Source organism: Drosophila grimshawi, unplaced genomic scaffold, assembly GCF_018153295.1.
Source record: "Drosophila grimshawi isolate 15287-2541.00 unplaced genomic scaffold, ASM1815329v1 contig_1006, whole genome shotgun sequence".
Lineage (NCBI taxonomy): Eukaryota > Metazoa > Arthropoda > Insecta > Diptera > Drosophilidae > Drosophila > Drosophila grimshawi.
This window is the reverse complement of record NW_025062489.1, coordinates 407,943-552,121: the sequence shown is the minus strand read 5'-3', so window position 1 is coordinate 552,121 and position 144,179 is coordinate 407,943. Positions and strand designations below refer to the sequence as shown.

At 39.4% G+C, this 144,179-nt stretch overlaps 11 protein-coding genes across 13 annotated transcripts; 3 read left to right on the top strand and 8 right to left on the bottom strand.

The window, feature by feature from the left end:
• Positions 1-29,592: 29,592 nt before the first annotated feature.
• Positions 29,593-33,830, bottom strand: LOC6564708 (leucine-zipper-like transcriptional regulator 1 homolog). The gene is made up of 6 exons (XM_001990904.2): positions 32,917-33,830; positions 32,070-32,378; positions 30,890-31,999; positions 30,646-30,821; positions 30,225-30,403; positions 29,593-30,162 (listed from the first exon to the last, which is right to left on the bottom strand). Exons 1-6 carry the CDS (start codon positions 33,693-33,695, stop codon positions 29,758-29,760), a joined length of 2,958 nt encoding a protein of 985 aa, XP_001990940.1. The 5' UTR covers positions 33,696-33,830; the 3' UTR covers positions 29,593-29,757.
• Positions 33,831-34,341: 511 nt separating this feature from the next.
• Positions 34,342-36,968, top strand: LOC6565023 (mediator of RNA polymerase II transcription subunit 22). The gene is made up of 3 exons (XM_001990902.3): positions 34,342-34,586; positions 35,387-35,488; positions 36,645-36,968. The coding sequence occupies exons 1-3, from the start codon at positions 34,475-34,477 to the stop codon at positions 36,860-36,862; spliced, it is 432 nt and encodes a 143-aa protein (XP_001990938.1). The 5' UTR covers positions 34,342-34,474; the 3' UTR covers positions 36,863-36,968.
• Positions 36,955-38,171, bottom strand: LOC6565022 (nucleosome assembly protein 1-like 4). Its single transcript, XM_001990901.3, has one exon. The coding sequence runs from the start codon at positions 38,125-38,127 to the stop codon at positions 36,955-36,957; it is 1,173 nt and encodes a 390-aa protein (XP_001990937.1). The 5' UTR covers positions 38,128-38,171.
• A 1,377-nt stretch (positions 38,172-39,548) lies between these two features.
• On the bottom strand, positions 39,549-41,935 carry LOC6565522. Its single transcript, XM_032738050.2, is given in 1 exon segment — positions 39,549-41,935. A coding segment is annotated over 1 exon segment (1,338 nt). The 3' UTR covers positions 39,549-40,597.
• A 1,220-nt stretch (positions 41,936-43,155) lies between these two features.
• Positions 43,156-45,172, bottom strand: LOC6565521 (integrator complex subunit 12). Its single transcript, XM_001990899.2, has 3 exons — positions 44,878-45,172; positions 44,467-44,815; positions 43,156-44,396 (listed from the first exon to the last, which is right to left on the bottom strand). Exons 1-3 carry the CDS (start codon positions 45,118-45,120, stop codon positions 43,411-43,413), a joined length of 1,578 nt encoding a protein of 525 aa, XP_001990935.2. The 5' UTR covers positions 45,121-45,172; the 3' UTR covers positions 43,156-43,410.
• Positions 45,173-47,381: 2,209 nt separating this feature from the next.
• On the bottom strand, positions 47,382-49,683 carry LOC6565339 (protein RFT1 homolog). Its single transcript, XM_001990898.2, has 4 exons — positions 49,498-49,683; positions 49,180-49,394; positions 47,819-49,094; positions 47,382-47,758 (listed from the first exon to the last, which is right to left on the bottom strand). Exons 1-4 carry the CDS (start codon positions 49,555-49,557, stop codon positions 47,621-47,623), a joined length of 1,689 nt encoding a protein of 562 aa, XP_001990934.1. The 5' UTR covers positions 49,558-49,683; the 3' UTR covers positions 47,382-47,620.
• An 842-nt stretch (positions 49,684-50,525) lies between these two features.
• Positions 50,526-67,588, top strand: LOC6564668. Its single transcript, XM_043215768.1, has 9 exons — positions 50,526-51,107; positions 59,798-59,890; positions 59,945-60,046; positions 61,532-62,015; positions 62,080-62,290; positions 62,464-63,302; positions 63,373-63,574; positions 64,063-65,143; positions 67,033-67,588. Exons 1-9 carry the CDS (start codon positions 51,075-51,077, stop codon positions 67,210-67,212), a joined length of 3,225 nt encoding a protein of 1,074 aa, XP_043071703.1. The 5' UTR covers positions 50,526-51,074; the 3' UTR covers positions 67,213-67,588.
• Positions 65,489-66,910, bottom strand: LOC6565338. Of its 2 annotated transcripts, XM_043216433.1 has the most exons (3): positions 66,726-66,910; positions 66,356-66,601; positions 65,489-66,225 (listed from the first exon to the last, which is right to left on the bottom strand). In XM_043216433.1, the coding sequence occupies exons 2-3, from the start codon at positions 66,453-66,455 to the stop codon at positions 65,672-65,674; spliced, it is 654 nt and encodes a 217-aa protein (XP_043072368.1). In that variant the 5' UTR covers positions 66,456-66,601; positions 66,726-66,910; the 3' UTR covers positions 65,489-65,671. The 2 variants fall into 2 exon arrangements, with proteins under 2 accessions (XP_043072368.1, XP_001990933.1); XM_001990897.2 differs by having other exon boundaries at positions 66,356-66,733.
• Positions 67,575-68,379, bottom strand: LOC6565337 (pyridoxine/pyridoxamine 5'-phosphate oxidase). Its single transcript, XM_001990895.3, has 2 exons — positions 67,793-68,379; positions 67,575-67,731 (listed from the first exon to the last, which is right to left on the bottom strand). The coding sequence occupies exons 1-2, from the start codon at positions 68,311-68,313 to the stop codon at positions 67,605-67,607; spliced, it is 648 nt and encodes a 215-aa protein (XP_001990931.1). The 5' UTR covers positions 68,314-68,379; the 3' UTR covers positions 67,575-67,604.
• A 109-nt stretch (positions 68,380-68,488) lies between these two features.
• On the top strand, positions 68,489-71,209 carry LOC6565336. Of its 2 annotated transcripts, none has more exons than XM_001990894.2 (5): positions 68,489-68,922; positions 69,714-70,060; positions 70,131-70,475; positions 70,539-70,690; positions 70,760-71,209. In XM_001990894.2, the coding sequence occupies exons 1-5, from the start codon at positions 68,719-68,721 to the stop codon at positions 70,852-70,854; spliced, it is 1,143 nt and encodes a 380-aa protein (XP_001990930.1). In that variant the 5' UTR covers positions 68,489-68,718; the 3' UTR covers positions 70,855-71,209. The 2 variants fall into 2 exon arrangements, with proteins under 2 accessions (XP_001990930.1, XP_032593825.1); XM_032737934.2 differs by having other exon boundaries at positions 70,539-70,694.
• Positions 71,210-72,347: 1,138 nt separating this feature from the next.
• On the bottom strand, positions 72,348-128,693 carry LOC6564770 (acetylcholine receptor subunit alpha-like). The gene is made up of 11 exons (XM_001990893.2): positions 128,350-128,693; positions 109,449-109,743; positions 109,189-109,369; positions 103,039-103,154; positions 90,970-91,138; positions 86,660-86,796; positions 85,208-85,354; positions 85,004-85,096; positions 82,777-83,812; positions 77,387-77,583; positions 72,348-72,395 (listed from the first exon to the last, which is right to left on the bottom strand). Exons 1-11 carry the CDS (start codon positions 128,402-128,404, stop codon positions 72,383-72,385), a joined length of 2,439 nt encoding a protein of 812 aa, XP_001990929.2. The 5' UTR covers positions 128,405-128,693; the 3' UTR covers positions 72,348-72,382.
• Between the last annotated feature and the right edge of the window lie 15,486 nt (positions 128,694-144,179).

Here is a 144,179-nt window from a genome sequence, read left to right as displayed (position 1 = left end):
TACCGCCTTGCCACGCCCTCAGCGCAAGCCGCCCACTCAACGGCCTGCAACGGAAGCTTCTCAGGGTCTCAAGTTTGTGATTGCATCAAGAAAATACCCCCTGGTACCTTACAATCAATTTAATTGTTTTATATCTAATGCAATCAATTTTCAAGCATTGTCAAACACTTCAAGCTCCTCACTGTGAGACTTTGAGCCTTTAAAAGTCTCGTCCATAATAAAGTAATCAAGCTAACTGCATACGTTTAACTGTACTTTTGTGTTACACACAATTCTCTAATAAAGACATTGAACAAATGGGATTTTATTAGAAGCAAGTTTTGTCGCCAAATATGGGCAAATCTTCGTATTGAAATCGGTTTTAGTTCTGTACTGTTTAAATATACCTAATATATTAAATTTTACAAATTTAATTGTTTCTTAATTCAATTTAAATTACAAAAATAAAACTAATATTAGGTAAGGAAAATGTATTTATTGATTTTTAAAATTAAATTTTATTCTTTAATATATATATTTTGTTTACATATAAAAAAGCGATAATGAAACAAAAAACTTAACTAGTCAGACTCTGAAATCACTTTTGTTGTTAATAAATAAGTCCAGCTGTCAATCATACGAGCTTAAGCGAATTCTAATATTTTTTTGGAAACACCTTACTCAACTCCCAGTCAAAGTTAGCAATAACTTTATCTATTTATTCAAATGAACCTAAACTTCTGATCAAATTTCTTATTAACTTCACTCGCATAATCGCAAATTGAAACAATCTGTTAGCTAGCATTAACTTTAACTGGGAAAATGATAAACAAAAATAGATGCTTTAAACTTGCATCGGACTCTGACTATGAGAAGGCAAATTGAGTGGCATCGAGTGATACATTTCGAGTGAAGCCAAATAACATTCTCACTCACAGACGCGCAGAGGAAGCACCTGCATAGAATTCGCTCGCATCGCTTTCATGACTTAACACTAAAGTATCTGATGCATCAGCATCCATCAGAGCATTCTAGGATCATCAACGAGGACACTTCAGTTACAACAACAACAAGAACAACACAATCAAGTGGAAGCCATTGCAATTACAATAATGCATGAAAAACAACAACAACATAGTCATCAAAAGTTGAAGTGGCCAAGTGTCGGTGACATGGCCAACATTCACATGCCATGGCAACAATAAATGAAGCGAACATTTTCCTCGTTGAATGACCAGACTCGCCAGCCAGCAACCCTGCGGACGGTGGAGGGTGCTGTCGTCCACAGTTGCCACAATGCAGTGCAGGTGGCTCCAGCAATGAAGTGGTTCATGGACCATGCCGTTTTGGCAGTGATTACACGTGCCCATAAGCAACAACATAAATGCCAGCAAACGGGCCAAGTTGTAAATGCCAATGAACGCTAAGAAGAGTGATGTCTCTGTCGAGAGAATGATAGTATGCACGACTGGCAAACGTCCATTCGCAACTTTTTGCATGTTCAACAAACGTAACTAACATTCATAACATATTAAATGTTTTTCATGTTCACACAATTTTTACGAAAGAAAAAAAAAACTATTTGAAAGATGGTGGATTATCAGATCGAACAATACGTAAATATTTCGTAAAACTAGCTTAATGTTGGTTTTCTGCTAGTTTCTATGGATTCAGTTGTAACTGACTTCCAATGTTGATATTAAATCAATCTATCCTATATAGCCGCATTTTGTGATTTTAGTTTTAATTTAGCAATATGCCAAATTATTAAGACAGGCTCGTAAGCGACATCCTGCTACATTCTGCCAAATGCAGGCAGCTCTACTCTAGACATACACACATTCACACACTTACAGGCTTTGTTGTAACTGTACACAGAGACAACGACACCGACAACGGCAAGGAGTAGGGCATCCAAGGATGTCGAGGACGACAAAGTCAATAAATTTTGTGGCACTGGATTGGCCAACGAGCTGCACTGAGCTCCACTTATTTAGCCGGAATATCCACTCGCTGAGTTACTACATACACCACCTGCCCCGCTCACCTCCCTCCCGCCACACACACATTTCGTTGCACGGTGCAACTGCCAGTTTGCCCCAACCCACCGAATATCTCGCCATGTCCCTCATTGTCCCAGGTGTCTATTTTATTTGCTTTTAACTTTGCTATGGCCACAACGTCTTACAAGCTTTTAAGGATAATGTGCCTTATGCTGTGCCCTGGCTGGCATGGATAAGTTGCTCAAGATGTGGTCAGTCAGCTAAGGCTATCCCAGACCTTACTCTATATACAGTTGTTGTGATTTTGTGACCCATACAGCTCCTCCAACCACAAGTAACCAAAATAGCATCTTTTAGCTCTTAGTTTCCAAAATCATTATCAGTTTGTGTATCCTCCACTTAAGATAAATAAGAAATATTTTATTTTTCCGCCACAAGCATTTAATCAAATTAAATACAATCGTAGATATGAAGTCCTTATTTTAGTTGTTCTTATTTATTTTTTTTTTTTTGACTTACACTATATACATAAATCGCAGGTGTGAACTGTACTTTCATGGCGAAGGTCAAACTCAATAGTTAATGTTAAATTGGTGACGAGTTTAAGTGGAACGTATTTATTATTGTTGAACATGTCCACAATATGCATGACAGAAATTCAACATTGTCTCATGCTAAACCTGACCATATTTGGACATAGGCAAAAGCCTCATTAATTTGTTGATGAGAAACTGGCATATTCTATGCACTCAAATCAAACGGGCCAATTCCAGAATTTACTGTTTACCCGTTTATTTGCGTCCACCTATCTATCTTTTAGATATGCGCATCGAAAATAGTTAAAGCTGAATTAATAAAACGATAATTAACTGCAAAGCTGGAGCATTATTATTTGATGGTTATCTGGACATGTATAGGTATATGCATTATTTTTTATTATAAAAAGACAATTATTTCTTTGGAAAAAAAATCGAACACCTCAAGCAATGGTGATACAGATATTATATAGTACAGATATTCAGAACTTTGAGCAGCAAAGGGTAAGCAGCACCTTGGTACTAAAGACCGCATAAACAAAGACTGGCGCTAAAAGTTATAAGAACAACAACACCAATAGAATATGTCACTTAAATTAGCATACAGCTCAAGTGGCTGGTGTAGCAGCAAGCTGTTGATTTTGTGCAATTAAACTATAATCCATAAGAATGAGACGTGGAGACTGATAAACAAAATATAGGCAAAGCTTTGAAGGGCTACCATTTTATCGAATTATTCAACTAGCTCCCTGAGCTTATCCAAGAACTTAAACGAAACTACTCCTTCAAAGTTCGGCCTATCATCCCCGCCGACTCAAAACCCCCGCCCTTAACAATTTTAAATGGCTATATCTTCCACAGTTTTTGAGTTAGAGCCGTCAAATTCGTTGATAATATTAGTCGCCTTTAAGAACCGATAACAAATTTGTATGGCCACGACCACACCTGCGCCCATAATTGCCAATGCCGATATTTTGGAAAGTGAAAATCGATAAGTACGCAACTTACAAGTAAGCTCATCCTAAGGTCCACATATAAGTTTTTAGACCACACCCACCACCCCCAGGAATTTCGCCTCTAGAAATCTGAAATGCACATATCTTGCACAATTTGGAAGCTAGAGTCACCGCATCTTAAAAGTATGTTACTAATAACTTCCCTAAGAGATCGATAAGAAATTGGATGGTCACACGCACTTCGCCTTGGGAAAAAGGTGACTAGGAGACTCTTCCAACAATTTTTTCAGCCACACCCACCCCATCCCCCAAAATTCACAGCAGCCTATATATACCGCAATTTGAAAGGCAAACTTGGACAGTATTTCTTGGCTGCACCCACACTGTACTTTGCTACCAGTTATCAGCTGATATTACTTATTGTATTAAAGTATTTTGCAGTCGGTTATGCCCGACTGCAACGTTTCCTCTTGTTTTCTATTAGAAAAATGCAATTAGAAAAGTTCATATTTACGAATAAAACTTATCTAATTCTACGCATGAATATATTTTTTTATAAGTTTCAGTTTAATTTGATTATTGAAAATTGAACAAATTATCAAGCAATAAACAAAATAGGTGTATGTTTTTCATGGTTAATATATAAAATCTAGTCTGTTTAGTTAAGTTTTTTCTGATCAAATTAGGTAAAGCTTATATACAATTCAAATTTTGAAATTTCAAACAAATCGACGTTTTTTTGATATTTGAGGCTTATAAATTCGGAACCGATGGCAAAATTAAAAAAAAAAAAACATTTTCGCATTTTGTTAGCTCTTATAGTAGTTTTTAAAATCATCGTCATATATATTATAATATGGAAGTATGTCTGAAAGTCAATGTTTGCTGCTTCTCTGAAAAATTAATCATTAAAAAAAAACCTATTATAATAATATATATAACGAATATGTATTATGCATGGCTAGGTTAGTCTGACTATGCTGTTGCTAAAGATTATAATTTGCATATCTTTATGATAAGCTTTTTACAGCATTTTATGGACGAAATCAGTTGTTAATCAAAATCAGCATTTAGCTGAATCATAAAGGCGCTTAATAAGCTGCTATCTAGCAAGCTTCAGTTGGCTTAAGAGCATGCCAGTCTGCAACTCTGTACGCTTCAGTTGATAAATAAAAATGTGGGGGATGATATGAAGGGGGGAAGCTGTGTGTGTGTGTGTGTGCGTGTGCGTGTGTGAAGGGAGGTTCACGCTAATTTCTCAAGCACGACGTTCGCATAATGTAAGTCTCGTGTTGGAGCCCAAACATAACTCACGGCAAACACATGCAATAAAACATTTACCGTTTCTTCTTTTCTTTTGGGCCCTCTTCAATGCTGCTAATGACACGCCCACGCGACGCACATCCACACACACGCACATATACTCATGTGTACCAGGGCAGCCATAAATTCAATTCAATTCGACCAGCAGCTGCTGCTGTTGAGCTGAGTTTCGAGTGATTTTCTTAATGCAGTGTTCTAAAACATATGGAATGAGAAAGGGTTTCCATTTCTTACATATATATACATATATATATATATATATATATATATATACTACTTCAAATTTCTTAAGTGCTCGAAGGAGGGGGCTGGACGGGGAGTAATGCATGGATTGCCCTTTCAACTGCCTGGTCTAATAAATTTTCACAACGCAAAGGCGTCGCCATTTTCAAGGCGGGCCGTAACAGATTTTTGAATAATATTTTACTTGCAGGTGAAATGTATCATGTGTGCGTGTGTGTGTGAGTGTGCGATGCTAGGTGGTTGTTGCCACCCAGCCTGCCCGCCCTTCTCTGGCGTAATTGCCTGAAAAATTACCGTGTCTATATGACACGCACACACGCACGCTTTAGCATTAAATCAAATTTCCCATGGCGTGTAATTAGTTGGCAGAGAGTCGAAAGAGCAGGGACCTTGATGACTGGCAAAAGCGTAGGTCTTGGCTAAGTCATTTGCACCAGATTTAAGGATAATCTTTTTTAAAAGTGCGCCGAAACATTCTACGACATATCGTCGCCAGAATCTTTACAATTTCACAAAATTTAAAATTCGAATTTCCATTTATATATATAAATAGTATATATCTTCTGTGTATCTATAAGGGCAGCGTCAACACTGAACTGAATGTAATCACTAAGCAGACAATGTATTCTCAATTTCTTAAAATTATAAAGTCTTAGTAGTATCCCTTCTGAATAACGAGGTGAGTTAGCATCAATAGAATGGGAAGTTTCTGAAATTTTGCTGTTTTTTTTTAAAGCGATTGGTCACTGGAATATATTTTAATTTTCTTCGCTTCTTGTTGACAGATTAACTATCGATAAAGTTTTATTCTACGTTTCAATTTTAATTTTTTGTACATAAACTAAAGGTAAATCTATTTGTAGTTCTTCTTATTCACAATCAGTGAGATGCTGAATTTGCCAAAACAGAAAATAGAAACAGAAATTCATTTAATGTGGCATCAGCCTCTTCGTTGCAGACGCGCCTCCAGGCACACTTTTATATTATCAGATGAAATGAAAAACAATAAAATGCCCTTGCTGCAACGATGGACGAGCTTGTCTGTAATACTCATACGACAGTTGTCAACCGTTTGTCAGGTTTGTCAGGTGGCACTTAACACACTTTTGTTGCCATGCCCAATGCACGGCGCTGTCATTTCAAATCTCAGCGTTTATTTTATGGTTGATTGAAACTCTGATTAAGTTTCGCTCGCAACGCATCCCGAAGCTCGCACCGATTCCTCTCGTGTGCCCATATGCACCATGCAACACTCAGCGGCACATATCTCACGTTCCATTGCCCAATTCGAGCTCGTGTTTATATCCACAACGCACAGTATGATCAAATCCACTATTTCCGGTTGATGATTTTTATTTATTAAAAGTAATTTTATGTTACAATATAACTATATAATATTTAATATTGTATATATTGTATATATTTATATTGCCGACTGAAATTTAAGAGTCAGCAGATTGGCTACGATCTACAAGGCAATGTAATCTTCGGTGCGCCAAAGATAGCCGCTCTACTTGTTATATTATTTATATTATATTATTAGGTGAGCTTGTATTCTTTTTCCTCAATATATACGATTCATGTCCTGTGTGGTTCCACAGTGCGAAAGTTACTCTAATCGCACAACAATACATCGTTTGCCATCCACACTTCCATCTCGAATGGTTGATTTCCTCAATGTTGATGTTATTGTTGTTGTTGCTGTTGCTGTTGCTGTTGTCAACGCCCAGGCACAGGTGTTACATTCGCCGGGGCTTTCATTTGTAATGAGTACCGAGGCAGTACGTATTATACAAGTAGCGCGCGTTGACAACATGGCAGTATGCTTGTGTGTGTGTTGCAACATTCGCACATGCACACACACAGGTCACACACGGACAACAGGAAATGGGAACACCGTTACCCCACCTAATCTATTGAAAGTTCTCGACATGCCCTCCCAGAATTGTGATATTTTTATTGAAGATACCTAGCCTCGACTTTATAAAACAACAAGAGAAAATGTTGCAGTCGGGCATAACCGACTGCAAAATACTTTAATACAATAAGTAATATCAGCTGATAACTGGTAGCAAAGTACAGTGTGGGTGCAGCCAAGAAATACTGTCCAAGTTTGCCTTTCAAATTGCGGTATATATAAGCTGCTGTGAATTTTGGGGGATGGGGTGGGTGTGGTTGAAAAAATGTTTGAAAGAGTTTCCTATGAAAAGTGTTTCTAATAATCTAATTGTAATTTGACCGTCGGACACAAATTTATGAAAGGCCTTGAAAATGAATTTCGGATTCCGAATCCTTCTTTTATTTATTACAAAATTTCTTACTTTTTGAAATTTAAATTTCAAACACAACGAAACCGTTTGCTTAGTTATTTATAGATTATTTTTATATAGAGTATTAAGACGTCGACAAGCAAAATGAGCTCAACATATTTTCGCGTTTAAATAAGCTGCTCACAGCAGACATCAAAGCAACGCACCAACCCCCGCCCCCCTTCCCCCCTCCCCAACACGACTTAAGGCGTATTCAAAATTAAATTATTTGTGGCCACTGACAGGGGGCGTGTCCAGAATGCAGCAGTAAAACCATTGTCTTGGAGCGGCCAACGTTGGATGTTTTTCATTTTCATTTTTATGTTGACTGACTTTAATGAAATTAGATTGATTTTTATGCTGACGTGTGGCAATTGGCTCTTTCAACTGCGCAGCAATCTTCACTGCCTGTCGGACTTCAAATTTTTACGGCTACTTATACATCAAGTTGAGCGACTGACTATATAATTTAATTTTTATATGTAGTAAAAATAAATTTTTGATAGATGCGTTCGCGCTCGGGCAGCTGGTACGCTTTCATTTTACGACTCAGCGGCACTGGTAAGGCACCCAGACTAAACAACTGACTGGAGCTGAAGCCGGATCCGGAGCCGGAGCCGGAGCCGCAGCCGTAGCCGGTATCCAGAATGGAGTCTTGCCAAAGTATGTTTTTTGATTTTCGTTCTTTTTGAGTATGCTTGAATATTTAAGATATGTTTGCGTTTGGGGCGCTGAAAGGTATGCGACGCGGCTTTATGGCCACCAGCTGGCTTGAGAGAGCGCTCCCAAAAATCACCCATAGTTAACACTTGACAAAATTATTAAACTTTATTAACCTCTTACACTGACGCCATTGCCAGCGGCCATAAATTGCCACAGCATTGCCAAAGACAAAGAACATTTGCCGTACACACACACACACACACACACACGCACACACACACACACACACACACATATACATATATATATATGCAGAGAGGCAGTCGGTTGCACTGCAGCCAATTGGTACGCGCCAGCCACTTGTAAATTATGGCCACAGTCGCCAACAACAATGACGATGGCTTTGACTTTTGGGGGTACGAGCTGCAGCGGGTCAGGTCCCCAGCACAGAGGGCTCAATGGGGGGTGGTACAGTGCACTTGAAGCGACATTTTTGGGCCACAATCGCTTGTGGCTTTAGAATATATTCGCCATGCGCCCATTTTGCTGTAAATGTATTTGAGTTTGGGATTGCGAATGCGAATCGCTCTCAAAACACGGATTCAGCAACTTCGCTCCATGGAAAATGCAAACAATATTTCGACGGATGTAAAGAGCTTTCGATAAGCTACAATAAAAGCCAGAGTTGCCACTGTCTGTAGTACCTAAGCAGGTCTCAAAACCGAACCATAGAAATACTTACTAGAATTATGAAAAATAAAGACTTATAATGAAATCGATCGATAACATACAGCTGCCAGAGTTTGTTTTCCAATTAAACCAATTATCGATATGAGAATGTCATAAAAATGTCGATAGGTTTTCAGAGTTGCAGTTAAACTACACCAGAGTAGTACTGTGTACGCATTGGGTACTGTACTTACATAAATTTGCACATTACACGAAAAGTTAACACGAATTACGGTTGTAAGTGAGCAAAAATTACAATTCTGCTGCACGTGGTCGAGTACAAAGGGTCTCAAACAGAGACAGCACTGCACTGCGAATGAGAGAAGGGGATAGAGAAGGACAAAGAAAAATAAAATAAAGGAGAAATTTTAAGGAAACGCCCGCTGTGTATTGAATGGCCATAAATTTGGTTGAATTTAAGCGTTAAGCTGGAGACAAATATGTGAAAGTTGCTGGAAAATTATTTTGGTTGGCTCCCCAAAGTCGATAGACGACGAACATACTTGTGTGCAGTTATCGATAACAGAGGGATTTGCTCATATGAGTGGCTTATATGTTTATTACGCGTATAAGAAATAATTGCCTTCGATTCATAAGAAGTTTATTGGAAATCAAATTGATTGGCTATTTCTATTCGATTGACGAGAGCATTCGGCTAGAATGCATAAGTGGAATTATCGATAACAAGAAATAGAATCTAGCCAGTTTCATTAAAACTTAAGCTTTTTAGAAATACTAACACATCGAATTGAGAGTTGCGTATTCAATGATTGTAATAATGCTTTTTCGTGGCTAAAATGAGCATGGAAAATTTTATATCGGACCCCTGTACATATTTCCTTGTGAATACAGTAGTAAATGCATTTGGCATTTAGTGGTCACTTTGTGGCAGCCAAATGCATTTAGCTTGATTGCAAATCGCTCTCGGTGCCGCTTTGCTGGCTATTAGTGGCTTGCATTTGTGGCCAAAATGCACTTGGTGCTCGAGTATTCACAATCAAATGGATGGCTGCAATTGGTAACAAGAGAAATATTTTAAAGTTTTAAATAATATTTAAATACATTTGGTGGAATAATTGCCACATTCACCTAACTCTTTTAATGCAACTCATGAATTATGTACGAGTATGTTCTATTGCAGAGGTTATATTAATTTACTGTTGATGTTCTTAGCACATTGAAGGAGACATCTGCGACTCTACATATGATATAAGCTCTTAATCTGCATCCATAGCAAAGACAATATCGCCATGTCTAAATGTCTGTCTCTCTGTCTCTTGGTTTCGAATGATGATTGATTGATCATTTTGGTAAATTTAATCTTAAATGTCAAATTTAAAAGCTTCAGCTTTTTCCAAGCTCTAGTCTGCAAACACAAATCAAGAATTTATTTCAATAAAATAAAAATGTATTTGCATATTTTGTTGTATTATTTTTAGTTTTTCATGCGGGAATAGCATAAGCATTAATGAAGTATGCTGGAAACTACCTTAGACAGAGATTGGGTATACTCTAACTCTATACTCAAAGTGCTGCTAAAATTCTTATTTATGTACTGTGGCTGAGCTGAGTCATACTATTTATAAGCATTTTATATGTGTCTCTACTGAGCTCACAAAACCATATTATTGTTTCTGGCACATAACACAAAAAAAAACCACAAGTGAGAAGTGAGCTCGACTATGATATTCCCTGAAACCAGCTGTTGTAAAATATAAATTTAAAAAGTTTTGCACCCAAATGTGAGCAGGTATGCAAGTGCCATCTCATTCTCGCACATGCGCTCGAACATTTAAGCAGACAGAAAATGCTTGCAGCTGCTAATAGAAATGAGATCATTACGAGAACATCTTTTCAACCATCACTTGCGCGTGTACATACAGAACAGACGGACGGACGGACGGACGGACGGACGGACAGACGGACATGGCTATATCGACTCGGCTGTTAATTCTGATCAGAAATATATCTACTTTTGAGGGGGTCGCGGATGCTTCCTGCTTCTGCCTTTTACAGACATTTGCATAAAACCATTACATCCTTTTACCCATTTTCATGGTATAAAACTGGCAAAAACATTGCATACTTCACGACTGACTGCTTTATGAAATATTTACTTGCTTTTGATTGTCTCGATGGTCGCTGTTGGTTTTTTGTCGTTGTTTCGTCTGTTTATGTGCACACATTTTATTACATGTGTGCTTTTGTTTATGCAACGCAAAGACAGCAACAACAAAAGTTAATGCAAAACGAAATTTCATTTTTTATTTATCACTTGTTTTTATTATACCCTGTAGCCATTAAAAATGCGTACAAAAGGGTGTCCTGCTGGCTCAGGAAAGTTCATCAGGCAGTCGCCAATCTCAAACTGCAAATAAAAATATTCGTATATCACACGCAGATAAAGGTTAAGTAAGCATCGAATTAAAACTCAAAAAAAAAAATTATGTTTTCTTTTTAATCCTAAATTAACGCGTTTTGAATTACGACTATGTCAGTTAACAGTTACAGGGTATCTCCAAGTAGAGCTCTCTCGCTTAGAACATACATACTTTTCCCTGTGGCACAGGCTAAAACAAAACCAAACAAAAATTTTGACCAAAATCAAAGGGAAACACAATAAAAAAATAAAACATTTGAATTACAATGAAAGACAGAGGAAAACGCACAATAAAAATGCCATACACATGAAGCACGCACACACACACACACACAGACATACACGCGCTCGCAGCTGGCAAAAACCACAGACATGGTGCCACGCCCACAAGGCCATGAGCATTCATATATCATAAATATGCTAAATCAGTATATTTGTGAGTTTATTTACAAGGACATTTATAAAAATTTACGGCCCTGCCGTAAATTTCCGCCGCCGGGCAGATCTAGAGATTTATACCTCGCCGATTATATGAAAAGGAATACTTACACGCACATGTACACACACACAGACACCCACACACACACACACACAGAGACACTCCTGCGCATTCATATTCGTTTATCGTTCACCAGCGAGTTCTCACATAATTCAAAAGTCGTTGCATAAAACAAGGCCCGCCAGAGACGGCCGCAAACAACTTGAGACGGGTCAAGCCACGGGGTGTAAAGGAAGGGTTGAGGGTTGTCGCTGCAGCTAATGCTTAGGCTGAAGCTGAAGATGTGACCCAATTCGGATAGGGTTAAGCAGGCATAAGTTATCTCAAGTAGCTTGTCAGGGAAAAGCCGCCGTGCTGTGGTTATTAAAGTTATAAAATATGTTAAACTATTAAAATAATAATATATAAAATAATAATATAATATATTATATTTATTAGATACATGTACAACCAAAACCACCTCTAATTCGTACATCGAGCATTTGTCTAATAGTATAATTTTCACTATCTGAAGGAAACCTGTTCTTAATTTATATGATGCGAAATGTAATTAAATGTAAAGTCATCTCACATATTTGTTGTTTTCACTGAGTCATTTGATATATATTTGTATTTTTGCAGATGTCGGCATATAGACCGGAGGTCTGCTGACATCTAACTTTCAAACTGAGTTTATTCGAAATCAGAGTATGATGATTAGCAGCAACAATCTGCAATATTGATGAAATTTGTTCGATTCTTAAGTTCATCTAGCTCTAATGGAGCGCTGCTTAGTTTTTCAGTTAACATTGAAGCGACCTTTTCATAAAGTCAATGCCTGGCACTTGCCACTTACCCGTGAGCCATTCATCATTGATTACTGTCATGTTCCGCCAGCGTAGTCATCTTCGTTTTCAGCTTGAATCAAATTTGTGCTGCGATGCGAGAGCTGCCAGCGAGTGTTGTTGCAGCTGCGGCGTTGCACAGCGTGTTATAAAGTTGTGGCGTGTGGCACACACACAAATATCGTTGAGGTTAATCCTTTTCTACATCATCAAACAATTTCATCAAATAAATCTAAAGTGATTTGTTTTTGTCACACAGTTTGCAACTGCTGCTCGTCATTCGTGGCGCTGACTTGTGCGACCGACAAGTGTTGCCAACATGTCTGCAACATTTCCAAGCTACAACTCCGATTTTAGCCGCACGCTTCGTCTGTTTTTAAACGCTGTAGCATTTTATTTATTTTTCCTGACTACTTTTCCTTTCATATTGTTTTTTTTTTTGTTGTGCTTTTGCGCTGACTGCTGCTCGCTGATTGACTGCCTTTGCAGCAGCCAAAAGACGTCCAAAAGTTACCCAATGTGCCACACGTACCCACATCCTGCACAACAGCAACCTAGAGCCCAGCATCCTGGCAGCTGCATGTTTACTTTGCTACATTTCTCATTTAATGCCTTGGCAATGACGTTGACTCGCCGGCTCTGGCGGTGATTGAAAAGTTTGTTTTAGCATCCACTGTGCGAGTGGGAACCGAATAAAGTCCTTAACATCCGCATTTCAACCACACAGCTGCTGCTGCTGCCTTTGTCTTTTAAAGACCCGCTCTAAATTGACCTTAAGTAAAATTGAAGAATAAGCTAGAATAATCCAGCCAATGGAACTTAATTAGAAGATAGTATATTGCCCTGCATTTAAACATAATGAGCATGATTATGGTAATTTGCACAATATGAAAATGTCTCTTGGGATACAAAATCTGTATAAGATAAGAAAATCCGAACTTAATAAAAGTCGTAAAGTCGATCAATATTATATTATATTATATTATTAGTTATTAGATATTAGGCAATAGGCTGTATCTTTACAATTAGGTTTTTTAGCTATCGAAAAATTATTTTGATCGATATTCGCGAAACGGGAAATGTTGTGTACTTGATCCTTGATCCGCATATGATATGTGAGAATTTATATTCCAAAATTGGTGTCTCTAATTCTTATAGTCTCAAACGGATTTTGAGATAATCGAAATGGACGTTGATGCTGATATCGATCATAAATACTTTACGAGAGATTAGGATACTTACATACTTACATTACTAACAAAATAAAGATCTTATATCAAAAACATAATATGTATGTACATTTTCCGTTGATTTAATTGCGCGATTTTATTATTTGTTTGTCACAGGTGTGTATATTTATTAATATCCGCTCGAATTCTGTTTCTGCCATATAACACAAGCAGTCAAGTCTAAATTATATATCTCTGAAACTGGTCTGTTCAGTTTACTTTATTCACAACAATCGATCGATATCAATATCGCATTGCACGTTATGTCACAGAAGCTATATTACAGTCATAGTATTATGGCCTGCTACAGTACTATCCTTTTATAAAAATATTCTCACTATTTTAAAATTGGTTTGTTATAGCCAATTCAATCAGTCAATTCGCGCTTAACACAAAGTACAAAATATTTTTTAACATGTTCAAAATGAATTTATTTATAATTCTCATACTTGCACATGACATTTTCAATTTGCTGGCCATCAAGCGGCATCCATGGATTGCAACGTTGATGATCCCAGCATCTCTGCTCTAGATTGTGTGCCCCTTAAACGAAAATAGAAAACATCTTTGTTCATTCCGTGCTCCTTGTCCATTTTTCAGCGCAAAAACAGTGCAGCGAGACGTCAAATATGTATAAGGGGAGCTATGGGTACTGTGATGGATGCGACTGCTTATTAATAATGGATACTTGTGTTAGCTGCATTAAAGCCAACATTCGAATTGATCATGCAGTGCCCTAAAGTGCGCTGCAGCTTTGTGGCTTGCAACAAAAGTCGCCAAACGGCCACAGGGCTCCAGCGAATAAACCAATATACACACAATAAATAAACATATAAACTGTTGCTGGGCTTTGTGTGCATTGTGCATTGTGCATTGTTCATGTTTTTGTTTTGCTGTTGCTTGTTGATGTTCCTGTTGCTGCTGCCGTTTGTTGCATATTCATGAACGCTAAAAAGTAAGCAGCATTTGTGTGGTGCGCGCATTGCATTCATATTTTGCAGCTTACACACACACTCACTCACAGGCGAATAAGAACATATAAATAAATAAACAAATGCCGCATGCAACCAACAAAACATGAATGGAATTTTCTGTGGAGTTAACAGTAATGTTTTTTTTCTTCACTAACAGAACATTCAATGCACTCCCCTTGCCTGCTTCCCTTAGGTGGCCGCTGGCGTTTTGCTAAAAACTTTCGCAGCCACAACATGTGGCAAACTTGGGGACGGCTCTGCAACAAACCCAAATCCGTTGCAAACTTTACAGTTTTCGTGCATTCAAATTTTGGTGGCCATATGGCAATCTTAATAATATTATATTGTATATTATTGTTGTTGTTGATATTGTTGTTGACGCCTGTGCCACGAAAACTGCATTTCAATGTTGCAGTCGCAGTTGCCGCTAGAGTCGATGTAGTCACGCTTATTGCAGCTTAAGTTCTAGACGTGCGTGCCCCAAAAACCAGACAGCACAAATTCCCATTAGTTCTTCGCCATTTGACTGCCGTTGCTACCTAACAAGTAAGGAGGAGGGGGTGGTAATCTCTTCAAACCATTAACCCAAGAACAAACAAAACACTTGCAGCATTGCCCAACCATCGACAGCATTGTAGTGTAAATTTGAGGCGAACATATGGCCGAGTTCGACTTTGACTATTCATATTTCCACAACTATCGCAGTCTGTGTGTCTGTGTGTCTGTGTGTACGCTGGTAAGTCTGCCTGTGTACGTGTTTGCATAACAAAAATAACATTTAACAATAACATTTCGTACGCAACGTTCTCGACGCCAAAGCTGAAAGGATAAACATTTTGCGCTCAACGCCAGTTAGGCTAGCACTGACTGGCCATATTAACTTTATCATGCCTTATGCTACTGCAGAGGCTATTTATTTTGTTGAATACCCAATTATACCAAAAGGCCCTAAAATATTATTAGGTATTGCTTAATAAATGTCAATCGTTGTTATTGATAAAATATAATACAAGCGAGGACAAAAATATTTTCTCAGTGGCAAAACAAAAGTAGCCAAAAAATACAGTTTTTTGAGACCCCGTTTCAGAAACATCTACTTCAGAATTAATATGACTGTTTTCAACACATTCTCAATATTCTTATCAGCCTTTTTCAACATATGTATATTGAATATTTTTAGTAGTGATTACCACTACAGCACTCTTGCTTCTATTTGATAGCAATATTGTTAGAGCTTTAGCTCTAGGTCTAGCTATAGCATAAGAGGTGGTATTAATCGTAAATCATGATTTCCTAAAAACGACAATTGCAACGAAATTCATCAGATAAATCAGAGAAGTGATTCAGTTGTCGATGCGACATACATGAATAGCTACAAATAAATATGATTAATGTTATTTTTATTTGTTAAGCTTAACAAAGGGCTTCAGCTATATAAGACGAAACTAGTTTTACATACACATATATAATTGTTAAGATGTCGTTTTGTTTGTTTTTAAACCGTATTTAAGTGTCGGTGTGGCCAACAATTGATTTGACGTTCATGTTATTTGCTCTATGGTGGGCTTTTATTATAATATTTTCATTCCATGTCTTCTGCATTCCATTTGGAGCACCCATAACATTTTGCCACTCTCTCTAACCCTCGCTCTCTCTGCTGTCAGCAAGCCCTCCTCTAGCCATAAGCTCTTTTTACTCTGCCATTTTCTTTGGAGCTCTGCGCTACTTCAAATGCATTTTCTATTTCATATTTCAATGCCTGCGGCTGTGGCAGCCTGTGAATAAAGTTTAGCGCAACATTTTGATGCGTTTTGATATCTGTCTGCGCAACTTGTGTATAACTATGTAAATACTTGTATGTGTGTGTGTGTGTGTGTGTGTGTACGCTCTTGGGGTGTTAGCGTGTGTGGCGTAAGCGTAATATGATTTTTATTGGCTTAGAATAGTGCAAAGCGTCTCTGCCAAGCTGATTGTATATTTGCCAATTTACAAGTAAGACTAGTGTACAAATTACCAAGACAAACATAAAGAGAATAAGAGGGGAGAAGGATTGAGAGTGAGAGAGAGTGAGAGAGAGAGAGAGAGAGAGAGAGAGAGAGAGAGAGAGAGAGGTATAGGGAGTGAGAGATCTGAATGAAGCCATTTGTTGCAAAGGGATTTGTGTTCGAATGCGATGAACACATAGTGCAGCAGAATAAAACAGGGTACGGCGCTTATCTATATTCACTTAACACCTATCAAAACAACAATCAAGGCAACTTTGACGCTTTTATTTATAAATAAATAAATAAATATATATATATATATATATATATATATATATATATATATATACGTCTGTTGATTGGTTGGTTGGTGATTGTGCCGACGATTCCCAAATGGTAAAATTATTCATTTTAAATTAAGAATAATTTGTCAGAGTTTTAATTTGATCTGAGTTGATGGCGCCAGTCTAATTTTAGTTTCCTAAATGTGATTCAAGAAACAGCTGTGAGTATTTGTGTGAACAATGAATTCGAAAGTTAGTTTCGTATTGTATAATGAATGGGCTGGACTTATGTGTATGTGTAAAGTTGACTTGTGAGGATTTTTCGGGCGATAGTAGAGTGGTTTCACGATGTGAATGTACTCGTAATCTACCAAGTATAACCAAATAATCTGCATATTAGCGGTCATATCACTACTTTAAATACTGCGAAGTGTATGGCTTATAGAACACTGTCTGGCATGTTTTTAATGTCACTAAGTGTACTGTTCACTCTCGCTTGGAGGCGTCTTAACATCATTTAACATCCAGGAAAGTAATCCTCCGTGTCGAAAGTGTTAAGAAATAATATGGCACTGCTAAGCTGTTCAGGTTTTCACGAGAGTCTCCAAAGTTATCGCCTAGTGCATTATTTAAGCATTTTGGCAGAAGCTTTTCGAAAAGTTGCGCGAATGTAAGTGGTAATCTGATATGTATTAGTGATTCAGTTGAATTACTTGTATTACCTGTAAGTTATAGTATGAAAAGCATTATCATCAGTTTTCTCATCACAGCACTCATTAATTTGATAAATATTTTGGCAGTTATTCAGTTAATAATTTGTTGAATGTATTACAAGGCTAAGTCTTTACTTAAATAGTGGAACACATGATTAAATTATTTACTTCAGTGTATATATACTTATATAACATGAAGCTGATCTTTCTGTAGTAAATTGAGCAGTCGTTCCTCTAATGTAAGCTTGACTTATGTAAATGTTTCATTAAAATTACCAAAATATTTTATGTGCAATTCAAACTCAAACGCAAACGAAAAGTGCTCAATGCAGAAGCTGAGGACGACGAACGCAACTCAAAGGTCGGCAGCTGCGAGCAGGCGTCAGAGACAGAGGAGGATGTTGACTTGGGACCCAAAGGTGAGAGCATTTCGCCTTCCACGCTTATTGTCCAGGGTCCAAAAACTGCTGCTGGTGCTGTGCTGCTGCTGCTTGCCAATAATGTCAACAACGTTGTTTGTTGGCCCATAAATTAAAAACTCTCTTCTCTCTTCCTCTCCTCATTACTCCAATTGACCAGCAGGTCCAGCGTTTTGTAGGATCAGCTGGTGCCGTTGTTGAAGCCAGAATAACATCAATTGAAAAAAGTTTGGTACATACCTACGATGTAATACCCTTTCTACTAATCTACCATAATTTTCGGATATACTTCATTGAGGCTATGTCTCTTATGTTATGCTTAAATTTTATGTTACTCCACGAACACATTGAGATAAGTTAGTTAATCAGTTACAGGCTTCCGTTCAATTAAAAACAAAGAAAGAATGTTTTGGCGGTATAAAAATATTATTTATTTGTATGTTGTATAGTCCGAAGGCTTTGTTATTTATTCAATTTGAAATGGAATGCGTAAAAAGGATTTTGAAACGTGTAAATAAAATCAGCTCATTTATAAATCAATGCAGCCAAAAGTAGTGAATACTATTTTCTATTTAAGCCTTTAAACCATTTATTTAATATAACTTATTTGCCAATTACAATAAATTTAAAATTTTGACGGTTTCGAGCACATTTCATGGCTCAAGTTTCGACTTTATGAGTGTGTGTGTGTGTGTGTGTGTTTTATTGTTGTTGTTGCGTTTGTGCCCCTGCAATGAAAATGTTTGTTAATTTGATTATTTTTCATATTTCTGCGACTTACAAAAGAAACTAAGTAAGTATCTAATATAAATATTGTATACAATACTTATTGAATATTTGGAAAATATCCTCTTGATGGTATGCTATAAATTCAAAGAAAAAGAATACATTTGACGCTGCTCAGGCAACATTCATAAGTTTGTCGTCGTCGTCGATTTCGGGGCTGGCATAAAATGTTTATGACGCGTCTAATTAGAAAGCAAAACTTTGCTGAAGTCGGTGGCCAAGCCATAAAAAATGCGAACGCAACGAAATGTTAGCGCGACATATTGAATTAAATATTCAATCATAAGAACAAAAGGCAAAAGTTGCTACGCAGCAGATCAACCCACCCACCCAAACCAACCCCCAATCACCGCCCACTTATGTAGCTGCTTCACTTGCTTCAAGTGGCATTTTATGACGATTTCGAGCAGCGACGTACAGTGGGACCTGTGACCACCAAGTTAAGTTCAGCTTATGCTTTTAAGACAGGTAAATTCATTGTCTTTAATATCATCTAAAATATCAGACAGTGAAAATGATACTATCAAAAAATGTTTGGGTTGTAATATAGTTAAGATAGTCATATTTTGAGATCAGTAGTACAATAATAAAGTATATAATGTATAATGCACATAAAATTGCGAAATGTTTGAGGTAAATGCCTCACGGTGCGACATCGTGGCATCGTCAGCTGAACTTAATAGAAAATTTTGAGTACGTCATAAACATTTACCGTTCGACGTGAGCCTGGGCCTCGGCTCGGACGATCAAAAGCTCTAAATTCATGCCAATCGCTTGGCTCTGCGTCCGCCTGCACATGAGTTCAGCGAAAATAAACAAACACAAACGCTTACACTTGTATTTACATAAATAAATATATACATAAACGTTTGTGCTTGCTTATAAAACATTAAAAAAATATATATATAAAAGAAATATATTATTATATATTTTATTGTATAGTCTTCTGAAATTAGAACGTTTTTACATACGAAATTCCTAACATTTAATAATTCGATACATTTAGGTTAATACATGTTTGCATAAGTAATCTGTCGTTTTAATTGTAAAGTTTGAAAATTTAGAGAACTTTTTGGCGCACAAAATAAAAACCAAACCAATTTCTTAAATATATTTTATTTAATTTAAAAATTATCAACATGAAACAACAATTTTCTAAATATTTTCCATCAGTTTAAATCTTTCAAATTTTCTGCCAAAAACGAGTTGAATGCTTTTGCTGACTGACTTGAACAAGCCAATTACTTTGAAGCCGCCTTGCCGCTAATACGATGCGTGCAAGCCATAATTTAGAATTGGCCGTATGCCCTGCTATGTATGTATTGTATTTATGTGCATTAGGAGCAGTCCCTGCAACACATTCGCAGGTTAGTGAACCGGAAATCTGTAGGGCAAGGACGACGGCGAAGACGACTCTCAACTCCTGACATCCAGTGCATATGCATGGCATGTAATTATTATTTTATGGCATACAATTAGGCGCAGGACGGAAATGCTAGCAGCCGCGTAGCACGGCGCTGTTTGAGCCATGTACGTGAGTCGAGCTCACTGCCAGTTCCTATTGCCCAACTCTACCTATTCCTGCCTACTTCCTCCGCCCTCCAGTAACCTGGCTCTAAGCGTTATTGCAAGCTCTGCTCCGCCTGTTGCGGTTGTTGTTAGTTATATCAGAGGCAATTAGCCAAGATAATTTGTAATCTTATTAGGCACACACAGAGCAAAAGTCTATCAAATGTTACTGGCAGCTATTTGCAAGCATGACTCACATTACAAGCCAGTGTGTGCGTGTGTTGGCGATAATTACATGCATCAAAATTATGGACTAATATTGGGTTTGTGTGTGTGTGTGTGCGAATGTCTGCCTGCATGTGCATGTGTCGTATGCATTTGCAATTGAATTTCAGCAAAAGAAACGAGTGGATAACCCTCTTAACCCTGTGGCACTGCCTGCGGCAACAGACTGTTTTATTTGATAGCTTAACATTATTAATTTGCAATCAATTGACAAATAGGACACACATCACATTTCGAATGTGCTTCACTAAATATTTATGTTGCCTGCCATTGACATGCAATAACACGCAAACCCACACACGCACACACACACATATTTGCCTAACCGATTTATCAGCTTTGGATATATTTTATATTTGCACAACACTCAATTTAATTTCGACCTTATTGTAAATCGAGGCCTGACAAGTGCTTCATTAATTCTCTTCTAATAGAAACTGACATCCAAACTCGACACTCACACACAGATAAAAGCTGCATCTTCAAAGATGCAACTTTGCAACAATGATTTCTGAGGCAGTTATGTGGTCAAGGGCGGCACGGAAGTATCTTTGAAGAAGGCATGCGTGCCACTGCATTCATTCACAATTCATTCAAACCACTTCAATTAAATTCCAATTTAATTCAACTTATTCTGAATTATTTTAAATATTCCCCAAAAGGAAAGTACAAATTTAAATATATCTTTGTTTGAAATTTTCAAACTCCACACCACTCCGAAGGATATTTAAATTATAAAAAGAGGTCACAATGCAATAAACTAGTACAGAAAAAATCCTTAAGCAATTGTAATGCAGCTCAAACCCTACAATTTTGATAAATATCACCATCACGCCATTTCAATTGCAATTGCAAATTCGGCAATTATAACATAAGTCGAAAGATGAATACAAAATAAATGCGTAAGTATGAAAAAGGTTGCAGTGTTTGCTTGCCAAGCGCACAGAAATTTACGTACTTGACAATACAAACTCATCTCTCGAGTTAAAAGATACAAAATACATCTATGCATGTATGTATGCATGTCATATATGCTAAGATGTATGCTTCTCAACGAGCCGGAAGCCCACTCGAGAGCCCTACTTATTAGCAGAAGTATCTCACATGCGAAGTCTTATGCACAGGCACACATACTCGTACATACACGTTCATACCCCATGTATGCATGTATTTATGTGTGTACATCTATTTAAAATGGCGCACCGAAAAGAGATGTCGTCTTTTTACCGTTGCCTGGCAACGCCTTGCCGAATCCACTGAGCCCCTGAGCAGGCAATCATTTGGTCCATAAAGCACACGATGCGCCCAAATGTCATGTGCCAAACGGATTTCATGTTACAACACATGAAGTAGCTGGCTGGATGGGCGGAGGGGAGGGGCGGCTAGCGCTCATATAAAAGTTAAATGGCAGAAAAGGAAGCGTTGACGTCGCGACAGGAAATCAGTTGAGGCATAGTACACAAAACTGAACACACACACACACACACACGCACACTCAATTCCCACCCCCTTTCCCCTCACTATCATTTCTCTGTCGACATACTTCTGTATGTGTGTGTAATATTAAAAATACTATGCATTGAACTTTAACCTTCTGAAGCACAAGCACAAATACACACAACCACCTAATAGAAAATACTTGAAGAAAGTGTCATAAAGTATATGAAAATTATTGCTACAACATTGATAAGAGCGGCTCGCAAATCCCAAGGCCAAAATGCTCTTCAGCGAATGTCACTTAGACAGCAAATTAAATTTTAAATGATTTGTGCTGACTGTACAGTGTACACCAAATAGCAGCATTTTTGGCATTGGGTAACCTTTCAACTTTACCATGCAGCAGCAACGTAAAACGTAATTACTTTATTTGCATTTTTCTCTGTCTGCCCAATTAAACTACAATTGCCAGGTGTTGTTTTAATACTTCGAGTGAGCTAATACAGCTAACAGGGGTATACTCTTTGATTGCAACAGTGGCGAATACATATATGAAATATTAAATCAATATATGTTAAGCTGAAATTATATGATAAGCAACTTATCATTTCTTAACATAATATAATTCTCATTAAGCATCCAACACTTGCTTAAATATATTATTATTGTTTTTTGTCTTCATTAAATTGAAATGCATTTAAAATGAGTTAAAATTAACCTGATATACAGAAAAACATAAACCAAACAATGTTTTAACATAAATAAAAGTCTGATAAACAAAAAAAATCTGTTAAAATGAATCACTGATCTTCATATAAGAAAAAACATATGCAAACAAAAAAAATAAACTAGAAATAAATACGAGTATGTCATACTAAAAATAGTTCTTAGCAAATAATTGAGATTTATACAATTGTTGAGATATGCATCCTCATATTTGCTATTAGTTTAAAATATGTAAGTGTTTTTATACTATATTTTAGCAATCAGAATGGTATTGAAAACCAAAAACCAATTAACACTTATAAAACTCCTTTTAAGTCGTCAAAACTATTAAAAGAAATTTCGTTTGAATTATAATGGAATAATAAAAAAAAACCCTCAAAATTAAAATGGGTATTTCATAGTTTGTCACATTCAAGTTCTATACCGCAGGGTTGGGTGCTTGGGGCGTAGTTTTTTAATTAAACTTCTCCATGGAAATGCAATGGCGAATGGATGCATTGGGTTGGGCCCCTGTTCAAAAGCCAGCGAATTGGGCACTAAATTGATGCCTTTAATCAAGCAGCCACTTTAATGACACTTTATGAGACCCATCGATGGGCCATAGGATGTAGGATAGCGAGATGCTGGAAGGATGGAAGGATGAAACGGGGCAAATCCTTATCCCAATAAATTAATCGAAGCTGCTCAGCGGCCGAGGAAAAAAAAACAACAAACGAAAAGAGGGACGAAAAAATACTTTGAAAAATGCCACAAGTCAATTTAAGTAAGGTTCCCTCAGCCTCCGCAGCCGGCAGCCATAACAAGTTAACCCTTTGTCAGCTATGGGGGTTGGGGAGTGGACTTTTTTTTCATTGTTGTTGGAGTTGTAGTTCTTTTGGTGTGCTTCAATTGCCATGAAATTTATGTGTTGGCGCTCAGCGTGAACTTGAAGCATATAAATCCACATGAAACGGATATTAAAAAGCATCAGGCAACCCCAAACTAACCCAAAGCCACCCCAGCTGTTGTTGGGCCTATTACCAATGCCTGCATATAGACATATTATATAGCTGATTGACTTCGATCGATTTGGCTTTGTTGGCTTAAATTATTAACTTATAAATTGACAGGCGGCAAAAGAATTTATTATTCTTACGCTGACTCTACCTCTGTCAACCTCATTCTCTCTTTTGGAAAGTCTAAGCAGAAGTGTCCAAAACAATAGCAAATACTGACAGGCAAAATTGACGTTGGCCGCAAATTAGAGATATGGTTTCAAGTTCGGTTTTAACTAAACATAAGTATTGTAAATGTGGGGCAAGGGATTAGAAGCGGGCTTGACAGAACTCTAGAATTATTACTTTAAGTTAATTGGATTTGCACAGTCATAGTTCAAAAGCTCTTGAAGTAATTGTATTGGACTGTTTGTCGACTTAGCGCCTGAGTTGTGATCAACTCTAAAAGTTTGATTGTTCACAATGTTTTCCTCTAAAACGACAAATTTAAAAGTCAACGGTGGTAAATTGATGTATAACTGTAAAAAAAATTGTAGGTTTTTGTGAAACCACTTGTCCTAGGTACTATCTGTAATTTAAAATTCACAAATATGATGATAGCATATTAAGTAAAATGCAAAGGGCGACACTCATAAATATTCATGCACAAACTCTAACGAAATTTTCTAATTTCAACTCAATTCATGTTGGCATCAAGCTTCTCAGAAGCATCAGATACATCGTATCGTATCGTTGTTGCACTTACCCTGGGGCCCCTCGATTCATATGATAGTTTTCAAATAATTTAACATGTTTCCATGCCAATAAATTGAATTGTCAATGTAGGCATTGAAAAGCGTGCACATGTGTATCTGTATATGTATGTATCTGAAACTTTGGCAGACACAAGGCCAACACATCCATGTACTCGTGATTGCGTCTGAGATGATAGCGTGTTGAGATGTTTACGAACGGTATGAAATCAACTCATTTTTCTAATGTAATTTTTTCGTTACTGCATCGATAGTAATATACATTTTGGAGCTTAAACAATGATATCCAAATATTGTTACTTTACTTTTTTGCAATTTTTTTTAATACCAACACAGCCTGTAAAATTTCACAAATATTTAAATAGTGCAATGAGTTTTAAAGTATTAAATATGTTTTTCGAGATATATTTGTCTTTCGCAAAACCAGCGTTTTTCTTTTATTAACTTTTTTATATAATTTAGAAAATGTATTAAATTCTCACAAGGTATTTTCATATAGGTACACAGGACTAATATATTAACTTTTTGTTATTTATTTTTAAACATTATTATTTTAATATTTTACATATAAGAACATTTTAGATAGATTAGTATTATACGAGATTGAAGTGGACATCAACTAATCAACTATCATATCAGTCGAGTGAGCAAATTCAATTACTATTTTCGAAACTTCAGTCCGAAGTTTTCCTAAAAATAAATACAGTTTAGAAAAAATATCTGAAAAAATGCATTTCTAATTTTAAATAACTCGTATTCGTAAATATAAAAGTTATTTATAAAAACCAAAAAAAAATGTTATAATTTTCTGGGTGATTTGAAGTAAGGCACAACACGCGGTCATCTCTACTGCGTTCTTCCATATTCAAACAGTTGCCAAAAACGCTGCCTTCTGCCTGCTTTCTGGCAGCACATTGCCCGAGGGTTCCGACTCGCTGGTCCTGGCATATTTGATTTTCTAATTTGCATTTGATAAGCAAGAAGCAAACTGAGCTGAGTCGAGTCGAGCAGAGGCGGAGCTCAACGCGATTTGCCTTTGTCCTTGGCAGCCTTTTGTTTTGTTTTAATTCCATTGAGCTGGGCATGCTGCTATCTCATATTATCCATTTAGAAGTTGCCATCATTCCCTATCTGAATGCTCCGTCGCCCATTTGTTTGCCGACAATTTTATTAGGTATTTGTATTTCTATTCTCATATACTCGTCTTCAGTTTTGTTGCCTCCGTAACTTTTCCCCGGGCCACTGCCAAATTACGTATGAACATTAGCACAATCTTTTGTTTGTGTATGTATGTATGTGCGTGTGTGTTTGTGTGTTTCCTTTGGCAAAGTTATGCAGGTTTGAACCGACTGAAATTAAAAATTCCCAAGAGCACTGTTTGACAATTGCACAGTATGTGTATTCCCTTGAGTCACAACTTTGGGGCAGCCCCAACATAAGTCCGAATTTCCCTGTAGGTACCCAATACTGAAAAAAAACATCATTTGTTCATTTATTATGCATACCAATTGTATATTTTGCTTCTTTTATTGTATATCAACTAATCTTAATATATATATATATATATATTTATATATGTATATATATGCGTAAATTTTAATTCTTTATATTGAGTATTTATTAATGACCGTTTCATTTATTGATTTAAATATTTTCATGAAATATGGAAAGCTACTTTGATTTTTTGTGATGCAATCGGAGAACAAATTAAAGAATGTCGAATGTTATATTTGAAAAGTTTTAGTATCTAAATGGGCATGTCTTTGATAGTGCACCAGCGCATAATTAGTTCACATGCATGGAATAATAAAAACTTCAAAACACGATTTCGAAATTTCTTAAATGCTGCTAAGCAAAGGCTCTGTATCTGCTTTTGATTCCTGAGTCCAACACAATGAACAATTAATTTTTGAATAACGTCTACGCTTATTGTCCTCTCGTCATACAATGTATAGAGCATATAGATAACATTCAATTGTGTGTGGGTTTCTGAATTTATTGAGAAGATTTATTATTCTTAAGCTGTTTAGGCTATTAAATTGCATTTGATTCTGCCTTTTATAATCTAAAATAAGTTGATCATTGATTAAGATCGGCCAAGCAGATAGACGGACATGGCTACATTGATACGGTTGTTGATGTTGATCAAGAATATATATGCCTTGTGGAGTTGGAGATGTTAACCTTCTTACATACATATACCCTTTTTACACATCTTTAATACATGAGAAAACCGAGAGTTTATTGAGCTTTAAAGGAAAAAAGTCATCTATGATGTATAAATTGCGAGACGATTTCATAGGAACAAATAAGAATGCAGGTAATTTGAATATGTTGTTTACATACATCGTATGTGAGAGAAAAGTAATTGGCGAGAGGTTTATTTTGATTATACATAGATACATACATAGAACTGGCACTTGTTTGGTTCCTTCAGTGGCAAGTCGGGGTTGCACCTAAAACAATACGATTTGTGTATTATTTTCCCGACGACATCTGCTCTCCTATCTCTAGTAGGTCACGCTTTCTTTTTTATTATCTAAAGTGTATCTTGAGAAGACACTAAAAGAACCACTCGTGTGCCCGTCATAAGAGAACTTTTGCTAGCTGCATTATCCGATGCAATTCGTAATTTTGACAAAAATTTTAAGTATAAAATTGTGCATTAACCCATGGGAATAATAAATACAGTTTCAACTGACTATTATTGTTATTATTATTTGTATTCATATTTTAATTTGAATACGCGAAGAGTAGATTATCTAACACTGTTCTACAACTCGCACTTAGAACAACTCAAAAGATGAACCACAATATTAGATAATCTTGTCTAGCAACGATTATGAACAGCTAACAAAAATCAGTATCGCCCATAGTAAACACCTGCTAGTAGATATTTATCTCAACTAAAATTATTTCCAAATAAAATTAAAATAAATATTGAACAATAAGTTAGCATAAAGAAGATACCTACAAATAATACTGCGTATTTTACAATTTATTAAACTAAAGCATAATTATAATTAATAGTACTAGAAACACTCTGTTCAAACAGAAAAACAACTATCACAATGCCGTCCTAAAAACTGAATAAACTATCATAAACTTCTCTGGCAAAACAATCAATGTTTAAAAATTAAAGTCGAATAACATTTCTCAAATGTCATTCACATTTGTTCAATTTGTTTATAAATATAGGTTTGTAAAACATGAACTGTTTGTTGTTTGTTATTCGTCCAAAGAGATGAAAGATCTATTGTATGTGGATTTTGTAAGCGTGGCGAAATGTGTGATTTAAAGCTTATATTGTTTTTGATTTTTTTTTAGCTGAATATTGCAGCATTTGCCAGTTTGAGAGTCAGCACAAACTTCATGTTTGTATGCAATGTATGTGTGTTTATGTATATTACCTTTGAGCTCAGACATTAAGTCAAAAGTTGCTAAGTAAAAGTATGCAAGTAAATTATAAATTTTATAATCCGAATTCTCATGCATAAGAACATTAAAATTTGTGTAGATATCTGTATATATTTATAATAAAGCATAGAATTAGTGTATAAATATATATATCTATAAATACATATGTATATATGTATATTCATGGTTTGCATATATGCATACATATACCTACAATACGTATATGTTTAATAACGATACTGTTCATAATGTGCACGTAATAATAAACAATAATTATAGATTTAAACCCATTCAGCACATATATAATACGACAAATGACTATTTCCTTAAGCAACCTACTAAACATTTTAGTACATATATTTAATATACATATAGTATATGTATATACAAATGAATCTCTAGAGTTCAATGAATACTTATTAATCATACCAAGCTAAAAAAAAATGGTGAATTATTTTACTTAAACTCTTAAAATAGAACTGAAATCGGGCCACTAAATAAACTTTTAGGTTGCGTAGAAGTATCATACAATTCGCAATGTAATTCTGCCACTATTAGGACAATTTGTAAATGGACCAAAACTATTCAAATAAAATTTATTTTCAATTAGTATATATATATAGTTTCTGTAGGCTATTTCTTAAATTTGATATAATTATCAAAACAGAGAAAGAAAGATAAACTGTTTTTTATAAACATTATGATTCGACCAAATTGATGAAGATGTTCAACAGCGAGTTGATGACTTGGACAATTGATGATTTGACAATGTTGCCATATCATAAACTACTATAGCTAAGCAATTATGTTAATCTTATGCCTATTTAAATTTGCCAGAACTCTAAAGATATATACTGTATATACTGATGTCTGCAACAATCACCATGGTACAGGCCCCGAGAACTAGGCAAACTCTTGCTAAATCTAAATATATGTGCAATTCTTTCCCTTAAGCCATCATCCCTAGCAACACTATGATCCTAGCTGTTTATTCCTGTATGTATCATAAAATCAACCAATATAATCCACTTCAGAATAGCTCTGATTCAACAATTACGTAGATTTGCTTATTGAAATGGATACTATCGTGTATTTATATGATTCCAGTTGGTCTAACAACTTGCCCCTTTTGCATAAGCATTCCAATAAAATAAAAATATAAATCAGTGGACAGCACTGAGTTACGGGCTTACAGGGCGAACTGCTTCCAAAGGTCCTTCAATCCCTTAGTTTCAGGAGCACTAAACAAATAGCTTGCACGTCATTTTTACCATTACAATTACCAGCTATGAGACTAACAACTACTACTAACAGACTACCACAAAATACCATAAAATTACGTGCTCCCTCTCGTTCTCTCACTCTAGCACTCTCGCTCTCTCACTCTAGCACTCTCGCTCTTTCATTCTCTCATTTAAACTGGCTTCTGTTTTTGCACTTATGCTCTGTCTCGTATCATATTTGCTGTTGCTATTTTCATTTGAGTATAAGTCTGTGTGCATGTAAGGGTTTTATGCATCATCACTTTTAATTATTGTAAATCATTATTCATAGACATATATATTTATTCATATTTATATATATATATATATATACATATATATATATATATGAATAATATATTATATAATAGAATGTATAAAGAGATAAGGTTAGGTTTAGGTTTAGGTACAGGTATACGGAGCATGAGAAGAGAGGGCGAATTCGTGGCGCTACCAACCGCTACTGCTGCTTTACGGGCTACGTCCGATTTGCAACCAAGCGAGCATTAACTGCAAAGACGGCTGTAGCACAACTAGTTTTCAGATATCAGTATTGATATTGATTCGGGTCAGAAACTCGCCTTGCGAATCGGCCACAGCGCGTATTATCTCCAGCAACAGTTCGCGCGACAAACCGGCTATTTTGGGCAGCCTGGCAACTTTAGCAAAATCTTTCACAATCAATTTCAATGCATAATCCTTGATGTCATAGATTTTTGTTATGTCGGACGCCTCCAGCGTCTGCAGCACATTCTCCGACGTAATGTTATGTTCCAATGAGTATTTGCAGAATGCGTGCAACCGATTGTTGGACAAACCATAGAAACAGGGTGCCTGGAACAGGTATAATGCATCCTGTGGCGGCATCTTTGTCTCCCCATAATATATATAGCGGAGCAGCGAATGAAAGGCCTCTAGTGAGGGTGAGATTTCGCCAATTTGTATCTGAGTGATTGGGTTGTATTAATGAATTATAACAATAGCCGATAGCAAATAACGGTACTTACATTAACAGTATTATCCGGTGGCATGAACGAGCGGAACATGCCCTGGAAATAGGTACAACGTGACGATAACACAGATTTGTGAGCTGGTATCACATGATCCTCTAGTATTAGACTTATATCGCAAAAGTCCTTGCCCGTTGTCTCCAAGAACATGGACAAATCGTGCTCCAGCGTAGTGCCTACAACCCCAACATATTTTTGTAGATGTGAATATAAATATTTGTTTGACATTGTGTTTCTTTTATTTTTCTTTTAATGTTCGCTAACTGTTTTCAAGCCATCTTTGCATGTTAGGGAACATTGCCACATATCTCTATTTGAGATTTTGTTATGAACTCAACAAATACGCTTCATTTGTTGAGTTTGTTCTAATTTGATTTCGATTTGCATAGATTTTGAATATATTTAAATTTATACTCACCAATATTCGATTCATAAGTAGTGTCTATCACCAGCTTGCTCGGATGCAAACGCTTACGTATTATCTCGACCAGCAGTGGCTTGTCCAGATCACTGAACTCACTGGACATGACCACTTCGGTAAAGTTCTCTTCCTTGATGATGAACTGCATGCAATGATCCTTGATGATTTTAATGCTGACGTAAATTGACACAAAATTAAATAAAAAATTGAAGTTGGAAAATGGAAATGGATCAGAACTCACTTGTTTTTGTCAGCATTGTAAAGAGCCTCCAGCACATTTATTTTGTTGATCTTATAATCCAGGTACTGGATGCAGCCGTGCGCCAGGCGCGGCATAGTGAACAGACCAGCCAATTGATAGATGTCCGTGATGAGAATGATGATATTCTTGCTGTATGAGTCCTTCAGGTCAATGCGATCCGTATAGATATAGTTAAGTATTATCTCAAATGCCTCGGGTGAGGCATGCGCCAGTCGCACCTCCAGCATCGGCACGCGATCCCCGCCGACGCCCGTATTCAAAGCCAGCGTATCCACTTGCCCAACACCATAGAGCTTCTCCATCTGTTGTTGACGCGCCTCGCGCGCTGACAATATCTTGTTACGCAAATATTTAGAGCGTGCCGCTACGAAGGCAATGTGCGAAAGAATGCGTATCTCTTCGGCGCCCACCACAAACTGAATATCACAGAATTGCTTCTCGTGATAGAATTTGCCAAAGTCGTCACGTAGTGTGCACTTTGGATAGCTGGAGAACTGAAACCGATACGTATCTCCGCGCCGTACGCTATTGTCGACGGTGCCGCCAAATATGTACATCGCATCGCCAATGACGGCGGATGCATGGAATACGCGACCCGACGGCATATCCGAGTTCTGCTCCGCCTGAATGACGGACCACACCTGTGAGTCAAGATCATAACAGTGTAAATCATTTGGCAGCGTCGAGTCAGCTGAACCTCCAAAAATATACAGGAAGCGATCGTGATGGACCATGGTGTGGCCATAGCGACGCGACGGTGGTGCCGATGTAGCGCCACGCAGCACCGGCTCATTGGAAATGCGACGCCATGTGCGCGTCTTAAAGTGAAACTCAAACAGCGAATTTGTTATCTGGAGACCACTCTGGCCGGAGAACACATACATGGCATCGCGTGCAACGGCAACGGGGAAATTACAACAGGTGGGCGGACGATCGCCCTGCTGTTCTACCTCCTCCCATTGATGATTCTCGCCCGTTAAATTCAGCGTCCACATATCGTTAAGCCGAGCATTGCCATCATATCCGGCGTAAATCCACATCTTGTTGTCGTAAACCGCTGCGCCATGCGCCGAACGCGGCACTGGTTGCCTGCATAAGGAGTGAGCATTGTTGTTGTTGCTGTTGGTGCTTAGTTAATGGCTTCCTTTGCTATGCTTACCTGCCCGAGAATTTCCACTCCACCCACATGGCGCTAAGAAACTTGTACTCAAACAAATCATTCTTGTTGGTCAGATTGGAGTTGGAGTGAATGTCGCCCGTATAGCCGCCAAATATAAACATCGAGCTGCCCGCAACAACAGCGGAATGATGATAGCGCGGCGCCGGTGGCGTTCCAGTTGCACATGCCCGTCCCCATGACTTGTCCTTGACACCAAAGCGTATCAGGTCGTTGAGCATGTTCTTGCCATTATCGCCGCCAAACACGAACATGGCATCCTTGTAGGCAACCACCGTATGCTTACTGCGTCTGTACGATTGCAATTAAAAATGGAAGAAAGCATAAAAGATTGATTTGTGCTGGGAAAAACATATCAAGCCAATAAATAATTAAATACAAATCCCCCAAGTACAAAAAAAAGTTCCATTGCCTGCGTCTTATATTTATTGATGTTCGTAGATCTTTCCAAATACATATTTATGAAACAAATATGCTATACACTGTCGGATGTTATGTGTGTCTCACGGAAGAACTCGAAAGCTACATGATCACCAGATGGATATATTCATTCAACATTGAAGGACTAATTTGGCCAAAAATAAAATGTCATCCGGAAGATTTGTATGTATATCGACTCGGCCACTGATGCTAATAGTATTATTTTTCAAGTCAGATAAATGTACTAGGCAAAATCTATCCTAAAGCACTGGCTATGCTGTGAATGTATGTATATTGCTAATTGGTAGTTAAGGACAACCATTTTGAGATTTTTTTCAATTAGATAATACAGATGGGTTAACTTGATCAATGATCACTAACACTTGACTAGAAGTGGATTTGCACATACTTGGCGCCAACAAACTCAGCACATTCGAGCATGCGCGTCCACTGATGTGTTGCCGTATAGGAATTGAAGTCGACGTTGAGGGCATTGCAGCTGTAGCTGTAGCTGCCCGGTGAGTTGTCCTTGCAATTGAAGTTGCTGCTGTTACAGCTGCCGTTACCATTGCTATTGGCATCATAGGCAGTAATTCCGCTGGATGCCATCACAGCCGAGGCAGTGCTGCAGCTGCTGTTGCTGCCGCCGCGTGTGCTGCGCGTTGAGCTCGATGTGGACATGCTCAGATTGTTGCGTATATGCTGCACGTCAACGCAGCCAGCTGTCGATGCACTTTTGCGTCCCTTTGCCCTCTTGCCCGACTTCGAATCTCGCTGAAGGAATGCGTCTGTCTGCTGCTGCTGCGGCTGCAACTGCTGCTGCTGCGGCTGCGACTGCTGCTGCTGCGGCTGCGACTGCTGCTGCTGCGGCTGCGACTGCTGCTGCTGTTGCTGTGAGCTGCTGGCTACGCATGCAGGGCAATAAACGGTTGCTGGTGTACTGCTCCCACTGCCACTCGCACTTGCACTTGCACTTCCGCTTCCACTCAGTCTGCCACTGCCACTGCCACACACAGCACTTAGGCCACTGTATATCGAGCTGGAGCCCAAGCCGCAACTGGCTCGGCTAAATGCTGCAGCACCGTTGGTGCTTCGACCGCTGCCACTGCCACTCCCGCCGCACACGCCTCCAGTTGGTATATCTTCCGCAGAACCATTCGTGTCCCCACCGAGTATGGACTTTAGCATTAAAGCATTACAGGTGTAGAATCTCCTTCGTTGGCTTATCTTGATCAAATATAAGTTGCAGGGCTGTGTGCCTTGCTTAACTATTTCGCTGTTTGCTGTTTTCGAGTCTCTTTTCACTACCTCTGCAGGTCAAGAACTAGCGGTGGCATCTAGCAAAACATTTGCAGTTGAATCGATATTTTTGCTGGCAACAATAACAATATATCGGCAAGCCAAGTTTCAGAAGCCTTGCCACATCTGTAGTTTTGTGTTATTTTGAAAATTAAATATCAATAAATTGTTTGCATAATGTAAATATTTAATTAATCTAATAAAAATATATAATTAATACAAACGAAGGGTATTAAGCTGAAAGTATTTGTTTATGTAGAAAGTACAAAAGGTGAACGAATTTTCCACATGTAAATATGTAAATTTATATTTATTTATAAGATTTTAGCAGTGCTTATACATATGTATATCAAATATTTTGTTTTGGTTAATTTTTAAGAATTGCAGATACGCAGCAAAACAAGTCGATGTATGGAAAGGCAATTCGATTTAGTTGAAATTAGTTGAATAGTTGAAATTTACTTCATCACAGCAACTAATTTGTAATCGAACTATCGATGAATTGCTTTGTGATTGCGATAAATATAAGCAACCATGCTTGGTAGATGAAACGCGGCAAAAGGTTACAAACAAAACATTAATAAGAAAACAAAAGAAAATTAAGCAAAATTAGAAACTAAAACTTTTAGTAAAATTATAGTCCTGAAGTAGCTTTGCCCTAACAAGAAATGGCAAGCAGCTCACGAATCACAATATTGCCGCAGTCGAAGGAGGCGCTGCTGAAATCCTACAATGCGCGCCTCAAAGACGATGTGCGCAGCATGCTGGAGAACTTTGAAGGTAACAAAACAAAAAAAGAAATTTATAAATAAAGTGGGCTTAGAAAAATGCGTTAAGGCTACGCTCGGCACTGGCACGCTGACGACGCTTTCGTATCAAGCGATAGAGCAGTTCCATGCCCTCATGGAGGCCTTTGTGGAAGGTGGCGCTGATGCCGTGAACCTTCCAGCGCTGGTGGAGCTCATGCAAACGCAGTCGTATGGCCAGATCGACCAATGTGACGGCATGCGGCAGATCCTGCTTGTTGGCGAGTACTAGTAAAACGCTGTCCTTTAGCTCCTTCACACACATCACCGAGTGCAGCTCGATCATGGCCTCGTGGAAGCGTTCCTCATCGGATGCATCAACTACAAATATTACGGCAGCGGCATTATTGTAATAATAGCGCCACAAGGAGCGCAGACGATTCTGGCCACCAACGTCCCAGACGGTCATACGCAAGCGTTTATACTCCATCATTTCAACATTGAATCCAACTGTTGGTATGTTGGTTAAAGCAGTGTTCAACTTAAGCTGGTAGAGTGCTGTAGTCTTGCCGGCTCCATCCAATCCAATCATCAGCACGCGGACTTTCTCCCTGGCAGCGAACCGATCGAACAAGTATGAAAATGATGTGCCCATCTTGATGCACGCAATTATTGTACACATATAAATGAGAAATGACCAATATCCACAGGCTTTCAGACTCAAACTGTGGCAGACCACAATGCATTTCAGCCATATTCAAGCAAAGCCTCTCTTTAATCCTAAAGCCATTTGTTTATGAAACTTAATCGATTTACTTATGCATTTGTTTATAGAGATACTGAAGCTAGCGCGGCGCGAGAGTCATAGTCAAATTTCGAAGATAACACAGTGCGAGCAGGATGCCCTTGAAATGCAAGTGCGATCGGCAAATATGGGTAAGCATGCATGAAACATTCATCTATGTATCTATATATAAATACAAGTACGCATTAGGAATGACTTAAAAATATCACAGACAGAAGGTATTCTATACACATATTCTTTAGCTGAGATTTGTCCGTTTAATTGCCTGTCTTCTTTCTATGGAATATAGTCTCTCAATTTTAATGAAACTTACTGGATTGGATAAAAACACTTAATGTAATAAACTGCATCGAACCATCGTTTAAATCTGAGTGTCTTGTATGAATAAATATTTGGTTCTTCAAGGTGTTGTGGATAAATCATCAGTTACAATGGTTACTCTACGCCCAATTGTCATTGGCTAAAAACCCGAAAATGATGTGTGACAAAAAATATTTATTTTAAATGTCTGGAAGGGTATATAATCATCATCGCTACTAATAAAAGTCTTTATACTCTGTAAGCCATAGTATGACACGAGCCTTGTCAATTATTTTTTTATATCGCGAACTCATTAAAAATGGGTAAAAAGGGATAATAAAATTGTGCAAAAGTATATAACAAGTAGAAGGACGCATTTCCGACACTATGAAGTATTTATATTATTGATCAACATCAACAGATGATCTAGCCATGTCCGTATGCATAAAGCTAGTGACCTCAAATTTTGAATGCAAATTCTCTCAGATGAAGTTTATTTTACTTGATCGATAACTTTCCCCGTTTTGCGAATATCGATTCAAAACCATTTCCAATGACAATAAGCCGACCCAATTGCATCTCGCCGCATTTTTAAAATACACATAAACAAATAATCTGTTCGGGCTTGCGAATGAAGAGATGCGCGGCCTGTGAATATTATATTTAACAGCTGTGTTCAGGTATCGCGTAGTCGAGCTCTCTCGACAACAGTTCTCTTACATGTTTATTTTCTTTACTGAGCTATTGCTTATTTAAAATTGTTGTATGTAAACTTTTTATGAAGCGTATTACGTGGCCGTAATACATTTTATTGTATATCGTTGTGAGAGAAATTTTAGTCAAAATAAATAATTACCACTCAGCACAATACGAAAACGGATTATTAAATTTAATTTTTCAGTAATTTGAATTTGTGTATTGATTACAATAAATGTTATTAATGTTTATTTAATGCAACAATAATAACATATTGTTAATGTCTTTCAGTGCGAGCTGGTGAATCGTTGATGAAGCTGGTGGCAGATCTCAAGCAATACCTTATACTCAATGACTTTCACTCTGTGAATGAGGCAATCACAAATAACTCACAGCTATTTCGGGCCACACAAATTGAGTGTGATAAAAAGTTGATGAAGCTGCGCGATGAGATGGCCATGGATCTGTACGATCTGGAGGAGGAATACTACACGAGCATATTTAAATAGCTGTATATGATATAGAATAGTTAGCTAGATACATGTATATGTGTGCTTATATGTAGAAAAAATGCATTCGTTTCATGAGAATAATATAACATCTATTTAGGAAAAACACTGCTGGTGCTAGGGATTGGATCCACTGGATCCTTTTGATTGTTTTGATCACCATGCGATACAGAGGACAACGATGCCGATGTATTCTCCGCTGTGTACAGATCATCATTAACGTTATCCACAATGTCGCCAGTGTAGAAGAGTATGGCCTTGGGTACGATTTGAGTGCGCAGTAAATAGCCCACCTCAAAGTCGGCACCAAGCACCATTTTTGTCTTCTCATCTGCCAGTGAGAGGTCCATTGCCTGCGGCGGTGAGAAGAATCGAAAGAATGACTCACGTGGCATTACCTTTGGCATGTTGCGCACTCCCTTCCGCAGACGCTTCTGCTTAATTGTCTGCAAAGTAAGATTGGAGCCATCGCGCCAGTGTATGTGACAGCCCTCGCAGCGCACAATCTCCGGACCCTCGAACATAAACGGATATTCCTTGTCCGCCTCGTGGCGTAAAATGTATTTCTTGGTCAGCAGGAGCGACGATGTGTGCAGATACTTGTTGGGCCGAAACTGAAAGTGTACGGTATAGCTGTCCGACTCATATCTGATGCGCACATCCATTAAACACTCCAGCAACGGTTCGTCATGCTCTTGCACCAGATCCGAGATGAGCGCCACATTACGAAATACCGTTAACCAGAAACGTGGCACACCTTCCGCATTGGCGGGCAAATGCTGTAGCTGTTCGGTCAATTGCTTAAACTCCTCAGTCGACTTAATCTCCTCGAGCAGCTCATCGGCCTCCTCATGCCAGTAGCGCTCCATTGCCGGCGGCTCCACATCACCAGCAACAATGTCCCGACGAGCATCGAACAGCGTACAGCTCTGCCCATAGAAACGTTTCTCCAACTCATAGACTTCACGAAAGAACTGCTCCGATATCTTAATCTGCTGCAATTGATTGTGCTTTAATGCCAGCACCCGATTATACACCGTCTTCGGCAAACTATCCACCATATGCTGCAGAAAGGCCCGGCGACTATTTGACGGCATCTCCGACGGGTTCAATTGCGTGCTGTCGGAGATTTTCCCGGGACTTCGACTACGACTCCTACTACGATTACGACTGTGAGCTTGTAAATTTGGCGTCTTTATCTCCTCCTTAACAGTGACAATGGTTGCATTTGAGCCCACATCCGAACTGGAGCCAATGTTCAACATCTTAAAACCTGTTAATTTTGACGCTGAATTTGAAACTTGAAAACTTTAACAATTTTTTATATCTTCCTTTTTTCTTTTCGTTTTTTATTTATTATGAAAGCAAAATGAAACTTGTTTTATGTACAACTGTAAAATAACACCTAAACTTTCAAATTTGAAGATAGACAACGTCAATAGCAACGAAGACCGAAAAATGTTCCTAGGTACGCCGAAGATTGCATATCCTTGTAGACCGTAGGCAAATTGCCGTCATCTAAATTTTATTATAAATTATTGAAATAAATATAGAGGTTCGACGCTGATAATTTTATTATTAATTTAAGAGCATAATAAAATGCATATTGATTAAGTTCAGTTCGGATATTATGTTCAACTAAAAAGGTTTTCATACAAGAACTCATCTTTTGAGCGATTGTTCCTATACGCAATATAAAGCATACTGGGTACATTTTGTTGGGCTATCTTGTAAAAAAAAAGTTTTTTAAACTAGAAATCATCTTTCGACCGATGATATATTAGTCAAATTCGGACAGCTCCGACAATGCCAAGTTTATTCAAATTTTAGTGTCAGTTTGCATAGAAGATTAAGAATTCATTCGGCAACGTCTCCTTCAATGCGCTGCAAACTACATGACAATATTATAATTATAATAGCTTCCAAAAGAGTATACAAATATTTTATTTATTACGTTTATTTTATTACGTTTATACTTTGTTCGTTTTATTGTCATATTTATTGATAAAAATCGAAATTTCGGATTCGTCTATATAGAATTACACTCTGCGAAATTCGATTAAAGTCACTTGAATTTTTTTAATATAATATGTAGAAATGACATGAAAATAATAAATTAATAATGTGCCCATCCTCCAGATTTGTTGATAACTAAAAAAAATTCGGTTTGACATTGATTCAGCATTTTTTTAGAACTCAGATAGTGGGATTTTGGACCATTCCTTAACTAAACTGCTCAACTGTCTCAAACTGTCGATTACCCACATAAACTCGACGGAACAGGTGTCCCCATATGTTCTATATGGGATTCAAGTCGGTTGATTTTGCTGGCCACTCTGAAAGCTAAAAATCTAAAATCCTTATCCCGAAGCCACCCCCGACAGGCTCGCTATCTGCTTATTTATCGTTGATATGAACATTAGTCGTTATGAACATTTGTCACAAGTCAGTGACGCTACATCCATCTACATATGTATGTGTGTAACATAGTAAATATTTCACTTCTGGTTGGCTTTCCCAGGCAAAATACTCTTTGCCAGCTTTGGTACTTGCGGTTCGCGTTATCGCATTCCCAGCCAGCTGCACAAGATTGCTACTAATCCTAGGACTTAGATTCATAGCCATGCGATAAGACATTCGTTGTCTTTAGCTGTATAAATCAAGTAAAATAAAATACGTAACGACCTTGGTTTTTTTTTTATTTATTGATAGCAAATCCAATATGATTTTCTAATCTTATCCCGTATTGCCTGGCATGCCCCCCAGACACCCCGTGGCCACTCAAGTGGAGGGCGACATATTTTATTTATAAATATTTAGATAACTTTTTGAATGGTCCACAAATAAAACTATATCAATTCTACAATTTATATGCAAGATAACAATAATTAAATAGAAAATGCTTGCTTTCCTGCTGTATGATTTGGTAAATACAAATATATCGTAAATTCCTTCGTTTTTTCTTAACTCATCTTAATGAAATTGTTACAGTTGGTCACAATTATCACCACTTATAGGTTTTGACTCAAATGTTTAACCAGACGTCAAACTGTATTTGAATGGACAATAATTAAGTCAAAATTGTATGCCACTCTGTTTCGTCACTTATAAACTACACTTTTCGCATAGTTGATTTAGGAAATTGGCATTTATTCTACAAACATATATTATCTACTTTATTTATTTATTTACGTTTATTTATTTATTTTTTTAATTTATTTTTTGCGTTATTGAAAAAAGACGTATCTCTCTAGAAAACACTTGAATCGGCATGAAAATGTCGCGACAATATTCCAATAACCGCATGAATATGTCGGGAGACCATTGAAAATTATAAGTTCTTTTAGGAAAATTTTTAGTTACGCTGAATGTACTGTGCGATGTTTTATCGTATGGGAACCAAAAGACTTAAAATGAAGCTTAATGGAATCGGTTTTTGATATTGCTGAAGAATTTATAAACTATAGTCGGAAATGCTCCTTACTGCCACTGAAGTAACAATATTTTTCTCGATAATGGGATCTGGGCCAAGAGAATAAATCGAATGTTCTATTTATTGCTCTGTGGGCTCGTGTTGTAAATAGCTTCTATATTTTTTTTATATATAATTCGCTATCTGCTTTTATTTAATTTACTATTATAAAATAAACAAAAAAATATTTATCACATGGGTAATCAAATGATAAAGTTAGTATGTACTATATACATACATGTATGTACATAGTAAAGTATGACTTAGAATATAAAATCTTCATCGCTGATATTCTCCATGTTGCTTAGACTACGCTCGTAGCGCTTAATGCGCTGATACCACTGCGGATCCTGGTCGGCAATTACCTGGGGCCGACCATTATTGTGCCTATAGAGATATTCGGCATGTCCCTGGCCACTGATGCCATTAACGGTACAGGCCACAAACTGATTGTAGACCTTCGACTCCCAATCGCCGCCCACATACCGCACGGCACTGTGCTCAACGCGTATTTGCACCAGATACGTTTGCTGCGCGGTGTCCACTATGAAGTTCTGATGCTGTGGCGGTGTACCCTTCTCCCCGTACGAGTACAACTCGAAATTGCTGGCCGTAATCGGCTGATAGACGCCGTCGGGTGTGCAAACGTAGCCCACCTTGAGCGAGGATAGAAAGAACGAGGGCTGGCTAAGATTGCCGACAGCCATGCTGCTGCCATCGTCCAGCAGCAATGCAAAATACACATAGCGATTAATGGTGCTCAGCAGCGCTCGGTGCCAAACTGTGATCCCGAAAGCCGCGCAATTTCACGGCAGATGTCGTCCGTCCAGTACAATGCTGCCATCCAGCTGGCCATGTTGCTCGTAATGCGTACGCTTCTCGACAATGTGGCCAACGCACTTGATCATGCTATAGAATCCTTCGTTCCATGCCTCGCGAGCTATCGAGTCGGCAATGAGCGTGGAGCTCAGATCCCGATTGTAATTGAAATGATCCTGGGTGCTGATGAATCTCAGATCCAGCTGCACAGCCAGCAGTTCGGGCTCTGCTGCCGTGGACTCCTTACGTAGCTGCCCATCAAATTTGAGTTGCCAGTGGCGCATGGAGGCCAATGGATAGAGATGAAAGCCGGCACCACGAAATTCGGTGCTCTCATCGCTGCCATCGTTGGTGAAGTGCACCATGTCCGGCAGTTTGGGCAGACTGTACAAGCCGCTAGCGGGAAGATATAGATATAGAGCTGCTTTCAGCACACCCCTCCTACGACGCTCCAGCGTGACCATCAGCTTCTGGCCAGCAGCATTCGCGGCCATTAAGCTAATCACATCATAACTTTTCGGATCATTGGTCAACGGCTGGGGCCGATCCAACGTGGCCAGATGAGTTGCTGAGCTGAGCAAATCCTCGTTACGCTTGTAGATGCGGTAGCGCAGCTGGCGCAGCACACCCAGTGCAATCACATATTTCAGCTTGTAGAAGATACCCTTGCACGGATATTTGCCAAAGATCAGCGCCGACTTGCGGCTGAGCAGCAGCAGCGCCAGGCTAAGCAGAGCAAGCACACAGCTCAGACCAATAGAGATTGTCGTTAGAATGAACATGTTCCTAGCACTTGATGGCCATTAACGTGACTGAGCGATTTCCAGCACTGCGTTGGCAAAAAATTCTAAGCGATTTCAAAAGCAGCTGCGATAAACAGCTCATGTTCCCCCAATCCACCAACCAACCAACCCCCCCCCCCCAACATTCTCTCTCTCACTCTCACACGTACACACACATACCTATCGCATCGCACACACACACAAGCCACTGGATCGGGGGCACTCGAGGACAACGTTAACTTATCTACATGGAGTCTTATCAGTCCCCTTACTAATATACATCAAGTATTGTCCATCGATTGCTCCCTGCATTAATGTTTGCAGTGTCATAAATCAGTTTGGAATGTTTTTCATTTCTGATTATTTCTTCTTGTATATGTCATAAAACCAAATAAGTCTATCAATATGAACTGGAACGTTTCCAGACAATAAGCATTTGCAATATTCCCCAAATAGGCTCAAGTATTATATGCCACATCCGCCCTTGGCAATTTCCGTTACTAATTACAATTTGGTAATTAATTGCAATGAGCACCGAAGATATTGAAAAATAACAATAATACTGGCTGCATATTGAGTGCATCAAAATTATACGATCATCCCCTAGCTGAATTTTCGATATTGCAAAACCTTACGAAGCAAATTATCCCAAATGCCAAATTTAGGAACACAAATCTGAAATATGTAGCTTTGACCATTCAACTTTTTAATTTTATTCTTTTTTTTCATAAAAAACATTAGACATCTGGTAACTGCTCTTAATTAGTTTGTTATATTATTTTAGATGAAAGTCCTAACCATAAAGTTGTCATAAATAAATGAACAAAGTTACAATTCTCTATGCAATAAAATTAATTCTGGCACCTGGCATATCTTAAGCGAGTATTTTCAAGTTGTTCGTGCATATAAATATCCTCTCATTAATTTCGGTTTAACTTATAAAAGTTTTTAACTAATTGTAATTTTGTCATGATCCTTGTAACGCATTGCAGGAGAGATATATACTCCCGATTTGCATCACTAGCCGAATAGATAGAGTCATGTTCCCCTCTCCTTCTATTTGTGTATGTGAGCATAACGCCATCAGTTTTAAAGAAACAGACCACTGTATCATTTAGCATCTACGTGCTAAAGAAATAATCGCTCCAAAGATTTTATGTCTCATACGAAAAACCCTTTTTTTCAAGATATCCAGACCGATCTCAAAAATATGCGTCACAAGTGGCCCAAAAATCATCATCATTATATCATTTATTAGTTCCATAGCTCAAGATACCCAATCCAATCACGTTGCGTTGTGTTTTTTAATTTTTCTAATTCAAACATTTGATTTTCAATAGAAAAACATGCATATATAATGATAACATCAAATTGTAGGTCTTGATTGGCTCTTACTAACGATTGAAGGGATCATTTTGTAGATCTTCAATGGTTCCAATGAGCCTTAACGAGCAATGACAAAAAAAATATATAACCTAATCACACCAGCCGAGGGTGACATCGTTGCTAGAATTCTGCAAGCCGATGACTATGTCGTACACGTGCAGGGCTTTGCCAAGCTTCAGACCGAAGAGATCAATGATGTCGGCACGTGACAGTACCATTAATGCAGCGCCATCAATTTCCTGTTGCATGAAGATATCTGCGTGCTGTGGACAATGCTTCTCAACAAAGTCATAAACTTCTTTGACGCTCCACGTGAAGACGCCCTTCTCTTTGGCGCTCATGGCCGTACCTGTTGCAATCACCTGCCTATTCCCACCATTCTCTTTGTCCTCAGTTGAGCTTAGCGAAGCAGGAGCAGGAGCAGAAGCAGGAGTAGCAGCAGAAGCCTCTGGTGCATGTAGAGCAGGAACTGGCCCAATGTTTAACTCTGGTGATAGGGCGCAATCATCGCTGGCTTTGTTTTTTTCGTTCTTAATCGCATTCATTGGCCGCTTCTCACTCGTTGGCAACCTATTCTTCTTGATTGTCGCTGCGCTCTCTGAGACGTTGGATACAATTTTGGTTGACTTGGTGGCAGGAATGTAATCCCCGTCTTCCTCGTCGTTGTCGTCGTCGTCGCCACTCTCAGTCAGCACTCGCTTGTCATTTGGCAACGGTTTGTTGACAATGCCAGTTGCAGCTAGATCGGAAATGACCCGCTTCTTGCGACCAGCTTTGGATTTACGAGGCGCCAGCTGTGTCTCAAGTTTGGCAGCAGTGTCCTCCGATTCTCTCGGATTATAGGTGTGATCACAGCTATTACATTTCCATTGCATATCATCCATCTTGGCCGGCATTACTCGCGGCCAATGGCAATCCAAGTGATATACATTTACGCAGGCACAGCACATAACCAGCTGCTCCTCAGTTGCACTCTTCGTATTGCAAACGCGACAGCGTCGACATGCATCACACTTGTATCTCTTGCGTGCATTCGTCAGAATTCCAAACTTCATTGGCAAACATTCAAAGTGCCCTGTAAATCATAATCAGCACTAAATTAAAAATGAATCGGATGTATATTAGTTAAAAGCCAGCCAGCTTACATTTCAGAGCGCACGTCTTGCAGGCAAGAAAGTTGCTTCGATAGCCAGAGCCACGCCTTGGCTCGCACTTGCCGCACGTCATGCATGTGTCAATGTAGCGCCGCTGATCCAAGCTTGGCACTGGCACATCATCATCAATCGGTTCCTCTTGAATGATTGCATTTGACTTTTCTGGTTGTGCATCCTGCGGTGGCTGCGGCGATTGCTGCTTCTGCTGCTGGCTGCCGCTACCATTTTGTGATGGTGACGCAGGCTGTGGCTGCGTTTGTGACGCCGTTGGTGCCGTTAAAGAGCTGCGAGGTCCGCGCGATATGTAATTGTCGGACGGATCGTAAACTTGTTTCGGTTTCTGTCAGAAACCAAACGTCAAAGCAGTGTGTCCACACTCAGTACAGCATTAGCAACACTTACCTTGACACGACCCGTGGTGCGCACAATGCCCGCCGTTGTGGTGCCGCCGTTGTTGACATTGTTTGCATCGTTGCTGTTCCTGTTCGTGTTGCTGGTGCTGCTGATGCTCAGTGCAGTGGTATTCTTCGTTTTGATATTGTTGTTGTTGCTGTTCGCAACATCAGCATGGTTCGCAGCAGCATCATCCTTATCGTCATCCTTCAGGCGCTTCATATCGGGCTGCTTAAATGGTTTTACTGACATTAAACTAAACCAAAATATCTACTGCAATGCGCGCTCGTCGATTGCTTAGCGTACAATCCGATAAGCTATCGATACCAGCATACTCGCCTGCTATTTGTAGTTAGGCGTTAGAGCTGGAGAAAAGTCGAGTTCATAAATACGTATATTTTGTTGCATTTGCAGACATATCGATACTCAATTATCGTATGCCACAACCAAAAGTGAGATTTAAAGGGCCACATTGCTGAAAAGCGGGAACAAGTTGGCAGGGTCACCAACATGGGAGGACATTCTCCGCAAGGTGGCGCGTTGAAGGCTAGGGACAAGAACACATGTGGAAAAGAAAAAAAACGCAGTGAGGCAGGTCGTGGTCCATAGCGCTTAAATTTGTGTGCCGTACGGATCGAATGTTGAAGTACATTTAGGAGTGCCTTGACCCTCCATATTCGATAGACCTTGTGAAGCCAAATTCGGCGTAAGTGTGTCTGTTTGAATAAATGTTGTGCTGTGCTAATTTTGTGGTTTATGTTTAGGTGGCCGACGGCAGGTTACGCCGCAATTGTGCAATTTATGTCATATGCTCCGAAGTTGATGCAACAACGACCTGGCCGTCGCGCAAAGATTGCTGGATACGCCCTCGAAGCTACTGCGAGGAAACACTGGGCGAATACACAATCCCCTGATATTGGCAGCGCGCAAGCGCACCGACGGTATTTCTTCAGCCGGTGAGTGCGTTCCGATATGGAATAAGTGCCATCGGAATAAGCCTTCAGTAACCAGCCGCGTAGCTCGAGCGCAGTACACTCAATCGACCCAGAATCCAAATTAAACTACAAATTGTAAAAAGAAAAAAAAACGGCAAAAAGAAACACATGTCAAAAAAAGTGCGAGTCGACTGCGCGCATGTGAGCAGTGCTCCAGCACGCCCACCCCTCCTCCAGTATATTTATGTAAATGTTGAATGCTAGGTTAAGCTAATTTGTTGAATGTTATGTTAAGCTACTCGTTATTTATGTTAATGTATTTATTTATTCAATCCGGCGTCCGGATTTTTGCCAAATTGCGGAATCCATTTTTTTTTTTGCACGAGCCCCGCCATACACCGAATACTTATATTGGAGCTCTAATAGGGTAGGATAGGGATTGAGGGCCACCTAAAGTAATGGTCATATTTGTTCAATTTTTTTTATTTTGGTTTTATCGGATTTGGTAAGATTCCCGATTTAAATTCAAAATTGAATAGCCGTTGCAGAATACAACGCTACCTAGCGGCGTATTTAGTAACTACTATATTATACCACGTAATGTTTGTTAATAAATTGTAAGGAAATAACGATGATCTGTGAGTAAGTTAAATACAGAGGAGAATCACCGGGAGCATGGAATAAATTAGTCGTCAACTACAACTTAAGGGCGATGGGCAAATCGAATCCGTGCAGGCCCATTGCAGGAAGGGCGGGTACGTCGTGGCCATAAACACCAGGCCCGTCAGCTGTTTCGTTTGTTTTGTGTGTGCATGTAGGTCTTTATGTAGTGCTGTGTAGGTCGAGTTTTTTTTTGAGTCTGTACCGTCCACGGGCAGGGTTGGAGTTACCCACCTCTAGGAATACTGAGCTAGCCGAGGTTGCCCAAACACCAAAGCCTTAATATATGTTTGTTTACTTTGTGGAAGCAGTTGGCAGCACCAAATTCCTTCGCTATAGGTGGCAGCACCTGAGCTTTTAATTCAAATTCTGGTTAAAACACTAACAAATATTGGGAATATAAAAGCAATACTATGAAGTTATTAAGTTAACGAAATGATAAAACTTGGCGGATATATTGTTACAAAATACGACGGAGCCAACCGGAACAGACCACTGTATCATGTAGCTGCTAAAGAAATAATCGCTTCAAAGATTTGATTTATCATACAAAAAACCCTTTTCTTTTACCAAGATATCCAGACCGAACTCACAAAATATGCGTCACAAGTGGGCCAAAAATCATCATCACTATATCATTTATTAGTTCCATAGCTCAAGATACCCAATCTAATCACGTTGCGTTGTGTTTTTTGATTTATTTTATTATTATTGATTGGCAATGATTCCATTTTATTGTATATATAATTATTGTATATTATAAGTAACGCCGACTACATCAATGACAAATGGATATCAAACAACAAAGCCTTAATAATATATGTATATAGCCCATTTAGTTATATTGCATACTCTCTCATTTAGTTATATTGCATACTCTCTCATTTAGTTATATTGCATACTCTCTCAGCCATACGATTATTTTGGATTACTTTGTTATTCGTTGTCTTTTTATGCGTATTTAACAAATTTATAGCGAAAAGCATTAAAAATAAAGCAAGTCAATAATTACAAATGTACAATAACTTAACTAACAATTAATTTATTTTCAACTAGATATATATAGACTGTATGTTCAACTTGATGTGCGATTTAGGGGCACACAGAGCGTAGATACTGCCCTCCAGAGTTGGAAAACAAACACAAAGTTTTCAGCTTCAATCGATTTTGAAGCGACGTCCATACTTCCAGACCAAATACATCAGATCTCGATGAGCCAGAGCCCAGGCAAACAAACATAGAATGCCAGTGGCCAGACCAACGCCAATATGCGTCCCAAACACCGCATTTCGATACTAAAGAAACGAACAGAAATTCCATTAATCAATGATAGGAACTAATACGAATCCACTTACCCAGTAGCAGATCAGGCCGGCAATTAGTATGGTGCCACCAAATAGCTTGCCGGGCCAAAGTCCTTGGAGTGGATTCAGCCCGAGCGGCTGATACTGGCGGTGGATGTACCAAGTGCTATACAAAATGCGACCCATCATATTAATGCAGTTGGCAAAGATGAAGCCGACGGGTCCAAAAGTGCCCGTCAGAATGTACGACAAGACAAGGAAACTTATTGAGAATATGGCCATCAGGTAGTTGTACTTGTCAATGTCGCGGCTGGTGTTCGTCGCAAACATGTAGCCTTCGCTGATACCATTCACGGATAGCAGATAGATGGCCAGGCAGTGCCACTGCAGCAAAAGCTGCGGCAGACCGCCGGCAACGAAATCCTCGCCGCCATACAACAGCAGCAGAGTGTGTGAATAGCTCTGGCCAAAGGTGAACGCCAGCAGGCCAATGGAGCTGACGCCCAGCAGCAGATTGTTAAGCACGCTACTGGCCTGACGCACCCGCTCCGGCAGTTGCTTGGTCAGGCGTGTATCGCGTGCAATGGTCTGCGTGAAGTAGAAATAGGCGCTGTCCTCGATCGGCCGGAATATGAATCGTGCCGCCATGCTTCCCAAATTGTTGACTACGTCATAGGTGGCTTGCTCGCCAAAGCTGAGCACCGGCGACACAGACATCACATATTTCTCTCCCTCCGTGAGTATCTGCTTCAGCACTCCTTGCTTAACGAAGCTCAATGTCAGCGTTTGCAGCTCTTTGTTGAAATACGCGCCATCGCTGGAGCAGCTCAAAACACCCGGCAGCAATTCCGATAGCTTTGTAATCGGAAAATCATCCATGTGCGCGAACATAGAGCGCTCCCAAGAGCTCGCTTCCGGTATTGCCTTAGTCTTGCTCACTGGCTGCTGCTGGCGCAGTTTGTAGCGATTAAAGCGCTTAATGTAGTAGAGAAAGAACCCGTATTGACCCAAAACAATGGTTACAGCGCTGGCCAGTTGAGCGAAGGCAAAGGCGTTAATAGCCACACTGCGATCGCCAATGACTATCCACAGAAAGATGGCCGACCTCACAAGAATGTGTAGCGTGTTAAGCATAATTTTGAGCTTGACAAAGCAAAAGACTTGCGCTACGAATACCGCCGACTCGGCCACTAGCTCCAGGACACAGGACAGCGCCACCGCATAGCAGGCAAACTCATATTGTGCGCTATATGGTGCATCCACAGCTGATAGCCAGTGAAGCCAGATGTACAAACACGGAGCGCACAGAGCGGCGCAAATGGGCACCCTGAATGAAAGAGAGTGAGAAGAAATAGATAGAAGATAGATGCAAAGGATATACAATCGGCCCGTGTGTCTGTCGGCTGACTTACGTAAGCCACATCTGATTGATCAACTGCGCCCAAGAGCACTTGTCGCGCTGCTGCGAATTGGCGCTCAGCGCTGCCCGGTTGATTGCCTCGCGCGACAAGAAGAGCAGCGTGCTCTCGAGCAGCAGCAGGCGAACATTCATAATGCCAAGCACTTCGCGACCTACATTGCGGACAATGTACGCATTGATGCCGAATGTTAGGATGCGGCACAATATCTGCAAGATAACGAATAAATGACAAATGTGCAAGTGACAAATCGAAAACGTCTACAATTCTGACTCATACAGTTTGTGTGCTCGCCAGGGCTTCTGGCCTTACCTGAAAGATGATACTGAAACCAGCGCCCAACAGGCTGCTCTCTAGCACATTGCGCGCCATCGCAAGGTTTTTTTTTACTTTGTGGACATCAACTGCTAAATCATAGCGTAGATGAACATAGCAAATCAAATCAAGTGCCAACAAAATGACAACAACAAAAATCCATCCAGGTGCTCGGAAGTCGATAGCATAATATCCCAAAATATAATCGATAAATAAGCAGCTGATTTGATAATCAGATGTAGCAATTGGCAGCACCAAATTCCTTCGCTATAGGTGGCAGCACCCGCGCTTTAAATTCAAATTCAGGTTAAAGCATTAACAAATATTAGGAATATAAAAGCAATACTTGTTTTACCCACTATGAAGTTAGTAATATATTTTGTTAAGTTAACGATATGTTGGAATACATAAACTAACCAAAAAACTTATTTAAAAACATACACTATAGCGGTAATTTAGCAAATTGAAATTCAGTTAGTTAAATAACAAATATTATAAAATAAATATAAACATAATAATATATATAAATAATATTGTAATAATGATTAAAGAATAATTTAATATATAATCTGTTCCTTAGCGTCCTTGTCAGCCATCCCGCACAGAAGCCGCCAACACGTGTGACCCGTTTTGAATAATTCGTTTTCACCGCAATGTACCGGTTTAAAAGCATGTCCTTTGCGCTAATCGGCCGCCACTCAATGAAGTTGTCTTGTATTATTTTTCGTCTTAGTTTTGAGTTTTTTTTTTTTTTTTTTTGGCACAACGTTAAACTGGTTGCAACAACTTTCGTTGGGATTGCGTCGCCGAAGAAGTTGCTCACTCTGAAGCCGCTCAAGAGTGTCAGTCAGCTTTTCAACTTGGCCAGAGTCGGTCGCTTGTCGCGCTGTAATCTCTCCACGCCTGAGACGTGATTCGCGGTTAAACGTTGTTTGCTATTGCACTTTGTTTTTGTTTGGTTATTTTTTTTTTTTGTTTTTTTATTATTATTACTATTATTACTTTGTTTTGGAAAGGTGAGCGTGTGTACCGTGCGCTCTCGTTTTTGGGAAAAATACGAGTGAGTGTTCTGCAAGACGGAGCGTGAAGTGCAGCACGCTGTTGTTGTTGTTGCTGCTGATTTTGTTTTGCTGTTGTTGTTTATCATGTGTTTTTGGCATTCATCTGGCAAAAGCATGCGGAAAATCTGATCTGATCTGACGGCTACAAGAAAAGCAATTGCGCTATGCGATAAAAACAAAACACAAAAAAACCACATACATAAAGATATCGCTAGTATCAGTATCAGAGTATCGGTTACAATTCTTGGCTCGTGTGACTCTTTTCAAACTACATAACTGACTGCTGAGTGACCAAACCGTTTGCAAACTGGTTGCACACGCTGTCCTAAAGCACCGCCGCTACTTGTTGCTTTTTCTTTGTTTACCTGCATCAGCGCAGAAAACACGGTCATGTTCATTGCATGCAGTTACTGCTGATGCTGAAGCTGCCTCTCAGTAAAAACAGACGCCGCCAAAAAGACGATCAGCAACCGCTATCAGAAGCACTGCAGAAGAAGAAAACGCTGCTTCAGGATGTCGGACATTTACTACTGCAGTAATAGCCAGGTGAGATGTTCATTAAAAATTAACTGGAGCGCCATTTGAGTATAGTTGTATAAACAGTTTGCATATCAAAAGCTGGTAAAGACCACAAATTCAAATTGAAATGGTTAATTCATCTAATCCAAAATAATTATTTTCGATTTTACGCAGTAATTAGCGATCTTATCTTGAGATCTTAATTGTTTCACAAAACAATGTATATGTGTGATAAAATGCGATTTTCAGAAAATTAAAATACTAATAAATAAGAATCAGTTCTTAGAATTAAAGTGTTGCACATTTAGAGAGATTACTGTAGTTGGAAAGGTAAGGCTGACAGGTGTTGTTCAAATTAATCTTGTTTATTTACTTCGAACGTTATGCTTTTCGTTAGTCAGTGATAATTTGAAATGAGCGAAGTAAAAGACGCTGGAAACTCGGCCATTGTTTTTACAAATTAAATGGTTTGTCGTTTAACAAAATGGGAAAATTTGTTGCGACTCTGATAATTAATGAGACAAAAGTAAAAAAGTAAAAGTGCTACAAAAACAAACAAAAAAACTACTGGTTGTTCGATTATGCAATCGGCCTAGTCCCATTGGGTCTATCGATAACGCGTCGATTATGCTAGCAAAGTAACGGGACTACAAGTCACAATAGTTATGTACAAGTCACAATAATTATGTACGTGCGTATTCAATGAATACAAGCCGCACAAAAATACATACAAGCTGGCCACTGTGAAAATTATGGAAATGTGGCACGCCCCGCAGAAAGCTGATGGGCAGCAATCGGTAGTCGGCAGCATCCACATCCACCAGCCAGTGAAAGTTCGTCCCGTTATAAGCTAATTTGCCTTAGTAACTTACTTTTCTTGGTAACGTTGTCGGTGTGGTTGTTTTGTTGATATTGTGTTTTTTGTTGCGACTGCTGTTTTTGTTATTGTTGTTGCTTTAGGCGCATGCCGCTCAACATTTTGCCGCCTATTTTATGGCTGTGCCGCGCGCTGCTGTTTTATATCAAAAGAAATCAAAAGTTTTGCTGAATGCGTTGCCGAAGTCTTTGTTCGTTTCTTGTTGCTGTTGTTGTTATTTTAATTTGCAACTGTTTTAATAAAAAATGTTTATTTTTCGTTGTTTTGTTTTGTTTTGCTTTGAGTGCCAGCTTAATGTCATGTCTGAATTTGTTTGTGAAATTTAGTTTGGGAGACTTTTGGCTTTTGTTTTTTTTGCTGCCGGCTGTGAGAATTTTTCCAATGCAAAATATGTCGACGTCTACAGCAATAGCAACAACAACAATGCAGTCAAGGTTTTCACCACTGACCAAATTTTATTGTTGTTTCTTTTTTTTTTTTTTTGTTTCCTGGCAGTTATTGTATTTTGTGTGTGCTGTTGCAGGGCTTGCAATATTGTTGTTGTCGCCTATTGAGCAATTTACAATTTGTGATTACCTCCATATATTGCGTATGTATGTGTGTATGTGCACTTGTGTGTGCTTGTAAATATGCATGCTGTATGAGCCTGTGTGTGTGGCAAACAAACATTCCAACAAGTCTAGTCTAGACTGCAAAGTCGACTCGCACGGCCAAAAGTGATTGCGGCGACAACATTAACAACAAAAACAACAAACTCGTTTGGCTTAAAAAAATAAAACGCAACAACTTTCAGTTGTCGGTTGGTCTGCGGCAACTTAAAGCTGCGCTTATCTTGTTTTTTTTTTGCCATAACTGTTGCTGTTTTGGATTTAGTGTGGTTTTTTCTTTGCACAATCACCAAAAGTGGAGCCAGTGGCTAAGCTGACGCCATCGCGTCAATATAGCACCCACTTCAGATTTCGACTTTTCTTTTGTTTATATTTATAAACATTTATACATTTGAAATGCATAATATGCAATTTCAGATATTTTTTTTTTTAAATTTAACCGTCGTCAAGAATTGTAAAAAGATTTGACAATATAAATTTCTTAAAATTATTTTAAAAAAATATATAAAATGTGAAAAACAAGGTTTAAATTTAAATTTAAGAAACTTATGACTATCAATGTTTAATAAGTACAAATTATATTTCTTTCATATATACATTGAATTCCTTTTGCTTTTGTGGAATAAAGCTTTACATATGTGTATATTTTTGGCAATCAATCAATCAGTCGATCACATTGCACAAAGTGTCACAGTCCATTCAAATCAAGTGATTTCAAAAGAGTGAGAGTAAATGCAAGCATTTAAATGCTTTGATATGTATTTATGTATGTATGTGTGTGCGTGTGTGTGTGTGTGAGTTCCATGCTCAAAAGCTTAAATCAACATTTCACACTAGAAAATTATAGCACGATTTGTGGTAGCCGCCATGGCAACTGCGGCGTTTTTTATACTCACATTTTGTAGCCATGTGCTGCAACAGGTTCAACTGCAAATAAGACAACAACAATAGCAGCTACAATAATAAAATGTTGTTGCCATTTGCCAAATGCCACTCTGCAGGCAAAAAATAGCAACTACAAAAGTCGCAACAGCATCTGAGACTAGAAGCAAAAATGGATAATAGTCAGTGTTGTATAGTTATACATGTTTTCTAAGCCATACTCTGGTTTGTTTGATTTTTCTTCTTATTTTCATTTCATTTTTTATTGTGCCTTTCAGTTAAAGCTTACTTACTCATATATATGTGTGTATATAAATCTATGTGTGTTTTGGGTGCAGAAGTTGCGCGTCAGCTTGAGTGACCTTTCATTATGTGCTACCAGCATCAAGATCTGGCCACCCGCTAAACGATCACTAATGGCAACGCCGTACACATACACAAGCACACACGCACACACACAAACACACAGTTGCGTGAACTTTCTCTGCTTATTGGAAGAGAAAGAGAATAGCACAGTAGCCGCGGCTTGAGAGTCTTGAGTCGACGTTTTGTGGGCTTGCATTTTTCTTATACTAAGAATGTCATTGAAATAAATTAGAAGCAAAAGGCAACACGCTTCCAACCAACCAAACAACAACAACAATAATGACTATAGCCTACAATAATACAAAAGCAACAACAATCATATGCAATTCTAAACTCTTAACGTGTCGTCGACAGCGCTTTGGCTATGGCCTCGAGCGCTGCTGCTGCGGCTGCTGCCAAAGAAAGTAGCACAATTCATTGGCAGTGCCTGGTTTGTTTGTTCACCGTCGTCATCATCATCTATCATTATCATCATCATCATCATCATCATCATCGTCATCATCATCATCATTGCTGCTGTCGTCTTGCGGCTGTTAGCTTCAAGCATTTTATGAGCATTTAGAAGCAGCGACGCCGCAGAGCTGCCGACTGACAACTGCGATTTATTGTATTTAAATATGTATGTGTGTGTGTGTATGCACGTGTGGGTGTATTGATAATGTCTTTAATTGAATTTCCTTTCGATTGTGAATATTTCGTATAGTAATCGTGTCTGCCGAGTGCGCCCTTTACTTTCCAATTCAACGTGCTTTGTTACTATTGTGGGCCGCCCTATTGCCAAATCGTTTTGTTTTCTTAGCTTTTTTTACTTTTGGCCGCTGCTACGCCCAGACTTTTACACGCAGCAGCCATGCGTCGTGCAATTTGCCCAGCCTTGAACTGCGGCTGAGCCGACGCGTTGCGTTGGCGTCGCTGACCAATTTATTGCCTTATTCATTGTTGTGATAACATTTTACCTGGTTTGCTTAAATAATTGTTTTTGTTGTTTTGTTTTTTGGCTTTTCCTGCTGCCTACATAAGTATACATATGTATGTACACATGTATTTAGTTGCAAAAACTAATGTAATGTTATTGAACAATGCAGCAATGCGGCTAGCAACGCAATTAAACTGCATGTTGCGGGCTTACTGACAAACTTGATTGCGTTCATATTTGGGGACAACCCTAAAATATATATTTAGGTATGTATGCATCTGTAACAGATGTGCTTGATGATGAATATGTGCTTGCATATGTAAATTCATATAATCAAATGTATCAATTATCGAACCCAACTTCGAGTGTCTCAATCAACCAATTACAAAACATCGATATCGATGCAATTTCAATTGAAACTTGATCTGTGTACGCATTGAGCTGTGCACATTGTGATCGCATTGATTTCATATTGATGTATTCACATCGCGCATCCATGTATGTGTGTATATACTTTCAATGACTGAAGCACAGCAGAACATTTCGCAATTATTCGCAGGTATAATGGAATTTTGGAAAAATGTATATATTTCTGATTTCGATCAAAAATCAACTCGATTTAGCCATGTCCGTCCGTCCGTTAGTCTATATAGGGCCTAATGACTTCAAATGTAAGTGAGAACAAATTTACTTAGGTTGATCGATAACTTTCTGAGTTTGGCGAATATCGAATCGATTGAAGTTAGCAATAAAAGCAACAATTTTAAATATATACATATATGTATGTATATAGAAAAACGAAAGGAAGGCGTAGCAAGCATTTATACGTACATATGTACATATTTACATACATGTATGTATGTATATATAAAACGCGTCCAATTATGGAAAAGACTGGTGCTGAGCACATCTCTTTGTCGAGCTAGGAGCTGGACTAGCCCATTTGGTATTTCAGTAATAAAGTGTGGATTATTTAAAAGATGGTGTCAATTTAATTTTAAGGTAGCAACACACAACATATACATATATACATACATATATATATTTTTTTTCTTTTGTAAAACATGTGACTTAAATATATGTTCATTTTAATACTTAAAGCATAACATAAGAATTCAATGACCCCCATACATACATGTATGTAAAACTCTCATATGTATATATGCATCTAGATCGGTAGATTATGCGATCAAGGTTTTGTTTTCGATTGTAGCCTTGTTCCCATACCAATTACTACATAGTCTCATGTACCCACCCACAAATCCATTTCATTCCCAGAGCTCAAGACACACATTCTGAATAAACAATTTGCTTGACCAGGCCACAAAAACAGAACAATCGGCCAGACAGAGGAGCGAGAGCGAGAAGAAGAGATAAGAAAGGCGTCGCGACGTCGCCATTTCAATTATTTGTATTCGTATACGTATTTCACTCAGCATTGGATATGTTCACCTTTTGCAGAACTTTCTACTTCATTTGAATGCAAAACAAAATCCATGAGGCCTTTAGAGCCAAGTCAAATCGCGCAGACGAGGCCAAATCGTTATGCTGGAATTGCCCAATTGTTCATTTGTTGATGTGTCTAGATGAGCAGCTTGTTGCGTTGCATTTCAATTTGCAATATGCATATTAACATATATGTATGTACATATGTAAATACAGTCAGAAAAATGAGTATGTTGTTCATCGTAGATATATAGATGATTTTTATTACGATAAAAACATTTCTATGAGCTAAGTAAAAACATCTACACATCATTTATAGAATTAGTGGGGGACAATTGTTGGGGGACCAAAATAATACAAGGCATACATTTGTTGGGGATAAATTAATCACGAATAATTTTAATAAGTTTTACAAATTGAGAACATTTCTTGTCTATAAAGAAATTTAAATATTAATGTAGAAATTTCGAATAAATGTTTTATACCCTTTCCATAGGTTGATCAGCGTACCCAATGTAAATATTGTATACAAATTTTAATTGAACAATTTTTTTATGTCGGCTATTTGTTGTATATATGGGTGTGGGCGGCACTTGGCCATGCCCAGTTGTCTCGTCACGTATGAGTCAGCGGACTAGTTTGAGCTCTTAACACACCCATAAAACGCAAAAGAAGGCAATCAAAAATTCCAACTGGCGCTTGGAAAAATCAGTATCGACTTTGTTGATGCCACCGTCACGTCGTTGTCACCTGGAAAAGGCGCCAATCAAGCGTTGTCGTCGTCACGCACGTCTTGAAGGCGTGGCAGCCAAAAAGATCAGCACCAACAAAATTTTGCACTGTTGCTGTGTTGCACCGTTGCACTGTTGCATTGTTGCGCCGTTCGGTGTTCGTCGCTTTCGCCATGGGGTCGGCAACGTTGGCTGCATTTTGTGGCCGTTATTAATTCGTCACGACTGAGTGGTAGCTGCTGTTGTCGTTGCTGCTGCTGCAGCTGTTTGCTTTAAGGGAAATTAGTGAAAAGCTGTCATTGTCTCGCAGCTGTCGCTGAGCGTCCGCACGTGGCCTCCTAACTCCAAACGTTTTCCGATTTATACCCTTTCCAAAATGTATACCCCCAGCTTGGACAGACTCTTTGAACAGACTCTTGGCTATGGTTCAACACCCGAAATTTGAGTTGCTACCGAAAGCTCATTTGTTAAACGAAAACAAAAGAAAGATGGTTATTTTCTTATTTTTTTTTGTTTTTGTTGTTTGTTTTCAAGAGATTTTGTTTTTTTCAGATAGCTTAGTTAGTCATCAATATAAATTAGTTTGTCCATCGCGTTATTCATATCGTCTTACGCTTCATTTGTGCCAATTAATTTTACTTATTTTGGTTTTTAGCTTATGACTGAAGCCACATTTTCCATGTTTGTGCAACTCGTATCCGCTTATTGTATTATTGTATTATTAATTGGATATCATATAATATGGCATTATGCATAGCCACATTCATTCACATGTACCTGGCCAAATACTCCATTGACTTCCGCATTTGACCAAAGGTCGCCAGGTCTTGAAAGTCCCGTTTCTTCTGCTCTTAATGCTGTTGTTATCGACATGCTGAGATGTACGTCTTGTCAATATTTAATATAATTGATAATTCATTAGTATATACGATATGCCCAATTTATGTTATGCTTATATATTTTTCACATCTTTTCGTTAGTTTAAAGGCTGGAAATTCAAATGCCGCCTTCTCTCAATGTGTTCCGCAAGAAAAAAAAAAACAAACTAAAGGTTTGAAGTATATATATGTCTATGCTTAAAGATTTCAGATTGAAAATGGATGGCAACGTGGCGAGAAAGTTCATAGCAGGCATTGATTGAAGACGAAGTCTTCCAGTTGTCGTTGAGCAATCCGGCTGAATCGCCAGTGGCAGTGAGTTCTAACAGTCCTGTCGGGAATAATGTGTAGGGACAGTCGTTCAGCCGTTAATAAAGATATTGTTATTAAGCAACATCAACATCAACATCATCTATGAGTCGGCTTTATTTAATACATTGAGCAGGGAAATTTGTAAGCAATTTGTGTAAAGTAATTTTTGTTAGGGTATCCAAACGTCATTTTGAAAATGTAAGAAATTAGTTCCAAATGCAATTGCAACTTTCGTTTGTGGCATGGAGGTCAGGTAAATGGCAGACTGGCAGCGGGAGCAGCAGGTGGCGGTTAAAGGGGCCGCTGTGAAAGTACAGCGTGCGACAGAGTTCAAAAGACTTAGGCCACGAATTCGTTTGCCATTGACAAGTGACATTTCCAATCGTTTGTTTGCCGCTGCAATATTTGTCGCTATTGTTGCAGTTGTTGATGTTGGTGCTGCTGCTTCAGCAGCGAAAGCGAATTTTTTTGTGCCAGTTGCAGTCAAAATTTTCAAAGCCAAGGCGAACAAAAATGCGGCAACGTCGCCAGCGAAATGAAAGTGTTTGGTTTTTGTTTTTGTTGTTGCTGTTTTTTTTTGTTTTTTTTTTTGGTGTCCCCAAAAACAGGTTAAGCCAAACAGTGCAACGGCGAACAGTGGGCAGCATTAAACACTTCCCACGATTTATAAAAATACATGCAATTGTTGCAAATTTATTTAATTTTAAATTATGTATTTACTTAATTTTCAAATATATTTGACTTATGAATGTATTTTTTCTGTTAATATTATAATATGCATGCAACGATATGAAGCCAACATTCCACTGTACGCCGGCAACATGTTGCGCCCCAAACATGTTTATAAGCTGTCTTCATGCTGGCGTGTGTTTGATCTCTGTGTGTGTGTGTGTGGATTTTAATGAATTTTCCTAATTAGTCATGTGAAAGAAAAGCGAAAACGGCACATGGCATAAGTTGTTGCTGTCTATGCAGCTTTTGTTATTGTTGCCGATGATTTTGGTGTCGCCGAAGCATAGTTGATACAAAATGTTGATAGCAACACAAAAAGACAAAGTAAAAGCTGCTGAATCAAAAACAAGAGTTCAGCAGCACCACCGCCAAAATATGTAAATGTGTGTATGTGCATGTGTATGTGTGCATGTGTATGTGTGCATGTGTATGTCTATGGCTTTGCTTATGCATATCTGTATGTAAATGAAAAGATGAGCAAGGGAAACGCTGTCGCAACTTTCTTTTGACGCCGACGTCACTGCCGACGTCGACGTGTCGTTTGGGGCGCTGATTGCTTGACATTGGCTTATTTGTTTTGTTTTTTTTTTGGGTTTTTTTTTTTTTTTTGGTTTTGTTTGTTGCTGTTGTAACTTTTTTGGCATACCAACTGCCAACTGCCAACTGCCTACTGCCAAAAAGCCAAAGCAAGAATAACAAAAGTGATGAGAAATACAAACATAAAACTGTTAATGGAGCAGTTTGCTTGAGCTTGAGTCATGGCCTTCAGACCCGTTGCCCCGTTGCCCCGTTTGGTGATTTTAATTTTTTGTGACCACGCCACAATTAGCACCTGTTGGGCGCGCATGTTGCTCCTATTACCATATCTGTAAAATCTGAAATAGTTTGCTTTTCTTTGTTTATTTATTTTGTATTTTTTTTTTTGTTTGTGTGCTTATTATGAATTTGAACCACTTTTCCAATTTGCAGATGAAAAAATCTCGCGAAGCTGACAAAAATGCTCCAATGGCCACAACTGTAACAAATCCAACAGCAACAGCAGCAGCAATAACAACAACAACAACAACAACAACAACAGCAACAGCAGCAGCTGCAGCAGCAGCAGTTGACAAAAAGAATAACAATAACAATTGCAGTAATCGCAAAAGCAGCATCAGCAGCAACAAAGACAAAAACAAAGAGATGCAAACGAATGGAGGAGGCAAAAGCAATTGGAAGGTAAGTAATTATTGTACGAATAGCTAATAAAATACATGCACACATTGTTGCAAGCTAATTGTCAGTGATTGTACAATGATGTGCAATAATTACAGGAGCAGTGCAAGTAAAGCTGCAGACGAAAGAAGGAAATGTGTCTATATTTATATATATAAATATATGTGTGTGTGTGTGTGAGTGCGAAATAATATGAAATATTTGCTCGTGCGCGCTCTTCTGCACCGTTATGCGTCCAAGTGACTTTTCGCTGACTCCCAGCGACCGAGTTGAGTGAGTGAAAATGTGGCTCTGCAAATTGCAACATATTCGCAAATATGCAAATCAGTCGCACTAATCAGTTAACCCAAAACTGACACTTGCATGTTATACACACATACACGCACACACACACGCACACACACACATACGACATGGTCAATAAACGCAAATGTTGATTATGAAATGAGGAAACCATTTACGCGCTCTCTTTTTACCCGCATTGTTTAATTACGTTTTGTGCTTCTTGCTGCTCATTTATTTTTATTACTGCTATACATATGTACATTATGCATGTATGTATGTATGTATGTATGTATGTCTGTCTGTCTGTCTGCTTGTACGTTCGTTGACGCTTAGCAGCGTCGGGCGGTAGCAGCATCATCACACGGAGAAAAGTAGGCCGCGTCGCGACCTGTTTACCGCCAGACCCGCCGCGCCCCCATCCCCCCCTCCCCCCACACACACACACACATTTTCTTGGTAGTTGCTTTAATTAATTTTCTAAAGTGTGTTTATGTGCGCTTACAATGTGTATATACTCGTATATGTATATATATACATACATACATACATTCTCTTGTGTGTTTTGGGTTTTGCAATTGGATGAATGTATGTACATGAAGTCCGTTATTTAAGATTGTGAGCCAATTGCGGCGCAATCGGCTTCAATCAACGCACCATGCTCTTTGATCCTGCCACAACACAACTGTGTTCCATCGCATTTGCAAATGAGAGAGAAATTTCAGCAGCCAACTGAACCTTGAATCTTTCTATAAATCATTTTTAAGTGCTGCCAAATGGTTCCATTTGGTTTAGCTATTTAAGTGCCGTGTGGTTTTTTTGTATCGCTTATCGCAAGCAGCCAATTTGGTTCCGTAATTAATTTATTAATCATATAAAATGAAGTTTAAAGCGTCGCTTCCTTGGTTGCACGTTGCGGCCATCATGCTGCATGCGAACGTTCCGTTTGCATTTGCATGTACAGCATCGCCCAAATCCAATTGCAAATGGGGGAAAAAAATATGCTTTTCAAGTGCATTACCAAGGCACTTGGCGTGATGGAACGGTTGGTGGTTACAGTGGTTGATTTTACGGCATGATTTGGCGCAAAATCAAAGCGTCAACATTTTTAAGGCGCTTTTGTGGTCATTGACCACTGGCCCGTGGCCGAAAAAAAAAACTCCATTTCGGCTTTGTCATTAATTAGTTAAGTTGTTTCTTGTACAGGGCCTCGTCCAAAGCAATCCCAATAGTAATGGTAATGGCAATGGCAATGGGATCTTGTCAGCGACAGCAGTATCCCAGCCACCCAAGATATTCCACAATACACGCTGTACGCGACACCACAAGCCCCATCATACGCACAGCAATGGAGGCGGTGGTGGGGATGTGGGAATAGCAGCGATAGCAGCTGCCACAACTGTTGCAGATCAGCGCGATCGAGATCAGCAGCAGCAGCAGCAGCAGCAGCAGCAGCACCATCGCCACCACCATCATCAGGCACAACAACAGCACCACCTGCACATGCATAGCCACAGTCATAATCATGCCCATCATGGACTGCGTCGCAAATCCGAATCTGTACTCTCCACCGACTCGGACATACGCTTCACACGGCGCAAGCTGGGCGATAGCCAGAAATGCGGATGCGCTGTGATAGCCGGCTTCCTAATCGCTCTCCTCGTCGCCGGTGCCTTTGTTTATATAGGCTGTAAGTACACAATTAACACAATTCAGATGCCCGATTTGACCTGGAAGTGTGTAAAACATTTTAGATACGTACTTTCGACCGGAGCCGTTGCCGGATCGCGTGTTCCGAGGCAAGTTCATGGTGCTCAAAGACAAGTGGACCATGGAGTTGGCCAATCAAAACTCGATGCGCTTCCAGCACAAGGCGCGTGACTATCGGGAGCGCATCAATCTAACTCTGCGACGCTCGGACTTACGGGAGGCCTACGAGGGTAGCGAGATTCTGGCATTAGATGGGTAAGAAGACAATTTGGGAACTTGGGATTAGCCAATTAAGTGGACTAAAATGTATACTCAACTAATTAGCGTGTATTGTATAATTGAGGAGCGATTACTGAACGAGGAACTGGTTTACAGTGAGTGTATCCGATGTGCTATAACCTTCTCTCCCACTCTCATATCTCCAACAGCAGCGAGGACAACAACAATATTGTCGTGCATTTCAACATGATATTCGATCCGTATGCGGGCCTGGTGAGCAGTGGCGAATTGTTGGCGCTCTTCCACGAGGAGCTGAGTGATGCACAGAGTAGGCAATTCGCCAACATGACCGTGGATGTGTCGAGTGTGACGATTAAGGAAACCACTGGTCTCATCGAGGAGCCCATCATGTCCAGCTCGCCACTCGGTGGCCACGATGAGACGACGGAACCAGCGAGCACAACGCCACGTCCGCTGCCACGACGCTGCGAGCCACTGCAGCTAAGCTATTGTCGCAATGTGGGCTATAATGTGACCACGTATCCGAATCTGCTCGGGCATGCCACCTACGAACAGGTGGCCGAGGATGTGATCGTCTTTCGTGAGCTCGTCGACGGCGAATGCTTTCGCGAGGCGTATGACTTTGTGTGCCGCTTGTTGCAGCCGCCGTGCAAGACGCACGGCATCGGCCGCGAGCCGACACCTGGCGCCATTTGTCGTGAGTACTGTGAGGCATTCATGGCCGGCTGTGGGGGTCGGCTACCTGCCCGCTTCCGGCAGCACTTCGACTGTGAGCGCTTCCCGGAGTCGACGGGCACCCAGTCGTGCCAGGAGAAGCCCCACTGCGTCGGCGACATGCAGTCCAATGTGCAGAGTCCGCGTCTCTGTGACGGCTATGCCGACTGTCCCGATCTATCCGATGAGCGCAGCTGCGCCTTTTGCGCCCCCAACGCCATATACTGTGGACGCGGTCGGGCCTGTGTGCCGCGCAAGGCGCGCTGCGATGGCAAGGCCGATTGTCCCGATGGTGCCGATGAGAAGGATTGCCGTAAGTATAATCGTCGTTAACCGCTTGGTTCCGCTGCTATTCGCAATATTCACAATAATACCATTTACAGTGTCAATTGCTCCCTTGGCGGCCGATCTGTTGCAGCCGGAGCCATGGGTACCGTATTTGCCGCGCTTCCATGCCGTTGGCTATGCCGTCTTCTCCGAGAAAGGCGTCGTTGGCAAACTGTGCGCCGAGGGTCTTGAGGGTGATGCCAAGCTAGTGGTACGGCAGACCGTCTCTGAATCCCTTTGCAAATCGCTGGGCTATGAGTAAGTGCATCAATTCTGAACTCGTGTCGATTACAAAATGAAAAAAATCTAACTGTAAACCTAGCGATTATATTCAAATGCAAAATTTGCCTAATCTATTCAGTATTCTCCTAAAATGACGTAATTTCCAATTATTTAAAGATCATACAATTTTGAATTCGAAATTCGAAAATATTTATTGATTTGAATATATATTTTTTAATGATTTAATTTAACGCTCTTGCCTTAAATGGCTTTCGATATTTGATTTTAATATTTTTTATTTTAAATGTTATTTTACATTATTTTATCAATTAATTTTAACTGTCAATCGATAGCTTTTTGGATCTTGCTACATGTTTACGTTGTTGCAAGTTGGCAACACTGTAAAATAGTCCTTTTCAAATTATTAACTGCTTGCTAAATATCGACAACAAGTTAAGAGTTGTAAGGAATGAATGATAGTTGAATAACATGGATATTTTGTAATTACTCTTTCTGTGCCGCAGATCCGTAGAAATCTTTGATGTGCAAAATGATACGGAAAAATTGTCGGATTATGTGCGGGTTTTAGATCCCCATGCGCCCGAAATCAGTTTCATACGCACCCACTGCCCCAAGAGGCAGGTGCTCTACGTAGGCTGTGGCGGGCTGCGCTGCGGTGTTCAGTCGGCGCTGCCCAACGCCAAGCAGCATTTGTCGCTACCGAAGATGTCGTCACCGGGGGATTGGCCCTGGCTGGTGGCACTGTTCCGCGAGGATATACATGTGTGCGATGGCACGCTAATATCGCCGGACTGGGTGCTGACCACGGAGAGCTGCTTCCAGGGCCAGCCGCGGGCTACCTGGATGGCCTTTGTGGGCGCAGTGCGTCTATCGGCGAAGGCGCCATGGACACAGCGCCGCCGCATCATTGGAATGATCAAAAGTCCAGTTGAGGGTTCTACAGCAGCTCTGGTGCGCCTGGAGACGCCAGTTAGCTTCTCGGATCATGTGCGTCCCATTTGTCTGCCAGACGCACTGCAGCGCCAGCAGCCGCCTATGCAACGACGCGCCTATGTTCCAGTCGCCGAGCGATGGGAAGCGCCGCCCAGCATGCATATGCAGCGCCAGCGTCTGGCACAGGAGACGCAACAGTTCTTCCTCATACCGTCACAGCAGGTGCAGCTGGAGGGTTCCGGTGCCGGTGCCGAGGATCATGAGGAGACCGCCGGCTATGACTATCTGCGGGCCGAGGCAGCCGCAGCTCAAATGCCGCATGCCGAGGCACTGCAGCAGGCACCAATCACCAATGGGCAGGATCAGCAGCTCCAGCTAAATGCCTATCCGTTGCCCGAGAGTGCCCCGCAGCTCAACCACTATGAAGCATCCTCGTCCGCCTCCCCCTTGCTGGCGGCGAAAACAACAAAAGCACCAAGTACGCCGGAACAAATCTGGACGAACTGCAACACGCTCGGCTGGTCCCGTCAGCGTGATCATCTGCAACGCGTCCAGCTCAAAATTGGCGATATGGCACCCTGCGAAAACATCTCCATAACGACGGTCAACTCTATGTGCATGGAGGCCACCTACCAGAAATACGATTGCACAGTGAGTAATGTTTCTTCTTCTTTCTTCTCACAATTAGACAATAACAAAAACAACGGGATCAGACAGATATCGATCGAATGAAAGCAAGAGAAATTTCTTGGTAAATGTAATCCAGCTTATTCCAAAATAATTGTTATCTTTTGGTTCTAAATTCCCTTTATTGGAAAGCTGTGTTCCTCTATGGGGAACTAGCCTTGGGTTTATTTTCTATACATACCCTGTAGTTAGAATGTGTAATAACGGGTAACAAAATTACTGTAAAATTGCACCTTTCTTGCTCAAAAATTGTTAATGATCAACCAAGTTCTTATAATATATACAAATTAATTTTACTATATTTCTAATATGAAGTTCTTATAGGAGCTTTAGAATTGTAACAATGTACAAACATTCGTCGATTTTGTATTGTTGCTTATTTGCTAGGAACTGTGGTTCAATCTTAAAAAACAGAAAAAAAAATAAAAAAAATTGTCTATATACACTTTCGTGGTGGTCAGTTCAAGTAGCCAACTCAAGTGCTTCGTGCTGTTAGATGCGTATGGAGCGCGGTGCTGTTGCCAGCAGGGCCGAATGCGTGGCAGTGGATGGAAGTGTACGCCGAGACTTATTATACAACTGGATACGCATCCGTTTGGGCTGAGACTGTGTGTATGACTGCTCCTGATTATGTTGCTGTTGTTTTTGTACTTGTTGTCGCATAGAGCAATGCTGACGACGCACTGAAGCAGCAGCAGCAGCAGCAGCAGCACCAGCAGCAGCTGAAGGATTACCCGGCAATGTGCCGATAAAACAATTCTGGCGATACACGGGCACAGCCATATATTCCGCTTCGGATTCAGATTTGAATTTGAATTGATGAGTCTTGTCGTGGATATCGTCATCTGTCGACCGTCGTCGCTTGATTGGCTCAACGAGGGCGCGACGCAGTTGCTGCCAGTCAAGGCGCAGATAGAACAATAGCTCTGGGCATGGAAACAAGAGCAGAAAATACTCCAATAGCTGCTGCTCAAACACATAGCCCTGACCATTAGTTAGCTTCAGACCAGCGCGTTGTATATCGGCGATGTGGAAGCGGGCGCAGGCTGTAAGCAAATGTTTTCCTTCAACAATGACAATCGACATTTCAATTTTGGCTCACATACACATACATATATACATATGTATTTATGTACGTATGTATGTACGTATGTATGTATGAATGTATATACATACCTTGGGTGATAATCTGGTCGTAGCTGCTGCCCGCCTCACAGATTACGAAACCCACTTCGCCCTGAAAACTGATCTTTAGGCAGCTCTTTATGTCCAACATGATGAAAAGTGATCGCTTCGCTTAAGTGACTCCTTGTAGCTTTGCACTTCTTTCAATATAATGCTTTGTTCCGTTACCGATCGATGGTCGTCGTGCGTTCGCTTCCAATTCTGACGCTCAAATGAATGCAAGTTGCCGCGCGCTGTCTTTTTATGCGTACAGGAGAGAGGACAGAGAAGGAGAGAGAGAGGGTTGTCAGAGCCAGTTGGTCTGGGCGGCACCGCAGCTGCTATTATCTTTGTAGGTAACGGGGATGTTTCTAGACTTTACTTATCTGTGTCCGTGTGTGTCCGTGTGTGTGCGTGTGTGTGCGCGCTTGTTCTATGCTCAGAGTTGTTGGACGGTATGGCATTACTCATCTATGGAACGCTGGCGAACGCTGCATGTCGCTGCATGTCGTGTTACGTTACGTGACGTCACGATCGCTTAAAACAGGGTGTTGCGTGCATTGGATCACACACAGAAGTAAACAAAAAAAAAACAAAATAATAATTGAAACAAAAATATAAAATTTATTAAATTATAATTGTATTTCGAGTGTCAAATAAATTGTTGCACAATTCTGGTTCACTTGCAGCAAGAGGAATACTCTGGGGCGCCCGTGCAATGCCTGATTCCGGGCACCAACCAATGGGCCCTAATTGGAGTCTCGTCCTGGCGCATCGCCTGCGGGCCGACGGGCGTCGAACGGCCGCGAATGTACGACAGGATTGCCTCGAATGCCGACTGGATACGGGAAACGGTGAATGCGGCTTAGCAGAAGCAGGAAAAAGCACACGGACGCACAAAAGAAAAGAACACGAAAAAAACAAAAACTAACGTGTATTATGTAAAAAGCAAGAAGAACAACCCCTAATCGTAACTAACTGCATGGTTTAATCTAATATCATAATGTATTATCATCTGTTTTTTCCCCCGTACTGTTTTGTGTAATATTTATTAATTAATTTAATTGTATGCTAAACGAAAAAACCACACACATGTGCATATATGTATGTGTGCTTGTATATGTATTTAGTACGTAGTAGTTGCTGTAACTGTAATTCTGTTTGTATTTGTTGAGAACGATTGTTTTGTTTATGCAAATTATCTCTAGTTGAATAAAAATGAGTAAAATACAGGCGAGTCAAGTATATGTTGCCTCAAGTATTATGTGGACACGTGCATCACCTGCCACTGGCCATCGTCATGCTGGCGATACTGCAAGCGATCCGCAATCTGATTCACGCCCACCTTCATAAAGTCCCAGCGCAGTGTCGGAAACTTGAAAGCGGTGCTGTGGGCGGTAAATGGGGATTATTACTTCTGTGATAGACAGCGATTATAGATGGACATACAATGTGGGTGGACGCTGCAGCGGCTTCCCACTTTCCAGATGATCCTTGAGGAATTGATCGTGTTTGGTCTTGAGCTGGTCATAGTCCACCGGCTTGCCACAGGGGAAGATACTGGCACGTATTTGGGCCGGCAGTAGCTCCTTGGCCCACCACGCATCCAGCTCGGACTCGGGCAGCTCCACGGCTCTGGCGCCAATTAGACGCACCTGCCAAGTGAGCGGATTGGGTCCTTGCTCCGGCAGCAGTGCCTGGGGGAATAGGAAGGTAATGGCACACTTGGCATTCGCTTTCAGATTCTGGTAGTTGCGGGTGAATCGCTGGGTGACGTAGATCACACATTCATCATCGCTGAATCCTCGATAGAGCACGGTGCGGTTGAGAACACCGAATTCCTCATCGATGGTGGCCAGATTCATATATTGCAGCACATCTGGTTGGGCGACGGCTTGCAGAAGCTGTTTGAGGAATGCCACCGGTTTGTTGGGATAATCGACTATGTGCGCTACAGTCGATTGGGCCATGTTTTTTTTTTTTTTAATTTTGAATGATACTGCAAAAGTTGTGAATACGAATTGAATTGAAATTTAAATTTGATTTCGAATTTAAGTTAAGTGCGCACAAGTTGGCAGGCCGGCAAGCAGTCGTACTATCGCATGCGTATATCGATAGTTCGATATGTCGGTGGGCGTGTGTGCCTGGTACGCAAATGAAACTACATCAAATTGTTACTGTTTATAAACACATACATCCCATTCACTCATTAGTTTGTCAAAGAAATCGCTGCATGGCACGCGCTTAGGCATTGAGGTTTGCTTGCGGTGCCTGTGCCTGTGTCTGTGTCTGTGTGAGCGCCTGCGTCTCCCACAAGTCAGCCTCGAAACACACGCACACACACTCACACGCGCACACAACCACACACACTCAATATGTCTATACTGGATATGAAGTCCGGTCCGCCGGACTATTGGGCGGAAATTGGCAACTTCTTTTTGCCACTGAAGTATCTGATAACCAACGATCGTTTCGATGCCCTCCTACAAAATATTGACTTGCATTACCTGATAAATGCTGTCTTCTGGATATTTGTCGCCCTCTCCTGTGGCTTCTGTGCCTTCCAGCGCGTCTTCCAGGTAAGCCACCCAACGAGTGAGCGAACACGCAATCGTGTGCAGCACTAAGTAGCAGTAAATCGCAGACAAGGACGACAGCACGTCGGACCGTATGTGGTTCAGTGCTGGTGCCTTAATTTTTTGACGTTTATAAATAGTCGGTAGCCAGATGTAAAGCGCTGATTTTGCCGACAACGACGATGACGCCGACTGCGACGACGGCGGCGACAGCAACGACTTCGGCGACAGCGACGACGGCGGCGACAGCAACGACCAGCTGATTGTAGAGCGGCAAAATAAAAACAACCGACGACCAATTAAGATTTAAAAAAGGAATGCGAGCTGTATGAAATATGACATTCCTTGCAAACTATAGCCGTCTACTCACATCTATGTGAATTGCATTCTTATTAAAAAAAAACTATCAGATTGAACTGTTTGACATTGTTTCTGTGTGAGCCATGTCCGATTACTGCTGTGGCAGCTATATGAATATTGCGATTCAATCTGCAGCAAAAATTCCAAGAAACCGACAGACGGATGCATTTAGCGGATCACGAATGTATATATGTATATATCTTTATGGCATAGGGAGTCGCCTCCTTGAATGCACACTTCTACACAAAATTAGAATACCGTCTGGAAGCGTATAAAAAAACGTATGCAAACCACGCTGCGGCATAGCTAAAGTACACTTACATACATACGTACATACGTACATACGTACATGGTATATATATATAGTTATATATTATATTTGTTTTGTAGACCGTTGATGTACTAATTTCATTTTATTTATATTTTCGCTGCAGTTTTTTCTGAAGTCATCGAACATCAAGTATTTTAAGCGCAAACAGTTCGCTCGACTGATCTGGAACATTGCGTTTTATGGGGCAGCTTGTTTGTTTTTGCACTTCTACAACGAGTTCATGATATTGCCGCAGCTGATGAAGAATCAGGGACGCTATTCGCTCTTCTACAGCTCCGAGAATCTCATTTTCTATCGCTCGCATCATTTTGAGAAGTTTCAATTCTATTCGATATTCATCATAACGTTCTATTTGCATGGAGCAATGCTCGATTTCAAAGAGGCGGACATTCTGGAGGCCGCCTCCAAGGGACTCTACCTGCTCGCCCTCATCGCCATCGACGTGTACAGGCATGTCCATCCACCTATCCGTCTTTTCAATCAGCAACCTAGTATTAATTGAGCTTTTGACTACCTGCAGATATGAAAACTACTTCGTTGGCCTGAATCTGACACTGGGCCTGTACAGCATACTGGCGGAGTGTTTGTCGCTGCTGGCGCTGCAGAACTCCAATCGCAATCGCTTGATCTACCAAATGTTTATGGGAATGCGGATCGCGGCATGGCTGCATGTGTTCATCAATCTGCTACCTTTTAATTATTTTATACCCACGCTGTTTGCCAAGAACTTTAAGCTGCCGCTCAATGTGGCCATTTGGCTGTGGTATGGCCTGTCCATTTGGAATTCACCGGTACTGCAGTACTTTTACCATCAGATCTATCATACCACGCCCTCCGACTGCTCCGGCGAGGGCTCAGCAGCCAAGTGAGCAAACAATCCCACATTAATAATAACTGCACTCTTACATTTTAAATGTGATCTTTGCAGATGCATCTTAATGAAGGATACTAGCGAATATCGCCACTACAAGGCGCTCAAGAGGGCGTATATTGAAGTGAAGCTGGCACACGAGAAGGCCACATCCAATCCGATTCCAGCCACTGAGTCCGCCTCAGCCAAAACCTATCAGGCCATCAAGTGTAAGTAAGATCAAGAAGATATTCGTAAATGTTTTGAAATATGCAAATTCTTATTTGGCTGTATTGCAGGCGTTATGATGCTGAAGCGCAAATTAAAGCGTATACGCGAGGGTCGCGGCGCCGAGCCGGAGGATGATAACGAGGAGATCAGCGCCGATTCCTAAACTTGCTTCCTAATGTACTGCACAAAACCAAAAACTCTCGATTTCTTCTGCTTATAAAAGACAAAGCCCTAGGCGAGGCGCTTTTAGCGCTGATTTCATTAGCTACCTCCAATATCACAATAACATCACACAAACACAAACAAACACACATCCACACCCACTCACATGCTCTCTAACGGCTTATTTAGTTTTCAAATATATAATGAGCTCTAAAGCAATACTTATTTATGTACTTATGAATATAGTAGTATATAGTATAGCATATATACTTACCGCCTTACTTCAACGAATTGTTCTTTCGTTGTATTGAATTATTTGTAGTTTGACCTAAATAAAACGCATAACAAATTGAAAACCATGTTATTTAAACAAAGAAAGTAAAAAAAAAAACCACAAACAAGGAGAGTTTTCTCCCTCCACTGCTGACAACCGCTCTAACCAAATAGATAAGAATTATAATTCAACACATATTTCAGTTAACACCTATTTCTTTTACAAAAGATTCCCGCTCTGGTTATTGTTGTTTTTAAATATTCTTGCTTTATTGATATTTGAAAAGAATTTCTATTTTAATTTTTTTTCTTATATGCCATTTGATTTTTGTTTTTTGTTTTGTTTCCATTCACTTTTCCATTAATTGTTATAAATAAGTAGTTGTTGTTTGTTATCTTATCGAAGTTATATTTTTTAGTTCTGTTCGGCTTCTGTTTTTTTTTTTATTTTTTTATCGTGTTGCTCTTTAAACCTTATTGTTTTGCATTAAAAATTCTCTCTAGTTGCTAAGTTTTTTTGTTGTTTCCTTTTTTCATTTTTCTCATTTGTTTTGTTTTGTGTTTTGGCATTTTTACTTTGCATTAGTTTAATTTTAGACGTTTTGTGATGCCAATTTGCATTTTTAGAAAATTCTCAAATGGCATTACGAACAAATTTACGTTTTCATTTACGATTTTGTGTGCCACAAAATATTTGTGAGTATGCATGTGTGCTGATGTGAAGGAAAGGGACGTAGGGTATGGTCAAGGTTGGTTGGGGGGCGTGTGGTAGATTGTGCATTTTCAATGTGTGATTGTGGTAGTTGTATTCGTGTTCTGAAGGGCAAGGGATTGACAAAGTAATCGACGCTTTGATGCTCTTTCCATTCCAATGCCACACAAAAATGTATACGTTGAGGAAAAAAACTGGGATTTTTACAAAATAGCTTTTAGGGTTTGTAAATCGTATAATTTTTAGTTAGTTTGTTTTGTCTCTTTTTCTTTAAGTATATTTAATTTGTTTTGGTTTTTGTTCTTTTCTCTTTTAATTTTGTTATGATTTCTTCCATTGCTTACAAATAAGTTCAATTCGTGTTTTTTTCCCAAGTTGTGTTTTCATTTATCATAGTTTTTTAAACAATTTTTCAAAGTTTTGTTAACAATTTGCTGTGTATATCGCTTACAATTTCATTAATGTTAGTTTTAAATTTACTATTAAATGTATGTTTAAAATTAATGTTAGTTGGTTGTTCATTTTCTGTTTTTCGTCTTTCCATTTAAAGGTACGTTCTAAAAAAAAAATTTTTTTTTCTTGTGTTATTATTATATAATGTTATAATGTATATTTAGTTGTTATATCCCCTTTTTTATATGCACACAGACATATTTGCATGCATTGACATACACATATAAGTTGTTGCTCTTCGCTTGATAATACGCACATAACAATATATATATTTTTGCGACTGTACCTCAGTATGAATACTTGAAAAGTTTGCTCTCATTTGGATACCGACGTTTTATATAATTATATTAAATTTTTCAGTGTTTTATTTTTCATAATGATGTTAATGTTTTATTTTATATAATTATTATTTTTTTTTTTTTTTGTATCCCGAGTTTGCTTTGGTAAAAAATATTTCCATTTTTACATTCTGCTCTGGGACTTTGCAATTTGCAAATTTATACGTTTTCACATGATTTCTTGAGTTATTTAAAAAAAATTCTGTGTAGTTTAATGACTAGTGATATTTATATGCGCTGAAATTGTCGCCACTCAAATATGGGCTTAATTTTTATTTTTTTTTTCACAGTTGGTAAACAGAGGCTTTTTCTGCACATACATGGCCAGAAAATATTGCAAACATTCCCAAATCGATAATCTGTACTCTTTTATAGTGAAAATTAAAAATGTAGATTTTTCAGTGTTGAGTTTGCTTGTTATTTAACAAATTAAAAAAGTATAAACACAGACTTATGTATTTAGCCCGGTTTTCGATTACCACAATTTCCACAAATTGTATTTTTATTTATTTTTATGATCGTAAATGCATTAAATGTTCAATAAAACGATATTAAGAGTTTCAGTAGATTTTATTTACTATGGACACTTCAATTTTGAACGTTCGGCTCGTTTATTCTGTACTCAGATTTGGAAATTGCAAGGCTGGCAACACTGTCTAATGATGATGGAGTTGACCAACTCCAAAGTGACACAGCGTAGCTTACGAAAGCTAACTGCTGAAATTTATTGTGAGGCCTGTTAATGGCTAGTGCAAAGAACAGATCATCAATACTTTTGTTTGAATTGTTGTGTTGTGTGCGCGTTTTTGGTTATGTTGAAAGTCCGCATATATGTGCGTATACGTATGTATGTATGTACTTGTGCATACATAGTCTGTTTGTTGTTTGCCTTAATACATTTATATGTATGTAGATCATTGGCAAGTCGCCTTCTTCGTGTTCAATCATGGTCGCTTCGAAAAAGAATTTACTTTACATCGCTTATGAATCAATTAACAAACGTACAATCAAAAATTAAGCACTCAAATACACTTGACAAACGAAGAAAAGCAATAAAAACAACAAAAATCACTTTCGGTCTCCATCATTCGCACTTGTCGCCCAAATCGAATCAATGCGAACCAAACGAGCAAATGGACAAGTTGGCCAAACATTCAAAAGCTGGCAAACAAACAATTCAACGAAAACGTTTCAAATGAAATTAAATTCAAATTATACTCAAAATGCTGTCCAAAGTGGCCACCAGAAGACGTGCGGGGGGAGTGGTGAATAGGGGCGTAGCCTGATAATGAGTCCTCTGAAAATGAGCAGTACGCGTGCGAAATGTTGGGCCAACAATGAACAAAGCTTCGGCTATAATGAATGAAATTATGTTGAAAACATATTTTTGTTGCCGTCCCACAGATGAAAGAGAGACAAAAAACCAAAAAAAAAAAAAACAAAAAAAAATAAAAACAAAATGTCGAAAAACTGTTTGCTTCCGGCCGAAACTTGGTCCTTTTGTCCATTTTGGGGCTGTTTTCCTATTAGCAAGCAATAAATTTGTCTCTTCCATTGAGCGTCGGCTCCCCCCTCCCCCCGGCTCCTATTTTAGCAGCAGCTAGGTGGAATAGATAGGACCATTAAACAAGTCTCGCGCGCGCGGCACATACTCCCCCATTGGGGTATCGGGGGCAGGCAGACTAGAGGCTGTAACTTTATGATTGCTTTTGTATTGCCCGGCAAGCAAAGGGAGGGAGAGATAGAGGTAGTGAGGGAGTGAGAGGAGACGCGTTGCTTGTCTCAGGACAATAAATAAGATAAATGCTCTAACATACTTTTAGGAGCTGCGCTGTAAAAGTTATAACAAAACTCGCTGATACGCATCGCAGCACAGGCAGGCAAGGAGGCTGGCAAGGACCCTGACATCAAACAGTAAAATGCATGAGACAATGAGATTTACAAGAACAACAGCAAACATGGGGCAAATGCAAGAGTACGGAAGGGCGGGGGGGTGGAGGGGCGTGTGCGCATTCAGACAGTCAAGGCGATAGCCAGGCTAATGTCCTTTTTCTGTGTGTGTGTGTGGCCACAGTTGGTATTGTTGTTGTTGTTGCAGTTGTTGCCGCAACAATTATGATTTGCGGTCGGCTTCACTGTCGCCTTGCCTTCTTCATCCCCCTACCCCTATCCCCGTAAATCGCTCAGCATGTTTGTGTCCAGTCGGAAAACGAGCAAGAAAGCAGGAGAGGAAGAAAAAGCTAAAAACTATGAAAAAAAATAATGAAAACAAAGAGGAAAAACCGCCTTGCGAGTTGCAGGTTGGTCCGTCATTAAAAGTGCTTTAAAAACTTTTCAAAATATGCGCCTAACAAGTGGACTCTGCCTTTTGCATTATATGTATATATAAGTAATATAAAATAATAATTTGTTATTGCTTAATGGCTTCTTATATTGTGCACACTTTATTGTTCGCTTGCATTTTCATTTAATTAAAGTGTTACTTTTTCGTCAGTGAAGCAAAAAGCGGCTACCAATAATTAATTGATAACATGAAATGTTTATTGCAAACAACAGAAATGATGATATTTATTTTAATACGGGTTGCTACCAAAGATCTCAGCTACGACAAACTTGCTTATGTAATTTTTCTTGATTGAATTATTGTTCTGGTCGCAAAATTCAGAAAGTCCCCGTCTATTGATTGCCAGGCATTCTTCCAGAATGTGTTTTTTTTTTCAAAAGAAATGGAAAAAGATTAATTTTTTGCCTTGCCAAAACACATTCTAGATTTATTTCACAGTGCAGTGTTTTTATATTCTCGGTTCTAGAAAAAATAACACCAATTGTCGACTGCACAAAATATGATCATCAGCAGGGGATTTTGACTGCTTTACAACACTTTATGCCCCACCCCCTGACAGAGTAACGCAATCGCAGTACAGCATTTAATATGTAACATGGGCAATTCTGTTCGCCGCTGTTAAAATTTCCCTTGCCAATATTAACATTGCCCGATTTGGTTGGGTATGGTTTTCGTAAACGTTTTTCAAGCCCTTTTAATAACACTTTTTTTTTGTTATTGTTATAATCAACATTATTTGATTTTTATTACCCACGGAAATGCAGATAAGCGAAACGGCGGAAATGAAGCAATGCCATAAAACCAAAGCAAAGCAAACCAAACAAAACCAGGCCAACTGCACAACCAGAGACAAGGCAACTTTTTGGCCCTTGTTGTTGTTGTTGTTGCTCGTGCTGTCAAAAAATGTTGTTGTTTGTGTTTTTGTTGCTGTTGTTGGCACGTGACCCGCCCAGGCAGGTAACCGGTGTAAATTGTGCACATATATTGCGCCACAATTGCAAATTTGCATTAATTATGAGGCGCGAGTGCATTAAATAAGGCAAATGCACTAAGAAGAAATATATAAATAAATAGCGAAAAAGTTATTATGGGCGTGCCCAACATTAAGTACCCATGCAGACTTTTGCGCAAAGTTGAGCGAATATTATTTTTCTTTAAAAAAACTAAGCGCGAAAAATATAGTATAATATACCAAGAAGAAGTTGCAGTATCCTATGTAATCATGCCTTAAATTCGATATACTTAGGAAGCCTCAGACCGACAATAATGCTTAAATTTTTGTAAGAAACAAGAGGAGGGTCAGAAGCGGGCACAATGTATTTAAATAGCTTGTTGATCTGTGGCTATGTTGCAGGCTGATGTTTTCTGGCTGTTTTGGCGATTGTGGCCAATTATATTGTGATTTGCACGTGCGCGCAATTAGCATGCCACGAAAATTTAACTGGCTGTCTCATTCTAAACTCAAAAACAATTATTATGATTCTGCATTGCTTAATAACATTTTAACTAACATTTTGCTGTGCTCGCCAAATTTTGAATTTATTTTGATAGCTGTCCAAAAATATAAAAAAAAAAAAAATGTATATATATATATATATATATATAAACTGTTGATCAAAGTATAAACTGTACTATAGGCTAAATAAGAAAAATGTGTAGCTGCATGATCTAAAGAATACCATTTGTATTTGTTTGCATATACATGTACAGATTAGCTTAGCTAGTTTGGCAAATTGAATATAAACCAAAAACTATATAGTTAAATTGTGACGTTAATAAAGGATTGTTTGCTTCGATCAGCACCAATTCTTATTTGATAGAAATGGAATCAATTTTAAACTGTAAATGGGAAATTTCCAATTGCTTCGAAATTGATTTGAGGTGCACAATATTCAAATATTGGAATTGTATTTGATTAAAAATGTTTAGCCAATTTTGCATTGGTGGACGCATAGTAAAATCAAATGTGTTTTACTTGGTCTTTTCATACATATATGTTCTAATTTAATTTGTGCTTACTTTGTTTTATTGTTGTTGTTGATGTTTTTGTTGTAGTTGTTGTTGTAGTTGTTACTGTATTCGTTAAACATTGGTGTACAATTTTGGCTACTATAATTAGTTAGTTAGGGTTCGTTCCTTTTTCCATTTCCATTACTTATGTATATAAACATATGTAAGTATATAACCAAATACAGTTATTTCGCTATGTACGAGTATTCTTGCTATACTTATAGTTACTTCGTTTTTGATGTTGTTGTTGCTGTCGCGATTGATGCTGTTGCCACGATGCAAAAATAAAAATGTATAAAAACCAGAAAACAAATGCAAATTTCTCATGTTGCTTTTCAGACTGTATGTATGTGTGTGTGTGAGTACTGCTTTTGTTTTTTTTTGCTGTTCTTACGGGACTTACAACACGGGTCTCGCCACATTCGGTTTAGCCGTCGTGGATGCAATCTCCGACAGCTTGATGTCAATGGGCACGCGAGTGTCGTAGAGCGTGGGAGCCTGCAGGATAATGCCAGCAGTGCCCACAACGACAGCTATTGTGAATATCCAGAGAAAGAGTCGATCCAGCACCATGGCAACGTACTTCCAGTCCTCTTTGACCTGTTAAAGAAACATCGTAAGTCATTGAAATTAATCAGTTGCACCTAAATAACAATGCCAGTCATTATAATGAATGAGTTAAGTGAGTAATATACTTGAAATGAAGAATTGCATCATTCGAAATATTAAACTGAACACATTGTTGTTGATCTCTTCAGTACTACAATAATATTTACTTCTTGTATTGAGACATGTATAATATCTAATTCTGGTTTGCAATATTCCTCCAAAACTTTTCACGGTATGCATGTATTGCGCAATTTTCTGATGTGTGACATCTGATTAAAACAAACCTGATCTAATTGACAACATTTTTTTTTCAATTAATTAGTTGACAAATTATTCGAATCAATCGCAATGAGGTATAAATGTATGTTCGATTCATTTAATACATTAACATTAGATAAATGGATCTTAATCTGCAAAATATGTTTTATGAGTAAAGATGATTCGAAATTAGTTCACTCTATTTATTGACAGTGAGACGCTGTCTAAAAGTCTGTTCTATTCAGTTGTATTTCATGGATTTAGACGTTCGCATTGCCATTGTTAATTGCTCTATTACGTTCTATGGCTCTCCCGCATATCTCAGTACTTGCGGCTTGTCGTATTGTATCCTGCGTCCTGGGCGCTGCTTCCTGTGTGATGTGTATTGTGTGTGTGTATGCTTTGTGGTATAGTCTAAGCCCAGCATGACATTCCAATAATGATTGAATGTGTGCGCAATTTTAATAAAATACTTTTATCGGCATTTGTACCGTCACAAGACATGCATTATGCCATATCAACCTACTCATAGGACCTATGCATAGGACAGGACTGTGCGTGTTCATTAGGCGCATGAAAAGTCATTAAAACTTTTGACGGTAGTTTAGTCTCGTCTCTACTTTCTGCTATGTAGTAGAAGGGAAGGATATGGACAACGACCACGCCACATGCATGTCAAAAGGTCGACAAAAAGGTCAAGGCTAGACAGTGTAGTCAATATTATCAGTAACATCATTATCTACATATATCATTATCTTTGAAGAAACGGTAGCTGCTAACGGCAGCTCATTTCTCCTGGCATTGTCCGGGTGTCCTCGGTGTCCTCGATGTCCTCGGTGTCATCGCCTCTCCCATCGATTATTGGCATTGTCAAGCAAAGACTGCTCCCTAATTTATTGCTACCGCCAACGTTGGCCTATTGACATTATACGCCCAATTTTGGAGGCCATGTAGGCCCCTAGGCAACACCCTCTATATCCCTGATCCCCAAATGCCAACCCGCCTGCTCCCATTGACGTCCCTTGTTCCCTTAGGTTACGAACAGGTTGAGACTTAGGCTAAGCTGCGTGAAATGCTAAGCAGCTTTCGGCTTTGTCAGGCAACCTCATTTAGCATCATTTGCCGCCTGCTATATTGAAAGAAATTATGCATGACCACGACCAAGCCGACAAGTTATCTTGATAGATTTTAATTGCCAAATGAAACAATGACCAAAAATATTATGTGAAGCTTACAAATCGGCTCTGTTTCATTTATAGGAACTTGAAAGCGTTCATAAACGCATCCAGATATCTAGAGGACACACCTTGACTAATGAAATAGACTTGAAATTTAATTTTTGATCAGTTTTGAATAATTTATATGAGCATAAATTTGAAAGCCTCATATCGATAATTCCTAATTATGTGCTTAAATTTGCAATCTAATATAGAGGACAATAGATCTCGTGCTCAAGGTCGTACACAACCCAGGATTCATACCAAATTTATGGCATCGGCTGTTGATACTGATGCAGAATAGGTTCGGGCATGGATCCATTTGCCGGGTACATACTTTAGCACAACTACATTATACCCTCTTTACTTATTTCCAATGATTTAAGTTAGAAGATTACATACCCTTGTAGACTGCAGTTAATCTGCTGACATCTAAATTCTAATCCGAAGTGCGAAATATTATTATGTTTTTGTATATTGTAAATAAATTGTATTAATATATTTTCTGTTTCACGAGTGGCTGCGAACTGAATATAAGAAATTGTGACTTTGAACCGAATGTTTCGAATTTAAAAGAAGGGATAGTAAGTACTCGTTGTTTTGTCAGTCTAACTATTTGTTGAATATGTGAAAGATCAATACAATATTCCGATAACCTACTGCTAATGTAAATAACAGGGATATTGATACTGCACTTGATACTCTAATTACCACCTATATATGTATAAGGAACATATTGTACAAACTCTCTTCTTTGTCTGACCGTCAAACATAGAGCATTACTTTGCCGTTTCAAATCCTAACAGGCTATGGGCCCATTAAGCAAAATTATAATGCAACTAAGGTTATGTTGAAAGACGCCTTTAAGATCTAGTGAAACTTTCATTAGAATTGCATAATTATGCATTGTGTGCAAACCAACTTGTATTTTCTGTGTGAGAACAAGTACAAGCGAAAAATGAAAAATATCTTGTACAATATATGATTCCGTGTTCTTTCACTTCGGGAGCTATGAAATGCGAGTGAATATAATCAAAGGCTTTAGCGGTGATTACTTTATCAATGAAAGGTTCTGATATTGGGCATATTAAGAAATTTGGTTCGGCGTCGAGTGCGTGGATATGTATGGTTTGCTTAGTGGTTCATTCAGACGGACGGACAGACAGACAGCATGACGGACAGTGCACAAAACCAATACACTACCATACCTTCGGTATCACAGTAAAATAACAGTGAACGATATTTCAGCGAGCAGAGCTTTAAGGGAGCTGCACTGTAACATTCCAGAACAGTCGTGCGTGTCTATGTGACGAAAACGATAAAACACTGATTATTGCAAATCATAGAATCAATTTATTTCTGTGTGAAATAACAAAAACAATAAATGCAGTATTCCAAAGTGGAAACGGCAAAAGTGGCAGTGAGGACATTATAAAATGGCATGGCAACATGTAAAGCCTCAAATAATTAATTAATATGAAATTGGTACTAGGATCGAACTTCAACAGCACAAACGAATTGGACTGAAAAATAAGCCTACAGAGTAAGGGTTTGCGCGAAGCCCTTTAATTTGTCGGTGTGCAAAAGTGAGGATGTGTTAAGCCTCATACGTAGTGATGTTTGCGGCTCTGTAAACATGTGTTCAAACGGAGGATCACGTTACGTCGATGCATTGATTGATGACGCGATATGTTCACGTATATTTTATAAAAAAAATGTCAGAAGTTCTAAATATGTTTAATAACAAGGTGGAATGCCAAAATGGCAAATGGATCAAAGTGCTTCGCAGTCACAATGGCAGATAATATGTAAACAACGAGTTTCACATATATATTAAATAAAATGGCATCGTCCGCCAATTGAGTGTGTCACATACACCCCAGAAAAATGGAGTTGGCGCGATGTATACTGCTAGACACCAAACTTAAATAAATTCTCTGGGGAGAAGCTGCACCTGAGTACGCTAAATGAGTTATGGTCAGGGCAGAACCCTTCAGTTGGTCACCTTCTTTCATTTGGGTGCTTGGCAATTGCGTTGGACAAGACACAGAATTGGAAATTCAGACCGAAGGGTATAGAATATATACTGGTTGAATATGCAGATCAAGCTGAAGCTTATCGCCTGTACAACAGTGCCAGTGGCAAAATGATCGTATGCCGTGATGTATACTTTGTTGAGTCAACAGCAGTCAATAGCAACTAGTGCAGTTGATATACCCGTGTTAACTGATTTTAGTTGCAACAAGGTAATTACAGGTAATTTCAGTCCAATAGAAGCAGCAGCCGAGGCAGCAGCGAAGGCAGCGGCAAACATAACGGTAATAACGATACCGACAAAACGTGTGTCAAAAATAAAGCAAATGGTGATAAGGATCACGATAACTACAAAAGAGAGATCGGCAAGAAAATCAACTGGCTTGAAAGAACCAGGGGGCAAGGATGGAAGAAGACCAGACGACAAGCGGCACAAGCTGAATCTGCTAAGCAGTGATGACGTCACAACACCAGCAACTGTGGAAGAAGCATTGGAAAGTCCAGAGGCAATCGAATGGCACAAAGCTATAGCACAGGGAACCAGCCAAATTATCATCTAATCATAAGTGAACTGTGTGTATTTGCTAGACATACACAAAACCACATAATTATAATATATACCAAGAGTATTTCTCGTATTTTCTAGGTGATTGACAAGGGCCCTATACATAATTTCCTTGGTATGGAAATTAATAGGAAGGGCATAACCGGGGCGATAACGATCACCCAGCATCAGCACGTGTTGCAGCTGTTTAAGCAGTTTGGCTTGGAATCGTGTCGGCCAGCATCAGTGCCGTTGGCGTCCGGATACACTACCAAATGTGAGAGCCAAAAATGCAAAACGGTCAACCAGTCACTGATCGGGTTGTTGATGTACCTTTCAGTTACTTCCAGACTTGACATTTTACAATCAGTCTGTAAGCTGTCCCAAAGGAAAACGGACCTCCACCAAGAGCACTGTGAAGCTGCAAATCAAGTGCTGAGGCATCTTAAGATGACATCTTCAATGTGCATAACATATGCAAAAACTTATCAACGGCTACGTTGATGCGGACTGCGGTGGAGATAACGCAATGCAAAAGTCATATATTGGATACGCGTTCGTTCTTGGAGGTAGCGCATTCTCATGGGAAAGCAGGAAGCAATCTTCAGAAGCACTAAGTAGTATTGAAGCCGAATATATGGGCATATCTGAAGCACCTAACGAAGCAGTTTATATTCGGACATTCGAACATTCGGACAGAGATACGAAAAGTATTGTAATTCATAGCGCTATGAACTTAGCTAAAAATCCTATTTAGCCTATAAGAAGCAATCATATAGATATATATTCTCACTTCGTTCGAATAGTTTTTAGTAAGCTTGTAATTCAGCTGGAATATTGTCCAACGAATCAATTGATGGCAGATATCTTAACTAGGAACTTGAGCAAGTCGAAACATATAAATTGTAATAGGCTGTTTTGTCTCAAGTTAATTATCAATAGTGTGTATTGAGAGTATGCAAAAGATCAATACAACATTCCGATAACCTATTATTAATTTTAACTACTACATCGATGTATAAGAAACATATTGCATAAATTCTCTTCTTTCTCTGCAAGCCAAACATAAAGCACCACTTTGCCCCTTCAAATCCCAACATGTTGTCTGCTGCGATTGAATGCGTAACTCACCCGTGTGCTCTCCTCCTCTTTGCGCGTCTGATCCGCAATGTACGTGACGCCGTCCATGGCTTTGTGGAGCTCCGGGCAGGTGTGCCAGCGCTGGCGGACATTGCCACGCCCCGAACAGCAATGGGGACCGCCTTCGCGCTGACAGGCGGGCAGTATATCACAGGCCGGCGGTGGTGGTGGCGGCGGCGTTGCACCACCCGCTGCTGCAGCAGACGCAGCCGCTGCTGCAGCCGCTGCTGAGGTGCTTGCGCCCGAAGCCGATGCAGACGCGGCTGCAGATGCCGTAGCAGCGGCAGATGTGGTGGGTCGATGCATATGCAGGAGCTCCGAGGATTGGCAAGCGGCGCCGGCGCCCATGCCCTGGTGTTGAATCTGAATGCCGCTGCAGCAGGAATCGGCGAGCGTTGAGGCGGTGGCCACCGAATTGACCGTCGTCGTGGACTTTATCACATTGGGATTGTGGTTACTGCCCAGGCCCAGGTCGCAGGTGGTCGTTGAGGCATGCGCCTGATGCGCATGCACCGGCAGTGGCGAGAAGTTTGCCGAGCAGCTCGACTGCTGCCGATACAGATGATAACTGCCCGCCTGACTCGCCTGATGTGCCAGCGTCGAGGTGGAGCTACTTTTGCCAGCACCACTCCCACCGCCACCACAACCGCCTCCCGCACTGTAGTGATGATGACCGGCACCATTCTGGGCCGTCTGACTCGAGGTTGAGGTCATCTGCCGGAACTTGGTCGGCGTCAGCGGATGATCCAGCAGGGATCCGCCTGTCTGCTGGTACTGATTGTGATACTGTGCATCGATGAGCGAGGATGTTGTCGAGGTCTGTTGATTCACTGTCGAGATAGTTGGCGGATACAGCGAGCTCAAATGCCCAGTGATCGTTGATGCGCCACCTCCACCCCCACCCATGCCTATTCCCATGCCCATGCCACCAACAGTGCCCAGGTCGTCCATCAAGTTCATGGCCTGGACTCGATGCTGTAGATGTGGCGAGGTGCTGCGCGACGTCGTCTTGGGGCTATGATGCATGCTTCAAATGCAAAAAGGTTTTCAGGTTTCACTTTAATTTTTTTTATAAAATCGCCATAAAATAAAAACCGACCATAAAACTAGAAAGTTTTCTTATTTTTATAAATAATTTCTAAATATGAGAACAAATTTTTAAAATTTGGAAAGACATGTCCTAAATCGGCAATCACAAAAATGTTGAGTTACAGTTATTTAATTTTTTTTTTTAAATTAACATTGTTAAGGAATGCATTTTTAAAAAAGTGAGAAGGTTGCAGTCGGGCGCAACCGCTTGCAAAATACTCTCATATCATAAGTAAAACCATTTGATGAGAGGTGCCACAGAACATGTAGCCAAAATGGTTGTTATCTGAAAATGTATATGCTGATCGTTGAACGAAGTTGCCAGCAAGTTACCTTCCAAGTTTGGTGACTCTATTTTTCAAATTGTGGGAGATATGCGGCTTTATCGACTTACACTTTCAGAAACATTTGTTTGGCGATTATGCGCACAGGTGTGGGCATGGCTAACAGTAATATACTTATGAAATTTGAGAGCTCTAACTCAAAAACTGCGGAAGATATAGCCATTTAAAATTTTTAGGGCCGGAGGGCCTGGGTGCGGTGGATGTGGGCGTGTAAATAAATAAAATGTGTAATAAAATTTGTTCTCAGTATTATAGTTTAGCTGCTATATATTTAGTGACTGCGTAGCTCTCTTTAATCGGGAACGAAGGTTGTCGGGTCCGAGTCACCGTAAATAGTAAGTCATTTTAAATCACTATAAAATGCATTTAAAAAAACTATGTTAAGTTATTGTTAAATTTTCAAATACACTAATGCATTAATAATAATATATAAGCAACAAAAAATGTAATAAAACAATGTTTTTACGTACACGTAGCAACACTCTCGCATGCCAAATATATGGCGAATTTAAATGATGTAGGGGGTGATTTTCATTCTGAGTGTACTCGTATATGCGACTGCATCTCATAGTCAATGACAAACTTGTTTTATATTTTTTTTATCTGTCACAAAATATCAACATAATAATATTCGTATTTTTTAAATTCTTTTAATAAATCAGCTCAAGCATAAAAATCAGAGAATACTCAATTTATATAAAAATGCTGGTTATAATTCAATTCAATTCGTAAATAGTTGAAATGGAAAAGACTTTAGCAGTTGTATTGTGGTTTGTTGCACTTACCGGGATAGGGCGACGGGTGGTGGCAGCGGTGGTATTTGATCCCTGAGCTCGAGACCGTTACATGTGCGCACCATGAGACGGCGTGAGGACTTGCTGCAGACAAAAATAACAAATGGCAAAGGATATGCAGTGAGTAAGTGCTTTAGGATGTCAGGTGTGTATATATATATATATATAAATATATTTTTATATATTGCGACATACATCATCTCGCTGATCGGATAGAGCGGTCGACGCATCACCAAAAAGCGCGGCAGCTGATTGATGAACACCGTACGCACCCACGGAGCCATCGTATGTGTCTGCGGTGACCGGAAATGGATATTCAGTACCAGGACTGTAACACAGATGCTGAAAAAGGAGGCAAGTTATTAAAGATGGTCAGAGGTGGAGACAGTATGGAATAAGCGTTGTCTGAGTTCTTTAGTCTGGCTAATTAACTTGTGACGCCCACGTCTGTTTAATTAGCTGCTGCCCCAGACGGAGACGATGGTGGTGCTAGGCCGAAGGAGGCTTTAGAGTTCTGTGTCGATGGTGGTATGGTCATTGCCTTAATTACATCATTTGTGGTTCAAGTCCGAGACGGAGTCCTGTTGCGCCAAACCAGCGTGGCCATTGTTCTCGACCTGAGCAGCAGGCAAGGGAAGGGGCGTGCAGACTCGACTTTTGTTTACCAGCAATTAGACGACCATTTATGCGGCGAGCTGGGCATGGTAAATGACTGTAAATTGCCGGGCCATTTTTGAAGTTTGACTTTCGCTCTAGTCAAGTCGAAGCGAAACAAAGCGAGTCGACTACCCCTGCCAGGTTAAGTCAAATGGGGCGAGGCATGTGGGCAGTTGGCCAAAATAAGCATTAGATATAAAGAATCCCTACCCTATACTAAGCCAGAGAGAATGCTCTATTCTAGCCAAATCCATAGATACCCTGTATCCATTATCACCATAAAAATCACAATTTTATTATTATTTACTATGCATATTGTTAATAGTTATAATTGAGTTCTTCAAAGAAATTTTAAAAATAACGTTTATTATTATAATTTTTTTTTAAGTAAGTAATAAGAGTTCCCCAGGTCCCTAAAACTGATGACTTCAAAAATATGGTCTGCCTTCTATTCCAGACGCCATAGAAACCACAAAAGACAAAAGAACAGGAGCAGTACCGTCAGTTTGACGGATATAGCTACTACAAATATAAAGTTTGCTATTGACTTATTTCTCAATTTGTGGGTTAAGCACCACCAATTACTGTAATATTTATCTGCTCGCCATGCATGTTAATTTGTCAATCAAGATTAGAAACATTATTGAAACATAACTGACATGCTTCAATAATGTTTATAATCTTCACTCATTCATCATGCCCCAAATTTATCCACTTTACAACAGCAGGGTGCAAAAGAAATACTTTAAAACTACACCAAATAAATGAAGAGTAAAAATTGAGCTTGTTGGAATTTTATTTTTTTGCATCCGTTTCCGTAACTGCAGCTGTCTCATAAGAAAGGGACAGCCAGACAAACTCGGGGGACAAACACCCACCAGGGTACTCCAGCGTTACGTGTACGGTTATCAGTTGCCATGCACATCGAATGAGTGCGTGCCTGCCTTGGCATTCACATTCGTATTCGTATTCATATTCACATTAACTTACCTGAACGTATCCAGTATCATTGTGAAGAGCACAAATTTGCCGAGCAGCGGCACCACCAGCGACGTGGGCGGAATGATTTCCGCCAGCAGCAGGAAGAACACAGTGAGCGACAGTAGAATGGATATGCTTAATGATACCTGAAACAGACAGAGAAGCAAAGAAAGCGAGAACGCGCGCGGAAGAAAGAGATAAAGAGAGAGGGAGAGAGAGAGAGAGAGAGAGCGAGTGAGAGAGGGAAAGAATGAGCGTGTGTGAAGTAGGGGAATAGAATTAATGATGTTTTAGTCAAGTTCATTTTGCAGCTTTTGCAGCTTTTTGATGGGCGACGAAACATGGAGAAGGATTTGGGAAATTGAGTTGTATGTGAGCGGAGAAGCGAGATGAACATCGGTGGTGTGGAGTGGGGCCGATAGAAGCAAGTGGGAGAGGCGTGTGGTGGTGGTGTTGGCAATGTTATTGTTGGTGGTGGTTTACAGACAGTGTGTGCCAACATAAAAAAGCGACAATTGAAAAGAGAACGCAATGAAGATTCTGCTGATAAGATTTATGTTAAAATATGAATATCTTTACATGAATTTGTTTGGCTTTTACTTAATGATGTGCATGTTGTGCTTGAAGAAATACAAATATACCAATATGTGTATACACACACAGACACACATATATATATATATATATATATATATATATTTTATATATATATATATTTGAATAGCCTGATATGATTTTGCCAAGTTCTTTCTTTTTATCAATGCAATTTATTTTTGCTTAAGAGATAATATTTTTCTTATAAGCTTTTCGTGCACTTTATGAATTAAATCAAATCAATTTGTATTAATTACCATATTCAATCCATTTACTTTTACTGGCAAGTTTTTAACATTTCATAAGATATATTTACTTACTTTTATTTATTGCCTATTTCGAAGTATATGCTATATATATATCAATAAAGACTGATGTTTCCACAGCTTTTGCTTTCAATTAAAAATGTATAAATAAGCAAAGCACACTAAAAACAATTAGTTGCTAAAATGCAATTTGAATTCTGGACGAAGAAGCTTTTCCACTTGTTAAGCTTATTTATAAGCCAATTGACTTATTGACTTTATTGTTCTTCTTCATGCATCTAAACAAAATTTTATAAAAGCATTTTATTTGCGCAGCGAGTGAATTTACTTTTCGTCAATTGCCAGTATATTGTTCGTATTTTTTAAAATTTTCTACTCGAGTTATTAATATCGAAGTCGAAACAAATTTGAAATTGATTTGCATGTCTGAGTGTATGTGTTTGTGTGTGTGTGGATGTGCGTGGGTGTGTGTTTCCAATATACAAAAACAAACACAAGATGAAGATGATAATGATGGTGTAGAGGAATATCTGACAACAACAACAACAACAACAACAAAAACGGCAAGTCAAATAAATAAACACATGGCAAACTGAGTGACTAATCCCTCCGAATCTGCTGAACATAACATACATACATACATACATACATACATACATACGTACATGCATACATACATACATGTGTACATACATACATATATACATGTACATATATTGCGGTGTCAAGCACATAAAAAACATGGCGTACTTCGCAGCTCGCCCAATAAAGCAAACTCAATATAATTTGAGTGTGCGAGTGAGAAAGTGAATGTGAGTGAGTGAGTGAGCTGCAGTCAGTGGCTGTCAAGTTGTACGATTAACTGCTAAGCACAGCTGTCTCAACTGGAGGTCAGGACAGGTGCGCTCAGCTGCTTGTCTGCCCCTCCGTCTCCCTCCCATTCCCACGATGTGTGTAAGCTGCTTGTAATGAAGTGTGTGTAAAAAGTAATTATGTGTCGAAAATGAGACGGGCTATTTGAGTTCTTCTTCATCTATTTGGGTGTGTGTGTGTGCACAGAGAAATACAAACTCACAATGAGTCTCTCATTGTCTGTGTGTGTGGCATAAATTTGATGTCTAATAATTTTATGATAATTAGCCTTAGTGTCGTAGAACGATTAGTGCGACTGACTAATTAAGCTTTTGACATGCGACATGCGACATGCGGCAAAGTCAAACTCAAGTTGAAATCATACGCGCCTTTCCAGCACCTATTGTTTATGCAAATATGTTTTTGTGTATGTGTTTGTGTATGTGTGTGTGAACATGAAGGAGTCGTTCATTTACGCGCTTGTCGCATCAGGCAAGCAGTCGGTAGGTCAAATTATCCTTGTAAAATGTAATTGTTTCAAGAATATTCAAAAATGTTAACGGCCACTGCCGCCACTCAGTGCCTGCCACAGTTCACAATACTGTACTGGCTCGACTTGACTCGCTACTTAGTATTGGACACGAACACTGGCCGGCAATTGAATGAATGGAGTGCGTTGTGCCACATGTGTATGTAAATTGCCAATTACAATTCCAATTCGAAACTCGATGCAGATGCCGATTGGACATGCAGGCCCCGTTACGTGCAGGAGCTAGTTATAGTTTTTTCAAACTTCACTTGCTTTTATGATATGGAATGGACACAATTTATCCACCACCAACACAACCAGCACCACATTCCAGGACAATACGACTGCTGTTGCTCAACGCTCAATGTCGTTGACCGCTCTTAGGCGTAAATATTTGTGCGGTCTCTTTCTGGGTATGTGTGTGATATATCCAGCTGTCCATTCATCTGTCTGTTGTGTGTGTGTATGTGTTTGACCATAAAAGGAACAACAGTACAGTATAGACACGCAGCACAACCGGATGGCCTCGTAAAATAAAAGCACAATGAATTGTTTATTCGAGCGTAGCCAAACTGAAATGCCGAAAGTGGACAAACACAGGCACTTTATGCTCCTGAGTTTCCATTCTACACTTAGTTGTTCACTTTAACATATGCTCCTTCTTCAACCTGTTATCGTTTATCCATTCCATTCATAATTTTAATCGAGCTATACTTGATTCGTTTATCTTCATCACCCAGTTAGCTTACTGCTTAATATTTCAAATCAATCAGTTAAAGTATATAAGAATTTTAGTATTGGATAAATATCTCTAGAGATTAGAGATTGAATTCAATGTGCATGGCTTTTGATTACTTACTTATATTATTACCTATTTATAAGCTTAAATTTTAACGTTTTATCTGATTTATTTGTGTTTAGTTACCTTAGTTTTAGTCATGTTTTTTCGCGAAATATAAACGCTCCAGTAATATATAAAAGGGCCGTCCAATTTGCGCTTCTTACATCAACGATTATTGTTTTAATCGCTCGTATTCATTCAACGAGTGTTGACTTACTCGCTCTGGTTACTTCAACGAGTATTGTTATACATGCTATTTAAATGTTGATAGTTTGTGCTTGATTTATTTGCCTATTCTATTGTATATTTTAAACGCTCTTCTCATATTCACTTTTGCAATAGCAACGCTGCTTTCGTTCTGAGTAATTTGCATATTATGTCAAAGACTTGCAGTTCCATTGGAGAGTTGTCTGGCTCTTTAATAATTGAAATCGCATAATTTCTATATGCGGATTCTCAAGCGGATTGCTTTATCCGGCAATAGGTACGGCACTGTCATATGCACGGCTTGCACCGTCTATATTTATTGCAAAAATTATGTATAATGGACGCTACCAACGTTGACGTTGACGTCGACGTCGGCGCCCATTGAGATTAATAAAACCACGCGCACATACATACATAGTACATATTATTTTTGCGTTTTATTTATTTTGAAAATTGGCCGTAATTTATTCATTGGTCCCAGCATCATGTAAATATTTATATATATGCACTATGCTGCTTTTTAAAAATTATTTTTTGTTCCATTTGTTTAATTTGAATTTTTATTTTTAAAGGTTTTTCGGCCACTTTGGTCGTAGTGGCAGCTGAGAAACGCCCAGAACAATTCATAAATCGCGCGCGTTTTTTAACGCTGGCTATTCATTTGCGTCCCTTTCTATATGTGTGTGCTTGTGTGTCTGTGTGTGCAGATATGTTCACATTAAATTGAATACATCATGTTAATTTTATTTGTTCAAAGTTAAATGGCGGCAAATAGTGAAAAGAAAATCACGAAATGCATTTTCATTTTCATTTAAGTCTGAAATAATTTTTTTAAAATTAAAAGCACATTGAAATGGTGGCTGCGAAAATTGTGTGTAGTGTGCACAATAAATTATGGCAATTTCTATGGATAAAACAAAAAAAATAAAAAAAAAACTACTAATGTTGACGCATCAGTTGGGAATCAATTGTGGATCAGTGATTGTGGATGAAAAATGAGGAAGTTCGAGTGATTCTGAACATCACTCACCTTTTCACCGCTGTCCGATGGCAGGTAGAAGACCAATATGGTTAAAAAACTGATGCCCATGCAGGGTATGATCAGGTTGACCGTGTAGAAGAGCGTCTTTCGTCTCATTGTGATGTTGAATGTTATGTCCAGATATGGCTCATCGCAGCACGTGTAGAATTTCTCATTGCTACAGAGAATATAGAAAACAACAAAAAACATGCATCGGCTAGAATATATGAGAGTAGCACGTATATGTTTATTTATTATGGGCTTTTATTTGCAGCCTCGCAGACATCCGCAGCGCTAACATATATTATGTTTGTATCTGTGTGTTTGTTTGTGTCTGTGGCAAGTCCAAGGCACATAAATCATCAGCGCCACAATAAATATTGAAAAATGCTCAACATAATTTCCAATGGCTCACTCTGATTCTCCAACTGCTCGCGACTGCTGACCGTCAAACTGGGACTCAAGCCTGCCTCAAGCCACAAACCCAAATCCAAACAAACAAAAGGGAATCACAATCTAGAATCTAATACTCAGCCCGTACGAATGAATGTCGTTGGCTAATGAACTTGACACTTGGCGGCAGAGAAGTCGCGTTGCTTCACAGTCGTCTACATAATTTAAAAGTTAATAATCTTTGATTGCCAGCGCAACATGAAAGGAAAAAGCAACAAAATATAAAGTGAAAGGCAAATACAAAACAAAAACAGAAAGCAAACAAATTTTGTAAATTGAGTCAAGAACTTTTTGGCGACCGCACTTGACAAAAAAACAGAAAGGAAAAATAAATGCCTGGCAGCTAGGGAAAACCAGTGAGCAAAGGGTTGGCTGGGTTTTTCCTGCCCTGTACTGTTGTGGCCGAGGCAAGGACTTGTGTATGTTCTATATTTGCCATCAATAATTCCGAGCGGCTTGCGGCTTCATTTTGAATAAGAAAATATATTGTAAATAAATAATAAGCAACAAAAAAAGTGGTTGAATTTCGACAGTGCTGCTGCCAGGGCAACACGCACATATATATACATATATACACACACACACACATACACCGCGCGCGGTCAACTAGATATGAAGTATGTGGCAATAGACAGAAAAACTGAATTTAGCAGCGGGTATATAATGAAGGGGATGAAACAGGCGCAAGATGCTTCGACAGATGCTCTAGTGCCCAAGAAAAATTGAGCGTAAAAAAATTAGATGACTAGGATATGTCTAGAAATGCTTTGGACAGTGAACCAGATTAGTGAGAGGCTCGTTTGGTTTGGTTTGTTGTGCAAACAGAAACAATAAAATTATAAAATCATATGCAAACTTGAAGCGACAGTTAAATATCGCAAAGGTAACCAGGCAACAACAGCAAGGGCAAGGGCTGATTATGATTAGTTGGATTTTTGCTAGATAATCACGTTCAGAAGTGTAAAAAAGTAATGCTTAAAAGTAAGTCATTGGCCCAACTGGATGAGTTGTGGAATTGCCGAATATATTTGCATTTCCTAAAATGAAATATTTAAGCAACTTGAAAATCCATTAGTTTTCGCTCTTTTATATTTGCATACGTAAAGGCATGTTGCGTATTATTTTTTTTTTAGAAAATGTTGATCCATCAGTAATCAATAAATCAAGCTTTACTAATGCATAACTTAGAATATGACTTTTCTTAATTTTTTGTAATAGACTACCAAATTTTCGACGACCAATTGGAGTTCTTAGCCGCAACGATGAAGTTTGACAGGATATTGAGAAAATGCGTCACAGAATAAAAATAAAAAATTAATAAGCACAAGAAATTAGGAGGCTTAGGTTGGTTTTACTCAATGAGCTGGACATCTTTAGTTCGAGCTCCCTAACCGTCACTACTTTTCTACTTGCTACCGTCTACGCTCGCCTCTCATTTTCACCATTTTCACTTTCGGCTCCCACTTGCCAACTTATAACTTACTTTGCTGTATCTTGCACAGACAATTCGGAAAAATCTTAAGCTTCAAAGCATCGACATGACACATTTTTGCTGTGGCATTTTTATTTTACTTGAGCTATGCACGCCTGTGTTTGTATGTTATGGGTGTGTTTGTGTGTGTGTGCCTTTGCAAAGGTCAGAGTAATAAGCTCTGTGACGGCTAAGTTAGTTGGTTAGCTGGGGCTGTTGAGAAAAACATACAATAAATCATAAAATAGGCAAAAGGCCACACGCCAGCAATTCCAACAGAAAGGAATTCTCTGAGGGCTTATGTTGATGTCGGTGTTGGGGGAGGGGGGGGGTGCAGGCGTCTTCGTGGTGTTGGCGATTGAGTGTATGTTGTGTTAAAGGTGGAGTGGTAGCTAAAGTTGCAAACACACGATGGCCAATGCGAACGCGTGTCTGGGCACGTCTGGACACGTCGTCGCCGTCTATGCTGAAGACGGTGGCGCCACGTAGGCAACATCAACAGCAAAGGCAAAGGCACCACCAATAGCAACAGCAATAATCAAGCAGCAAAAAACAACAAATAGAATTGCTGGTGTAGCCAGAAGCAAGCAGCAGCAGTAGCAGCAGCAAAAGGGCAATGGCAACAATTCATCAATGCCTTGGATGACGCGTCGTATGCGTAATGAAAACAAACCAAAACCAACTGAAAATGAAAATGCTCAACATAAAAATAAAGAGAAATAGGATAGAAGCCCAAAACGGGCCTAGTTGCAAAACAAAGAACATGTTACAGATTCGACTCAAACTTTTGTCCAGAGAATTGGGCACGAAATCAAAACAAAACAAGCAGTTGGCGAAATGCCCGCGAAATGGTTGTCGAGAACACATAACTCAAAACTGACGCGGCACGAACCTAAAGCAGTTGAGCTAAAGCGTATGTTGACTGTGGTGTGGAGCGTTGGGGGGTGCTGGGGGCCGAAAATTCTGACTCTAACTCTGATTCTGAGCGACCGAAATGGCTGAAATGTTGATTGGCAGCCCACTCACACATACATACAAACACACTCACAGTCAACGAACAAAACGCATAAATACTAAATGATTGGCAGCATAACAAAAAAGCGAAAAAAAAGGAAGCGAAGCAGGGTGAGAGAAATACCACACAAAATGACCGCAAAATGACGAAGGATGCAGGCGGCGACGCTTCAAAGGGAATCTGCGGCGACCCGTAGGCGCCCATTGCCACCTTATAACCCCGCAGAGTAGCGGAGGAGGAGGGGGGTGGGGTGTTGAGGGACGTTTGTGGTATGGCTCGAACGCTTGATTGATTTCTACAACTTTGTGCCAAGTTCACTTCGCTTTTGAGTGTGTTCTACTCTGTAGTCTAAATATGCAAAGCGGGTACCAAGAAGTTGAACGAGTGTTATATATGTATATATAAGTAAGTAAATGTATATACAATATAGATCTGGGAAAAACGTAAGTTAAGCTACTCATTTGTGTATATCTATATTTCTATCTGTTTACCTATTTATCGAAAACTTTAAATTTTAAAAAGGCATTCTTTTTACTTATTATTGCTTTTTTGTTAGCTCTCCCATTACCCAACACACTTACATTTAAAATGCATCAGTTTGTGCTATGTTATGTGCTAGAGGGTATCTGCTGGTCGCAACTCACTTTTGACTACAACAGTGGAACTAGCTGCTGCTGTCGTTTTGTTTCAATTTCGATTTTGGAAATCGACAAAGCGGAGAAATCAGTGCCTTGCCATTAAAGAGAAGAAGAAGAGGAACGAGAAAAGTTAACCCTGGCACATCGAATATCATATACCCTTGTGGATGGATAAATAAATGTCCAAGGTGGGCATGAAGCCCATTATTGGAGGGAAACTGCATGATTTAGCAGATTCCGTTAAATGTACTGCCTGCAGACATATGTTATGTTTTCAAACGGACAGACTACCATAATAGAATTTTACTAACTGAACTTACCACAAAAAGTTGAATCTCAATGGAAAGTAGTGCCATTTAAATGGGGATGGCTAAAACTTATTTTCCAAAAGGAAAACATTGTGGGCGTTTGTTGGTCTTGGCTACAGGCTATTTTTTTAAAAAATATTTTATTAATTTTTTTGTTTTTTTGGGGCACTTGAAAGTTTGCTAATGATGATTTTAATCGATCAGGCGCATAGCTGGATGGGACCAGACCTCACCTGGTACTTTGTAATCAAGCCATCAAACTCGAGTAAAAGCAAAAGTAAAAGTACTAGAATCGCTCGATATGTTTAACGAATATGCGAAGAGGGCTATGCTACGTGAGGCTAGGAGTTGAGGGCAATCGTGTGTATGTGCGTGGCATGCTGATTTTGAGCGTTGTAACGCAACGCACGACGCACTGCGGCAATTAGACAAACACTGCCGCAGCGGGTAGCAACATCCGAAGGAAGGTAGTTCAGCGAGTGGAAAAGAAAAATGGCTTAAAGGAATGGGAGTACAAATGGAAAAGGGAATGGGAATAAATTGGGTATAGGAAAGGTCATGACAACAAGGACAGCTCAATGTGTGTTGAGGCATTGGCATTCGGAATGCTTACAAGCAATGTGAGAGCAGTTGAAGACGTTGAATATAAACTTGGCCAAAGACATGTGTAAGAACAGTCTCGAATACTCTGTGCTCAACATAATAATCATAATAATAATTTACATAGGAACTTATTTTTGTTTCTTTCTTTGTACACGTTTTTAGCTATTGCGACACACTAAACTTAATAACATCAAGAATTTGGATGTCGTACTATAGAAGATATGAGTCAAGCACTTAAAATAATATTTGAAACTATGGCTTTAGCTGGCTGGCTATATATCAATGGAATAAGTCACATCTGTGGAACAGAACAGTAGGCAAAAAAAGATGACAAAACTAGAACAGGAAATAGTTAAATTTGAGTTCTTAATTATAGGGAAAATACACAAAGATGACAAGAAAATGGTAACTAAACTTAAAATTTGAAATTACACCATCGAGTTGCTTTTTGGATTTTCAAAGACATAAAATATATTTTCCTTTGAGATATAGGTCTAGAGAAGGAACCCATAATTTGGGTTAGTTACGAGCCATAACCATTTCATGCGATTAATTACAATTCTTATTGCGATATTTGCCTTAAGATATTAGTCTGTGAATATCAGGGAGTAATGACAGATAAACGCTATTTATTATAGTTTTTACCCTGTCGGTGGCTCTAATTGCTTTTGTGGACCTTTGATAATGGAGAGCTCATTACTTAGGGATCTAAAGGTCATTAAGCCTGTATTTTTACAGGGCCCAGGGCTGTGTGCTTGCTATTCCTAAGAATTTTTGAGAAATTGATAACTTCTTAACTACAACATCTTTATAGATCCTTGATTTCATACTGCAAAAACTGGTTCGTGAAATAAAGATATACTACCATTAACTTATTAGAATTCACTTCTTTTATTATTAATGGCTTTCAAAACAAGATGCAAAAGGATGTTGTTTACTCTGGGTTTAGTAAGGCTTTTGACTCTGTAAATCATTCTTTGCTAATTCACAAATTTATTCATCTGGGATCAATTAACCAAATTAGTTGGATCTCAAAATACTTAACGTGCCGAAGACAGTGAGTTTATTTTAGAGGTTCTGTCTCTAAGTCTGTTCAAGTTACTTCCGGGATACCTGTCGTCTACTGACTCTTTTACTGGATAGAGGCGTCAAGCTGACTTAGATAGCATTGAAGCCTGGTGTCTTGTTAATTTATTAATTCTTAATTGTGATCTGGGAATCCTTTTAGATAGCTTAAGTTTGCTTAATAGAGCCTCTTAATAGAGCCTTTGCTGTCCTGGACTTCATCAAGCGGTTGCCAAAAGAATTTGACCCTATATTACTAAAACACTATATATTTCACTTGTTGGATATGGGTCTTGTATATGGTCACCCAATTACAATGTCCGTAGAATTCGTACAAAAATTAATTTATATTATTTGCCCTTATGGGTCTTAGTTGGAATACTAATATTAGCTCACCTCCCTACCGTAGTAGACTTTTATAATGAATCTTCCTTCGCTTTCTGATCGTAGATTAGTGTAATTTTTTCATATAAGCTTATAAACGGTGAGATTGATTCTTCTGAGTTAATCAGCCAACTTAATTTTACAGCTCCGATCAGAAATGCAGGGAATGTTTTGCCTCTTTTTCTTCAAACTTGTAGTTCGAATTATGATATGCATAATCCTTTTAGGATCTTATGCACAAATTATAATATGCGTTTTCCATTAATAAGTTGTGCTTCTTCTATTTCTTTTATTATATCTGGTGTGTCAAGTCGATTAGTAAGTAAGTCTATCTAGTTATTCGCGATCTTCGTAATCGCACGTTATGCGGCGCACCCCTCGGTCGGTTGGGTGGGAGGTGAGTCGTAGTTTGCCTGGGTCCGTGCGTTAACAAGCCAGTGCTTGGTATCGTTAGGCCACTTGAATGTGGCCATTATTTTAACGTCAAAATAATAAGAAAAAAAAATACTGAAGACTGCTCCTTTTGTCTTCAGTATCACATTACTCCCAACGTATAAAAAATAACAGTTTCTTGGCATGACTTATGTACGAGTACAAAGGTATGAACAAAGGTACAAATTAAATTTTAGCTAGATTCTTATCCTAGATACCATTTAAAGCAAAAAGTAAAGAACGATACAGCTATGTTAGGTATAACATTTAATGAGAAAGTTAAGAACGATACAACTTTGCTGAATCACCAAATTATTTGCAATTCCTGGAATAGGGATATTTTGTCGTAACAAATTGTTACCCAGTAGCAGAAGCACAGAATGCTAAGGGCTTTTATCTAATAATAATAAGGACGTTTGACTTCTTGAACATATGTTTCTTAAGCAATTGGATGCTTTAGTATTCATAATAACTAACCTGACATGGCAAACATACAACTTCGAAAGCGAAACAGCAACAAAAATGCCAAAGCGCAAAAGAGACTCAAGTCACTGAGGGGAATTAAAAGTTGACAGCCCCTACCCTACTTGTGTGTGTCTATGGGTGGGTTCTGTGTGGGTGGGTGGGTGTTGGTGTATGTGCGTGTGTGCCGCAGTCGACAGTAAATTATGCCACAAGTGCGTGACACAAACCAGTGGCGGGTGGTATTGCGGCTTTCCCCTTTATGAGCGGGTATGGTGGGCGCTGGGTAGTGTAGGGTGTAGCGGAATCTGAAGTGTGACCAGGACATTGGCAGGTCCTTTTATTGTCTGCAGCTGTTCGTCTGAGGGCTGGTGGTTGGTTATATGTGTGGGCTTAAAATGCTGCAACGCAATTCACAACACGTATCGTAATTTTGCGATGTAGGAGTCGCTGTGGCACGGACACAGTCGGTGGTAGTGGCAGCAACAGCGGCAACATCTTCTGTGGCAGTTCTCCTCTGCCAGCGTTCACTTTAATGCGCATCAGCATCGATAGTTAAATTAACTGAAGCACCCACGTGTAACCACGCTGCATTGAGCGGTGGGGCGTGGTTGGAAGCACAGAGAGAAAAGTTCGCCTTCCAAGCTTAGATGATCGACCAAAACTGAAAATTGACCTGAAAATCAAAACCTTTTTTTTTAATTTTCCAATTAATTTCAACATTCAGGCAATAAATTTCTTGACATTAGAAACGATTTAATTTTTTTTCGCCTTTCCTTAGTTTTTGGTAATAATATTTATATTTAGGAAATATATTTATAAAAGTATAGATGAAAATCCATCAAATTGCTTTCAATGTTTAGATTAGCTTAATGTGAGAAATCGTAAAATATCGCCAAATAATTTAGTTGACGGCAGAACAATTTAGGCTCAGAATTCGGTGTGCGTACCCAGGAATTTAGGCTTTTAATTTTTGTAAATTTTGAAAATATTTCATTTTGAATTATGAAATTGGAACCAGAATTATTTTTAGGGATAAACCAAATATTTAATTTTCTGCGCTGTCCTTGGCGTCAAGAACATGATTATATTCATTAAGAGTGATTTGTTTTTCTAAGTGCATGCACATATACGCCCAAGCATACTGCAATCAGTGACTGATTGACAGACACACAGACAGTGAGATGAAGTGGACACCCCCCTCCAAAAAAAAAAGCTAGAGACAGAGACAGTGACAAAGAGAGATAGAGATCGATAGTTGTAGACACTTGGGCAGACAGTCACATTACATAGTAGAACTGAAACCACAAAGCCATAAAATTGACGCAGAGTTTTAGCCAGCTATCAAGAGCAAGCTAACATTAGCTTTAACAGGGACAAAAGGTGCTGTTTTGGGGTTAAATTGCTCTACACTTGCGCTGCGCTGATTTATTGTCCATTGCTTTTGCACACAACTTTAAAATAGTTCAACTAAATATGTGTGTGTGTGTGTGTGCCACACAATTATGCCATGCCACGCAGTAGCAGGTAAGCAACTTTTACTTATATGTGTGTCCCTTGTGCTGCTGGTCATAAACAACACTTTCACGGACACCCGAAAAGGCGACGTGCGTCGCGACATGTTTGTTGCTGGCGCTCGTGCCAACGACAACGACAATGAGGGTAGCAACAACTACAAGCCAAAAACAAGAATAGCAACAACAAAAAGAGCAACAACAATGGTTGCTCGTTTTGTCGCCAATACTTTCCATTTTCCTTTGGTTTTATGTAGCCCGCTTTTCCATTTTTTTATGATCATTTTCAGAAGCAACTTTTATTTTGCTCTTAAATTTAATTTCAGTTGCATTGCCAGAGGCAAAATTGCAAACGCAAATCTTAAAAAGTTGCGCCCATAAAAAAGAAAACAAAGCAAAAAATCGAATCGAGAGCGGACTAAGTCAGGTGTTCAACTGGATAAGCCAACAAAATTATTATGAAAGTAGCGCGAATGTAATCAAATTTAGTTCACAAGTGAAAACTACAACAACAACATTAAGATTAATGCCTGCAGCGCAGCACTCAGCTGAAACTGTAAAATCCACGTGTGCATGTTCGGTAGTTGGTCAGGTAATCTGTAAACTGCAGCCATAACAAACTTTATTTGACTAAGTGGGTGAGAGGGACAAAACCCTTGAATACATACATATAAATGCATATACATATTTGTGGCATTTTTTATAATAAGTAAAAAGTGGGAGATACCCTGAACCCTGCTTTTATACACATTAAATCGATTAAAATACTTGATCTAATACGTACATTTCTGCATAAAATGCTTGTGTCCGTTTATATTAATGAGAACAATATGAACATGGGTCAAAACCTTCTGATCTAGATCAAATTCGTCCAATTGGAATGCTACACGCTTTCAATTGTGACTTATATATATATTTATATTCACTTAGACAGACAGGCTGACGGACGTTGCTAGATCGACTCGCCTGGTGATCGTGATAAAGAATATATATACACTCCACGAAAATCGATTAAAAGCACTTGATTTTATCATTATACAATTAAAAATAACATAAATTTGTAACATTATTATATCATTTTTAATTAATTTTTTTTGTTTAAAGTGAGGATTAAGTGCGAAATTCGATTAAAGGCAGTGCGAATAAAATTAATATAATATGTAGAAATAAACAGCCTTCGTAGCTGCTCTCAAACTGTCTCAAACTGTCGATTACCCATTTAAGCTCGACGGAACAGGTGTCCCCACATGTTCTCTATGGGATAAGTCGGATCATCTACCTGGTCACTCTAAAAGCTTAAAATCCTTATCCCGAAACCACCCACGACAAGTCAGCGACACATGCATTGGAGCATATTTATTCCTGTTGGAATAAGGCATTTGGATCTGGTTGATGCTCCATAAAGTTCACAAAAACTTCGACCAGATCCTGAGTGAAGCACTGCCACAGCTTTGTGTAGGGAAAAATCTCTCATACTTCTTTAAATCATGCCAGTAATAATTAAAACCAGAAAATATCACATATAAACACTGCTGTGTCCAGAACATGTTTTCTTTTGCAACATTAAATCTGGACAGTGGTGTACCTTCGTAAGTACCTAATTTTTCGATATTTGTAACGATATTTTTATCCAGCCCAGCCCGTAAGATTGCAGAATTTTTGTGTGATAATTTTCTGATGTTGGCTTTTTAGCATGTTTTGTTGCATTTTTCTCTTAATTTTAGTAGGTTATCAATTGTTGATGCCGATTGACGGAATTTAATTGATATTTGCCTGTTGTTCAATTCAGTATCTTTTGTATATCCTAAATGTAGCGTATTTTTTCCATTCTCATTCAAAATTTTTGAATGCCACTGATCTATTTCTACCTATAAAATATTAAATAAATATGTATTCTTTATTATCCCAAACAAAGAAATTCCATATAACGTCCTACTTCCTTTTCCGAAGGAAAATCGAATTTCGCACCCAAACTAACTCAAAAGCACAAAAATGCTAAAAGCTTGGCAAAAAAACTAACGAAAAATTCATTCCAATGCATCATAACAGTGTATAAAATACGTAAACAAGTTCCCGTTTGTTTTGGTACAGTTTTAAGCACCGTAAACTCGAGTGTCCTTAATCGAATTTCGCGGAGTGTATTTTATATTGTATGAGTTGCATTCTTCTGCCTCATTCAAACATTTCTACAAATTTTGTCAAGTTCCAATTCATAGTGATCCAGAATTAACAGTTATGTATATTATTTACTAAGTGCAGAAGCTAGACTATAAAGTGATTAAAACTGCTTAGAAATGTAACCTGTCCCTTTAAATAAATCATTAAATTAAAATTCAAGCAATTACGAATTGTCTGTTTCCATTTCATACGTTCTTGATGCAATTAGCCAGATACATTTGTTGGAAAACGATATGAAACTGTTTAATAGAATACATTTGAATTAGAGTGTTAGATCAATCACTAAATTTGACTTTCAAAAATTGGAAGTTGTCGCAAATTCATTCGGAATCATCTTTGAATCCTATGTTACCCATATATTTGGTAATATTATATGTGATTGTTCAAAAATTTGACTAAAATGCGCATACAGCTAATCTTTTCTATTTATTGGAAAGGCTAAGCTAAAAGTCTAGAATTAAGTTAATAAATTCAAGGACTTCAACTGGCTATTAAAGTTAATAATGAAACTAAGCTTGGGTACTTAAGTAAGTACAATAATCGTTACTTAAAGTCAGTTTAGCAGTTCGATTCAATTGTTTTACTCATTTTTTCATATGTCTGCTAAAAGTTCATAATGCAATTTATTAATTAACATTCGATATGATTTGCAAGTTCTACTTTTACGACTCTATGTATATGTGTGGATCTGTGAGTGTATGTGTGTGTATCGCAGTAAGAGAGGCTGCTTACGGGCAACAACTTTTTGGCACTTCGTGGGGCGCAACAAAATGTGCGAAAACTCTTTGAAATGTTCTTCCTTGTCAAGGGCTAAACGCATTAGGGACACGCCTCCCGCCTTCCCTGATGCCCCACGCCCACCAGACCAACCCTACTCAGCGCACATAAGTTGCAGATGTGTGCACACAAGCGTGCCGCATCATGCTGAGTCGTGCAGGTGACGTAAATGGGGGCGTGGCAATTAAACAATAACAACAGCCTCTTGGCTTGGCTAACATTGTTTTCGTGTACCACACACACACTCACACACATATGTCCGCACATGCACATACAAACTGTAGTAGCTGCTGGAGTAGCTACTTCTTTGGCAGCCGGCACCAAAGTTTTTTAATTTAAAAACTTTTTGTTGAGACTTGAGATTTGACGGTGTGTTGGAGGTGGGGATATGTGTGAGTGTGTGTGTGATGGGGGGTGGGGGGGGGGAGAGGCTGAGAGGCCAAAAGATAAACAGACGCCTTATGAACAAGTGTAAATATTGGCGGTGTGTACTGTGTGCCACGCCCATAATGACACCCAATAAGAGTCGGATGGGAGTCATCATCAACTTGTCGTCGTCGTCGCACTTCCTTCTTGTTATTGTTGCTGTTGTTGACGTCCTGTTCGCATCCTTGACCTGTGCAAAATGCTCTGACATTCCAAAAGATTTGTGTTTTCTGACAGCGGCCAAAAGTTGCCAAGACAGCTGCCAAAGTTGCTGTTGTTGCTGTCGCATTTGCTGTTGCTGTTGCATGCTTGTATTTTGTGGATTCGTGTTGTAGTTGCATGGAAAACTTACCGCACTGCAGGAACTTCGAGTATATCCCATTCAACGGACGTATAGAACTCGGAGAGATCCACGCCCACTTCAACCACATTGGTGCCGTTCAGTTCATCAATGTGACGCAGATCCACCTGTCATTTAAAACAAAAAAGACAAAAGAAAAAGAAAAAGAGACCGACTTTGGGTTAGTAAATTACAATTAGTCTCAACGTGCGGGGGAGAGAGAGAAATTAACTTCAAAATAACAGAGCTACACGCGTTGGCAACGCACATAATTGACTTATAGGAAATTGATATGGAGCTAAAGGGATTAGTTCCTTATCACTATACCAAGAAAATTCAGTTTTTCTTTTCCATCATGCTTAATATGACCTATTCCCTAATTTCATTTTTCTAATCAATAAGCTATAAATATTTAATATTAATCAAAATATCGTTCAGAGAGCGATTTTCAATGTGACAGTGTATTTTTTTACAGTCAGTTAAGTTTATAGGACCCAATCTAAGCTTGAAATAAACTCTATATATGAGGTCGATTTTGATCAACTCAATTTTAGCAATTATTTCAAATAAAAGCTATAAGTTTTAAATTATAAATGAAAAATAGAATATGTTGCACTTTGACTCAATGAAAATGCCCAAATGCACAGGCAACACAAACTCATTTGGAAAAGCCAAGTAGTAGAGGGCATTAAGAGCCTAGAAACTATATCTAAGCCAGTCAAGTTTGCACTTCAGTTTCTGTTTCAGTTTTATCCAGCTCGGCACGAGTGCAGCTGACAGGGCATGGACACTGCAGTATAAGTGCAGGATGTGGACAGGACATCGCTGCAATTGGCATGCCAGACGCACAACTGGCACAAGCTTCAGCCCAAAGCAGCTGTTCATGTATTCCGCAAACACACTTTTCTCGAAGCGACAACAGCAACTTTGACATGCGCTTCGTCATGCACCAGAAAGCAAATTGAATATTAATGCTTCTTTCATTCCTATTGGGCATGTTACTTATGGTATAAAGTAAGGCAACATTGAATAAACTCAAAATAAGTTTGCTGGTTTGCATTACATTGTGAAGCAATACAGAAGTTTTTCCCACAAAAAAATTCAAAATCAGTTATTAGTAGTTTATGTGCAAATACTTAATACATACACTTATAAAATAAATCTGTAAAATATGTTAGCATGCGAATCTGATTAAGAAAGCAGAAATTAAATTCACAAGGCACAAGGGTGGATTTTTCGGTTCTGTGATTGCTGAAGTCGGTAATTAAAATAATCATATTACCTTTATAAATTCATATAACACATAATAAGATGAAATAAAAAATTAAATAATAATTGACTATTCCGATTATTTCGACAATAATAGTTGACATAAGCGAGTAGTAATAATTTATTAAGATTGTGATCTCTCTCTTAGTTTGGGAAAGAACTAATTTATACAAAATCCTGACATAAGACTGTTACTTACAATATTATTTGCTCTTAAGGATATCATCAATTTAAAGTGAGATAATAGAGAGTGCATCAAGATTTCGGCATCTACATGATAATTTTTGGCACTTGGTTTTTGTTGCGATTGTCGTTTGGGATTTGGTGGGGCGTTTGTGTGGCGTTTACGCCTCGATGAGCTAACATGGTGAGAGAACGGGTCTTGGGTCGTGCTGGGAGTATGGGAGGGCTGCAAGAATTATTCTTTTCGCAGAGGTGTGAGATGAAAAAAGCGTGAAATTTGAAAAGTGACGTTAATTCGATTTGAAGCTCGAATTGAGGCGAGCTTAGTCAAGTTGAGTGGCGTTGCTGATGGGCGGGGTACAAAAACGTCGATTTGTGCCAAATCAAGTGTGAAAATTGAGCCTTTGAGCACACACGCCTAGATAGGCACTATGGAATTCATTTATTCAATCATGTTCAAGTGCAGACCGAAATGTCCATAAGAGACTTTCACTAAAACATTTTTTTGAATGATTATACCCTGAACCTATGATGATTAAAAGTTATATAACAGACAGAGGGAAGCATATCTGTCCCTGGCTCCCTTTGGTGATTATCGACAAAAATCGAAAATATAGCTTTCCCATTAGAATGATATAGGAGGATATATCTTAGCATACCTTTGAATAACTGTACAAATTTGATCAATATTTATTAGTCTACATTAAACATGCATACATACAAATTTACATAGATACATTATGATAGATAAAGAGCTGGGATCGACCTATTCTTTAGGTTAATTTGTAAGTTCAATTTATAGAATATTTTCAAGCACATATGTATGTTGGCTAAAGTGCATATTTGCACCATAGTACTGTGTCGGCATGTTCTGCTTCTGGCCACATAAAATTAGGCAATTGACGTTCGCTGCCTTTCAACAAGAGCGGGTAGCAGCAGCAACAACAAAAGCTGGAATTATACAGGATGTGGGTGAGCCTTGCCAGGTGCAAATGTTGCTGCTGATATAAGTAGTTGTAGCTGTGTAACTGTGACGGCAAATGTAGTTGTAACGGTGTATGTATGTGTAACTGTATCTGTAACTGTAACTGAAACTGCTGAAACGGAAATTGTTATTTTAAGTGGTAGCGGAAATTTCACTATAAGGAAGTAACGATTTACTGAAATATTTCCGATGCTGAAAGATGGTGTGGCAGGCAACAAAAAGTAAGTAAAGTAAGTAAGTAAAGCGAAATAGATGAAAGAATGCAGAGAAAGGGACAGAAAGGTGGAAAAGTCATAAGGAGACCGTTTTTATGCCGTGGGGCACAGTTGACAGACAATTGTAAATGCTTTCAATTCACAATGAAGCTATGGGCGACGAGTGACGAGCGACGAGCGTCCATCAAGCCGTCCAGTTTCTATGTCCGTCCTGCCTCCCTCCAACCACCAGCCTGCGACACTCTCTTCATCTTGCTCATTGTTTCCATTCGTTGGTGTTCGCTGCTGCTTCAGGAGAGTTTATAAATATTCTATTGTATGGCTCTGTTGATACCGCTTATTGCGGTTGATTTATGCGCAACGCAAAAGATGTCCCCATCCCAAAAATGAGGCGTTGAAAGCGACAGCAACATAACGTACAACAATTGCTGTCAACTACATTTAAATACAAGCACACACACACATATATTAGTATTTCTTCTTTATATATATATATATATACATATATATATATTTTGTCTACATACAAACACACTCACATACAAAACAAAGTAAGAATTTTGCAGTCCCCATTGGGGAGGTGGAGGCGGTAGTGGGTGTGTGTAGGACGTTCTTAGTAATGTACTTTTCAAGTTTGGTAACTGTAGCTTTGTGGGAGAGGTCTCTTTTCAATTTTTGGGAACAGGCATTATTAATCTTTAAAGAGGGCAACTAGTTCAGCTCAAAAACTGTGTAAGATATTCCGCGATTTCTTGTTTTTTGGATTTGAGACGTGGGTGGGCATCATCGGTACTGACATTACAGCAAATTTAGTTACTCTATCATTAAAATTTTACAAAGTTACGTGACTTTATCGACTTACGATTATCGATTTGATCGTTACCCATTTTGTCTAACTAGGAACAGACGAGTATATGTCCCAAGCTTTACACATTTGCAAAACAAATAGACTCTTATACCTAGCGTGACCGGGTATAAAAAGTAAGTAGCCACGTTTTTGTTGGTGTCGTGTCGTAGGGTGTCAAATTTTCTTATCGTCTGGCCTCTTTATATGACAATGTACGTTGGCTTTTTAGCAAATTAGTGTCAGCTGGCATCCTCCATGTACATATATACCTTTGAAAAAATGATTTCTGTATTCGTTATTTAAGCCTTGCATTATTGTTTTGTGTTATGGTACAAGCTCTCGAGAGCTCTGAAGGCTTGGAATATCACTATTTTGTCATTAATGGCAAATCGACGTGGTGATGTAATTGGCAACAAAGGACAAACATTTTTTTTTACCTTTGTATAGTATTCTTCTTATTGATAAAACAAAAAAAAGTCAGTTAGACTTTTTAAACATTTTTATTTTTTCATAGCTGTGCCGCTTTCCTTAATATAAACTATTTTCAGCAAGCACGAATGTTTGTTAGGCTTCAATTTATTTATTATTATTATTTTTTTTTGCATATTCAAAAGCTGTGTGAATAGGGTTGTTGGAAACCGAAACTCTAAAAAAGAGAGATTGTTATTTTTTTATTTGTATTTTTATGCTACTTTTTCTTTTGCAGTTGTGTTGTATATTTACACAAGATGTTCTTCTGGGTGCAAGTTAAGCATCGTCGACAACCGGTAAGTGTTTGACTGAGTGGAATGCTTTTTGCCTGATTGACAATGGTTAATGAGCTAGGTGCTCAACGAGTGTAATAGACAATGACAAAGACAAGCCGTTAGCCAGAGAATAAGCGAGTGGCTCCTCAAAGTGTGCAATTGAATGCAAAGCAATTCTTGTTTGCGTCAGCCATAAGCGAGAAGCAATGCGATGCACAACGAAAAGTGATCGAGAAAACAGTCATATGAAACGATAAGAGATATACGCTGCAGAACTGTCATAGTGAAAGCAAAGCTGAAAATATGACGTCAAGTATGAATGCCAATGAAATCGAAAATTACCAAGCAAGTCTTTCCAATTCAAGCTGATAAGCAAACACTACATACTCGTATGCCTTTGCTGCTTTCTTCTGCTTTGCATCTATTTTACAGCTCTATTCACTTCTCACATTGACTTGCACTTTGTTTTTTTATTTGGTTCCGATTTTGACTTACACTTTGCATTTCCATATTATTCTGGATTTCTACTTTGCATATCACTTTGTTCATTGCCTTGGGTTATACATCGCTTTTTTCTTTGCTCCTTGCTTTACCTCTTAGTTTTCTTCTCACTTCAATTTGTTATGCTTCTGCAATGGTTGCAATGTCAATGATCTCATAAGAAGCACACATTCTGCGAATTTTATAAATTTATGTATGAGTTGCGTCATTAAATATGCTGCAAGAAGTGTGTGTTGCCTTGAGTGTGTGTGTTTGATGTGATTGAAGGCCCCAGTCATGCAAATTACAAGCAGTTCTGCTAGTTGCACTACGCAGTAACTTTGTGTAATTTGTGCTTGGCCACCGTTAACAGAAGCTAAAGACACACACACACACACACACACACACACACACATATATATATATATATATATATATATATATATATATATATATATGTAGCAACGAGCATCCTTGAAGTAAAGTAGGTTTGATTCAAGGCGGGGCATATTACGCCTGTGGCAAACGACAGGTATGACTTTTTATGTGGCACAATGCTAAGCACCGAATGTATTAAACCGGCAGGTGTGCGGGAGAGCTGGCTAAAGAGTTGCTGCTGTCGAGTGCTGCGGGCCATTTGTCGGCTCATTTGCGCTGAGCTGCAAAGTAGCAACAAGCATGAGAATGCCGTTCTAATGCTACTTCATTAGCCTGCAAGTCGTTGGCGGGTGGTAACATTAAATCGCCCACACCAATGCCAACAGTCTTCAGCACCTGTTCCATACCGCACACTCCATGCCACATGCCACATGGCAAAATTCAGCGTCAGCTGCATTCGCTTCAGTTACCTTTATGAGGTCTCAACTGGCGCTGCTGTATTTTTGTCATTGCCGACAGGTGTCAACCTTCCTTATTGTCCTATAGTTACCAGTGTCTCCTATGTCCTGATGTGAATTGGGTGTGTGTGTGTGTGTATGTGCTTGTATGCTTTCGAATCGCCAGAGACAATTTTATGTGAACCGTTTCGGTGTGTGGTCATAAAATGTAAGAAATTCTATGCCACAACAATGAATTATAAGAGAATTTGGATTTATGACCACTAAACCAGCCTTAGGATTTTATTTCGCTCGATTAACTCATTCGCAGGGACCAAATATCTAGAAGTGCAGAGAGCACGGAGAGCAATGTAATTTTCAATGAGATAAAATTCAAATTTGACTTGTCTATACATGCGACAAACTAATACAGACAAAAATCCACATAGTTAAATTTAAATCATTATTAACTCAACCTCACAAAATAAGCAAAATTTAAAATAAAATTTACTAAATATAAAAACAGTGACATTCAAGAAAACACTGATAAAAGCATTTATAACAATATATATGAAATACTCCCTCTCTCTCTCTTGTTGTGAAAGTTATTAAGCAGTTTTACCTGGAATCCATCGTAAGTCCAACTGCCGAACTTCATGACGCATGTTTGCTCATCAAATGGAAAATACTCGACATCGATTTCGCAGGAGCTCTTATAAATGGCCGGTGGTCGCCACTCCACGCGCCCTGTGTAGTTCAATGTTGCCTTTGTCGCCAGCGTCACCTCGAAGTTGCCATCGGCGCTAATAGGGGAAATGTGAACGTTACAATGAGGTACACATTTTTGGATAGATTAAGCTTGGCTAAGGGGAAAACACTCACTTGTTGTAGAGCACAATATCTGGTCGCCAGATGTGATCGGAGGGCACATGAAGCATTTCGACACCGCCATATTCCTTGGGCTCCCATTTGAGCTTGTAGTCGTACCAGGACTGCTCCACCCACAGATTGGTGGTCATTATTTGATTCTTCAGATTGACATCAATCAGTTGCGATAGCTTCAGCTTGATGCGCACCGTCAGCGCATCTGTGACATTTACAACGGGACGCACCAATTTGTTGTAATTGCTAAGCAGATCGTCGTACAGTCGCTTCGCATCCGGATTCGCTGTGCTGCCTTAAAAATAAAAAAGATATACTAATTTACTCACACACACACACACACACACACACACACACACACACATATAAACATCATTATATATGTAAGTTAGAGCTGATCCGTTATACGAGCATAAGCTGTCAGTTGGGATTATTCTGCCCATTATTCTTATCAACTATCTATGGCTATTCGCTCCAGTTTCTATTTTAATTTCCATTTCCACTTGCAATGCACAACGCTGCGTATGCGCAATGCGGCAATAAATGTGCCACACATTAAATTAATGATGCTCTGATAATGGCATCACAATATGCTTGACCAGCCACACCTCCCACTCACAGCATAAGTCCCTCGAATTGTCAGCTCCCTGTGGACATTGCTAATTAGCTTTGCTTTTGGCTTATTCGGTTGAACGACTCGACAACCGAGAAATCTTATAATTGATTTATTTTTACGTCTGACTGTTGCCATACCCTTGCAAGGGGTCTCACAATTATGGCAGAAAAACTTTGGGAATTTATTGAATCTGATCGATAAATTTCATCTACTCATACTCTGAACTTACAGTTCTTTTAACTCTAAAACAATCCAGCTATAGCAAATTATTTTTAAGTAAGCTTTTCTGGTTTCCAACTCTACTGAGTTTTTACTATTGATAATCGAATAAGTGAACATTTTCAAAAATGTATAAAATTATATATACCATATCTAATAGAGAATAAACACCAGCATTTGAAAGTGTATATAATGTTGGTTATAGTTGATGTACTTTCTGCTTGCTATCATTTGTAGTTGCGTTGTCAACCGCCTAAGAATGAAAACTATCCTAATGCGCTTAGACTTTAATACAAGCATTTTTATTGAGAGCCCCAATTCACTCCACCATTCACCACATTTCCCTCATCCGACATGTCGCGTTGGTAGCCAATGTAATAATGATAAGCTGATTAGTGAGCGATTCGTCTAATGACATTGGCGACAATTTAACATCTGCTTGTGCTTGGCTTGGGTCAGGAGGATGCCAATCAAATGGCTCTCTTTGCATGCAGCCAGCCAGGAGACCGGGTAACCAGGCAACTAGGCAGCCAGTCAGGTCTGTCGGCCAGTTGGATTTAGTAAAGGTTGACTGCAGGACTGGTTGGCCTGAATCGTTTTTGCCGCCATTAATGTCGCATTAGCTCATTTCCTGCATCATTAAGGGGCACCTGCAATTTTCGCACAGTTACACCACATGGGGGCCAGAATTGTGCTACCATCCTGCCATCGAGCTGCTGTCATCCAGCCAGTTGGAAATTAGAGCTAGTGTGGGCGTGGCCCTAATCAATTTAGCTGGCTTTCAACTTTGATAAGTCACGCACCGGCGCTGCTGCTATCGAGGCAAAGTTAAGTGCTCCAAGTGCGGCCTCAGCTGCAAGAGTCTGTTAAAAATTAACTACCTACGTATATTTTATTTTAGAGGCTGAACCCATTATTATTTTGTGTGTGTGACACACTTTATACCTCTCCGGGGCAGTATCAATCCGATGGTGATCTTTAAGACTACATCGATTTTCCCATGCAATTTACAGCACTGTAAGCTTACAACTTTACCGGATATTCAGTCACTCATTCGCTTATACGCTTCACAAGGTATGTGACACTCTAGTAGCATGGCAGTGTGTGGCTGTGTGTGTACTTGTGGGCATGGGTTAGCGCTGTTGTCGCCCACGTGGGAAACATTAAGTTAAACGGACCTTTGCGACGACCGTTTTTGTCGCCTGCCTTATTCAGGCTCACACTACGTATACTTTGTACGTCACATTTTAGATGCTTCTCTCCCTCCTATGTGTGAGTGTGTGTATGTATTGGTGTTAATTGACTGCTTTCAATGCCCACATATGGCCTGACAATCACATTAAGGTAACCCAAAAGCACATTTTATGATTGCTTTGCGTGTCGTACATTTCCCGTGACAAAATATTATATGCATACAGACATATATACGTATACATGTATTTATGCTTTTGACTCATTTTTGTTACTAGACAAAAGATGGCAGGACAATTTAATTTTCATGCTAGACACAGGCTCAAATCCGATTACCGCAAATGCTCTTACATTCTAATTATTTCGTATTCGAATTTCGTCCAGCTTTAATGTTCGTATATCTTTATGCTCATCTAGACTTAGAGTAAAGCCCTATTACCTAAGTAATCATATCGTAAGTTTAACACTACATTTATGATTCTGTTATAATTAATGGATTTCTTTGGCAGCCATTGCTTAAATCCGATTCAAAATCTGATCTCGATTTCTAATTATTTCATGAGCATCCGAATATTTTGGCAAAACGTATATTCTTAAATATTGTGTTTGCTTAGCTTAGCTGACAGCTGTTGGCTGTACTAAAATGCAATTTTGTTGTTTGTGCCACAAAACACAGCAAAACGCCATATTCCACGCCATTGCTGACTCCATGACTCTTGTCCAACTATTCTTTTCTATCTCTCTCTCATTCTTACTTTCTCTGACTGTTTTTGTCGCTATATATCTCTTACTTTGTATACTTATTTGTTTGGCAGTGCGTATTTGGGTCACTTCTTATATAATTATATGCTATGACTATTAGAAAATTTATATATGTGCGTGGGTGTAGGAAACGTCACAATAATTAATACACATTGCGTATACGCGCCGCTGTACCATACGCCGACTTTTGCTGTACTCTTTGCTGCTCACATTGATTTTAATTAACAGTAACGTTTTTCACACTGCATCGCACCTATCAACACAGCCCATGGTCTCTTCTTGACCCATTGCAAGCAAGTGAGCAATTGTGAATAGTCGTTATTGAGATTGCCTGCTTGTATATTCACTAACAAATTGAGGTGCAGCTTCTTCAACAGTTATTGGCATTCATTAAGGACGAAGCCAGCTGACAGTTCTGAAATTGAAACTCTAGAACGCATTCATTTTAATTTGACTTGCCAAATTGTGTGTTTTTGTGCGTGTGTGTGTTTTTACCTTTTTTTCTGTATATTCTTCTTCACCTTAATCTTATTCTGTGCTTGTGCTTCAGATGCCTCCTCGTCTTTGCCGAGTTGTGTGTTTACTCAACTGCAAGGCGAATGCAATTTTTGTGTAAACAACGCCATAAATTCCAATGGCTTAACAAGGAAACGTTAGCGCGGACAGACAAGGCCAAGTGAACTTGGCTGCTGCACGACGGGCAGGCAGGTGGTGTCAGCCGGATGCTGGAGTGGATTCGAAAAAAGACGGACGGTGATTGGCTAGTTGGCATCACAAGAAGCAAGAACTGTTAACGACTTCTACTTTAAAAATCCACACGGTTTCTACAAAAGCTAGATATATCAAATTTGGATTGCAGATTGCTATAAAATTATTTTATTTTACTTAGCGCGCTCATAAATATCGTGCTATTTGGCTTACAAATCTCTAGCTATTCTCAAAATTGCATAAAGAACGACGTAATAATCATATAGCAGGAAATTCGATGGGGTTTTTGCAAATTATACTTCAATAAGGGTATAGAGAACTTGAGGCTCTTGTAGGTATCTTCCAGTCCACACTTTAAACTAACTGTTTTTCGCTGTTAAACAGTCGTAAATCAAAACGATGTAAATTTCATTTTCAGATTAACATTTACTAATTCATTTCAAAATATTAATGATTCAAAGGTTGGATGAAATCAATTTTTTATCGACATTTAAAATGTTAATTTAGGTATTCCTGTACGATATGTACTCTTCAGCTGGAAAACAGACATTTCGTAGTCGAGCACTTTCGACTGGAGCATAGATGAGTGTTTTTATGATTTTGTTATGTCCACGACTTTGCACTTTTCAACTTTTTAAACACTTCAAATTTACATGCAATTATTGTAAATGCAAGTGCATGATAATTGAAAAAAACGCAAAAAAAGAAAAATAAAAATATGAGGATGAGAAGCGCAGGAATTTTCAAGTGCAACTCCACTGGCAGTTGCAACAGCTAGTGGGCCGTGGGAACATGAATAATAAAACACTGCGTCAAACCATTGCGGAATGTGTGAGAGGTGTGAGAGTGGGAGAGAAAAAAGGGTACAGTAGGGACACTGAGCCCTTCTGGCCATGTGCATTGAGATTTTGATTAAGAACGTTCCTGACATACTGGCCGAATTCAGATTTTGTTGTTGTTGTTTGTTTGGTCGTTCTTGTTGTTGTTGTTTTCTGGTATGCGTCAAGTGCACATACCCTCTTAGCTGTTGTGGCAAGTGCTTCAGTACGGCCGTCAGGAGTCACATAGCCATCGGCGCACTACATGGCCTTTTGACTGCCATTGTCAACAGCCAAGAAATAAAAAATAGGGCATTGAGCAGAAAGCATGAATGTAGTGAAAAAAATAAGAAGAAATATTGTTAATTTTTAACGTTGTTGCATCGATTGCACAGTGTGCCTTAACTGTTAACCAATAGGGTGCAACAATCTACACTCGCTACGCGTGTGACTGGGTATTTGAGCAAAAGGGTTGTTTCAACAAATTTCCATCTCATTGGGCAGAGGGACAGATAGACACAGAATAAAGGGAATGGACCGCTTGGAGTGGTATCCTTTTGTTTTTTTTCTGCCATCTGTCTGAGGTTAGTTTGTACGCTCAACACACATTCATATGCAAAAATAAATTAGAAAGTCGGACTTCTCAAATATATATTTCAGTCAAAATACAAATAGTTGAGAGTACTTGAAATTGAACACTCGTAGAAATGTGAAATGCCATAAATTGAGCTTAAATTTCTGACTGAAATTGCATACTTTATAACCTTTCAATAGGCTGATCGACGCTCCCAATACACATACAAAAAATTCTGACTTGGTCTTCACACTTTGAACGTTATAAAATAATTAAACTTATTAACAGAATAATGAATTAATATGAGATTTGTTAAACAACTGAGGCCACAATGATTATTTTAAAAAATAAATCAAGGTTCGACTGTGAGTTTTTCAAAGGAAGCTGTGGTTAACTTCTGTTTGGAAAATGTGATTCACTTGCCGAGCATATGTATTATGTTAATCTGTCAAATTCGACTTTAATGAATATCATAATATATCAATTTTATAGCAATTAAGCGCTATGCAAATAAATAGAACAAAATTGTTCAATATAACCAATAATGATTAAATTATTATTTAAATAATTGTATTTGCCCAAATTAAACGTATCATCTGATTTGGCAGTTTGGCTACGACGGCACAATTATTTTTTGTGTTCAATAATTGAACACAGCTAAGTAAGTTTGCATGCGCGTGTGATTGTGTGAATAGGAGAGGTGGTTGCGATCTATAGCACTCCGGGAAATTCGATTAAAGGCACTCGTGCTTATGGTGTTAAAAACTGTACAAAGCCTTTATCCTTACTTACAAGGATACTGAATTGAGCAACAGGCAAATATCAATTAAATTACGTCGATCGGCATAAGCAATACATCAAATGTTGGTAAAATTAAACGAAAGTTAGCACAAACAATGCTAAAAACCAACATTAAAAAAATTATCACACAGGCAAAAATCTGCAATCTTACGGGCTGGATAAAAGTGCTAGGAAGAAGTGCTAAGGAACATAGAGAACAAGTGCGGACACCTATTCCATTGAGCTTAAGTGGGTAATCGACAGTTTCAGACAGTTGAGCAGCTACGAAGACTGTCGTTAATGGTCCAAAATCCCACTCTCTCAGTTTTATAAAGTTGCTGAATCGATGTCTATTAGCACTGCATTTAACCGAATTTCGCACCTTAGCCACTTTTGTGAAACAATAAATTTTTTTTAAATTGTATTTTCAATTTTATAAAAAAAAATCCAGTGCCTTTAATCGAATTTCGCGGAGTGTATGTATGTGAATCGATGGCAGCAGCAATTATTTGTCATCAAATGCAATCGACTTAAATCATTCGTGCATTTCAAATCTGCGGAACATTCAATGGCACTCAAACTGAGCAATGGCCGGTTGCCCAACACCAGAATCCCCCAATCCTGCAAACAGTCACCACCACTGATCCTCCCAACTCCGCTTAGCAGTTGTGCACCTGTCTCCCGTAAATGCGTCCATATCTTAAATGGTAATAATTTTGCAGAGTGTCAGTGACGCGCAGCCAGCCTCCATCCCCCCACCAACTCCCCATCTCTCACTATTGTCCACTATCATGCTCTCCTTTATCGCACATTCGTTGATGTCGTTGTCGTTGTCATAGGTATTGCGTCCTGCCTGATGAATTGAGCGTGAGCACGTGCATGATCCCCGTCATCATTTTTTATGGCCATGCGTCAAAAATAAGGCATGCTGCGCTGCACGCCTTCCCTCTACACCATCTTCCACTCCCACCCACTACTGCTACCACTCCAGCCGTACCTCCTGCCAATGTGTCAAATTGTTGGCCCTAGCTTCAAATCGACACGCACCGAAAGTTTCTAATGACACTGTCTTGATGTACATGTGAAGTGGAAGGGGCGTGGTCGGAGGCAGGGTGATAGGACGTTCTAGCTGTATCCGGAACTTCTGGTTGGCATCAAAGCGCTAATGTGCGCCGTAGGGCAAAAGAGAGAAAGAGCTGGAGAGAGATAGAAAGGGGGTGACAGCGAGTGGAGAGTTCGGAGCGGAAGTGAAAAAACGTCGGAAACACGAACACTGAGTGAAGCTGGAGGTTATGATGACAGAGTAGGTGGGGAGAGAGGAGAGGAGAGAAAAGAAGTAAGCATCAATTCTATCGTTCACATATATAATATATTTTCTAACGATTCGGGCGCGCATATTGAACTGAACTTGTGTTCTTGCCATCCATTGCTACGCCCTCTCCGAAAAAACACCAAACCCCAATCCCAACCATAACGATGCCAAGGCAATACACCAGCTTCCCACACTAATGTACGTATATATAAATATAGATACATGTATGTATGTGCGTATATGTGTGTGTGTATTCATTGACAAGTGGAAAAACATGAAACACTTTTAGCATTTATACGGTGCTAACAGCAGCTAGCTTCCATTTTGATACGATACTCTGTTGCCTCAAAATGTTAAGGCGGACTTAAAAAGCCATCTGAAAGTTTAGCAAGAAAGAACAACTATGCATATGGGAGTCCCCCTGCTCGTGTCTAAATTTAATTATTATTTTAAGAAGCCGACCGGATTTTTCTAAAGGGGCTACATTTTTGTAAGTTTGGTCTGGAAATCTTGGTAAACAGAATAGTTGTTCACACAAAATATCATAGTTTGACCGATAGTCTCTATGGCACCAATATTCTTATAGATCTATACTGACAGCTTCAAGTCTTATCAATATTGTTTTAAATTTGAGAGATAAGTTTGCATTGACGGATAGAGCAACTGATAGACATATTAAGAATAGGTATACTTTATGAGGTCGGAATTGTCTCCTTTAATATATTCCACACTTCATATCATACTATCCTCTTCAAAGGTAAAAAACATATGCATGCCTTACCAACACCTACTAACAATTATTCTTTCTATACAGCAAGTAATAATTCCTTTTTTTTAAGTCCTCAATGCCACAACTGTTTTTTTTTTGTATTACTTTTTGTTTTTGTCATATACTTGCTACATTAATGAAGCTCACAATTTGTATTCAATTGGAAAAATAACTTGTAAGTTCTAAATCTATTTCTACATTAATATTAGCTAAAATACATTTATATCTGGCAACTACACCTTCAGATTAGAATATTAACATTACTAAATACTTACGAAACAAATGACGGAAACGGAAGTGCAGCCATTGAGAGAAGCTGTAGCGACCAAGAATACCGATTGAATACCCAAAGGCGCGGTGCGAGTGAGACAGATATCGCAATATGTGTGTCTCATAAATCTAATATCGCTTAATGTTGAAAAAACTGCGGCTGTAGTGAAGCAACCTCTCAACAGTCCCTGCTATCCCCCAGCCAAATTCGCATATGTCAATGTCAGTGTAGTAGGGGCGCCGGGCTGTTAACGGGTGTAATTGGGGCGGAAGGGGCGTGGGGGTATATGAGAGTAGGCACGCCCATTTGCCAATAAATTGAAATGCGCGACCATAAAATCACTTAATTGCGAATTCGTGTCGCTGCCAGTACGGCAAGCGGCCAATTCAACACTCCAAAGATAGCTGTGCAAGTGTGTGAGTGTGTGCTTGAGTATGTCAATCAGAGTGTGTAATTGCAGTAAGTGTGGACGCATCCCACTCCAAGACGCACCAACCAAGCAGCTGTCCCATGCCTCAGCACAGCTTGCAGAATCCCATGGAGAAAACTGAATATAACAAGTGGAAGATCAAGTGAGTGGAACGGGGCAATTGAGCGTTTGGGAGGGCTATTCATTTATTGGGTGCTCGCTTCTTGTATGTGTGTGTGTGTGTGCGTGTGTGTGTGTGTCTTGACGATTATGGCAAATTGATTTGTTTGTTAGATATGCCGCGCACTTTGCGGCTTTTAAATGCCGCACACGCAAGTGCCCGGAAGACAAATGAGCAATTGGCGGTTGTCAGCGAAAGACTGCAAAATGTGTGTGTGTGTGTGTGCGCGTGGGTCTGCGTGTGTGTGTGCGTGTGTGTGTGCGTGTGTGTGTGTGTGTGTATACGGTTAGTAAGGCTATGGCTATTGCTATCAGGTGATACAGCCAGAAAACGAGAGCAAAGGAGAGAGAGCAAGAGGTAAACAAGTGAAAAATTAGCACCAGTTATCGACAGTCCATACAAGTAGAGTTTCTTGCAAATTAAAATAAATGGCTCGTTAATGGCTAATGCTAATGGAACCCCAGCTAATGGCAATCGAATAAATGCTCCCAGTCAGCTGTTGACAAGTTGACAGCAGTAGTACTAATAGTGGTAGTAGTAGTAGTCGTAGTAACATAAACAAGCAAGTTTGCTAAGTAAGGTAAGCAATTGACAGCTGGAAATGCGGGTCAAGAAGCCGGCCCATTAACACCTGAGTGGATCAATAAGTTGTTGTACTCGACATTGTTTACCACTCGGGCTGCAGTTTGGGCTGACACCAATACTGTGGATATTCAGTTAACATATTCTTGCACATTTGGCTGGATGACATTGTACAAAATCCACAACAACAACACATCCTTACACACTCATCGAAACACCACAAAGTTGCAACGCCATCTGAAATTTTTTTGCTGACATGACCACAGAGGCAAGTTGTAATATGCGTTGCACCAGATATGAAGTATTAAAAGTACGCATAGACATGCAATAAGATGCATAGCCGCACACACACCGACAAACACACACATTCGTGCTGGCTGCTCTCAAGTGCTGCTGCTAACAAATTTGTATGCCATACTCAGAGAAAAGTTTGCGCTTTGATAAACAAATACAAAAAGCAGATGGAGCTACCCCTTTCACTTACACGCTAGCTCCCTATCACCCCCCCCTTCACCATTCCTTACCAACCAACATACCCTATTACGACTTCCCTGCTGCATACTTGGTTGTGTATAAAAAAATGCAGTGCAAAATGAGTTGCAGCATATCAGGCGTAAAGTATCTGAAGTATCTAAAGTATCTAGTAGACGGGTTGCCCTCTATATTTCACATCAACAGCAACTACAGTATTTATAGCTGGTGGCAACTTACTGTTTATGTTGCCACGTAACACGACCAGAATTGTCACCGTCACTTTATGCGTAGTCAGTCATCCGTGCAAGTGTATCTGTATCTGTATCTGTATCTGTATCTATATTTTAGATCTCTCACTATAGCTTTAACCGTATCAGGATCTGTAGATGTGAATGTGAATGAATCCGTGCGTGTGCACTTCATGTTGGCAATATTCTTATTGTGGTTATATTCATTCATAATTCAAACGCTAGCCCCACTTTTCCAAATGTATTTCTAATATTAAGCTTCTATGTTTTTATTTCTCTTTCTGTTTCTATTTATGTATGTGTGTGGCATGTCGCTTGGCATATCCAAACCAATAATTGTCGGTATTGTTTGCCAATGTGACTCGACGCAGCACTGTGACAACTTTTTTGTTTTGATGGGCCGCCTAACCTTCATCATCGATCAATAAAACTTAGCAGGGTTTAGCTCTTGAGCCTGTTATCTGTTATTCTGTTGTTGTTATTGTCACTGTCAGCATTGATCAATGCAGGCGCAAAGACAGCAAGCAGCTAGCCAGCCAAACATCATCGTGCCAACGCCCTGGACACCAGTCGAAAACAGTAAGCCAACAACACAACAGCTAGCCACATGGCCAACACCTTGGCACGGCCGAATCTACAGAGAGAGAGAGACAGAGAGAGAGACAGAGAGAGAGAGAGAGAGAGAGAGAGAGAGAGAGAGAGAGAGAGAGAGAGAGAGAGAGAGAGAGAGAGAGAGAGAGAGTCTGTTTTGCAATACCCTATACACATTGAGCCTTTCACTTTACTAAAAATTATATAGGAAGTACATACTCGTACAGTACATTTTGTAGTTTTCCTTGTAGTTTGTAAGATTGGGGTCGGCGTTGATTTGTTCTCTTGTTACATACGTTTGCATTGCTTCACTAAACCAATAAAAAAACAGGAATAAAACCATTAGCCCCATATTTTCATATTCATTATAATTTACCCTGAGTTTATTAAAGAAAAATTACAGTTAACATATTCACGTGACCCTAGAAATCTTCACATACCATAAATTAATCGACTTTTCTTTAATGCAAAGTTCACCAGACAATTTTCGTATTTTATTTTCAATTTAAAAATAAATTGTTCAGTGCTGCAAAATTGTATTGAAATGCCGTTTAATGGCGCACATGTTTAACCGGATGCTGAGCGGTTGACTTTTATAAAATAAAATATAAAAAGCTAGATACAGGATATTTCATAATCGAGCATTGTTGTGCAACTTCAACATACTTGTGCTGATTACGCTCACATTCAGGTGATGGAGCTTATGGTAGTGGCGTGCTTATGAGTTCATGAAATGCTCTTAGAATATGTATGAGACCCTAAGGAGCGGCGAGTGCTGCAGCCGCAGCTACAACAGAACAGCTGCAACAACAACCACTGCTTTCGAGTTTGGGGCCTGTGGCAATGCCTGACGATGATTTTGGGTGAGATGTAGCTAGCGGCAAGCAGCTAGTATGTAGTATATACCTAGATGCAAAATGGGTTGAGATTAAATTAGAGCAAATTAAATTATAGAAGCCGCCGTGTTATGGCCAGTCTGTTGTGGCAATAGCTGGTCGCACTGTTATAATAATCCATAAGCAGGTTCCGTAGCTGCTTGTACAAACTTCGGCAAGAGATTTAGTCATAATTTAGCGGGTTACCGCCAGCAGGGAGTGCTGTCATCAAATTATGCATAGAATAAAACAACAAAAGGCGACTTGCAGCTTGCACGATATGCCTCAGGATGCATGGGAAACCACCATAGCCACCAGCTACATGACAACAGAAAGCGAGTGTGTTGGGTGGTGGGCGGTGTCCTCTGTCCAAGTGCCCGTGCCTGTGCTTGTTGCCGGCTAGTCGTGTTGTCCTACATGAAAAATACATGCGTGGTGCTCCACCAGCCAGTAAATAAGACAAACTGTGCGATACTAGAAATTAAGAGACAGAGAGAGAAAGGGAGTAAGGTTGGGGAGGGATGGGAGGCCAGACAACGACAGCTCCTTGCATTTGCTACTTGCAAATGGCAACACTTGCCACAATGCTTAAGCGAGAATGGCATAAAATCAGCCTAAGGGCAGGCAACACATTTTTCAACAGTGCTATACGAGTAAGTGCTGTTTTTATGGTGTGTATTTAACTGCGTAAAAGTAAATAAATATGCAGACAGGGCAAGAAAAAGAAAAAGGAAACTCAACTAGAAGATAAATGCGAATTTCAGCTGGACTCAGTTGCAGTTGCAGTCGCGGCGGCCACAGCTCGTTTTTGTCATTTCCGTTAAAGTCGCCATAATGTGGTGGCTGCTGCTGCTTTATTTTCATTTACTTTTCATACTCTGTTACCCAAAAGCAAAAAAGAGTAGCTAGCTTCGCTTACAACACTTACAACATCCTGCAACCAGCGATTTGCAATGTGCTAATTGTATTTGTTGCATTAGTAAATGGATGAAGAAATGCCAGTAAATAAATATAAAATATATTTAATTCTACATATAGTTTTTAAGCACAGATAAATAACCTGTCGTTTGTAAACAGCTGAGAGTGTTGTGTTACCTTGCCTCTATTTAATTTCATTTTGTACATTTTATTCACAAAAATTATTCCAATAAATTTTATTCAAATCTGGTAACATTTTTTTTAATCAAGTTTTGAACAGTGCTTGCTTATTAGTTTAAATTGGACATTTTCTAATCTTAGCCGCAAAGCGTTTGGTATTTAGGAAACAGAGTGTTGCGCAGTTCGGAGAATTGGAATTCAATGTCTTTACTTGATTTTTTGTGATTGTCATGAAACGTCTTAGTTTGCGGTTTGTCACATTTCCTGCTCCGTGGCTGTTCAGTTGCCGGGTCTTAAAACTGTCCGCGGGGCGTGGCATGCACTTGGACAGTGGCAGTGTCCTGGGCTCATTTGGCAAAACCAGTCGACACAGCGTCAGCAACAGCGACACAACAGACAACAGACAACAGCTTCATTTATCAAAAGGCATTGGCCACGTCGAGGAGTGTCCTTTAATAAAAAAAAAACTCCACCTCAGTCCATCCAGATGCAATGCATCGTATAACCTAATTTAATGCCAGACCAAATCAGCCAAATGGCATTTGGGTACTGGGAAATGTCACCATTAAACTTGCAATTAGGTATTCGCCATTTATAGTTGTTGATAGAGCTTTGTGCAACAATACGCGCACAATATTCCATGGAAGTTAAGGCCAAATGTTAAATGCAAAAATGACAAAAATGACAAAAATGCACTGAGCACGCTATGCTACTCCAAATGTAATCTGTGCTGGGCAAATAACAAAACTAATCTAATTGCGCCATACAGATTGTAATATTTTCGCGTACTCTCGTATTTTAGTTCTAACTTCGAGGCTACATTTCTAAATATATCATACCTAATTAAGTTCACAAACATTCGTTTCTTTGAGGCTCTTGCCAACTAAAATTAACTTGTAAGTTCAAACTTTACTACTAAAGTTAAATTCACTGACTTTAACGAATTAATGATTATTTTATGTTTTTAAATGAATTTATTATTAAATATACTCGTATTATGTATTGAGGATAATCACAAACTTGTAGAACAGTAAATTATGTATACGAGTATACATTTATTAATAGTCCCTGATATTTTATTTTATTGTTTTAAGATTTTAATTAATTAGATTCACTTAAGCTGTCATCTCAGCAAATGCGATCTCTCTGATTGGATGTCGGATTGGATTGGAAATCGCAAAATTATCAAACGATTTGATGTTGAAATACAACAAATAACGGAAATTGCAAATGAATTCTTGTAACGACAATTAAATGTTTTATTAGAGCTCAATACAAAAATTTTAAAAAATAATCTCTGAATACGCGGCAAAGACCATGCATTAGACATGATTCATTTTATGATATTAAATATAAACATTTATTGGAGTTGTTCAAATGTCAATGCACTAAATACATAAATGCCAGAGACATGTTTAAGTACACCGTTAATAGTTGAAGTAATGCGTTTTTTCGTAACAAATTGTGTGATTGACAGCTTAGACTCCATACGAGAACGAATACGAGTTAGAGTATTGAAAACATCAAAGAGCACTCGTGCATCCAGTGCTGCCAACTTGATGCAATTCAATGCAATGCGGTATAGAACTACTGTAAGCAAACATACAAATAGGAATGGCGATGTCTGTAATGCGATAAACCCGTTTGACTCATGCTTCAGGCCGCTTGCCTCTTGCTATTTGGTCCTTGCCTGCCCCTTTTGAAGATCCGAATCCTTACTCGATGCCCTTTCATTTGCGTAATTACATTGGCGTATTTTCAAACAACAATTAGCGCGTGTTGGCAACTCTGGCTGTAGGACGCGACTCGTTTACAAAACGGTGCAAAACTACTGCGTTAATGTTGGAGGTCAGAGATTGCAGAAAAGCAGGTGGAGGGCGGCTGGCGGTGGCGTGTGTCATGTGGCGCATGGCGGATGGCGGGTGGCAGGCTGTGGCAATATCATCAATCATGCATTTGAAAAGTTTATTGAAGAGAGTGTGTGTCTGTGTGGGTGTGTGATAGAAAGAGATACAGAGAGAGTAAGACAAGGGCGATTCGCCAGAGTACTTTAGCGCTAAAAGTTTTCAATGGCTTTGGCGATTGCTGGCTAACAAACTAAGTCGGACAAATATTGAAGCAAAGTTTATGCAACTGCACATACTGACACACACACACCCATACAAGCACACACACACTCACATATAAACGCATATAAATTTGCCTTAATTTGGACATGAAAGTTAACGAATTCGCTGATCGCATTTCAATGACAAAAGTAGGCCGAAATTTTACAAGCATGCGAAAATGGATGAGCTCACTAGAAAGTACTGAAAGGATTTTTTTGTTATTGTCGCTCTTGCTGTTGTTGTTGTTGTGCTTCCTCTTCGCTCTTGTAGCTGTGAAAGTTTTTACATTGATTTGTCGATGATTTTCACTTTCGGCTTATAGACTCGCATAGCCTGCAATAATGCACTGCGCAAACCCTCCAATCCACTCTGTTTCTCTCTCTCTCTCTCTCTCTCTCTCTATATATATATATATATATATATATTGTTTTCTCTCTATCTTCCTCTCTGTGTGCATATTTGTGTGTATGTGTATTTTCATAAATTTTCAATAACAATGGCAGGCCAAGTGGTTAACAATGGCCACCCATTGTGAATTTATGGCCCACAATTCGCTCAAGAAATTTTAATAAATTGCCGCTGCTATAAGATATCCAAAGATGGATTAAGATTTTCAAGCCAAGTCGTGCAAGTGCGATCAAATACAAAATGAGCGCTTGCATTGTTTGGGATTGGCTTAGACCCACAATTGCAATATTTATTGCAATGAAGCTGGAGCACAAATCGATGCTAAAAGGACCTAAAGCAGGAATCCAAGGGACTTGGGAAATTGATGTGCAAGAATGCATATCAAGAAATTTAGTGCATCCTTTTTAGATGTAACCGCATTCGTCTACAGAGGGCTAACTTAAATATAAGATTCAAAGTAAATAAGTATGTTAGAGTATGTTGCTTGTGAAGATACCCGTTCTTCACTTTCCCTTTATGGCGAGAACATAAAGTTAATGCAAGTGCTGTACGAAATTGCCCATTATAGCTAGAACGTCGGCGCACAGTTAGGTGGTACGTTCTAAGTGCGTTTATCTCGCATAGTCTAACTCTGTCGCTCCCACATTTCATCTATCTATGCTGCTGGCCTGCTTGTGTTTGTTAAGTTGCGCGTAGACGACAGCGTCGCTGCTACTAGTTATGAATCATGCCAAAAATTGTGACGTCGACGCTGGCGACCCAAATTCTGATACTTGCTGCACGTGAGGCGGACAGACCACAACAACAAAAGCAACTGTAACGACAGCAACGATGACGACGACGACTATGCTGGCCATGAAGGAAACGTTGCAGACATTGCAGACTACCGACTGCAGACTGCAGACTGCAGACTGCGACTGCGACTGCGATAGAGACAGCGACTGCAATGAATTTGTCGCACTGCCAGTGCTCAAAAGTGGTCGTTTTGAGCGTTTGGGTCTGGTGCAAGCCCCATTTTGCAAGTGGCGTCGTCTTAGTACTTCACTTTTCCATATTAAAGCCACGTAAGTGCAGCCACCGGGGCGTGGCAATTGCATTACAAATGGACGAGGGGAGTGGGAATGTGCAAAATGTACCCCTCACAATACCCCACACCCACCCCTGCGACAACCACTACCCCGTCGCTGCAACCACATTTCCGTAGCGCAGTAGATATAAAAGTTGGACAGCTAAGAAGTGAGATATGGCAAAAATAAAAAAAAAAACAATGCAAAGCTGACACACTCTGTGTTTCAGTTGCATACTGATAACATTATGATAATGCACTTTGAAATAATGATTATTACATTAGACTTCGGTTTAAATAGATTTGAAAATATTCTAGCCTCAGCTAATGGCCGGGTTTCATTGGTTAACAGTTACAGCGCATACTTCTCTCCTATTGTATAAATGTAATTTTATTAGTTATGATTGATATTTGATGATGGCCTCGACTCAGCTCTAGCATTAGTTTCCGACTGAATTTTAACCAGATATCAGATATTATATGTCAAAATATTAGGATATTTTCTTCAGTACAGTGTAATCGCATAAAAAGAAGTCGCCTTTGGCAGTGGGAAAGTGCTTTGAATTGTCGTCTGGCTGCTGCTGCTCCTGCTACTGTTGCTACAGTTAAGCGCGTTACTCGAACCTCCACCTAGAAACCACACTCCCCTTGGAGAGTACGTGTGCTTGTTTGCTTGAATATGTGTGTTTGTTGGGTTCGCTTAATGGCCACAACGCGGAAACTGGAGCGTGCCAACGTGATGGCGACGCTGTAAGGATTGCTGCAGTTGTTGCTGTTGCATTAGCAGCCGTTTGCAGCAGAAATTGATGCGCTCCGTTTGTGTGTGTGTTTGTGTGTGCGTTGTGCTTTAGTGCTATTTATTTATGTTTGTTGCGTTGTCTGCTGGGCAACCAAAATAATGACATGAAAAATTGTGTTGACTGCTTTTGGGCGCTGTAGTTGTAATTCTTATTGTTGAGACTGAGGCAGGCTCCAAGACACAAGTACTGCCGGCCATGCTTTTCATGTTACTCAAAATTTATGGCTTTTTAAATCGAAAGAAATTCGAAGCTTGCCACAATTGCGGTAAACGCAACGACTGGACGAGCGGTAAATGCGCGTATGAATGAACTCAAGAAAAACAGCAGCAACACCAAGAAGAACAAGCATTTCGGCAAACATTCCAGATATATGAAGACTTTTGCATTCTTATTTACGATGCGAAAACAAACAAATGTATAAGCATGTTCATAAATTCGTTTTCGGTTCAGGTCATTGCGGGCAGTGCGGCTCTTTGTTGGCTGACCCCAAAGACAAGGCTTTTCTTTAATTGTAGTCCAGCTTCAGTTTTAGTTTCTCTCAGTTGTCAGTTTCGGTTTCGGTTTCAGTTTTAGCCGCAAATGTTGCCGCGCCATTTGGCGCAAAGTTGGCGATGGCAGCGACTGCGACTGCGGCTGCTCTGCTGCTGCGACTGCGATGTCAACTGCTATGCCGGCCTTGCGAATCAAAGCGACAACACGCACAGCAAGTGCGTTGGCGACCGGATGGAGGGGGTAGGGACTCGGCTCTTACTTGTCGAGGCAAGGATTGGGTCAGTTGGGGCATCTGAATTGGTGTGGGCGTGGGCGTGGCTACGTTGTGCTAGTTTTCGTCTGTGCACGCGGACAAATCGTTTGCTTGCTACAGCTTGCTTGCCTCATTTCATGGATGTGACACACCAAAACTAAAAACTCAAACAGAGCCCCAGTTCGAGTCCGAGTTCGACTCTCCAATCCGAGTTCGTGTATCTGCCCGAGTCCGAGTCGTGTCTAAGTCTATGTGTGTGTGTACCATGCTGAGTTTGGCTGCGTCCTTCGATTTACGAGCTGTCAGCTGCTTGCCGTTAGCTGTTAGTTGGCCAAGTCCAACGCCCAAAAATTCGATTTCATTTGCACTTTCCATTTCGGATGCGTCCACACAACATGTCTCCCTATCTGCTAATACCCTACACATATTCCTTGACTCCTTTGTTTGGTCCCACTGCCAATACTAATATATGTTTGATTTTACGAGTATGTATGTGCATAACTATGTCTAAGTGATGTGAATACCAATAATTTTCATCGAATACTCGTACGTATTCATACTTATCAAATAATGATTCCATTTAAGTGAGTTTTGCAATTAATTATTTATTTTATTTTTTATAAGTGTTGAATTGGAATCGGAAATGTAATTTATTTTCAGAGATCACTTGTGTCGGGCCGCGGGTAACCGACCGCGGAATGCTCTGATTCCGGTAAAACAGGTGGCAAACGACCTATTTGTGGGGTGGGATTTGGGAGGCAATAGGTCTGACACCGCGAACATTGAATACTCATTATTTTGCCTTTTAATTTTTTAAGGGTACTTTATTGAGGTGCTCCCTAGTACTTTGTCTTCTAAGCTTGGTAACTCGACCTCGTGCAGGCTCTAAGAGCATTAGCTAGTCAGTGTGTGAACATTAATTTGTTAGATTTTACATCAATTTAGAATGCTGACACAATTCGTCCAAAATCCCAAACAAAGCTGTTGCAATAAAAGCCTAGCGCTTCCCTGCATCCCACCTTTCCCCCCATTTCTCTAGAGCTTCTTCGGACTGTAAGAGGGGAGGGGGAGTGTTGGCAGCGTGAAAATGGAGTGGACAACCCGGAATGGGACAAGGATGTCGAGCAATGTCAGGCGATTGTTTTGTGTTTCGAGTGCTTTGCGTGGCTTTGTTTGAGTTGCCACTTGAAACATGGTTTTCAATGGGGGTCTTCGGATTCAGCTTTGGGATTGGGTCAAAATCTGCCCTCAGTTTTTTGGGGCCGGGGTTAATCATTTCGAGTGTATGGTACTTACTTGATATAAATGAAAGCACAAGAATCATATCTATGGTCACTTGAAACCACTTCATCTCATTTCCCTCTGAGCGCTGGTGTTGAGCGTTGTGGGCGTGGCAGCGACGTTGTTGTAGCTGTTGTTACGGTTGTACACAGAGCTCTAACTCTTTGTTGTATGTTGTTTGTTGTTATTGTTATTTTTATTGTTGTTGTTGCTTTGTTTTAGTTGCAGTTGCTTTCGGAGCGGGCACAGTTGCAGCAAGTTTGCTAATGAAAGCACAAATTTTAATTCTTCGTCTTCTGCCTCAGCCCCCCTTTATCCCACTGTATTTGTTTTTCTTGTTGTTGTTGTTGTGCGTTACATGCATCTCAGTTGTTGTTGTTGTTGTTGTTGATTTGGCAGCATATATTTACATGATTTTTATAAATACTTCTTTACAGAATTGAATTCGATACACAAATGTTTTGGCCGTAGTCCATTGTTTGCTTGTTGTCGTTGTTGTAGTGTTATTTAGTTGTTTGGTTACTTTAATTTAATTAAATTAGTTGCATGCTATTTGCGGTTGATGATACTGTTTGTTTGTTTGTTAGTTGCGAATTCTAGTCGGTATATACTATATATATATTCTATATGTATGTATGTATATAAAGATTCTTCTCTATATATGTATACTATGTATACATTTATTCTGTGTATATATATTGTAAATACATATATTTGTTTCTTGGCAGTTTTCGATTAAAATTCTTTTAATGTGTTTTCGTTTATTGGTGGCCTCCGTGCGCCGCTGCTCCTTCTTGTGCTACTCCTGATTGCGATGATGGTCCTTGTCCTGTTGCTCCTTGATGCTTATTGATGCTCCTGGCGTTCTTCCTGCTCATGCTCTTTGCTTTATTATCTGTTGGCCCTTGTGGCTTTGTTGCGTCTTCGCTTCTCTTTTCTTCTCGCTTGTCGGCTAAGAACTGAAAGCTGAAAGCAAATAAAACGTTTGCCGCACATTTAATTAGTGTTTGTTAAATTATTTATGTAATTTTTCTCTTTTAGGTTGATGCTTTTGTTGTTTATTATTAAAAATAATTCTTTCATTGTTGTTCAGAAAGAACAAATGTTGCAAAAATTAACGAGATTTGGCAACATAGAGCTGTAAGCATACTCGACTGTTTGGTGCCCTACCTAACTCGGCTTACTTTGAAATCATTTCAATATTATTCGAATTGCTTGAATTGAATAATGCTGTAAACAAGCTTAGCTGGCTAAGCTGCTGTCTGTGCTCCATATCGCAGGGTATTTGCAAGTAATGCTGCTTGCTTATCCTGTCCGTTGCGGTGCTGGGGCAAAAGTTTGTCAAACTCCAAAAAAGCTTTTGGGCATCACTTGATTCGCTTTTTGTGTTTTGTTCTTCTAGTTGTTCGCATATTTTTTATGCAAATTCATTTTAATTATCACTGTACGTTTTGTGCATCTTTTGGCAGAAATTGAATTGTGTGGCAGCAGCCAAAAACAGCAAGTGAAAACAAAGAAAAAAAAAGAATAATAATATATTAAGATATTAAAATGAAAAATTGTTCCAGGCTGAAAAACATTCTGTGAATTTCAATTTGTTCACGTGGCTCAAAGGCGCTTCGAGGTATATGCAAAGTTTACTTAATTTGTTTTTTTTTTTTGCCGATGCTTTTCCTATTTACCAATGACTTTCGGCATCCAACTAATCTTGCCCACTGTGACGCGTAATTAAATTGATAATGCGAAGCTCTGGTTGCCCTAGTCCTTAGCTTTATTGCTCTTTGAAATGGCCTAGATGAAAATGGTTTGTGCCCCAAAATTTGCTATCTAATCCGAAAGTCTCAAAACATTCGCAGTTGCAAATGTTAATTTAGATATATACTTAGCATAATTACAAATAAATTATATTGTGACCTAAATGTCCCCAAAATGCGGCTTAAATACGGCACAAATCGCTCAAAATTTAATTTCAAATGTTACCCGTGAAAAGCTCCCTCTCTCAAAGAGGGGAAGAGATAGAGAGCATTATTATTATGTATACTGCACTGGAGATAACTAATACATCGATTCAATCGTTAGCGAGCCCATTCAAAATATGAAATATGTTTTGTCATCTTCAGATTGGAGACAGTCTTAAGTTTAAAAAATGAGGAGTTGCAAAAAGTATTATTATAAGCTCTCGTAAAGATTATTATAAGTGTATCGTGAGGGTTGAATTAATTATTAAGTTGATTAATAAATTATATATATATTCTTCATCACTAGTAAAGTCGATAAGGCCATATCCGTATGTCTCTCTGTTCTCTCAGTCCTCCATTTTTTAATCTTTATGAAACTTTACATATATTTGTTATTTTGATTCAGTCAGTGCATATGTCGAAGCCAGATCGAATCGGATATCATACAGCTGCCGTAGGAACGATTGGTTGAAAGATGACTTTTTGTATGAGAAATATGAAACAAATTATCCCAACTAAACTTATTCAATATACGAGTAAATATGCTTCTAACATTTTTACAAAAAAACTATTATTATCGCAAATTTTGATGTCAGCATTTCGATTTCAGTATACAAGGGTATTGAATCTTTCGCTTGCCCAAGATATCCGTCCTTTCTTGTATTCACGATTGATTTATATCTTGTTCAAAACCAGCATAGCTTGTCATTCAGCATAGCTGCTTTGGAATTTCAAATAAAATCAAATATTAAATGTTCATCTTGATCTGGATGTCAATTTGAAGTTTTACAATTTATTTATTGTGTGTGGCATACGTAGCAAGTAGAGACTTTAATTCTCGAACCATCAAATGAGCATTGAAGGCGTGAAAAGCATTTCGGAAGTAATTTGGGAAAATGTCATGCATGCAACGTGGTGTCGTCGGGAAACGCGAACTTCCCCAACCACACCCCACTGCGCTCCTCTTCGCCGATAGCGGCCTTCCACGAACTGTCAAATATTTAAAAGGCAGCCATAGTGGCCTGCAGCCAGGTGGCAGGATGAGAGCACGGGGACTCGACGACAACAACGACACGTTTTTGATGCAACAAAAAATGGCAAGTGTCAATTTAATCAGCCGCACACTTGGCATTGCCCAAAAAAAGAAGAGAGAAAAAAATAAACAGAAAATATGTGCCAGGGGCACCTTTTCGCATCCCATATATACTCTCTGCTCTATCCCCATATACAGAGTTTCATTCCCATTCTTAGGCTTATTCTCGTTCATGCTTTTGTTCATATCGTCCTCGTCGTCAGCCTCATCCTCAACGTGCTTGCCTGCCACTTCAAGCAAAAAGCCAACGTTGACAGTGTCTAAGACGTTCGCTTGGGCATTGTCCTCGCCTGCCTTCCCTTGGCTTCCCTTGCCAGACTGGCTGACTGGCTGGCTGCTTGGCTGACAGCGCAAGGCTTCACTCGTCCTGGCCTGTCCCTATTCTCGCCTGTTGTCTTTTCATATTAAAAGCATTGCAAGTTGCGCATAAAAAAAAAACAATTATATATATACAATATGTATATATATTAATATATATATATGTATATGTATATATATGTATAAGGGAAGGGGAAAATTCGATTTTTCGTCAACGGCGGGTGACAACTTCCGTTAGCAGCGCAAGCATCACAATCTTCTCCCACATTTCTCCTAGTTAGTGGCAGTGGCAGCGGCAAGGGCAGCGCCAGTCATTCACCAGTCTTGACATTCACTCCGCAGTCACCCACAACTCACAACCCTCAACCTCTTTACGTCGCCGCTTATTACGAGCGCTCATTAGGCGGCGCTCGCGGCATGCCAGTCAAAGAGACACGACCCCAACAGCAACATAATGTTGTTGCTGCTATTGTATGTTAGGCATATCAAGTTTTGCATGCAGCTTGCAAGACTCAAGTGAAATATTGCTCAAGCGTTTTTTTTCTTATATGGTAGAATTAATTTGGTCTACATTTAAATCTATTACCCCATCAAACAAATAATTTCTAAATTTAATAATATTAATTAAAGCTGCGCTAAGCTAATGCAAATAATATTATCAATAACTTTTTATTAGTAGTTACTTATTGTTTAAAATGGGATACGCTATAAGAAGATATCAGAAAATTATTTTTTTTTAGTTAAATGTAAACATTTAAGCTTAAAATAATTTGTAATAAAGATTATTGCAGGTCATTATTTTTATTGGTGTAATCCACAAAATCAAAGTATATTCAAAAATAATTTGATAATGGAGTATAAAAGTTGGAAATAAACGATGGTGAATAATCAAAGTCGGCTTATGCAATAAGCTTCGACTTAAGCCCAAAAAACTGAGCGATGAAAAAACCCCTTTAAATCTATGTGACATTTGTATATCTCATTAAATATGTATGTTGTTATGTGTCATGAGGATTTCACAAGAAAAATTTGTAGTTGAAATTGCCGTCACTTTAAATATATATTTAAACATACAGCTAGATAGCTGGCTCCATTTGAATTTAGTTTACGGTTTTAAATGCGAAAGTGTATGGTTTAGATTTGTTTTTCAATATCACATTATGTTCGGTTGAGTTCAGCTTAGTTAAGCTCCATTTGTATGTAGTAGACAATGTATTGTCTGCTTAGTGGTAGTATGTATGAATGTATTTATGTTGAGGCATCATCTTCTCTGAACGGCTCCCAGTATCTCATTCGCATGCTCGGTATCAACTTGAATATTGTTGTTTTGTCTCGGTTGCTGGTGCTGCTGAATTTGCTATTATTACATGCATATTTTGTGTAATGTGTGCTATTAGCGTTCTCAATGAAGTGGAGTTAACAATGTGCTCTGCATTTTTAGTTTGACGATGCTGTTGTTGCTGTGCCATCAACATAATCATCGACATCAACATTTCAAATTGAGCGACGCTATTAACTTTCTCACGCACACACACACACACTCACAAACACACAAAATGCGTTGTGGCTGATCAATTGGCGCTCTTATTTATAAATTGCTTTTAGCTCTTAAAGTCTCTCTCGCTGTCTTTTGCTTTCTTTATCTGTATATATTTATCTATCTCACTTTCAGCTGCTGCTGCTACTGCCAAAGCCACGGCCACGTCCCACTGTGCTGTCCTTGCCGTTTGGCGCTTGACGTTTTGCCGTTTGCTGTTCGCGTCTTTAATGTTGCCTACTTTTTTTATGCACAGCTCGCTGTCGCATTTTTGCAATGTTATCCCTTCGGTTTTTGCTCTATGCTCGTTTTCGTTTCGCTTTTGCCTGCCATTTTGGCTCCTTGTCTTGCTTCTTGCTTTGCAGCACTTGGCTGCCTCTTCGATTGCCTTGCCTCGGTGTCCTTGTCCTCGTCCTCGGCCTCGCTGTCCTCCTCGGCCTTACGCTTTTTCCTTTTCCTTTCGCCCCTGTGCGTGCACCCGTGTGTGATTCGTTGTCCTTGTCAGCAGTTTGTAGCAGTTGCTTTGCAACGACTTCTGCGTTTCTTGTGGCCACGCACACCCACACAGCTAAGCTAGTCTGCTTTTCAACCATAACTACCCAAGTATCCAACAAATGGAATGAAATTGCACAATTAAAATATAGACTCATTGCCACGCTGTATATTATAAAATACAAGATTCACTATTAAGAAAAAGAATAAGATCTCAGATATGATCCGATTTGACATGCCAAGGATCAGTGTTTGCGAACGTGTTTCGTCACAGCTTTTCCATTCACTAAAATATCTTCGAACCGACGGCTTCTATAATAGTAGATGTATAAATATTTTTGCCAAAATCTGAGAAAATAATATAGAAAATACCACTGAGTAGTCAAGGATATATAAAAATAAAACGCACGCACACAGACAATTTTCGACTACGTTGTCTGGTTAGGTGACAACAACAACAAGAAAAGCAGCTCGCGGATGTAGGTAACTCGCGAGCCAGCTGCCAGGTTCCAATAGGCCTCCATCGTCCCTCCCCAGTCAGGGACCCAATCTCTTCGTCAGTGGCAGTCGCATTCGTAGTTATAGTCTTAGCCTGTCTGACTCTGCCAGCGATTTGGCAGTTGATTTCTGTCACAGCTGCTGCTGCTGTGATTTGTGTTTCCCTTGTCACTACTCGCCTTTTTTTATTTTATTTTTTTTGCTGTTACCCACTTTTCGGGTGCTGCTTTAAAATTTATTGCTCATTCACACTGTGCGTCAGCTATGTCGCACTTTCGCTTTTGGGCGTAATGTCTGCGTATTTATATATGTGATGCTAAACCGTTAGGTCGTCGTCATAATATGTCCATATATCATGCGAACTACGAGTTAAACTTAAACTCAAACTTAAACTCAAACTCAAACTGAAAGTGGAATTGATGCTGAGAATGAGACTGAAGCCAAGCACGAATTGTAGTTGAGATAAATATAATAAGAAGAAAGATGATATTTACCCTTATAGTGGTTTTTCTAACTTTGTCATGACATATTTATACATAACATTAAAAAGGTCAATATAGTATATTTTGTTTGTTTACTTGCCAACGATTCGCAATTTTGCTTTAAATAGCATATGAGGATATTTAGGCAGAAATTAACTCCATGGAAAACAGCTAATTTTCTAGCATACTCAAGGCAAACACTCAAATATTTTTGTTTGAACATTTTGAGAAGCTCAACAACGTGGCCCATATGAGAAAATAGCTGCAAACTTGATTTAATTTTTTTTTTTGACTTCATGACGATTTATGTTTACAACAGCTTAACTTAAATATTTGCTGCCTAACAGACTTGTAATATAGTACTCATAAAAACAACAAAATGCTAGAGTAGCAACTCAATAAAATTGATTTTTAGATTATTTAAATGAAGTTAGATATTTAAATGATATTTGATAATTACATTTGATTTAATAAAACTAACAAATCTTTTGAAATTCGCGTAATATAATGTTAATACAAATTATATTTATAAACAAATCTTCACTAAAATGCACAATTTTTTTGTGTTAATTCCGAAACTGGGAGATATGGAATAACCTGAAAGCACCTCAATTTGTCAAATTGTTTAACCGCATTTTGAAGCTTTGGTGTCTCATTAATTCTTTTTTTGCCTTGTAAATAGATTCATTTAATGCACTCAACGCTTTATTTCATGGCCAGAGCCGCTCTAGTTTTTTCCGTTTGGACAGCGCTCGTCCGTGCGTAAGTTCTTACAGCCGTTTTGGTGGCTGGGCAGCTGCAGCAGTCTTGCTAGCGAAGGATTATCATCGCAGGAACCCGTGCGCTCTCGTATTGACAAAGCCAAGTGCCACTTGGTTGTCCTGGTCGCCATTTTGCTTACTTCATAAGCAATAAGACACTTTGCCAATGTTTTTCATAATGGCGTTTATCTTGTTCCTGATGTTTCTGCTGTTGCAGCTGCACTTGAGTTGCCAGCATCGTTTGCTTTGTCATTTAAGCAACTGATGCTGCTGATGCTGCTGCTGCTACTGCTGGCTATTGCCAGGTAAAGTGGATATTACTCTAATTAAATTGCTGCCCACTTTACTATGCCGTTAGACAGCCACTTGGCTGGTACTTACCCACTCCCCACCACCCTCAAAATGTAGACTGACGTGAATAAATCAAGTTAAATAATTGCCACTCGCATTGTTGTCTCTTGCCAACTTTATAAAACTTGTTTAACAGGCGCAGCACTGACCTGCACACAGAGACCACGCCCACATGCAGTTAGCGCCCACACAAACACATAAACACAGTGGCATGCGACTATTCGATCGCCCCCTCTGCACAGCGGGTATGGGGTCGTTTACGGCTTATGAGTGCATTAACTTTACTTTGAATGCCATTGCCACACATAATTTACTCAGCTTTTATTTAATTTAATCAATTGATTTTATGATTAGTTAATTTTGCTTGTTAATGCTTGCTAATATTTGGTAGAGACTTGAAACTTGGAACATATACTGGTCTGTGCCCGCGTCAGATAAAGTGCGAAATCTATAATCGCAATTCAATAAAGCCACATATCTTCCACAATTTGAAGGCTACAGTCACAAAATTTGATTGGTAAATAGTTGGCGATGTCCTTTAAAGTATATCATATGTTACGACCACCTCCACCGTCCCCAGACCCCCGCCCCAACACATTTTGCTGTGGCTATTTCTTTAGCAGATTTTTAGTTAGAGCCGTCAAATTTGGTAGGTGTATTACTGGTAGCCGCCTTTAAGAATCGATAAAAATTTATATGGCCACCCCACACCTGTGCTCAAATTCGCCAAAGCCGTAAAGAGTAAGCCGATAAGACCTCATGTAGATAATATGTTACTGGTAACTACCCTAAGAGATCGATACAAAATTGAATAGCCAATCCCACCCTGCCTCCCAAAACCGGATAATTTTGTAAATCGATTAAACCATAAATCTCACACAATTTAAAAGCCAGAGTCAACAAATTTGAAAGATATGTTACCAGTAACACCCTTTAAAAATCAGGAACATTTTACACCACGCCCACTCCCGCCCCCAAAAACAATAAAAACCAATATCTCCCGCAATTTAAGAACTGTAATTAGCTCACTTGCAAGCTAGATTATTAAGATCGGCCTCCAATCTATTTTTTTTTAGCAACGCCCGCCCACTACATTTTCAAAAGCCTATATCTCCCGTAACTTAAACGCTATTCAGATATACATCATTAGTGAATCACAACTTCGAGAATGGAAAAATCTCTCAGACTTTTTTAAATAATGCCTGTAATAATTAAAACCGCTTGGACCATCGAAATTAAATTTGTTGTCATCAGAAAAAACCACATATTGTCACTCCTGTGTCCAGGATATGTGTTCTTTTGAAACATTTAATCTGGCTATGTGGTGTGCCTTCGTTAATACTGGCTTTGACATAATTTTCTACCAAACCAATTGACTACTTCCTAATAAATTTTCTTGAACACGATGTTTCGATATTTGTAACCTTAAATTAATTTTATAGAATTTTAGATACCCAAACATTTTTATTCAGCCCGTAAGAATGCAGATTTCAGCCTTTGTGATAGTTTTTTAATGTTGGTTTTTTAACATTATTAAATTTTAACATGTCATCAATTGCTAATGCCGATCGACTTAAGTTAATTGATATTTGTCTATTTTCCATTCCCGTATCCTTGTAAACAAAGATATTAGCTATCTCCTCAGGCTTGAGTGTTTTTTCCTTTTCCATTAAAAACATTAAATAAATATACTTTATTATCCCATTCAAATAAATCCCATATAACGCCCTGCTCCCTTATTCGAAGGCAAGAAAGTGACTGCCTTTAATCGAATTTTGCACCCAAACTAGCTCAAAAACACAAATATGCTAAAATTTAAGAAAAAAAAAATACTGACGGAACTTGCATTCCAATTAAATGGCGTAAACAAAGTCCCGATAGGCTTGATACAGTTTTCAACATCATAAACACGAGTGCCTTTAATCGAATTTCGCGGAGTGTATATTGTACTTTGGTTAGGATCAGTAATGAGCATAGCTTAACATTTTTATTTTGCTAAACAGATATTAGTTGTTATAATTTTATTTAATTTAAGAGTTTGACTCTGAAAGAACTAAAAATTAATCTAAGAAATATCAGTTTTGAGCGAGCTATCCGTAATACGAATAATCCATTTAATTTATTATTTAAATACGCTTCTTATTGAAATCAAGTTTTTTGTGTTTCAATTCAATTACACCTTATTCAATGTGAATTTTTTTTTCTGTTTACGTGCTTTAGCTGTAGGCGTACCAAGTTTATATATTGCAAATGTTAGGAAGGCTGTTAACTAAGTATGTGTGTGTGTGTGCGTATGTATGGGTGCTTTTGTTTTTTTTTTTAGGTTACGCCATGGAGGTGAGAAGCTTCTGAAGATGCAGAGGGCCGGGGCCAACAGCATTCACGATTCACTGACAACGACAGTGCATATGTACTAAGCTTACCCCTACACACACACACCCCCTATCTCCGCGGGATCACCATAAAGTATTACTTCATGGGGATGGGTTGCCTAATGAGTCACTCTCCGTCGCTCGCCGATCAGTTTCGCATTTTCTCTACCTCGAACAATGATAGAGCCCGTGTTCCAGATAAGCGATGGCGTTTGGGCACGTCGGTCACAGTGGGGTGTCCTCGTGCCTGAATCTTTGCTCCTAGCAAGCTAGGAGCTAGCTAGCTCCTCTAACCTGACCTATAAAAAATTGTAAAATTGTCGACCTCACCTGTATTTCTCCCGATCCATTCCTCCAAGCTGCGGACTAGCCGATGTGTCCATCTTCCTTTTCTCGCCACATTCTATCTAGCCTTACAGGTGTCTACCCAACTTGCTCCGCCGATCGTCAGATAGGGTCTCACGATGCTGCCTGCCTGCCGCGAATCTCCTTCATTTCATTCCCTAGTACATTCAGACATTCAGCCGATAGGATGCAGGAAGATTCCTCTGGTCTTTTTCTTATTGGACACAAATCGGTGCCGTGTGCAACAGGACAGAGGCTACCACTCTCGCAAGGAATAGGCGCCTCCCTGGCTTAAGGCCAGCAATATTGGGCAACCTACGCGAAAAGGCACTCTGCATTTTGGTGGCTATCTGGGTGACGTACTCGTCATGGGGCTGGAAGCTTATTATCCACCATGACACCCGTATTTCGTCGTTCTATCAATACCAGGGTGTTACTCGTCTGCTTGGCTTTCCCCTAGGCATAGATAAGTCGCATGCATCCGTAACGCATCTCATTAGTCTCATCTGCATGTTATCGGCTGATTGCCTGGTGGCTGTGATCTCGGTGTGACGTAGGGAGTCGGTAAAACTATCCTCATCTAGGTAGTTTCGTTTTCATTTGGGCCCAGTTGTTTTAGGTCGCGGCCGTCTTTGCATTCTTACATTGATCACAAAGTCGATCGATTGGTGATCGCTGAATGTGAAATCAACAGACTGAATCCTCTGTCCCTTTTCTCTTTGATTTCCCTTTGTACTGCCCATGCGTTGACAATGGGAGATCTGCCGCGAGCATCCTCCGAAATTTCCTCCCAACTTTGTAGGGCCTAACAACTAAAAAGGTATTTCGTTAACTTTCGTCCGCACAAATCCTTCGTGGCCTATGCTAGTCTGCATTGGTGGTATTTGGAGGCACCAACTGGCCTCTTTACCACACTTGCCGGCCGACCAGCCAGTTCCACTGATTGGCTAGCTCACAGGTAATTGCCACGTCTGTTTTCGTTTCCCTCCCCGACTGTCTTAGCAGGGCCTGAGCTGCCTTGCAATGGTTGAGGTTCTGCTGGATGTATTTCATTTTCTTTGAGCCAGTGCGTTCCTAAACATGGAGCATCTGCCGCTGCCTGAAATATGAAATATACAACATACACTGTGGCTCTTTATCGCAGTCATTAGCCAGGTTGTTTGGTCGTCCGCATTGTCGGCACAGATTTATCCTGTTACGTTCGGTCGTGCACAGCCTTGCAATGTGGCCAAACTAGAGGCATTTAAAGCAGCTAGGAATTGTCACGGAGTCTTTAGTTCACCTATCCCACTTTTAGGACGCCAACAGACAAAGCTTCCTTGCGCTCTCTGCTGGTAGCCTGATTGTATCCGTTTGGGTCTACCCATACGCCTGATATTATCCAGGGATACCTTCTCCAAGCCAAATTGCAGCGCGGCGCAGACCTCATCCAGATCACTGGATTCGGTGAGCAAGACACCGAACCTATGATTGCTTACTCAGACTTTCACCAACAAGGCTCCTTGTGAGTCCTGGTGACGGCCTGCCCAAGTTCGCTAAACTTATCATCCGTTTTTACCTTGCAAAGTATAACTATGGGGTCTGGACGCGTCTTCTGGCCTTCTTCTTGTGGGTGACTTCCTTCCACTGTTCGCCTTTTGGGGGCCTCTTGCACTTCTCCGACAGATGAGAGCTCCTCTGTAACCTGGTTGCATGTGGTAGCGACCGAGTTACCTATTCCCTTCCTCCGCTTCCTTCCTCCTGTATGGCTACCAGCTCATATGGAACTTTGATACTCTCGATGGAGTCCCGCATCGGTTGATGTATGGAGCCTCGTTTGCCATCCTCGAGCAACTTCACCAGTTTTGCAATTTCCCGACCAAGATCTCCAAGCTTACTTCCTTCTCAATAGAATTCTCAAACGGCGGTGAAACTGACAACTTAATGAGGATGTACCAGAAAGCCTGCTTGGAGATTTGCCAAGTTTTAAAGGGACGGAGGCGGTAGAAGCATTAACCTAACAGCCATTTACTGACATTACTAAGAATACTGCTACTGTTAGCCCAGGTTTCAAATAAAATAAAGAGGGGGGTTCCAGTATTCACATCCCAAGATATAACTGGACTCTGTCTTAGTCGCCTTCTCGTATTGCTTGGACGCTCAGCGGTTTAACCCGAAATACCTGGCTTACTGCCGAAGCTAACAAAATGCCGACATTACTGAGGACAAGGGTCGACTTGGTCATTGCCATGTTAATGACGATCAAGATCTTTTCGCCTACCAGAGGTACTTAACCGAGTAGTGTCATTCCCGTATCACATTCGTCGCCTTATACGACAAGCTATGACTGGCTGTGGTGGTATTCTTTGTGTATGTGTGTGTGTGGGCGGGTGTGTGCATGTAATCAATTATGCTTTTCATGTCAAATAGCATGAGAGATGAATCTGTGCTGAGACGCTGTCGCCGTGTTTTGGCAGCAGCAGGAGCTGTCGCGACAACATAAGCATCGACAACAACAACAGCGGTGGCAGCAGAAACAAATATCGAACGAAAGCTGATGAAAATTGGTAGTACACTCTTCTTAATTTTTAAACGACATATAATAAGCAAAATCACTGACGTTGCACATTTGTTCAATTTCAATTTAATTTATTTCTAATTTAATTTTTGTCTGCTTAGTGATTATACCCTGTCTAAAGTTGGAAAACTAAGGTGGTATTGTTCTCCTTCTATACCCACCCAACCAAGCCTGCGGTGCTGTAAACCAGGTGTCTTTCTATGGAAACAAATTAGTTCATATTGACATCGTTGTAAAATAATTCGAAATTTTTCAGATCATAATTAATAACTATAGTTTTTCATATGGTTCAAATCAAACAACTTTTTCATAATATTAAGTTTACTCGACTTAAAAATGCATATATATGAAAAAAAATCTTGCAATCACAACCGTATGCCACACTACTACCCTAATACTCTTTATTGATCCATCGATGTCAGCAGGCCTGTCGTCGTATATGAACTCTCGCCATCAGTTCATATACGACGATAATCAAAATTAAAGATGCAATAATTCAAAAATTATTTTATAAATATTGAATTTAATTTAAATTTCGTCTAAGTTTCATTTGTTGATGACGATATAGCTCGTTGAACTGTTAATCCATTTGTAACTCGTTGCAGAGGGGTGTGGTTGTTGTTGACCACCTTAACGTCTTTGGGCTAAGTTGCGTTGAGTAACCCACAGCGTAAAAAGGGGTCAGCGCCTTTTCTACTCCGAATCCGAATAAGTTTGGTGTGCTTGCAGTAATTGCAGGTTAGGTCAGGGTATCGGCAAGTCTGTAAGCACTTTTATTTATTTAATCTTTTAATATTTTTTCTACCCACCAATGTCTTGCCGATATTGGATATCGAAGCTATCATAGTATATTGGCTTTGTCCGTTGACCGTTTGTATGAACGCAACTGTCTTCGACACCCTTAGAGAGTCTTGACACTTTAAACGTAAGCTGGAGTGCTACGTCCACCAGGGGGCTTGGAAATCGATATTCGCAAATCGATATAGCCACGTATCTCCCACAATTTTAAGACTACGGTCTCCAATGGTTGCTAGGTTGTTGGCGATGTCCTTCAAAAATCGAAATATGCCACGTCATTTGAAATGGTATATATTTCTCACTTTTTGAATAAGAGCCGTCAAATGTGGTAGGTATATTATCTGTAACCGTCTTTAGGAACCGATAACAAATTTTTATGGTCACGCCCACACCTGCGCCTATATTCGCCAATGTTGATATTTCGAAATTGTAAATCAATAGATCCGCATATCTCCCACAATTTTAAAGATAGAGTGACCAATTCTGGAAGGTAAGTTACTGGTCCCCACCTTCAAAGATCGGCATACACATTTTCAGATCACACCCGCACCGCCCCTATGAACTTCCGCCTAGAAATGTGAAATGCGCATATCTTCAACACTTTGTAAGCTTGAGTCACCAAATTTTGAAAGTATATTACTGGTAACGCCTCGAGCTCCCTAAGCTTGGACTCCCTAAGCCGATACACCTGTTAGTGTAATTCGGTAAGACCGTATATCTCATACAATTTGAAAGCTAGTTTAAAGAGTATATTGCCAGTACCACCCTTCAAGCCACGCCCACTCACGCCACAAAATTCCCAAATGCCCATATCTCCCATAATTGAAGAGCTATAGTTATCAATCTTCGCAGGAACGTTACTACCTTATATCTACCGCAATATGAAAGCCATACTTGAACAGTATTTCTCGGGTATACCCAGCCTCTTGTTTACTACCTGTTATCAGCTGGTATAACTTATGGTATAAAAGTATTTGCACCATTACAATATTAATTTTGTGTACTATTGGGCGTGGCCATAATGAAGCTTGTCATTGCTCTGGCTGTTGCTTCTTATCCTTTTATTAATTCCTCAACGCGTTCGTCTTCATCTTCATTTTCATGGCTTTTAAGCTTGCACAGCTCTGCGCTAGCGCTTTTGTCTGACTTTTTGTGAGTAGTCCCCCAACCTCACAACCTTTTCCTCTAACCAACGACTGTTATTGTGTATGTGAGTGCGTGTTTGAAATCCGAACCTTTCAACCTTTTATCGCTTAAAATTACAGCATATATTTTGAGTCGCCTTCGATGCTGCTGGCATGAAAATCTCATTTAGCCGGTTAGACAGCCGTTGCTGCTGGTCCGCCTCACCGCCTCTCCGCCTGCCTGCTAGTCCGTCCGATTCAGCCCTGTCATGGCCATCGCCCATCAACTCCTTGCCCTGAACTATTAGCCCCGTTAACAAAATTAGCACACACACTCACTAACACACGCGTGCTTCTTGACAGCGCCAGCAATTTTTTCCTTTCTGGTGTTTATTTTCGTTTTCATTTTTGGTGTTTTTTTTTATTTGATTTTTTTGTTGGAATCGAAAAAGCTTTTTTCCGAATTTACTCCGTTCAGCGCTGGGCCATGCCAGGACTTTAAGCATCTTCCAGCTGACATCGCCTGTCAATTGTCGTTGAGGTACCCATGACTACAGTGGGTCAAGGGCCAGCCACTCTGCCACACTCGAGTGGCAGTCAACTTGCTGCTGTTGTGGGGCATACATACATCCACACACATATATAACACCGAAGCTAGACGACGACGTAAAGTTCAATTCAGCCAGGCAACACTCAAGTGCATGTGCTCAAAGTGATCCCTTCCCAGACACTTGATATAGTAGACGATATAATGTATGAGGCAGTTCCCAACATCACGTATATGACCGCACTTGAAACTAATAGCAAACGCGCGCAAATATAAATTAAAAACATTTCGCTTCTTTCCCGTTTTTCGACAGCTCTTTGGGTTTCTTATAATATTCCATTTTCACGTCCACGCTTGGAAAGCAATAATGGAAGTATGAAAAACTAGATTTAATTTTTGTTATCATGCACTCGAATCGGGTCTCATTTAAAAACATGATACTTACAATCTAAATTTTACATTATATTTACTTGTATTTACCCTATTGGAATTATGTTATTTCTTTGTAGTAGCGTTTGCTGGAATTATAAATTCTGTAAATTATATTGTCAATCTAGGAAAACTAATTTCAATATGTATTTTTATAATACATTGGTATTCTATCCACTCTTA

What these genes read in the sequence shown, in the direction of transcription:
- LOC6564708 (XM_001990904.2), bottom strand. Translation starts at nt 33,695, where the DNA reads ATGCTAAAGTCCATACTCGGTGGGGACACGAATGGTTCTGCGGAAGAT. An exon ending in GAGTGGAAATTCTCGGGCAG is followed by an intron (nt 32,000 to 32,069) that starts GTAAGCATAGCA and finishes CTCCTTATGCAG; the next exon opens with GCAACCAGTGCCGCGTTCGG. An exon ending in TACTTATGAATCGAATATTG is followed by an intron (nt 30,404 to 30,645) that starts GTGAGTATAAAT and finishes TTGGGGTTGTAG; the next exon opens with GCACTACGCTGGAGCACGAT.
- LOC6565023 (XM_001990902.3), top strand. Translation starts at nt 34,475, where the DNA reads ATGGCAAGCAGCTCACGAATCACAATATTGCCGCAGTCGAAGGAGGCG. An exon ending in CATGCTGGAGAACTTTGAAG is followed by an intron (nt 34,587 to 35,386) that starts GTAACAAAACAA and finishes ATTTGTTTATAG; the next exon opens with AGATACTGAAGCTAGCGCGG. An exon ending in AGTGCGATCGGCAAATATGG is followed by an intron (nt 35,489 to 36,644) that starts GTAAGCATGCAT and finishes AATGTCTTTCAG; the next exon opens with TGCGAGCTGGTGAATCGTTG.
- LOC6565022 (XM_001990901.3), bottom strand. Translation starts at nt 38,127, where the DNA reads ATGTTGAACATTGGCTCCAGTTCGGATGTGGGCTCAAATGCAACCATT.
- LOC6565521 (XM_001990899.2), bottom strand. Translation starts at nt 45,120, where the DNA reads ATGTCAGTAAAACCATTTAAGCAGCCCGATATGAAGCGCCTGAAGGAT. An exon ending in GCACCACGGGTCGTGTCAAG is followed by an intron (nt 44,816 to 44,877) that starts GTAAGTGTTGCT and finishes GGTTTCTGACAG; the next exon opens with AAACCGAAACAAGTTTACGA. An exon ending in CAAGACGTGCGCTCTGAAAT is followed by an intron (nt 44,397 to 44,466) that starts GTAAGCTGGCTG and finishes TATGATTTACAG; the next exon opens with GGCACTTTGAATGTTTGCCA.
- LOC6565339 (XM_001990898.2), bottom strand. Translation starts at nt 49,557, where the DNA reads ATGGCGCGCAATGTGCTAGAGAGCAGCCTGTTGGGCGCTGGTTTCAGT. An exon ending in ATCAATCAGATGTGGCTTAC is followed by an intron (nt 49,095 to 49,179) that starts GTAAGTCAGCCG and finishes TCTTTCATTCAG; the next exon opens with GGTGCCCATTTGCGCCGCTC. An exon ending in CCGGCCTGATCTGCTACTGG is followed by an intron (nt 47,759 to 47,818) that starts GTAAGTGGATTC and finishes TCGTTTCTTTAG; the next exon opens with TATCGAAATGCGGTGTTTGG.
- LOC6564668 (XM_043215768.1), top strand. Translation starts at nt 51,075, where the DNA reads ATGTCGGACATTTACTACTGCAGTAATAGCCAG. An exon ending in ACTACTGCAGTAATAGCCAG is followed by an intron (nt 51,108 to 59,797) that starts GTGAGATGTTCA and finishes TCCAATTTGCAG; the next exon opens with ATGAAAAAATCTCGCGAAGC. An exon ending in GAGATTCTGGCATTAGATGG is followed by an intron (nt 62,291 to 62,463) that starts GTAAGAAGACAA and finishes TATCTCCAACAG; the next exon opens with CAGCGAGGACAACAACAATA.
- LOC6565338 (XM_043216433.1), bottom strand. Translation starts at nt 66,455, where the DNA reads ATGTTGGACATAAAGAGCTGCCTAAAGATCAGTTTTCAGGGCGAAGTG. An exon ending in CGACCAGATTATCACCCAAG is followed by an intron (nt 66,226 to 66,355) that starts GTATGTATATAC and finishes ATTTGCTTACAG; the next exon opens with CCTGCGCCCGCTTCCACATC.
- LOC6565337 (XM_001990895.3), bottom strand. Translation starts at nt 68,313, where the DNA reads ATGGCCCAATCGACTGTAGCGCACATAGTCGATTATCCCAACAAACCG. An exon ending in CTGCAGCGTCCACCCACATT is followed by an intron (nt 67,732 to 67,792) that starts GTATGTCCATCT and finishes TACCGCCCACAG; the next exon opens with CACCGCTTTCAAGTTTCCGA.
- LOC6565336 (XM_001990894.2), top strand. Translation starts at nt 68,719, where the DNA reads ATGTCTATACTGGATATGAAGTCCGGTCCGCCGGACTATTGGGCGGAA. An exon ending in GGCGAGGGCTCAGCAGCCAA is followed by an intron (nt 70,476 to 70,538) that starts GTGAGCAAACAA and finishes TGATCTTTGCAG; the next exon opens with ATGCATCTTAATGAAGGATA. An exon ending in AACCTATCAGGCCATCAAGT is followed by an intron (nt 70,691 to 70,759) that starts GTAAGTAAGATC and finishes GCTGTATTGCAG; the next exon opens with GCGTTATGATGCTGAAGCGC.
- LOC6564770 (XM_001990893.2), bottom strand. Translation starts at nt 128,404, where the DNA reads ATGAAGTGGTTTCAAGTGACCATAGATATGATTCTTGTGCTTTCATTT. An exon ending in GGACTTACGATGGATTCCAG is followed by an intron (nt 103,155 to 109,188) that starts GTAAAACTGCTT and finishes TTTAAATGACAG; the next exon opens with GTGGATCTGCGTCACATTGA. An exon ending in CTCGAAGTTCCTGCAGTGCG is followed by an intron (nt 91,139 to 103,038) that starts GTAAGTTTTCCA and finishes TATTCTCTGTAG; the next exon opens with CAATGAGAAATTCTACACGT.